The sequence below is a fragment of the Polyodon spathula genome, chromosome 28 (assembly GCF_017654505.1).
Source record: "Polyodon spathula isolate WHYD16114869_AA chromosome 28, ASM1765450v1, whole genome shotgun sequence".
NCBI lineage: Eukaryota > Metazoa > Chordata > Actinopteri > Acipenseriformes > Polyodontidae > Polyodon > Polyodon spathula.
In genome coordinates, this window is record NC_054561.1 from 4,094,569 (window position 1) to 4,238,747 (window position 144,179).

The 144,179-nt window shown below is 37.2% G+C and overlaps 4 protein-coding genes across 7 annotated transcripts; 1 reads left to right on the top strand and 3 right to left on the bottom strand.

The window, feature by feature from the left end:
• Positions 1-2,902: 2,902 nt before the first annotated feature.
• On the bottom strand, positions 2,903-45,979 carry fam171a2a (family with sequence similarity 171 member A2a). Of its 4 annotated transcripts, none has more exons than XM_041231545.1 (8): positions 45,647-45,979; positions 31,822-32,049; positions 27,284-27,376; positions 19,024-19,182; positions 17,880-18,056; positions 8,482-8,598; positions 7,381-7,507; positions 2,903-7,047 (listed from the first exon to the last, which is right to left on the bottom strand). In XM_041231545.1, the coding sequence occupies exons 1-8, from the start codon at positions 45,786-45,788 to the stop codon at positions 5,562-5,564; spliced, it is 2,529 nt and encodes an 842-aa protein (XP_041087479.1). In that variant the 5' UTR covers positions 45,789-45,979; the 3' UTR covers positions 2,903-5,561. The 4 variants fall into 4 exon arrangements, with proteins under 4 accessions (XP_041087479.1, XP_041087478.1, XP_041087480.1 ...); XM_041231544.1 differs by having other exon boundaries at positions 17,880-18,059; XM_041231546.1 differs by having other exon boundaries at positions 8,491-8,598; positions 17,880-18,059; positions 45,647-45,978.
• A 2,973-nt stretch (positions 45,980-48,952) lies between these two features.
• Positions 48,953-76,232, bottom strand: itga2b (integrin, alpha 2b). Its single transcript, XM_041231643.1, has 30 exons — positions 75,915-76,232; positions 75,692-75,822; positions 73,996-74,099; positions 73,145-73,310; positions 72,531-72,580; positions 72,299-72,344; positions 71,583-71,708; positions 71,220-71,264; positions 70,034-70,077; positions 67,482-67,547; positions 67,298-67,350; positions 66,104-66,315; positions 65,189-65,374; positions 64,460-64,505; positions 63,361-63,468; positions 62,941-62,996; positions 62,662-62,813; positions 61,537-61,668; positions 60,457-60,524; positions 59,544-59,691; positions 59,364-59,456; positions 57,681-57,760; positions 56,814-56,894; positions 56,283-56,388; positions 55,495-55,647; positions 54,699-54,812; positions 53,962-54,075; positions 53,533-53,634; positions 51,904-52,026; positions 48,953-50,722 (listed from the first exon to the last, which is right to left on the bottom strand). Exons 1-30 carry the CDS (start codon positions 76,097-76,099, stop codon positions 50,654-50,656), a joined length of 3,159 nt encoding a protein of 1,052 aa, XP_041087577.1. The 5' UTR covers positions 76,100-76,232; the 3' UTR covers positions 48,953-50,653.
• Positions 76,233-83,540: 7,308 nt separating this feature from the next.
• Positions 83,541-87,433, bottom strand: LOC121301943 (aquaporin-1). Its single transcript, XM_041231673.1, has 4 exons — positions 86,902-87,433; positions 86,116-86,277; positions 84,754-84,834; positions 83,541-84,161 (listed from the first exon to the last, which is right to left on the bottom strand). The coding sequence occupies exons 1-4, from the start codon at positions 87,406-87,408 to the stop codon at positions 83,985-83,987; spliced, it is 927 nt and encodes a 308-aa protein (XP_041087607.1). The 5' UTR covers positions 87,409-87,433; the 3' UTR covers positions 83,541-83,984.
• Positions 87,434-134,001: 46,568 nt separating this feature from the next.
• On the top strand, positions 134,002-141,560 carry LOC121301993 (granzyme A-like). The gene is made up of 5 exons (XM_041231756.1): positions 134,002-134,199; positions 136,195-136,327; positions 137,359-137,512; positions 140,295-140,552; positions 141,199-141,560. The coding sequence occupies exons 1-5, from the start codon at positions 134,139-134,141 to the stop codon at positions 141,349-141,351; spliced, it is 759 nt and encodes a 252-aa protein (XP_041087690.1). The 5' UTR covers positions 134,002-134,138; the 3' UTR covers positions 141,352-141,560.
• Positions 141,561-144,179: the final 2,619 nt, after the last annotated feature.

Genomic DNA, 144,179 nt, shown 5'->3' on the forward strand with positions numbered 1-144,179 from the left:
AGTAGCCCCCCTACTCATAATGCTAAACATACTGTAGACTGAAGTTATTTGAAAATGATGAGGTGCTATATATAAATTGAAGTTGTTGAAGATGGGACATTAAAAAACTGATATAAAGTAGGAGAATATCTACATAGGATAGATACAGGGAGGAGGGGGTTACAACTTGCAAAAGTATATATTGTCATTTGTAGGCAAAATCACCATTTTACATACCCTTTATCTATTGATGGTTTTCATAATAGTAAGGTGTTATTGGGGAAAAAAATAATAATTACACACATTTGTTAAATGATTTAATCAGTTTTGTAATTTAATGTTAATAAGAACAAGCAGAAAATACTGGACCAAAAGGATCTGAAAAGGGTAAAACTGGTGTCAGTCCTTCAAGTACACAGTACACTTCAGTGAGACCACTTCATGAATAAAACGGCAATGAAAGAGAAACATCAAGCTTTCAATACTCAACGACATATAACCAATGGGTTTTTGGTGTGTGACCCTGGATATAATATATAATATATCTTTGATATATATAGAATATATATATAATATATTATATATATATATATATATATATATACACACACAATCATAATACAGCCTTCACAGAACATTATAGCATTCACTCTGGCAAGATACTTGTTCTGCTGCTTGCAGAACATGGTTGATATAACTGTCTAACAAAATGCTGCCAACTTGGGGTGAAGTCAAACCACTTTTATAAACATTGTTCAACTTAACTAGTCCATGTTTTCTACTGATCACTAGAACCTTTGCCTTTTTGGTGTCTGTGAGAACCAACCCAGAAACGTATAATAATGGTAAGGATGGAGGTCAGTGGTCTGGAACCAAGACACAAATAGCCACCAGTAAGCTGACAGCACTTCTTTTGAGGTCAAAGTTTTGGTTCAAATCTTGGGTGTTCAAACTGAAAACAGACAATTTCAAGACCTCAAGCTACTTTAAGAACTGTACTTTCTGCACATGTGTGTGGTCTAAAACTGAAGCGATTATACAAATAACCCCTTGGAACCAGTAGACCATCTTATACTCACTTGCCCTGCGTTAATTGTCCAAATACATAAAGGGTTGCTCCTTGACATCGAAAGCTATCAATAGTGAGAATAGGCAAAAGGTTACTACTTCACAAACCAGCTTTGTAATCACCACTGCACTTGAAGACAGCAAATGTATATAAAACAGAAACTTGAAAAATAACACCCCCTCTGAGGCTTACACAAACTTTTGAGATGCCAGTTAGCACATGTGGCCATAGGTACAGCTGAACAGAGCAATGCAATGGTGAAGGCCAGACATTTTGCTTCTCCGATTGCTGTCCAATAGGCCAGACAATTGATTGGATTGCCCCCCCCCCCCCCGAAATTATTATCTGCAAGGTCATTTTACACGTTTTTTTTAAGATTGCTACGGATAAAGATCACTATTATCCGTTCCAACTAGGTTCTCAAACATTGAGCTTTAAATTGGAGGCTTGCTAAACATTAAAAAAAACACACATTTCTTAAGGATAGGGCTTTGAAATATATATGAGTCAGAGCTTGGAAATTCTGGCCTGTGATTGGTTAAAACCTCATCATAGACGCAATAGTTCCCCTCCGACATGTGATTGGTTCACATCACTGTCAGTCTTGTCCCTTTTCAAAGGAACGCCCTCCACCTTCACTCCAACAAGAAGATAAAATGGCGATTCTGTGACTTAACAGAAAATTAATTGCAAAACATACTGCAAAAGAAAGAAAAAAAAATCTTATTTATTTATGCTATTTAGTTATTTTCTAAGGCAGTGTGCTGGTATTCATTTGGGCTTTGTTGTTAGTCTACTCAGAATAAAGGGCTCTCCTAGTATTAGTTGGTTCTCTGCTAAATCCATTACAGTTGGCACATATCCATTGGTTATATGGGTTTTTGAGATTGGCTCATTTGGAAAAGTGGTACATTTAATGTATAAGTAGTTCAAGTCCCTTAGGCATCCTCCTCTAATGCCTAATTTAATCCGGAGCAGTGTGGTGCGATTGATGTCTCCACGTAACATCGGTGACAGTCTTTCATTGCTGTGACCACGATCTCCAATTTGCCTGAGGTTGAAATACATTAATACCACACAGCATTAAAGGATACAGTGTTCTTGCTCTTTAATATTGATGTGCTTTACATTGTTATTTTTCATCTCAACAGCAAAGAAATTAGCTTAGTAAATCTGTGCAGCGCAATTCAATATGCTTGTGTTAAATTCTTGATTATAAAAGAACAAAATATATTCAAAGGTAAGATTTATTCTTTAACAATACACGAAGATTTATTTACTTTACTTTGTGCACTTTAATGTTAGGCTGGAGTTTAACTGCATCACCTCAAACTTTTTTTGATAATGTTTCTGGAATAGGTAGATGCTATTTTTTTTATTTTTTTTTTAAATAGACTATCAGCTGCTAAGTTGACTTATTTTTTTAAAGTTTCCAATATCTCTTACAGTGTAAACATAAGAAATACAAAAATGTTGGCCTACGGATTGTGTCTTACAAAAACGCTAAAAGGAATTCACTGATTCTGAAAACAATCGTGTATAAATGTGTTTAAAATAATGTGTTTTTCTCGAATGAATTTTAATCTCAAATAAATTATACAAAATTTGCTACAGTCAATTCAGATTAGTATCTGTTGTGTTTATTGTGGTACTGTTTGTAAACCAGATTGGCAAACATGATAACTTATACCCAATGTATAAAGCGTAGCAACCTTGCTTTTGCGGAGCGACCTTGCTTTTGCATGGTATTTTATTCCACTCATGAATGAAGCAGTATTTTTGACACTTTTGTCCCTATCGCTATTCTTTTTTATATTATTATTGTTTACAAAGGGAATGGTATTCTGTTCTTAAAAAAAAAAAAAAAAAAAAGAATTTTACAAATGGTGAAATTACATTTCATTAAAGTGTATAAAAGACTACACTACCGAGTGCATGCGAAATATTAATAATATGTAATAATCCTAATTGTGTATCCCTCACTTTCTTTTACAACGTCTGTTTTTTCATACTTTGTGTTTCTGTGAACGCTGGAAAACAGTTTAAACCCCACAGTATTGTCTTCATGCTATACAGAGTTGAAATTTAGTTTACAAATTTGGCACATATTTCCTCTATACGTAGCCAGTAACTGCCTCTGTATTTCTCTGAAGTACTTTTGGCTGTTGTGCACATGACCTTCATTCCCAGAACTTCTATGCAAAGAAGGCACTTCTCTGGTTGTTTGCAATATTGGGATTCTGACACCATTTTGAAGTGTGCTTGATGTTTACATATCATGAGGCAACATTTTATAATGCTAGATGAATAATTCACATGCTCATTTTCACCGAGGTGTGCTTCAGAAAGGAAAAACACGCTCAATAAAATGACCAAATCACACCTAAACAACTCAGACATGTAATGTCAGAGCTTGCAAGTAGACTAAAGCTGTTTTTTTTGTTGTTGTAATTGGTGTTTCTTTCCATTCCTTTGGAGTAAATAGCTTTGTGTATCTAGCCCACTGTCTTAAAACCAAGGGCCTGTGTTTCTCAGTGTATATTACTTCCTTTATTTAGATGTAATTTAAATTAAACAGCTGTGCCCGTGCGTGGTCGTTTTTAGTTTTGTTTTAAATTAAACCATGTTTGGTTGGTAGGTATGCTTTACATAAATACATCCTATATATGAGACATCAGTGAAGGAAGTGCAGAGTCAGTAAGAGACACAATGCTCCAGCACTGTACCTGCACTACACAGACATTTACAGCAAGGGTCGGCAACCTGTCCATACACAGACACGAATGTCCGTGGCAGTGAGTACATCTAACACACACACACACAGAACTGTATACGTAATTGTGGCCAAGCACTCACCATGAAGCCGACCCCTGCAAGTTCATAAAGTGGACTCAGCACTCTAGCCTCATTACAAAGTGGATTTCTCACCACAAATGGGGCTCCTTCACTGTCCAGGAGGGGCTTCCCCACTTAAGGGGTGCAAGGTTAGACTTCCTTGTAACATTTGGATGTTATGGCAGCATGGTAAACTGTTTCTGTCTAGTCATAGAACAGGTGCATCATGGGAAGATTTACATTAATATTATTATGCTTCTACAGGATATGAAGTTTTTACTCTATTTTTTTTTTAGAATAAGACTGTACCTTTTGCCTTAGACGATAGTTTGGTGCTATGCATAATGCTTCCTGGAAAAAACAAAACAAAACAAAACACTAAGGCTCTGATTCCATAGTAGCTGTAATAGCTGTACCACCCAGGCCTGTCATCGAATGTATGCCCACCTCATAGCATGTTAATGAAACGCTTCTCAGCGGCACTTCTTGAAGGACGAATATTGACATTGAGCTTTGTCAGGGTTGTGCCATCGAGCACATCAACTTTTAGGTTTAGTTTTTTTCTTTAAAAAATGATTGTAAAAAGTAAGTCCTATACAGGTTCAATTCAGTCCACCGGTTAGAAAAACAAAAACAACGAAAGAACAAACCCACAAAGTTCATTTGGCAGCATGATGAAAAAAATGCAGTCCCCTGTCCCTTTTTAAAAAGAGTTTTAAACATGCCTCGACCTTCAGTTCAGTCCGGAGGCTAGAAAACACAGCTTCTCACAGGAAGAGAAGCAGATTCTAGAAAGGGCAGTCTTCCAGAAGGTGAAAAGCAGGTCATTTTTGTTAGAGGGATTTGCCTGTGAGAAGTCATCCAAACACTCTCTTAGGCTGGTTACTGTTTTTTATCTAATTGCTACAGCATTTTATTCTGATCTTGCCAAGTAAACATCCAGTAAAATTATAATGTAGTAAAAATTCCCACACTGGTAACTCCACTCTCCATGTCAGGCTGTTGAGTCTTGGAGTGGGGGTATATAAAGTTAATAATTTTCAATATCCACACCCCCCTATCCTGCCTCAGGTGGATCACTTATTCTTTTTTTCCATAGGAAGAAAACGGTTCAATAACGCCTGCTGGTTTGTTCCAAAAGTCAATATAAAATGGCTCACCATAGATGGTTCTGTTAACAGGGATGACATGATAACACCTTTACGGCAGTTGTGGACTATGATTTACCACACGGGAAGGTTTAAAAAAAACAAGACATGGATCACTTGGCTCCAAACAGTCGTAATTCCCTTCTCACTTTCGTTTTCCTATAAGCCGAATGGTTTTGGGTTGTCAGCTCCAGATTCTTTATGATATTTCTGTTTGACTCCTGTCCCACATTCATAGGTATGTTCTCCTAATTTTACTCCAAATATCAATGCCTGCTGTAAAAAAAACAAAAGCTAGGAAACTAAAATGAAACCTAGGACACTAAGAAGCAGAAGCAATCGCTTTGAAGTGATGAGTATAAACACAATGGGGTACTAATCGTGCTCCTTTCTATGTGGTCTTGGCTGTACTTGTGCTTTTTAGGGTCTGACCCTCCGCAAGGTAGAACAGCAGCATTTCAGGATCATACAAAGAAATGTGACAACAGAATGACAGCCCTATTAAAAGTGATCACGTTCTACTGCAACGTTTACTTGACGTTAAAGACCATCAGGGGCCGTTCCTCTCGTTTCTGCCATGGGCTTTTCTTGTCCCCTTGATCGTCCCCTCCTTCTGACGGGTCATTAATTTCATCTTCGGGGCTTGTTGTAGAATCCCGTCGGATTTCACTGTTGCTGCTCCTGGAGCTATTACCTCGGCTCCGTCCTCTTCTGGGAATGGTAGCCCCTCGGTTTTCCAAACTTTCATCCAGCAGTGGGGTCAGCGAATTATCCTCCGGGGAGCAAACGGCTGTTCTGCTTTCGCTGCTGCTCTGCTCTGTGTCATCCATGTACGCCAGCTTGGAGTACGCCATGGTTCCATAGCCATGTTTTTCCCGTTCTTCCTTTATTCTCCGGGGAATCTTGGATTCATTCACATCTACTCCTGAATCCAAACTGGCATCATTACTACGGCTCCTCTCGTTCCCTTGGAGGTCAATGTATGAATGCCTGATGTGGGAGTTGGACCGTCCATCTAGAGACACAAACCAGGCCCTTGGGTGTGGCTTGACCCCCAGCTCAAGTAGCTTCTTCTCCGTCAGTGCTTGGAGTTCTCCGTTCATCTGAGATACGGTGGAGTCGTTGAACAGCACAGGGATGCGGACCGGGCCTGTGGAGGGATGGGGTCCCCACCCTCTGCCTTCCGGGTCTTCAGTCTGCTGGTTGGCCTGCTGCTGCTTCTGCTGCTGCTGTTGTTGGTTTAGCTGGTGAACTTGCATCTGGATCCCTTCCATTTCCTGCTGCTGCTGCTCCAGGGTCATCCCCATGGCTTGCTCCATCTCTTGGTATTCCGAAGCCAGTCTCATGTAATGAGCTGGTATGACCAAAGTTGGCATCACTTTTCTATACATATTGTCCTTCATGTGGTCTATGGAGCCGCAGAAGATAAGCTGCCCAGGCTGAGACAAGGATGTCGGTCTGGCCAAATGGTCGACAGATTGAGACATCATGAAATCATGAGGAGGTGGCAGGGGCGGGGGAGAGGGAGGATCTTGAGTGTAGCCCTTGTTGTCATTGATGATGTGTCTTCTGTTGACTTCAGTGCTCTTATCTTCCATGGTTTGCTGGGACACCATGGAGTTGTAGCTTCTTCGATAGTCGTCCAACAAGGGCGGATCTACTGTGTTTGAAGGGTCAATGGAACGAGCGACTTTCATTTGGAAGCTCTCCATCGTTGCCCCTCGGCGAGTGATAGTATCTGTATTCACTTTACTGTGCCTCATCTTCTGGGAAGGGATCTGCTTGAAGAACTCTTCACGAGAACTTTCAAATTCCCGTGAGGACGAGAATGCGGATTTCAGGATGGGAGTGTGGGCGTCCATGTCTCCATTGGAAGAGGCCGACTCGATGTGACTGCTGCTGATCAGGTTGAGGTGGGAGGTGGACGTTCCCTGGTCCTTCTTCGAGCTGTCGGGTGTGCAGGAGATTTGCAGTTTCCGGTGCTGTTGCTGTTGCCTTGGTTTCAGGCACCTCCTCCTGAAAGATAACCACAGTGAAGCGAAACCTAGTTACAGCTGCAGCAAGAGCACTTTGGCTTCTGAAACATGACCACTTATTTTATAAATGATGGGAATGTACTCCACTTCAATTATGATTCATAGGCATAATTGCTCATATTGGTTGTTTCTATTTCTTTGCGAAATGAGGCAAAGTGGAACAAATTTAGATGTGTGGTGCAAATAGTCAACAAGGTGTGGCAACCTGATTTAACAAAGAACTAATTGATAAATGTTATTACCTATAATGCCTGAGGAATGGGACGCCCTCCATATAAATCTGTGTTCCCCGTGCAAATATATCATTAAGTACCTGCAATAGTAAAGCAGTAAGCAGAGAAGAATTAGGACCAGCAGAGCCATAGACCCCAGGATTGTGAGCAGGAAGATGGTGTGATAGGTGGTGATATCACGCAGTCCTGAAGGATTCAATGCCATCCCTGCAAAACAACAAAACCAATCAAGCACAAGTTCAGCATCATCTTTACATATCCATATTTTCAGAATAAGCATGTCTTGTGTTTCCAATATAATCTGTACTGTAGAGAGAGAACAAGAAACCCCATTGTGGCATAGTGGCACACTTATTATATACACAAAACAAAGCAAGCACACAAACAAACAAAAACCTTACAAACTCTTCAAAACAAACAAAACATAACACCCAAACTTCGACTAGCCTGGTGTTCGTTCGTTCGTTCGTTCGTTCTCTCTCTCTCTCTCTCTCTCTCTCTCTCTCTCTCTCTCTCTCTCTCTCTCTCTCTCTCTCTCTCTCTCTCTCTCTCTCTCTCTCTCTCTCTCTCTCTCTCTCTCTCAACTAAGCAACTCACTTTCACTGAACTGTCTCCTACACACTCCAAACACACACCCCTTTTTCCTTGGCCACACTCCACACTTTTCCATTCAAACTTCAATCATTCAAATAATCAAACAATTAAACAATGCTATGTGGCTGTGCAAAGGTGGCCATCTTGGTTCCAGCTTCCTTCACCAAGGTGGACTCAAGCCACCAAACTCTCCCACGCACTGACACACTGTAGACCCAAGAACCACTGAATGTGTGCTTTTAGTAGCCTACATGCACCACACATGGATGTTTTTGTGTGTGGACTGGAGCACCAGTTTGGGATGCATTATGAAAACATGCTAACCCCATGAAATGAACAGTCACTTATTTTTCACTGTCATTTCCAATGTTAACCGAGAGAACAGAGGACTGTTGACATCGCAAGAATAAACCCATAGACAGTCCCACAATCTCAATAAAGGGCTGATATGGAGGGCAGGTTGCAGCTCCCAAAAGAACTACATTTAAAGAAAACAACATTTAGGCCTGAATATGGCACCACCATAATTGTCTTATTCTACAGCATGTACAGTGTAATAGATTACACCCCCCTCCCCCCTCCTTTACCTCCTGTACCTGAAGATACAGCAGCTACCCAGTATCCAAGCTGAGGGGCGATGAAATTCCATGTTGAATGAGCTCCTTCCTTCTTTACGTAGCCCGTTCCATTCCTAATCCAAACCCCTGCAAGACCCAAGCCATCAAAACGCATAAGTCAACCAGCTTCGTGCTACTCCTATCAAAAGCTAAGCAATCAATACCTTTTACAAAAAGCTGTTAATCATTGGGTCTGCTGTTGGTACAGCTACTACCATGTACATATATATATATATATATATATATATATATATATATATATATATATATATATATATATATATATATATATGTATATACACACAAAAATAAAATGGTGTGGTCTTGCAGTCTGCACTAAAAAGTTTGTCCTTGAGATAAGTAAGCCTTATTTCTGAAGCAAATTAAATAATCAATAACCTAGTACTACTTGTTTATTACAGAACTGTGCAAAACCATTAAGGATTTGCTGTATATCAACTGACAGATTCTGGATCGTTGACAATCTATGTTACATTATCAGAATCCAACATCTGCTGCACAGCGCAGACAATAGTCTTTAGTTGAGAAAGGTTCTTGGTAAACAGTAAAGAAGCTTAAACCAAAGAGGAAATATGCATTTCCTGTCTCCTACTTAGACCCACGGGCCTGACAGCGCAAGTCAGCGAGCTATCGGCCCCTTGCAAGTGTCCACTAGAGCTCCACAGGTGCCTGGTGTGTAGGGGTCTCTGCAGTGCAGTGAGGTGTCTCAGTCCCTTCCAAACACTGTACTGCACCTGTGGGAGTGCTTGAGGCAATGCACAGCAATGCTATAACCTGTGCTTGCCTGATTGTATGACTCACCCTTAACAACATGTGGTTGTGTAACTTTCATTTTCTTTGAGAAAAAAGGGTGCAAAATGAAGAACCTTAACTAGGCTCAGTCTAATAAAGCTGGTTTTGGTAATTTCCCCATGTAGCAAACGCACTAGACTTCTTGTGTCAGCAAATCATTTCCTTAGTTACTGTCTCGACCTACCAACAGGATGAATAGGAAACACGGAGGAAAAACAGACAACAACAATCAACGGCTGCACTACACAAGATACTGGCGATTTCTTTTAGAGGTTCTGCTGAAATGTGGGAGGACATTACCGTAAAGAAAGTTAATGATGTTTGCCCTTCAAGTGGCACAAAAGGGTATTGTGCAATTACAGAACTCATTATGAGTACAGAATCTGATGCCAGAGGCAACCAAACCTGTCAGAGAGCTCATCTGAGCTCATAGCGTTTATTTCTACTAATTGCTCACAGTCTCACCCAGTATATTAACGATGAAGTCAGGCCCAGTCTTCTATGCTTAAATAACAGAGCTTTGTGATTGGATCTTTTGAAGTAGATCAGACAAGTAGTTTCTTTGTTGACTCAGACTTACAATGTACTGTAAGTGAATCAATGTGGGAGCATGGAGATTAAAAGAGAAAACACAGGTATCAAAGAACGTAGAAATAATGCAGATATTATTATTATTATTATTATTATTATTATTATTATTTATTATTATTATTATTATTATTATTATTATTAGTATTATTAGTAGTAGTAGTAGTAGTAGTAGTCATATTAGTATCTAAATCAATAATAAGTTACATCACGTAGCATTCAAGTTAGTTTTCCAAGGTGGCCATCAATTTACTGGATTTAAACAGACCTTTAAATTGAATATTCCCTATATTCAGAAATGCAAACAGCAATAACCCATTAAAATAGACTATAGAACACTGGTTTCTAAAACTCACAGGTTTGTTATCAGGGTTCATTTGTAGCTGTCTAAAGCCTTTTAATTCAAACAAACTCGCGAAGATAGAAAATAGAAAAATAAAAACAAAGTTATATCCTGACATTCTTTTTTATAAAGCAAGAAAGGCATCAAATTCTATAACAACAACAACAGAGCCAGACAATACATTGTGGTCTCCATTACCCTCTCTTTGAACTGTTTATTTAATTATGAATGGTGAGCATAGTGAGACAACATAACGTTCCTCCCAGGGGCTCCCAACTGGCAGCACTATCACTGTGATATAGAAGAACAGGATCCTGCAGCGTTCTCCCATATAGAATGGCTTGCCTGCTTTTTTCGTAAACTGATTTAAAGAGCCTTGAGTCTTTTTAAAAAACATCAAATTGTGGGAGGCTGCAGTGGTATAATAAACTAGCCAACTCCAGAAAGTGTAATCAAGAAACAGTTTCCTGAGTGAATATTGGACAAGTAATAACCAGCACTAAATCAATGCTTTAAAAACACTTTGTAATTCAAAAGCAAGGGCAATACAATATGTAGACTCCTCACAAGTCTTCAATTATATTTGAAAGCATGCATGTGCATATCATTACACATACATAGCAATATAAAATATGCATTGAGAAAACAGGGGTGGAAATAAAGACCCCATTGCAAGGCAGTTTGCGCCATTCCTGGTTTTACTAGAAGTTTAATACTTATAGACACCTATACACTGTGGCTAATCAAGCTCCTAGTAAAACCTGGAAGATGATACCCATAAAAAGCAATAAGCAAAAAAATGAAAGTTGAAATTATCACAGTAGGGATTCTGGTCGTCCTTTAAGAAGCTCGATTCTGATATTGGGGTTTCCTTCCCAGCTTTTCTGCAATATCAGTGGCAAGCCTGGCTTTTTACTATACTGTATGCTGCTCACACCCTCACATCTCATCTTAAATTACTGTGCAGTTACACGAAGCATGCAATCTCCGCGCAGAATAAGCAATAAATTCCTATGTCGTTTATCATATTAACTACCTCTAAACCAATATCCCCTATTAGATAGTAACTGCCTCCAAACCAAGCTCCCCTATTACAGTGGGTAGATTAGTCATAGCTGACAGCTCTGTTCTCCTGAGAATCCCAGCCCTTTCTGAAAGAAACTCAGGAAAGAGTCAGGATCTGCCAGCAATGATGTTTCTGGACTGTGACAATATACTGTACACAGCAGGAGCCACCCCCATTTAAAAAGCACACCAACATTACCTATATCCAAGTCACAGCCACTTCAACACTGACTATCAAAAGCAACCTTTCACAATCAGCCTTACAACACAATACATGTGCCTGTTTTGCTGTGAAGTCAAATATAGTACTAGGTATTATATCATATATCATAGTAGCTTGGCCTGGCAGTGTCATTTCTATGCTGTGATAATAAGTAGAGGGTGACAATAACTGGAGCAAATCAAGAAGTATTTAATACATTCAATACAAATTACCCATAGCACTAATATTGCAGATGGAATCGCAAGACACCAATGAAGGCCTTAGTCAAAATGTCTGCTTGAATCTGATATTATCTATATATATATATATATATATATATATATATATATATATATATATATATGTGTGTGTGTGTAATCTTAATATTATATTATATTCATATAGTCTAATTTCGTCCTAGGCCACAGCAAAATTTTTGACTAAGCCTTGGTGTGTGTGTGTGTGTGTGTGTATGTATATATATATATATATATATATATATATATATATATATATATATATATATATATATATATATATATATGTGTGTGTGTGTGTGTGTGTGTGTGTGTGTATGTATATATATATATATATATATATATATATATATATATATATATATATATATATATATATATAAAGGCATCATATATACTGCGTAGTGAATTGCTACTGTTACTGTGCTCAAGATGCTGTTTATACATAAATAAAGACGTAAGGGCCTGCAAAGGTTGCACTTTGATTTAGGAGCCGACAGTGTTAAAATAATCCTGCAGGCTGTAATTGCAGTTTAGGAACAGTTACACTAGAGGGTGCTGTAAATCCACTTGAATGGAGCCTAGCATTTTCCTGCAGTAGATTCTCTGACCCCAGTATCTCCTGGATGGGTCCCCTTCATTATTTACAGTTAGTAACATTTGTCAATTGCAGTTAAACACCATTTCCAGGTCTAACATTTATTTAAATAGCAGCAGACTACTGACTTTATATTAAAATAGAGATCAAAAATGGACTGTGACCAGGAAAAAAAAACATGAATTGCATGTTGTTTTGCTCTTCTTCAGAATAGAGTTTGGATATATTCATATGCTGTGTCCATCCAACGACAGAAAACAAAGGTTGTTGGATCACGAAAAGCCACTACCCTACACTGAAATATAGCTCAGTGAACCTAATACCAGAATCAGAACGTTTTGTCTGTCAACTGAGCCTCAACTATGAGCCATCAGTCAAAGTCTGTCAAATCGAGTCCTGCCAGTCCTGCCACTTTAACAGGGAAATGCATCTTTTATATATCACAGACGATATGTTGAGTAGGCCAGTCAGTCAAGCGAGGGGCAAACCCGTTTACACAAAAAATGACTCTTTATCAGATTACTATCAAATAGTTATCAAAAGGAGACAACAGGTGTTGCTTAGAAATGTGTGCTTTGTTTCACAATTGTCTCTTCTCATAACCTTGGATTGTTTTTTAAGCCCCCTCTGGTCGTGCTTCTTAACAGAACATCTTCTGGTGTGTGTGTGTGTGTGTGTGTGTGTGTGTGTGTGTGTGTGTGTGCGTTGAGGAATTCCACAGATCTCTGAAGCCCATGACAGCTGTAGCCAGGAAATACGACCAACAGCAATGAAGGCAGCTCTGGTAATTCCATTAATCACATGGCACTTAGGAGCACAGGGCCCGTCCCTCTAACCCCTGCGATTTATATTCATGGCAGGCATCGTTCTGTGTGTGGTTCTCCATAAAAGAAACCCCGCGGGGCCCAACTCTCGCACTCCCTCTTCACTCTATTCTTTTTCTCCTTCCTTTTTTTCTTTCCCCTTTATTGTAGGGTTGGAACAATAATCACTTGTCTTGATATTATTGCTAATTAGTTTTGATTATTGTGCTGGAAAACTATGAATCGTATGCTAATCCTATGAATTGGCAATAATCTAGTTGGCAATAAAGATGGTTTTTCGCTATTATTCTGTTCTGTCCTTTCCATCTTCCCTTTTCTAATCCTGCCCTCTCCATACTTTCTTTCCACCTGACTTTGGTTCATCCCTATTTCCTTCACTACCCTCTATCTTCCATATTTTCTCTCTCTCTCAAGCACAAATACTTCACACCCTTACCTGGTTTTAACAACCCCCTCACTACACGGAAAACAGCCACTATCATTAAATCTGATGGACACCAGCAGTTTAATTAAAGGCATCATATATACTGCGTAGTGAATTGCTACTGTTACTGTGCTCAAGATGCTGTTTATACATAAATAAAGACGTAAGGGCCTGCAAAGGTTGCACTTTGATTTAGGAGCCGACAGTGTTAAAATAATCCTGCAGGCTGTAATTGCAGTTTAGGAACAGTTACACTAGAGGGTGCTGTAAATCCACTTGAATGGAGCCTAGCATTTTCCTGCAGTAGATTCTCTGACCCCAGTATCTCCTGGATGGGTCCCCTTCATTATTTACAGTTAGTAACATTTGTCAATTGCAGTTAAACACCATTTCCAGGTCTAACATTTATTTAAATAGCAGCAGACTACTGACTTTATATTAAAATAGAGATCAAAAATGGACTGTGACCAGGAAAAAAAAACATGAATTGCATGTTGTTTTGCTCTTCTTCAGAATAGAGTTTGGATATATTCATATGCTGTGTCCATCCAACGACAGAAAACAAAGGTTGTTGGATCACGAAAAGCCACTACCCTACACTGAAATATAGCTCAGTGAACCTAATACCAGAATCAGAACGTTTTGTCTGTCAACTGAGCCTCAACTATGAGCCATCAGTCAAAGTCTGTCAAATCGAGTCCTGCCAGTCCTGCCACTTTAACAGGGAAATGCATCTTTTATATATCACAGACGATATGTTGAGTAGGCCAGTCAGTCAAGCGAGGGGCAAACCCGTTTACACAAAAAATGACTCTTTATCAGATTACTATCAAATAGTTATCAAAAGGAGACAACAGGTGTTGCTTAGAAATGTGTGCTTTGTTTCACAATTGTCTCTTCTCATAACCTTGGATTGTTTTTTAAGCCCCCTCTGGTCCAGCAGCTTAACAGAACATCTTGTAGGAAGTGTGTGTGTGTGTGTGTGTGTGTGTGTGTGTGTGTGTGTGTGTGTGCGTTGAGGAATTCCACAGATCTCTGAAGCCCATGACAGCTGTAGCCAGGAAATACGACCAACAGCAATGAAGGCAGCTCTGGTAATTCCATTAATCACATGGCACTTAGGAGCACAGGGCCCGTCCCTCTAACCCCTGCGATTTATATTCATGGCAGGCATCGTTCTGTGTGTGGTTCTCCATAAAAGAAACCCCGCGGGGCCCAACTCTCGCACTCCCTCTTCACTCTATTCTTTTTCTCCTTCCTTTTTTTCTTTCCCCTTTATTGTAGGGTTGGAACAATAATCACTTGTCTTGATATTATTGCTAATTAGTTTTGATTATTGTGCTGGAAAACTATGAATCGTATGCTAATCCTATGAATTGGCAATAATCTAGTTGGCAATAAAGATGGTTTTTCGCTATTATTCTGTTCTGTCCTTTCCATCTTCCCTTTTCTAATCCTGCCCTCTCCATACTTTCTTTCCACCTGACTTTGGTTCATCCCTATTTCCTTCACTACCCTCTATCTTCCATATTTTCTCTCTCTCTCAAGCACAAATACTTCACACCCTTACCTGGTTTTAACAACCCCCTCACTACACGGAAAACAGCCACTATCATTAAATCTGATGGACACCAGCAGTTTAATTAAAGGGCAATATGCTAATACATTGTGTTTCACTTAATTGCTTATTCTGCCAAAAACTGCAAAGCACATTTCTAATAAAATGTAATGTCTGTTCTTGATAATTGAATTTTCTGTTTAAGTGGCTACATATGTTTGTCAACCGAGCAATTTATAGGAATTTCCTGTACAACTTTGGCCAACAGTTTCACGCTATATCGCCAATTATTTGTATTATTTTCTCCCCAATTTGGTAAGCCCAATTATTGTTTATCTCAACCTGGCCCACCGCTGCCACCCCCGCGTTGACTCGGGAGGGATGAAGACTGACACGCGCGTCCTCCGAAATGTGTGCCATCAGCCGTCCACTACTTTTCACTCTGCACGCCCGCCATGCAGTCACCTCAGAGCTACAGCGTCGGAGGACCACGCATCTCTACAGGGGTCGCTGGTGTGCGGTGAGCCGAGGACACCCTGGCCGACCTAAGCCCTCCCCCCGGGGCAGCGCTCGGCCAATTGTGCGCTGCCCATATGCTTCAGGAAAAACTGACAAATTAAAAAATGAGACATTTTGAAATCTAACATGAAATACTGTACTACTATTATGGCTTCCGGCAGTCTTTTGCAATATCATATTGTAGTTTCTTTGATTACATGATGTTAAATAAAAGTTCTAAATTATGTTCATATAGTTTATTTTTTTATTTTTAGGTCTCAAATCATAAAATTATTGGTGTTACAAAAAATCAAGCTAGTCCTTTTTTTTGTTGTTTTTTCTTCCTTGTTGAATTACACATTGATCCTGCTCTGCAGAGTCACAAACAGCATTAAGAAATGCATATTGCTGATGTGAGCAGGCAGCAAAAGATCTAAAATTGTTCATGTTCCTTTTGAGAATGTGTGTGGCTGGCAACACAGCACATCACAGGGAAACCAAGCCACCCCCCCTTCCCTCCTCTCCTCAATCCATGCCACCCATCCTCTCAGGACTGGTAGTCATGGCAACAGAAACCTATCTGAAAAGTCTGCACAACGTTTCCTGAGTTCAGGGAAGAGAATGTTTAGTTCAGTCTTCCAAATGCTTCAGAGACTCTTTCTCTTAACAAATGAAATTCTTGAAATGTTCAGCTGAATCAATCAACTGCATTTACCAGTATACTGGTTTTATTGGTGGGAACCATAACTCCTTTTATGGCTGTGTGAATTATGCCACTTCCTCAGTTAAGATTGGTGAACACTGCAAAGGCTACCTCAGAAAAGCTACTGTCCAACAGCCTTTACAAATAAATTGACAAATAAGATTTGGCTGTGAAACAGGCTGCTTTCTTCCTTACAGCTTGGCTTGCATCTTATGATAAGATAAACCGTACCTAGAAAAACAGGATGGTGTTCTGCTTTGCTAAATGTTATGAGTTTTTAGCAGCTGGATCTTGTGACTGGGACTCCATCAGCACTTTTGTAACACGTACAGACTGTGCTCTTCTCTGATGAAGCCCAAAGACTTTAGTTACTGTAGCAATACCAGTTTCTTTTTTTTTCCTTAGGCAGACTTGTGTAAATAGATGCACAGATAGAAGGTGAGAGTAATACAAATGTTTAGTACAAATTGTGTTTCCTGTAGGCAAAGCCTAATTTAAAGCATCAGCACTGTTACATAACAGAGCTTTAACCCTGCAAAACACAGCCTTATTCCCCCAGGTTAACTCTTTAGATCAAGATAAACTGAACAAGATGCATCTCAAAATGGAAGAAGAAACAAAACGTTTAGCAGGGTATTTCTGCGCGGTAATTTTGCAGTTTCCCCATGTTTTTCCCATGGTTATACTATCATGTTCTCGTGTTTTTTTAAATATGCTTTACTGTACCTCTCAGGGCTTCACAATGCTTATGCTTTACCATGATTTTACTATGTTTTATTACACTTTACAATGCTTTTCCTATGGTCTACTTTTATAAGAGGATACATCAAATATTTATATTTCAAATCATACAATATTATGTATTTTCTCTTTTCTGTAATATGCTGTTTCTTTTAACCATACACTGCAGGTTAACACTTTTTTTTTGTTTATGGCAAAATGAAAAAAAACACTAAAGTGGGTTTTCAACTAAAAACACAAATTATGCAACTGCCCTTAATGTACTAATACAGCTATTCTATTCCCTATAGAATTAACCAATTTTGCTTCATACAGTCCAATGAATCCTGCTGAATAATGTTGCGTTGCCATATTGAATTGCATACTGCTTTGTACTTTCCCATATATTTAACTAAAAACTAACAAATTAAAAAATGTGACATTTTTAAAACAAAACACTGTGCTACTATTATGGCTTCTGGTAGAGTTTTTGATATTTTGTAGTCTATTTGATTACATGATGTTAAATAAAATATCATAATTATGTCCATATAAATATATCCCTCATTAACTAAATGGTGACTGCATTCTGAATTGTTGTGTGGTCCTTTGAAAAAGTGACAATGTCAAAGCTGAAGGGCAAAGATATAGGGCAGTTTGTGATGTGCAGAAATGTTCAATCATTCTACTCGTCGCCTGAGCTGAATTTGAGGTAAAAGTCATGGAAGGCCTCTGCTGTGAACCATACAGTTTGCAGTCCTTGTGCTTAACTCACCAGTCTTGGCGTCAAACCTCCAGGCAGGGATGCTGGTTGCGGCCCTCACAGGAGTGTCCCCAGGCAGAGGGATGGAGATGTGGATCGGACCGGACACCTGGACCATAGTCCCATTCCTGGTGAAGAGGTGAGTGCTGACCGCTGCAACCGGGGTCAGCTCCAACCAACTGCTGTTCACTGCTAAACACGTGGAGTGCATCACCACACAGGTCAGGGCTCATATTGCATATCGGGCCTAATTAAACAAGCTGCCATTCTGAATATTAGTTTTAATTCATATACTACAAAGGTCTGCAGTTTTGACTGAAGTTATCTTTCCTCAACCTCTACACATGTCTGCAAGAATTTACATCTGCAAAACCTTAAACTTTTAGGCTCTGATTCAGACTAAAAGTGTAAAATAAGTAAACAAGGCCCATCCAAGATACAACACCTTACCCAAACACATAACTGTTTCAAAGTATATTAAAATATAACTAAAGCATATACTACTGTGGTGATATCAAGACATAATTCCATAGTTCTATGCATTATAGATGTACATTAAAAGAAAAAATATATACTTTCTCCAACTGGTTTAATTGAAAATCTTAAGAAAAATATTGCTTTTGTCTTTCAACGCAGCTCTGGAGAGCTCCAACTTTAACATTTGGAGAGTTTGCCTTACCTTTACATTCATTCTTCTGAAAACACAAAGGACTGCCTGACAGCAGCCAATCTAACACCTCACAAGCCAGATTACTGAATCACTTAATTATGACTGCCAAAGGTAAGGAGTTCTGGGAACATTCTTCTGTTGATTCAGGATATGCAAATATTTCTAAGTGCCACGTAATTCAAATGGGCACTGGACAATTATTTTAATTCAATCATTCAATCCCTCCTCTATTTTAGTGCTAGAACAGTGGAAAGACTTTTAAAGCCAACAAGCGAAAAGCAGACCAAGGATAATAAAAAGAAAGAGCATGGGGAGGAGGTAGGAACTACTAACTCTCCCCAAATGAAAGTACCACATTATTTAGAAAAACTCGATCAGTTTTAGCCTAAAATCAGTAACTGAAAATGGCATTATTGTTCCAAGCTGAAGCCCATGACATATTCTCTGTATCTTCCTTCAGGACCATGGTGGATGCTAGATGCTTACCTGTCCCATTGCTCTCCAGTCCGATGAGGTAGGGGAAGCCCCCTATCTCATACTCGCTCTTGGCTGCTGTGAGGACTGCAGACAGCTCAGTGTAGGTGGAGTTGGGTGGCAGTCGAACGGCCTTTCTCTGGAACTGAACCCATGGCTGGTTCCTGACACCTGAGGAGAAACACCACAGACTTCAAGCCCATGCTAGCAGATGCAATAGACATTTACTTCCGTCTTTCTAAACATGATTTATTGACTTGTATTAGGATTTAGTAAGGAAACACAGGGTTGATGTCGCCATGGCTACCACTGTTGTTATTTTTGTTTTCTGACATCTGCTTTTACAAACAAATAAAAAATTAGACACAGGGTGCATTTTACTAATTCTAACAGTTACAGGCATCTTTCCTGTCATTTTGTTTGATTGTATTTCATTAGAATCAGACAGTAAATGGAAAATATATATACAAAGTGTACATAATTTACAGCTTGTGACAAAAGTCCTTCTTTTTGTGGTAATTGTGTCACTTTTCGGGACCTTGTCTACTGTTTAAATACTCGTTTTAATTAGCAGCAGGTGTGCTGCATTAACCAACTCTGGGTTCGATTTTAATCGGCCATGTTTAAAAACCCCAGTGGTCTCTGGGACATGTAGTCCCACCTGACCCTTTTAAAACTTCAAGGACTACATTTATCCTTTGCTATCCTATGTAGGGTATAAACTGCGCACTATTCGGGGATAACATACCACCCCTCTATAGCTTTTCCACAAACTCTAGCACAAGCTGCACATCCAAAGTGACCATTTTACAAACCAGCTCTTCATAAACTAAAAAAGGATATTTCTGCTAGAACAGTTAGTAAGCCTGTTAATAATCCTGAACTTAGAAAAAACAACAGCAGAGATGAAAACAACACACAACATGAAATATAACATAGGTAATACATTCAATATTATGAACATGCAGATGCTTTAGAACATGCTGAATTAATTTGTTTTGAAAAGCTTTACCATTGCAGCCTGACAGAAATGAACCCTGCAGTTTATAATAAAAAAGTTCACCATGTACAATACAAATATATACACACACAGTAAGCAGTGATGCTGTAATCCTATTTCTTCCACTTAATAAAACCTGGATGTTGAAATAAGCCAAAAAACATATTTTATCGCTTTTTGCTGCCGGTTGTCCTGACTAATTATCATTTAATGAACTGAAACTTGATTTAGCAAGACAGCGCGGCCTTGTGTGCCTGCCAAGTCCAAACAGCCAGGCTGTTTCTCTCACACTGCAGTTGAAATTTGGACACAACACAACGGTGGTAGCAAGCAAGAAGGCTAGCTGCGTTCTTAGTGAATGGCTGGAGCCAATCACTCAAATGGGTTCATGCGAGTCAGACTTCCATAGAAACCATACAGCCCTCATACTCAATAGGCAGGCAACACATGAAACACTCTATGCGTGGCGCCACAATTATTAAAATTAACATTAAGTAGCAACTTGATATGGGAGTGGGTTATCAATATTATTTTTGTTTAGTATCATCACCTCTGTTTTATTTACCTTGATGCCTTTTTAAAAGTCAGACGTTTAAACCAACCCTCAATAGAGTTCTCTGAATCATGTCTAACCTATATATGATACACTTGGTCAATGTTTCCTGAAATAGATTCAATTCCTTAAACCTTCACAGTGCATTCTTTAAGCCCTGGGGTTAATGTGGTTGCTTTTCACTGAACTCCCCTGTGGGCTACATACGAGTTCTCAAACATATCTACTCTCTCAGCTGCTACATCAGAGTGTAACCATTAACCTGTTCCCCTGCAACACTCTGTAGTGGATGTAAGAAATACACATTAAGCAAATGTGGTATGTGGTATATCTTACTTCCACTAGGGGCAGACTATGTAAAAACGGCTTTTAAAAATAAGCACTTCTTTGATATGCTGGTGTTTATTTTTATTTACTGCCCTGTTGCAATGAGTAAAGTGAGCAATCATTATTGCAATTACTCAAATGTACAAAATATGTGTTTAAAAATTGAGAGTGCAATTCCTTGGTAAAGATGGACAGACAGATGGACACGATTAACCCATAAGGGGACACATCATTTGAATAACAAATACAATTAAATTTGAAGCGTATTGCTCTTTAAGCTAAGCAGTTTAGTGCAGCACAGCATCAAGTTTGTGCAGTGAGACCTTGTTTTAAGTATCTTTTTGGCACTAGAGCTTAGCCCTGGCCCAAAATGTTCATATCCCATAGCGACTCTGAAGGCTTAAATCACATCTGGGTTGATCCTTTATAAATCTGATAGCACAGAAGTGATTACCCTTTTAAAACACTGGGTTAGCTCAGACACACTTTGCATTTAGCAAACTCTCTCCATCAAATTCCCAGCCCCCTGCCCAACCCCACAAAAGCAGAAAGCTGGAATGACACACATTCTACAGCTGTCAGATGTCTCCCGTGGGGTTATGCTTTAAAGAGTACGAATGTAAAAGATATTTTTACCATTAGAGTGGCAGCCTGTACGCAATATGGCACATATGTAATTCTGCTAAACTCGCTTGTGACATGGCCTGAAAAAGAAGCATACTTTATAGGGATATTGTATGACAAAAGCTGTATTCTCAAAGCTTTTTATTGGGTTGTACAAACTGTCATGTGTAAAGATACCAAAGCAGCAACTAAAAATGCAGACATTTCATTTATGTGTTTTGGCCTTGTACTTGGGTGTTCCATGGGAGATTCACATTACCTGATACAAATACATTTTTTGTAAAGTATGCTAAGAGATAAATAGTTCTCAAAAGTTGTATCTCAGCAGCCTTTGGAGCTTCCGATCGCTGTGTCTTTTATAAGTGACATGAATAAGGGAGTAAACATTTGCACTGTATACAGTATACAAGGCATAAACAGCTAAAGCTTTATAGATTACATCATGGAAACCTGATCTGAGCACTTCAAACTGTACCCTCTCTGTCCCAAGTACTTTTAAGTTCAATCTTTTTCACTCAAGTGCCCCAGAACAGTGACTCTCCTGTCCACTGCAGGGAACCGCTTGAGCAAAGCCCAGTGCCACTGTCAGGATTACTGGCACACTCTCTAAAGGAGTGCTGTGGGTAAAAGTCTCATGGAATAAAACTTGGATTCTAACATTTAAAGTGGTTGCAGCTAACAAAATAATTCCAGAAATCTTACTTGTTGTGTACTTCCATTAGCTCCATAGCTCTGAGTTTTAAAATGTTATAACAATCATGTATTTTCATTTTAAAACATGCTATCTGATACTACATAAGGCTCAAAAAAATAACCAGATTCCATGCCTTACTCTCAGGAAATATGTTACACATCCTATGTCATTTCCCCTCAGAGCTGGGGAAATGACCAAGGTAGTGCAACACTATATGATTTGCAAACAGCAACGTTTTAATCTAGAACAGTACCAGATACAATCCCAGAACATGCACATGTGTGACCTGTATAATGAATGAAAGTGCACAATAAGTTACAGTTATGGAATAATTGTTAGCTCCAATCACTTTAAGTCTTCAATACTGTACACACGGTGCTCCGCTAGTTATCCCGGCATAACACCTTTGCTATCATGTTGAGCTACACTGCTGCTTCTCAAGCTAACCCCGAGTCAAAGGTCAGAGTGCCCCATTATTAACTGCATGACCTCGACAATATGCCTGGAATACGAAAAGCAATTTCCCAATCTCGGTTTCTCTTCAATTACAGCAACATTCTGAATCTGTAATGCTGTTTTTTCTTCTTTTGGTTCCCAGACATTTGTTTTGAACATTAAAGGAGATGGCTGGCTTGATTCCAAGCCCCTCATGGGTAAACAGGCTTTAATATGCTGCAAGCATCTCTCCACTCGACATCATGTCTTACTCAATGATAATCTCTTGTATTGTTTTTGTACGGTACTCTGCTGCCGTTTTGATCTACAATCCAGTATGACCACCACACAAGATCTGCAAATAAAATATTCTACTGAAAAAGCTTTGTATTAATTCAGCACAGAAGTCAAGCTACATTGAACTGGATTTTGTCTTACAATTATTTAGAAGCCTCAAAGCCACACAAAATGACTGCTCAATTCAAGTCTTTAAGTCTAAAGTCTATTCCATCTAAAATTTCATAATCATGTTTTAATTACATTAGGGTACCAGCAATAGTAGCCCTAGTGTTACATTTAATAAACACAACAAAGTTAAGAATAAAGGTTTGTCTAATGTGTTTACAATGTTTTACTTCAGCATATAGGTTAGTATACACTGTTCACAGCACAGAGGCCAGGCATCAAGTTTTTTTTATAATGATGTATTCAGGTTTTACGCTCTAATCATTACTGTGTTCAAAAGTCTTTCCAATCTCATTTCACTCAAGATGGAGGATAAAGAATGTAATTCCCAAGCGGATAAAAGCAGAATTCATATTTATTCAAACCCTGACATTATTACCATGGCAACTGCAGTAGAGTATATTTTCAAAAAATAATTTCCATCAACCTTTTTAGTCTGTCTTTGACCAGTTCATGCTCAGATAAAATATTGTACAGTACATTTTCAATGCTTTCAATGAAGCTCAGGACATGGAGACCAAGCTGAAAAAAAAAAAAAAAACCTTGTTGCATTTATAACCCATACACTGTAAAATTTGACAACTTTTTATATCTGCTCCACTGCAAAATAGTGATCCTCAACAAATGCCTTTATTTTTAATGCATTAGCGAAGGCTCCTTTGGAGGTACAAACAGTATACACACACACACTGTATGCTTGTCACATGCGTTTGTTTTACAACTAGAGAACTGTTTATTCATAACTTCAGAATACCTGGTCAAGGTTGATTATGGTTAGGAGATAACATTTCCAAGAAACAAGAACTAGAAAACAAATATTTTGGCTTGTGCCTTTGTTAGTTTCCGCGACAAATGTGACTCTGTGCACAGCAGAATATACTGTAGTTGGGTATTATCCCAGTGTGTGGTCTCCATCATTTCAAAGCCAAAAAAGTCACATGACCACAATATGGCAGCCAGATTAGGCCAGAGATCAAGGTCACTGGGAAAGCTGCCTTTATTTCCTTGTTCCTAACAAGAGTTCTCATAGACATACTATGTTGTGAATGTTACATCAACCAAAGTGGTCTGTGAAGTGGTCAAGTGAATGCCATCTAGGCTTTATTGGGAGACATTATAAAAAAAAAAAAGCTTTGAACTTTAAGGTTGCATTATTTCACACTGCCTTGTGCTTGTTATATACTGTGAATACTTTCTTCAAAATCCAATTAAAAATAATTAAAACAGACTGTGTAGTTTATGGCTTTGAAAAAAATCATTTCCACATGCATGAAGTCACAACAATATGGGGTTAACTGAAGGCACCACACTTTTAATGGATGTGAATTATACAACTTCAGCAGTTGTTGAGCCTAAAGTTAGTAGAATTTTCTAAATACATTACCCTATACACTGCTTGTGATAAAATACAGAGTCACTGGAAGGGTCATTAGCTGTCCTCTCTACCTAACTTGGACCCCTTGCTTCCAAATCCTTCATTATGCAGTAGACACAGTATCTTAGCCTTTTACTACTCTTCTCTTCAGCAACCTTCTCAATGACAATCACAATGCACTGAGGCTTGTCAAATATAGCTAGAGAGTTTGAATGTATTTGTTTTTTTTTTGTAACTTGTACAGTACATTAACAATTAAGTACTTTCTAATAGAATTATAGGACTGTGAGCCCCTGTGTATGGGTTATAATTACATTAATAGCGTTTAAATCAGACCCCTTCATTTTACTCAAATACATGTATTTTTTTGGGGTGGGGGGTGGTTGCAACGGTGACACACACAAAGTTTCTGAAAAAAACCTCTGTTATCCACAGTGACTGCACAGTAGATCTTGGTTTTTGTGTTCAAGTCTTTTTCACTCAACAGTAAATTCAATGTTAAATGCTAACAAGGCCAGTTACCTTCGTAAGTCTTCTCTTTCAGCATTGAATGAAAACAGTCAGAAGCTGAGGGTTGAGACCATAGGCTACACAACTAATGCATTATGCCCTTGAATACAGACAGAAGTGGGCTGGAGACCTTTCGCATAATCCACCCTAAATGAATGGGACAGTGTCCCGTAATGTAACAATATCAAGCAATTTAAAAGTGTTTTAGATAATAATGAATGGGTGAAATTGTAGAGGCTGACACACTGGTGTCTTTAAAAAATATAATTAGATGCTGCCCTGGGGGAAATGGTGTACAAAGAGAACATGCCTCAAACAGTCTCTTCTCATTCTATACAACATGATTAGTAATTGTAATAATTTCTAATGCTGTGTGTTGATGTAGTTTAATACCTGTATATTATGGTTAAAACGATCTCTCACACAATAGCCTGCCATAAAGCTATGACCCAACGCCCACTGGTGATGCTTTGAAGTACAACGGTACCATGTGTTGTCATTGCTGTAGTCTGCTACTGGTTCTGATAATGGCTTCTTCTTGGTAAATCAATGAGACACTAATGGTATTCCAATGAATCGTTCAACCTTTTCTGTCAGGGTACTTTACAAAGCCCATAGTTGACAAGTTTGCTGTTTCAATGACACAAGGCTCACGCATAAAGCAGTATATGGTGTGGACTACTATCCACTGAATATTTAAACTAATGCAAACATACATTTCAGAATGATGGCTACTTTAAGAGAAATTGATAATTGATGGATTAGGATTTCATATATTCAGTGGTGACCTGGTGCCTTATTTGGAGCCTTATAGTTGACGGCTTTTGTGAAATATCTAAAATTTTTGTACATATTTTTGTTGCTTCTTGCTACCTGGCAGATATTCAGTTAGGCAATTGGTTGAAGATTACTAACCAGGTTAAAAACAATAACATCAAGGACATCCATATCAATCCAGTTTGATGCCCATTTCTGAAACCTCAAAAAACATATCCTGAAGCTCTCACATTCTTGACAGAACGCTGCTGCATGGCTGCTTGGAGATTATTTTGGTGGGGTATTGTGCTAGCGATGCCCTTGTGCCGTGTCCCAGCAACGCGTCATATTCAGCTTTGTTTTTGTATCCCCTGCAGGCCTAAGCCATGTATTCCTGTTTGTCAACAAGTCTGCCACTGATTACCGGCAGACAGAGAGAGCAGGAGAGAGAGACACTGGCAAAACTAGGGCATAAGTCAGGCTTTTAACACCCTTTCTCAATCTATATTACTGGCACAACATAAGAATATATTTAAATTCTGACATGTAATAGTAGTTAGCTATATATTTATTTGGTATTCTAGATTTTTATCTGGCTACCTATAGGGGTTAGGCAATATAATTGTTAAAAATATACATGGTTATAACCAAAGCTTTAAAGACAAATACAATATTCTGTTACCAATAATTAGCTTATCGTTTTTCTGTAGCTTGTTTCTTTGTATCAGGGTCGTTTATCCTGCACAACAGTGTAGATTCACTCCCTGTGCAGCAGGTGATAGGATTCAACCTGATGCCACCCAAAGGCAGTCTCTGCTCTAGTGGCAGATCAAATTAATTCAACAGTAAGTATCTCAATCATTAACCATTTAGGTTGTCAAACATTATTTGAAAACACAAATGTCTTTTGAGGAATAAGATTAAATGAGAACTGATTTTGGTACAGCTAGTTTTGTATTTCTAATTTTAATTTATATAACAGTTATGGAGGAATTTTCAAATACATACTAATACACATTTCTACTCATTTTCCCATATGGATTCTGCTGTTACAAGCAGTTAATAAACAAGGCATTTTTAAGAAGATAATACATTTGACTGACTAGCCAGGCTGCCTGCCGGCTGTCTGAGCTGCAACCCTCTGTAGCCGTCAGGATCTGATGGGATGAACAGGTCTGTCCTTGTTACTGCCGGGGCAGTGGCAGCATTCAAACAGAGCTGAGATTTAAACTCTGTCTAGACTGACTAAGGCACTATGCCACAGTGCTCTATCAGTAATAAGGGGAAAGCAAATCTGTTGATGAAAAACCCACGACTCTCTCTAAAGGGGATGCCAACATGGTTTCACAAAGGGACAAAATAAAAGGGGAGGTTTAAGATGAGTACAATACCTTATACAACCGTTTGCTATTATTAAACTGACATACAAAGCTCAGGGTCGTTTTACCAATCAGACCATTCATTTACAGCCCAAGCCATGTAAATATGTCTACAGTATGTACAGTAGTGCAATAAGACAGTTAAGAAACCTACCAGGTGATCCCAGGAGAACTTGAACAAAGTCATCATAGAGAATGAGGGTGGCTGGTCGTTGGGGAAGGAGATAGAGACTCACAGAAGCATACACTGCAAACAAGGAGAAGATGTCAGCGTAGATGCAAATCAAACACATTCATGGGAGTCTGTAGTTAACAGCATGACTATGACTGCAGTCATTCTTTTTGAGAGCCCCACCTATAGTTGCAAGGTCACGTGATTTGAACGAGATGCGAAGACTATCCAGAGCGGACACTTGGGATTCTCTGGACGAGCTCAAAGCCAGGTAAGGTTGATTTAGTGAGATAAAAATAACTCCGTACTGGATCAACAGAACCGCTCTGAATGACTGCAATCACAATGAAATAGTAAGGGAAAGCATGTGGTGGAAAACAGCAACTATTTCCCTTGAAGCTACTTCCTCATTAAAAAGAATTCCCAAATGAGAGGAGCATGTTTAAAATTCACCCAGTAACTGGATGAGAATGTCTTAATAGATTCCAGTTTGTGGAAATGCCACCAAATGTGCCAGTCAGCCATGTTTATTAGGTTGCTACTCAGTGTTTTACACAACTAAGTAACTGTATCTTTCTTTTGCTGCTTCACAGATGTGTTCTTATTAAATCAATACAAACTCACCCGGCTTTATACCGTTTCACAGGGATTTATTGCATTGTTCATTTCACTGTCCTGTTATCCATTGCTCAAACCCCTTTTAATCTCTTTCTAGTTGATGCATATATTGTATAAGCACCCTGGAATGATGCGGTCAACACAGCCTAATTTAAGAACACTTGACGGAAACCACAGAACACTGAATTTCAAACCTGACGCTCATATATGGCAAATTCCTTTATATTTTTTTTTAAATCCATAACTTTAAACACTCAACCTTAACATAATAAAAAATATTAAAATACTAAAAATAGTTATGAGATGTTAGATTATTATGTTGGCAATGTTACATTATAAACCACCCTATGGAAAGTCTCTCTGAGCTTCATTTATGGTACACAGGAGTTGACCTGACCAACTTACATCTTGATAAATCCCAGGATTAATAATAAAAGTAAATAGTGGTCCTGTAAAATGCTCTAGAAAAGCAGCTGTGGCTCATCCAGGTATACATGTATCAAACCAGCACCTAGGTATGATTTGAGTTAAAAGTAATCCTTTAACCAGCTTGTATCTACAAAACGTTAAATAGTCCATAACAAAACAGTATTTTCAATTACTGAAGTTCAAGTTCTGATTTACAGTAACTTTTTAGCAGCAAGCAGACGAGGGCCCTGCGCTGTGAGTTCCAGACACCTGCTCCAGAATACCAGCTGGAGGGGTTCACAATTTTCCAAAACAATGAGTCACGCTTCCGATAAGAAAATGTTGTAAGTACAGCCCACTCATCTGTGCACACCACTGGGACAGGCTCATTTATGTATTTATTCTCAGTGTCCTTTGGTGTTTTATCTGGAAAGCCTCTTTCTTGATACTCTTGTACAGACTATAATATTGCAGACAGGTCACAATAGGGGAAATACCTGTGATATGCCCAGCAAATGTCACATGATTGATTCACATCTATGACATACTGAACAGCAAGTAGCTTCAAATGTAATTTCCCTTATTGTACTATTTTATGTTTCTCTGCAATTATGCCGAGTGGTTCTGGACTATGTTCCTCCCATACAAGTTATTATAATTTTCCTCCTAATGGCTTTACTGGGTTTTGAGTTGCTTTGAGCTTCTCGAGTATTGTAAGTGGAGTATCCTAAGTGTACAGCATTTCCAATATGATAATGTGACTTTTCAACTCTGCTAGCTCCACCTACTCTAAATATAGAGACACAGAGTAGAGGACAGCGAGAGGAGAAAGAGTTTTGTTTACATGTCCAAAAAAAACAGTGAAGGCGATTACCCAGCCTGACCTGTAGTCAGTTTTGTATGCGAGACCTGTTTTTGTTTCCCGTTTTATTTTGCTCTGTGAGCAGTGTTTTTTGTTAAAATATTTTATTTATTTTGGTGTTTAAAAATAAACACCGTTGCAGAGTCTTTTTGCCCTGCAGTATTGAGTTGTTTTTTCTTCCTGCACTCTGGCCTGATGTCACCACTCGGCTACCGGCTAATGCAGTGCTAGATCACAGCAGTGTACAAAACTTTAAAGATTTTTTTTTTTTTTTAATAAAACACAAAAGGTTAATAACAGGGTGACTTTGTGGAGCTTACGGTTGTATCGAAGGAAATGTTTTGGAGCTGGTCCTTGGAAGGTTCAAGGAGCCAGCCAGAGCTAATGAGCAAGTGATGAGCTAAAAGCTTTGCAAACAGAGGTCTCAGCGAGGCTTTCAAAATGAAATATGTGATGAATCAGTTTAACAGCAAGGAGAGACAAGAAATCATTTAATTAATAGTAACATTACAATTTATGGCAGTCACAAGGGACCATATGTAAAATAACTGAACCTAACATCTTGAGACAGGAATGCAATCAGATGGGCTTTTAACACTTTCTAAGTCTTACAAGAGTCAAACTAATACAAACTGCAATAGAATCAAGGCTATATTTGTTCCTCTCTACAGAGATTAAAATGTCCTTTTTATTTAAGGTGACCATATGGCTCCGTGTTCACTGGGAAAGTTTAGGGCAGTTCAGGCTTTTCAACTACCCAATTAATTCTGTAAGCCCAGTCCTGCTTCTCTTAAAGGCAGGAATGGTACCTGAGACAGGTAAAACGTGCCAGAATGCATTGGGTTGTGAGTTGAAAAGCCTGAACTGTCTCAATGAACATGGTGCCATATGGTCACCTTATTTTTATTCTAACTGTCCCCTTAATATTATATGCATGTGAATATTTTGATGAAACACAAATGTGTTACATTGACAATAGTCTTTGGGGGTTTGCTATTTGTTGAACTGTTATGAAAACATTGAGAAAGACCCTATACTACAAAGTGCTCTTTCAACACTTTCAACACTGCAGCCCCCTGGGAAAATTGGAAAAATAAGCAGACTGCCCCTGCAGGCTAGGAAAAATAACTCCACTCAGCACAACAGACTAGTTAACGAAGCCTGGCTAGATTTTTGTACATGTTAGACATGGAAACAAGTTCATTTTTAGTAGGGCTCTTTTTACAAGTTACTTTACTGGCACATTCCTGCAACCAAGCGGTATTAAGCTAGATTTTAAATTTGTATTGTTTGATTCTTCTCAGCAAATTTGCCTTGGCTTAGCGGCCCAAAACACTATAACAAAAAAGAGTTGGAAGAGTAAACAGTTATCATGATATTCTCGTGTGTCTGGCTATCATCTATAGTTAAAAAGGATCAGTGCCACTGCTATCAAGAAGTTTCGCTCCTCTCTTTTCTTGTAGACAAACAATTTGTCATAATGAGACACTGATTTCAGTGCCATGAAATTAAACTGGTCATCGCAAAAATACTTTAATTCAGCCCCTCTCCACTGTGGGAGAGAACAGTTGTATGGCTTTATTTTAAAAAGCCAACAAGCAAAACAGACAGAAAAACAGAAAAGTTGTGATAAAGTCTCAATTAATGTGAGGCACAGCATGACTAGAGGTAATCGTGATTACCGTATTACAAAACAACACAAACACGATTGAATGAATAAAAGCTGACACAATTCATTCCAAAACCCTGTTAACCCTGAAACCTTGATTACTGAAACAAATTCCACGTCAAATTTCAATTGGATTATCTGAAACACAATCATAAGAACAAAAATGTGTGTCGCCTTTTCAGAAAGATGGTAGCAATGACCAGCATCTTTACCACAAGGCTATCTAATGCCCAGTACGGTACAAGAGATTTCCAGCTGTTGTTACAGACAGCCCTCAGAGAACAGCAGGGTTACTTCAATTAGCAGCATCCTCTTCAGATCAAGGAGTTGAAAGTGGAATAAAAATAAACCAGCAACTGTAATGGTTGGAAGTTGTGGAGCTGTGAAATAACAGAGATAGTGTCAAGCAGATGTTTTTTTTCTTTATATCCTGGGTGTGTTAGCTGACAATGCGCAGTCTGGGAGAGGGAGAAACGTGGGGGCTAATGAATCAGTTGCCCTTGATTAAATCAACAGCACCTGGCAATGCACAAAGTCTGCAACCTCAGGGTAAGGAAGTAGTGTAGGATGAACTGATTTTCCCCCAACTGGACTGATGAACAAACGGGCGCCAACAGACAAAAACCACACTACAGCAGGACATGTTCGGAGGTCAACCACAACATAAATTCTCCAAAGAGGTGTTGTAGCAATGGGAGGGAAGTGTTATTGACTAGCATATGGAATTCCTACTAGCTTGGCTGATAGGACTGCTCATTTAGCCCACCTAGTAGAGTTGTCGCATTTGAGCCTGTAGGAGCTAGGAGTTCAAAAACAGTCACAGTATTGGTATTTTAGCAATGACTACAGGTTACATCTTCTGAGTGGATAAAACCCAAGATAAAGTCAAGGGAAACTGTTATAATTTTATGGTTATACAGCAAACAGTGACAAAAAAAAAACAAAAAAACTCTAGACACTTACAGGGTATCCTGTTGGCATGCCATGGTGCTGTGTTGGTCACAAATCCATGTTTCGAAGCAGTGACAAGGATCCAAGTTCCTGGCTGGTACTGAAATGTGACCATGACCACCCCATCACTGTCTGCCACCCCCGACGCCAAGGCTGAACGGTTCCCATAAACCTCCACCACCGTGTTTGCCAAAGGTGAAAGGTCGCTGTTGTCAAAAACCTGAACTCGAATCAACACCTCTGTGGAGAGAAAAAAAAAGAATTGGAAAAGATGGATAAATACAACTTGCATGTCAAAAGTAATCCCCTTAACTAATCCTTCTTCCACAAGAAACTGTATATAGAGTAAGGATGTATTAGGTACAGTGGGGCAAAGGGAAAACACTTAATCGTAAATAGACAATTGTAGGTGGAAAAGAGCTAAACTCACCATTCACAAAGCTTCTTGCCCAAAGAGAGGTGCTCAACAAGTTAAATAATTCAAGCATTTGGTGCCCTTCATAATGTAGGTTAAACTATTTATCATTACTAATGACTTGCTGCTTATCCCCTCCCCTCCTCTCTCAGCTTCATGAGGTCTGCCATGTAGTCAAGTACCCAAAACTTGTAAATATGGGTTCAAGAGCCATTGTCAACTTACTTCTACGTATATTCTATACTGCTCTATTATTCTGGTCTTCGGCTGAATCAAGCATGAGCTTCCTAGCATTTCTTCCTTGACTGTCTCCAACTTTATTTGTTGTAACAGAAATTCTTACTGTAATTAACATCCACTATTATCTTTCTTGCTGCATGTGTTTTCTGTACGATTGACTGCTTTTGTATTGCCCAGAGATCAAAAAGGTTTGTTTAATGTGAAGAATTCTGAATTTGGTATGTGAAGATCAAGTGTAGTCAGAACTACTCTATAAGCTTACTGTAGACGGCACGCAGGAACGTATGCCAGGGGCACTTCTAACATCCCAAGAATTGATGCCAAGATTACAAGCATTACAACAGTATGCACTGAGTCTATTAATAGTATGAACATTGACAGATAACTCAATTTCAAATCGGTATACTATTGCTAGGGTGACCAGACGTCCCGGATTTTGCTCAAAATCTTTAAATACTCCTGGTTTTCAGCCACTTCGTGCATAACGCGAAAAACTTTAAATACCTTTTGTCAAAATAACGTAAACAACCCCTTTTAGTTTATGGCACCTGCAGTGAAAACAAAATAAAACAGAAAAACAAGGTACTAGGGTAATCAACATTATTTTTATAAAGTGATTAACACAGGCGTACGTGCCTATTCCTCAGTGCGGCCTGTGTTTTCATTTAGTTTATATTCCATATGAATCTACAGTTGTGTGTAATACAGTAATTTTGTGGCTGTTCGGGTCTGGCTGGTTTTAGCCCAGACAGAGCAGGGTAAACTACACCAACAATGTCAATAAAGCCTGATGTAGTGAGTAAAAAAAGAATTTCTTGTTACGGTATACATATTCCATGACTATGAACTCATATAATAATAAAATAATAATATAATATAATAATAAGAGTATTATTTTCATACGTTGTAAAATTATGCAACACGATGAACACAATACATCGCTACTTAAATATATTAGCCACAAATTATACATCCAGGATTGTATTTAATTTAGATAGCTGCTTAAAATAAATACAATTTATATATATATATATAGATATATATATATATATATATATATATATATATATATATATATATATACACACACACACACACACACACACACACTAAGAGTGAGAGGATGGCTATTTAAATAACCATTGAAATAGCTATACATTAAATGGCTTAATTAGTCTTATCAATTATTTAACAATGTGTTCTGGTTTTGAGCTTTGAAAAACTGCTCACCCCAACTATTGCTGGTCAACATATTCAAAATGACAACAGGACCACACAGTAAGTCCTTCTGCATTGATAATTAGGAGAAATGAAATGGGATGCCCCACTTAGGTCAATTAGTTGAAATATTTTTGGCTCTGAGAATACAGAACCAATAATCTTCTGTAGCCTCTTTTACTTATCCTAGGAATTTGTGTCAGATTGATTGTACACAAAGTCAGATTAAAATTAATTGAGCACAGTTCACCATCGTAAAACTATATAAATATGGCCAGCCAAGCTATAACTGCCTGGAAGGCAAATACTCGATTTTGCGATTTTGACTTTGTGCCTGTTACCGTGGAGATGACCTCATTCATCACCATGGAGGCCTCAGGAGAGAGAGAAGACTCCTCCTAATGGACTAAGCTAACTCCCTAAGCTTTTAATTTAGTCAGCTTTCCACAAGATACATCTTTTACATAGTAAAAATTCTGGTTCAAGGCCAGACTGACAGTATGCCACACTTTTTTTCACACACTTATACACTAAACAGTACTTAATGGATAGCTAAGGATCCACCAACTGATAAATCTATGCTTTGTATAAAATATTCCAGGCTTCAGATGTAACACTTAGGCCTAAAACAGCCCCAGAGCCAAACTCTGTACAGTGCTCCTTCACACTTAATGTGACTAATCTGTTTTCTCCAGTCATAGTGTATTGTCCCTGAAACTCTTTTATTTTTTTAAATCGGCCAATGTATTGTAGGTTTCCATGGAAACTAGAAGAGTCGTCTTCCAAGTAATTGGAAAAACAAGCCATACAGAAGGCTACAGTAATCACAGCCAATTTCATAGGCCTTGTCATATGCTTAGGGGATAACTGGAGCCTTGAAAAACAAAGCAAGCAAAAAAATAAATAAATAAATAAATCGACCCGGAGAAAAATATAAAACATAATTTTCTTCTGGAGGATAAGGTACAGTATATTCCATAATATATTATTAACATTTATAAAGTGTAGCTGTAAACAGTTTAGACCTAATTGGCCAACCAGAAGAAAAAAAGATTTGATATCCCAGAACTATTCCAGGTTTTTCTAATGACAAATATTAACTAACCTCTCACAGCAGCAAATTTCCTATCCTCTGGTGGGGGAGGGGGCAATCACTTCCATCTACAGCAGTAGCAATTCAACCCCCTGACTGTACTGTAATAAGACCTGTAGACATTTGGTGGGGATTTAAAAAAAAAAAAAAACTACAAGATTTTACAACCTGTGTTACAGTATATCCCTATTATTTCATGGCGTTCTAAGCTATTTAAGCTCTGTGCTTTAGCTGGGCAGAGGAGGGAGTACAGAAGTCTCTGAATACAGGAACATCTCCTAAGAGAACACTTCTCTTAAGGGACCACCCTTGTGGTGAAACTGATTTTTCCCATTGGAAACGCTCCAGCTAAAGGAACAGGAACTTCACTTAAAAGAACAGCTTCTTGGCACCAATAGAGATTCCGTCACAACGGGCACAGTACTGTTTTGTAACCTGATAATTCATCATCCTCGAACTGAAATTAAAATGGTTTACTCAGTCTTTTCAAAAGCGACTTGTCATTGTGAGTGTGTCTTTAGGTACACTGATTGGTTTATTAAATCTTTCCAGAACTGCCGTCATATCATTTACTCATTTTGTATTCTGAACAAATGGCGAAATGTGCTGCTGTTTCCATTGCTACAAAAAGTTGGAAATTGTTTGAGTGCTTAAAAAAAACCTCCATCATCTGTTTAATAATGTTCATGTCTTGTATACTGCTGCTGCTTTTTTTTTTAACATGTGTAGGGATGCTATGTTAATTTAGATTACAGTTTATTAACATTAGTCTGTCTGTTACTTTATAATAATAATAATAATAATAGTTTATTAACATACACTTGCCTATTGCTTTTCTTTGTTATTATTCAGTTAAGTTTATATGTTGCTTCATGTGCGTCATGACAAGTAATACATATTTATTTATTTATTGATTGATTCATATTGTGTCTGGTGGCTAACTCCATCTTAGAGAACACTTTGGCTATAAGACCATTCACTAGCTTCCCAAGGGGTGTTTTCTTAGCCGGAGGCTATTGTACATTGTCAATCACCAGGTTCCTGACAATCCGAGCTTTAAGAAAAATCTCCCCAAAGCACAGGAATTTCACCAATGGCAAACGACTGTCCTTGCGCTCTCAAAATTGTCTATCAGTCAAACAAGGCCACAATATAAAACGGTCAGATCCTGAGGGACAGTCAGCTGCCCTTATTTGCTGTCTGTCAGCAGTAAAGAAAACAATAAAGGCTGTACTGCAACCACCCTCTCAGCTGCTCTTGACAGAGAGGAAAGATGAACCTGGTGAGAACAGTCTATGAGCTGGACAGGCAGCCGGTTTCTTTTTTGAAAAATAAAGTATTTATTTCCAATCTACCTACAATACCCTTCAAGTAGTTGCTTCACTAGTGTACTATAGAACAAGGTGTCAAAAGAAGGCCCAAATTAGGCCTCCAGGGTGATTTTATCAGGCCCTCCAAAGGCTGACACTACCTCTTCGGTTGATGGGATTATTTTTTTTAAATATATTTTTATGATACAGAAGGTCGAGACAAATGTTTATTTTATTTTTTTTTTCTAGCTTGTTTGCAAAAAGCAGAAGTAATAGTGAAGGCTTTTTTCTGGCCAAATATCAAATTACAAATTGAATTTGACCAGCCTGATACAGCATAATTGTATGTAAAAATAACACACATCACTTTGTCTTTACTGTAGTATTGTACTGCAATTTGAGATATGTATTTTCTGTACTACTGTGCACTAGGTTACAATTTTTTTACCTTAGAATCTTCTAATATATGTTTTTCAAATGGTTGTTTGGTAGTAGTTTAACATATTGTAAACAATGATGAAAATGTAATGGTAAGGTGTTTTAATGAGGAAGACATCAGCTGAAATGCACATGCTGTTGAAATTAATGTCCCTTAAAACAACAACAGCTGTGTTCAGCTGCATTCTGAGCAAGACAAAGATCATAGTAAACTGCTGGCCTCCCCAGCCACAGAGAGATCTAACTTGAATACTATAGGGAATTAGCACAGAATACAAGGGCATTCTCCTATACCTATACATTAACAACTATACATACATATTATCTGTTTCAGTCATCACATCCTGGTGACTTTTTAAAACACAAGTTTAATGCACCCCCATGACCTCAATAGATCTCAGAAACATATCTAATATCCTAGTACAGCTGCTACAACACTGTTAACTTCCAAACCTGCACCCAGTGGATTAAGCCAAGTGGAATGCTTATGTTAGAGGTAACAACTTGCTCAATCCACCTCCCATTGATTTACCCACGTTTAGCTTTGTGTTCCACTGTTGACTCAGCATTGTGATAGTCTATACAGCTCGGAACCTCAATAATTCAGTCTAGAGACATCTTTCTCACGTAGTATATCCCTCCCAATTAAAAGATTGCATTGATCTCTGCTTAATTAATGTACCACACTTGGTTTACAAAAGGAGGATATCACAGACAAAGACAAAAAGTACAGTAGGCTTCTGGTCAAGTAGACAAACTTTTCAGCCTACTGATAAGAACTGGTATTACGGAAAACTGTTTAAATCTCTGAAGTTTGCCATCTTTACTCTATAAAACTGTATGAACAAAATGGCCATCCCAGACAGTTTTATTTTCCAATATAAACTGTCTATGTCACTTTTCAAAAGAACATTCCAGAACACAAGGTTACAAAAAACAAAACAAACAAAACAAAAAAAAAACAGCATTGTCCTCCAGATTCCAGACTTCTGATGAAGACAAGGAGAAATTCCCGAAGAGCAAAAATTGATATCGACTTTGTAAGAAGCTGACTCAGGAAAATCATTCAAACTAGATAACATTTAAAAAGTCTCTGAGACCCACTTCACACTCCACTATCATTCTCTCAGTACAGGGCTGAAATGTTTCTTAATATCTGTTGCCATTCTTAATCGTACTTGCCTATCGCATTTTTTTTTAACCACAGTAACCATGTAGAAGGGTAACTCAGTGTCCAGACTGCAGATTGCACCTATTTTCTTCATCAAGCCTCACAGCAGCTGCTTGGCAGGAGCCCTCCAGTCCATCATACTGAGATCCTGCGGCTCTTGCCAATGGAAACTGTTTCCAGTGATTAATTCCCGCTTCTCCTCAGGCACAAATGCTATCCACCACAAACGAAGGGGAAATAAATCACCTTCCCCAAAAATCTCGCTGGAAAATTTAAATAGGAATGTTCCTTAAGCCAACAAACATTGAGCCCAGGATCTTCACATCTGGAAACTGCAATCCGCAAATCCACACAGGAACAGTTCCGGTAAAGGTTTACACAGAGGCAGGCTCCGCAGACTGGCTTTACAGGTGGCTTCCAGCTGCTGCTAACACCAGATGTGCTTATTTTAGACTCATTCTGTTAGTTAATTTCAATAAAAATCCACAGAACAGTTAAAGCTTAGGTCCCACAATTTAAATAAGTACTGTGAGTGGGACAGAAGTCCTGCACATTGAAATGGTGTATTTTTATTTAAGTGCAAGTTTATGCTATGTGTGGCAGGGCTGTAAGTTAGAATCCCCTCCCTAATTAAGACAAGTGTGAAATGGGGCCAGGCGTTAATCAACTGATTGAGTTTCCATCAACCCTGGCCACACGCCTTTAAAAAGGAGCTGTTTAGACCAGGATAACACAATGGTAAAATAGGGATTCGTTTAAGGGATTCTAATCCCAGTCAAAGTTTACTTGCGTTACAAAGATGGACAATTCCTTGATAGTTGTGTTTTACTGTATTTTGTTTTGCATTATTGTAAACATATCTAGAAAAAACAGCATGTCTGAGTGGCGTGTCGACCACAACCTCCAGTCTCTCCTATAAAAAGCACATCCAGGTTATTGACCAAATCTACATGCCTCCATTTATCAATAGGTTGTTTAACTGCAGAAAGCACTAGCTTTCAATGAGAGATACAGTACTGATAGTATTCCTATAGGAGGGGCTGGTTATGTCACCTTATGGGTTAAAAAGGATGACTTTGAATAACTTTACATGCTTGGGTACATCTGACAAGTTTGTTTTGAAGATGCAAATACCCTATATAAGTTTATACTGGTGCAATTATGCTTGAGAATATATACAATGCTAGAAGATATACTTCAGTGTGAATCAAACACACTCAACAAAATGTCAGTTTTGTACAACAACAGCCTGCAGGTTTCATCTGTTTATACCTATCGTGTTTGTGTGGGACTATCGCACTGCTCCAAACAGCAATACTAAGTTGATCTAAGAAAAGTAATTCTCTTAATTCAGTTAAGATGAAAAAACAACCCACTTGCTTATTTGACCATCGTTATATTTGGAATAACTACAGGGTGTTCATGGAATATCCACTATACTAACAGAGAAGCTGCACAGTTAATAAAGCCCTCTACTGAACTGGCTTAAAAAACAAGACAGTAACACTTAACTTTACCAAAAGAAATGAAGGTGGGGATTTTAATAAACAATATAAAGCTGAAGATACATGTCTCAAACATACTATTTTTGCTTCTGAACTAACGAAGTATGAATATGGAAAATTGTTCTAGTGACATAACAGGCCATATTTTCTCGAACCTCAAAATTTTAAACAAACAACTGCGGTGGATCAGAGACCTTGGTTTATGAACATGTACATTACAGCACACATTGTTTCAGTATTTGGCTTTAGTTTGGTCAACTTTGGGGTTTATTCCCTTTCAAAAAACAGACAGAAAAAGTTTTAAACAAATGCCCAAATATTTATGAAGAAACCAACAACAACAAAAGCAAATACCATGGACAAATGGAATAAGATGTCAGCTAGTGTTCTCCAGAAATGTAATTGCCACTGACAGGAGGGGAGGGGGTGGGGGTAACAGATGAACACCCATCTGTTACACGAGACCCCACACTAGAAAATACCTTTTTTTTTTTTTTTTTTTTTTTCCCCTTGCATGAGAACTTTGTAACTTTAAAGTCAATAGAACCTCGGAACCACTTGGCAGGATGTTTTCCATAAGGGAAGGGCACAAATAAACAAAATGGCTTTTAAGCCCAGTTAACCTTTAAAAAGCACATGCACATTGTGCTATAACCTCCAGCATGCAGTTACCGAAAAGACTTTGCACAGCAGCCTCAGCAAAGGACAAGGGTCTAGAGAGGGACATTTCGCCTGAAAGAGATGTCCAGTATAATAATATTTACCATATGATACATTGGCAACATCAGTTTTCAGTATGTTGTTTTACATGATGAGATTTAAATGATGCCACTCACACAAATAAATAAAAAAAAAACACATATTATATATATATATATATATATATATATATATATATATATATATATATAGTATATATATAGAAAGTAGGATATATTAGTTAATAATTATCTTAATATATTAATTATCAAATATACCCTGTGTTAGTTCCATTAAAAGGTGAAACAACTTCTATAGAGAATATTTAATTTTTACCCATATAGCTGTTCCTCATCTACTGTTATGTGTCTACTCTTGCTGGTGCACTATTTTATGGAAAGTTACAAAAGAATACCATTCTATCATCCTGAATAACTCCCACTAGATAACCACAGCAATGGCTCTGGATTTGGAACACATATTATACAAGTGGTCCTGTTACTGCAATGGATTACCAGACGAGTATAATACCAATATAAAAAAATGCATATATTACCACTGTGATACCATGGCAACATCAGTGCAGTAGCTGCTTTGTCTTACCATTTATAAACTATTACATTTTAGTGTTGCTATGACGACATTTAAAAATTAGTAAGGGACTTCAACAAACAAGAAGGTCCCAATCACCCCCTGAAGAGAAGACCATGAAACAGGCCTATATTTTCTCTCTAGGCCTCAAGACGCTTCACAGAGTTAAAATCAATGTGTTGCATATCTGCAGTGTTTTAAAGATGAAACTAGTGACGGTCAGTCGCTTCAAATTAAGCTTCAACACGATGATTTTTACAGAATGTCTTCAACAAATAAAGGGAGAGCTCAGAGCCTGTCCGCCTGATTTGAGTGATGCTGTACTCAGTGTGCAGAACCAAAAAGCGAGGCCATCTCATTTTTTCTTAGTGTAGAATCCTCACTGGGATAACATTGTGAAGCCAGCTCAGAACAAACCACTTAAATATTTATAAAACAAATAGCCCTTCCTGACATTGATATCCTTTTAAAACTACAGCAATGCTCTTGAACGCCATAAAATCAAAAGAGTGATTAGCATATTCCTTTTACCATAAAACTAAGCTATCATTCTAATGAAGGAACATAAACCACACAGTCAAGTATTAGAATCATGACTTACTACACGCATGCACAGACCATTTGGTTGCTTTCCTCTTTAGAGAGTGCCTGAGGTAGTTACAGGGATGACTATACCACCCTTTTTAGTAGCAAAACACGATTTTCTGAAACAAGAAATGTCAGAATTACTTTTACAAAAAGCTTTTTTTCATCTCCAGCAAATTAAAAGCCTCATACTTTTTTTTAGTTTTCAAAGATTTACAAGTGCTCTAAAGTCACAATGGTTTTGACATGCGTGTTTAGGACTGTGGTTATTTGATCCTGCATTTATAACAGCATTGTTTACTCTTTAAAATCACCTAATTCTTTTTAATGTATGTCAAGGTGTCTTACGAACGGTTCTCTATACTGTAAGTGACTAATGTGGGAGGTGAAATAAAAACTAGAAACCCCAATCTCTCAGAACTGGCGCAATATGAAATGATCCAATTTATGTTTACAAAAATAAGTTTAAAAAATGTTGCTATTATGAACAGATGCAAGCAACACAGAGTAATAAGAATGGCTATATCACTGTTCCTGTGCTGTTGGTCACCTGGTCAGACCTCAGGTTAGCAGAAAGTAGACGAAATGTATTTAACATTGTAATAGAAACATCTGCATGACCCTAATTAAGAAACATCTGCATGACCCTAATTAAAGAAAAGAAAGTGATGGTGCCAGTGTTAATAAGGTAACAAACTACTTTCAAAGCCTTGCTTAGCACGTCTTTAGGAATCTGGCAATTGTCACATTTACACCCATAAGCATTAGAATCAGCAATATTTTTTGATCAGTTAATTTTTTTGACGGGTTTGTTACTCAGGTGACCTGATATGGGGGAGAATTTTCAAAAGCTGGTAACTCTGGTGTTAACCCTTTGCAGTCCATTTATTCAGTGGTTGTCAGGCGTTTCAGGTCCAATTTATTTACACACTCGCTGTTTATTTTACACCCCGTTTATTATTTTTTTCTGAGTAAAACAGGTTTAAAAGGCACTGAATCGCAAAGGGACACTCAGTAAAACAGGTTTAAAAGGCACTGAATCGCAAAGGGACACTCAGTAAAACAAGTTTAAAAGGCACTGAATCGCAAAGAGACACTCAGTACTGTATCTACAGCCAAGCCCCACCCCTTGTTCACTTACCTCTTTATAGACATGCATACTGATAAATCTTCTCACCAAACTCCTCAATAATGCCATCCAAGTCATTATTTTATTACTATAACATCTCCAAAAAGCTCTGCAAACGTTAGTGATATTCTTTGACAGCTGGATGCAGAAGCAGCTTCCTCCTTTGTTATGCCTGTGTTATCTCTGTAGTGGATGGGGCTATGAGATATGCCCCTTTTTTCGGTTTCATTCAGCTCCTATCGGTCTCACTCGTCCACTGAAAGGTTTTATCGGCTTTTTCCGGAGAAAAAAACGACTACAGACCTGTGCTTTACATCTTTTTGATGATGTCGGACAGGGTCCCCGACTTGGAAACGGAAGGGAAAATTGCAATGTCGGACCTGGTCCAACATAGGACCGCAAAGTCCTATGATTTTAATTAACAAAAGCATATATATAACTCACCTGGAAACAACAGACATTTAACAGACCACGTCCCTGGAACTGACGATACAGAGAGAAGTGTAACGGAACCTGGTTTAATTTTAATTAACAAAAGCATATATAACTCACCTTGAAACAGACATTTAACAGACCACGTCCCTGAAGCTGACGATACAGAGAGAGAGTGTAACGGACCTGGTTTAATTTCTTACACAACCTCGATAATTCAATGTTTGTAGTTATGAAAATGTTTTAGCCTTTTCTATCTCTGTGGTTATGAATTAGATTTATTCTTATTTTAACCATTTGTAACCTTCCGGAACATTTGTTGTATTGCTACAGTGGCTAGCAAGAAATTATCAATGCAATTGTAGCCTATTTTAATTCTGCATACGTACATTATATGACAGCTGTACTATAGATTTTATTAGAATTATAAAACTGAAATCTTGGTATGGAAAACGGCATATTAGATATTACAATATAGTTTCCCTAGGTGATTGCGTATTTGCTTTTAATACCTGTGTCTTATTCACACAAGAACGAAGGGAAGGCGTCAAGAACACACAGCGATGCACAAGGAATGTGACCTAGATCACTGGCATGGGTTTTGCCTAGACGTAGTTATAACGTTGTCAGACTGCCCCCCTCACTTTATGTACAAAGTACACTTTTGCCTTTACACGTTTATATGCATAAAAAATGTTCTTATAATACTGTAAGTGTTTTGTGGCTAATCATATTTACTTCATTTAATCGGGGAGGCGAGCAAAGGCTAACAGAGAAAATGCATGATTAGAGGAATTCACTGAACAGTTAATTATAAATACATTGTGTTTTGGGTTAGGGAGTTCTATCGTAATTTTAAAAACTTAACTATATAATGAAGTGTTACATACATGGTATACATGTATAAAAACTAACAACTACAAACACCAATGGCACTTGAAACATATGTATGTATTTATTTATATATAGAGAGCGAGAATTAGCGTAGTGTGTGTGTCTGTGTGTGCAAGGGTTGATTTGTGTGTGTGTGTGTGTGTGCATGCACGGGTTGCTTTATGTGTGACTGCATGCAGGGGAATGGGGTTGCAAGAAAGACGTGGGGTGAGGGGGTCTGTGTAAGGGGTGGGGGGAGCAAGGAAAAGACCAGGAGATTCAGGGAAAACAAGAGTGAGACAGAAGGGTGTGCGTGGAGAGGTAGAGAGACAGACATACAGAGGAGGAAAGTGTATAGGGAAAAGCAAATATTAATTTTATAACGTTCAATTTTTTTATATCTCGTTAACATGCATTTTGATTAACGAGTTCCCCTTATCAAGTCATTGACACAGGAAGGGATGCACGTGACCTGAGACAATTAAGCTTTTTAACGAGAAATGCGTTTATTAATGACCTCATCGACTCAATTTCAATTTGATTTAATTAACACATTTCATTTGAAAATCACTTGCTATAGCTCGCGTTACTATACCACAAGTTCGATACAATAACACTGGTGTTTTAATATCACTTGCTACTAAAGCTCTTGCTACTGTATCAGTACGGAATCAATTAGGCAGTTTCTTCTAGTTCAGTTTACTTCTAATTGTACTTTAGCACAGCACACAGGGTCACTAGTGGCCAAGTGTTGTAACTGCAGTTCCTTTATTTGGCATGTTTAACCCATCAAGAACCAAATTAATTTTTCTGTGAAAAAAAAAATAAAAAATCAGAACACAAGCTGTATTCAAGTAATTTGATACATTACATTTTAACTTAACTTTTGGGCTTAACAAAATGATAGTAAATTATCATAACAATATAGTAAAAGAGAACATTAAAATAACATGTAGATGCCAGTTAGCCTGCACTCAAATGCGAACAATGGCATTTAATGGGCTCCAAGTGGCTCGATGCAATAGGCAAAGAGACCGAAGAAAGGAGATTTACATGGGTGTCTTTTAGTTGACAGCTGTCCACTTGAAGACCAGCATTCACTTGAGCCAGAGTCGAAATGGGTAGGAATCGGCTTGATGAAGCGACGTCTTAGTTTTCTTTTTGTTAAAGTACTTATTTTGTACAAGTAAAAGAGTGGCATATTTACACAATACCACCTTTGCTCTCACCTTGCAGTGCTAGACAACATATTGAAATTGACTCACTGGCACTGACATTAATAAACATCTCCAACCTTTCCCATGACCCAAGGCAAAATATAATCTGGAAACAAACACTGCATGCAAAACATGCAAACCAAACATTTGAGTTTCAATGGCTATGTGGGGCCCTATGATAATTCTACCAGACTACATATTGTGGTTTAATGTTTTGAAATATCACTTTCATTTTAGGTGTAATACTAATACTACTAATAATAATAATAATAATACGCCTATTTGTTTACACTGTCAGTACTGTATTAGATTCCAAGCATACATATTGCTAGTCTAACTCAAAAAGCACAGTACTGTACAGAAATGTATACACCATATCAACAACATTTAGCTATAACTGAAACCAAATGTCGCTATATTAATATTAACTGTTATGCGTTACATATACATGGGAACCAATGAATGTGGATATGTATTTATGTATAACATATCAATTAAGCAATGACGTTGCTTGAGTGTACTACTAAAAGCATCCCTGTATGGTTTGTTTTAATTGTATTTTTAATATCTGAAACATATCATGGTGGACTATCGCATCTCGCATCTGTGCCGCTTTCCCCGTGACATGCATAGTTTCTTTTACCTCCTCCCATTCAACTCTACATCTTGTCTGCTGGGGTTTCCTTGCAGAATCCCTTTGTTTCCACGCAACACATACAATAGACCTGACGTATTCAATCAAAATGTTACTATTAAAAAAAAAAAAAAAACACAACGCAGTCTATATACCTTAGAAAACGAGACAACTGTAAAAAAATAAATAAATAAATAAATAAAAAGAAAGGGCTGGATCGGCAATTCCCGGCAAATTTATCACTTATCACCCCCTGCTACCTTAATAAAACCAAACACCAAACTCACCAAGCGTGCCTTGATCCGGGATGGATTTTGTAAAAGCCTTCCAAACGTTGCCCCAAAAAAGAAGTAGGAGAAAAAAACGTGAGATGTGCAAAGGTGGCATTTTCAAAGCGACATCACTATTCCTAGCTAGGTAGCCATGCATCCATGTTGTTTTCGAGCGAGGTTTTGACTACTGATCGCTGCTTGGGTTGCCACCTCCCCTGCTTGCTCCCTGATCACATTACAGTTCCATTGTCTATGTGGGGGAAGATGTTGTTGAACACCCTCTGCTGGTACTGGTTAAAAAAAATAAAATAAAGACAGAGAAGAGCAGTCTTCGTTACCATGCAGATGGTACTGTAGCGGCCGGAAAGAAAAGGCGTTTGATCTTCACAGGGCTTTAGAAATGTGTCTGCTAACAATTAGGTGTCTTTAATCATGAAAACGCCCGTGTTACATCGTTTAAGTGAAAATTATACAACCTCTCGTTACATATACGTGCATACAGTACACATATTTTGAACACATGTTTACGTACAGGACGCCAAATTGTACATTTACCAAAATTAAGTCTGAATTAAGTGATTTTGTTCTAAGAATTTTGCAAAAATTAATCAATTAATATATCTATAAAACTGAATAAAATGTGTGTATTAACGTTATATGTATTTTCCTTTAGAACATGGGGACCAAGCGGTACTTCTATTGGTTTTGTGTGTTAAAAACTGTAACGTTTACCATTTATTCTATTAATCATTCACACCTGGCACAGAACCATTGCAATACCACTGTGAATCGATTAAATAAAATAGAGTACCTAATTCCAATTGTTTTGCAGGCTATTTCTCTTACTCGGTTTTTCTCTGCAGCCCTGTTCAAAATAACAGGATACCAGAACGTGTTTTTGTGAAGTCTGGACTGTACTTTACTTTTAACTCCCACAAAAAAAGGCTACTTCAGGAAACCAAGACGGGGCTGAGTTCTTTAGCCTGAAAAAAGGATTTCCTTTCCAGTAATATAAACAATATCATGATGTCTTCTTCATAAGGCAGACTTGAGTTTGCACTTTCTTAGCCACAGTGAAAAATTGCAAAATCCAGAGGGAAGCTGTTGCACCAATGTTATCATACATACACATACAGTACAGTCTACATTATATTACACTGTGAAAATGCAATTTTGATACCATTATAATACCAGTGTAAAACCCCAGCTTAAACCTCAGCAGAAATTAGCAGGACAGGGTCATAGCAACACAATGCATGCAAAACACACACTGAGCTGTGGCTCTGATATTGTATCACACTGTTTTGTATTGATATGGTACTGCAATGAAATAGTAACAATGCGTATTGGCTCATAACGTTGTGGTGTCATGTTGAAACATTCAACCAATGTCCCATTCACCACTGCAGTACAGATGTGCTGATTGTTAAGTTCAGGGATCTGCTAAGTACAGGGAGAACTGTTCAATTGGACACCATCTTAGCTTAACTGATAAGTTGTGATTTGAATGCAAATACAAGCAACTATGAATGAATGACACATAACTGATTTTAAAAGTTCGGGAAGGATTTTTTGGACAAAGTGCTTTTCAAAGCAGAGCAATAGATCAAATGTAACCCTTCCTTTTTGCAGCGTGCTCTGAGCTTTTTAATCTTAGTAGTCCAAAATGTGAAAAACAAACCTCGGAGTAGGCTTTTCCATGTCACTATGAATTTTTTCACTTCATGCTATCCACAGCAAGTTTGGAATCAGACAGCATTAAAAATCCATTTCATCTCAACTCAGAAGAAGAAAGGATTTTGTAGTTACAAAGACACACAGCAAAGGCTGAGCCTACTGTAACTTCTCTGATGTCTTTAGAGCCAATTACTGTCATCCTATTTGAGTTTTAGTTTGATCTCAGAATTCTGTTGTTTGCAGTTATTGATGAATAACAGGTTTTCATTTTGACTTTTTAAAAGACATTAACCTTGAAAGTGCCTTTGCAGAGTAGCCCCTTGTTTGTTTTTGCAAGGAACACACACCTCTTTCTGCGAGACTTCAGGAAGATTAAAGGGCTAACTTTATGTGCTTTTGCATGTCTGATTACATTTCCGTGGTCCTGACCTTGGTATGTGCTGCTGGCATATTAAATTAGCTTCCAAGTTCATGTGGAACAGCATTGTGTGTTTCGTACATATCTATAAAACATATATTTATACTGCTCACATAATTAAATCCTTTTTTTTTAATTTCCAGGGTAACAACAACAGCATTTACTCCTTAACCCAGAAGAGTTTAAAAATCAATCTCTGTGGGCCTCCAGCCAAGACAGTCAAGGGGGCAGGATATGAACTAGTTTGTATGCTACATACTGGCCTTAAGCATATGTCTACTGCAATTGCGGTGCCCTTTGCCTAATCATAGTGCCATGGGAAGTTTAAAACAGTAATACTGCCTATTGAAATACTCAGTCAGTGAGGTTGTGCAAAGAGGCATGACAAGCAGAGAGATAAGACAGATGAGGTATTGTTCGGGTATGTTTTGTTCAAAAACTTGATCATTGTTTTAGCCGGCAGTTCAGAAAGATAGCAACAGTTTGTATTTGCAAAGGGATCTTGCATGCAAAAGTTTAGCCTACAGGGTGGTGGCAAATGTAAAGACATCAAAGTTTATTGAGGAGGTTTGCATTATTTTTGTATTGACTGATTAACCTTACAAAGTGCAGATCCTCGTTTAAGTTAATTAGCATGTCAATGCCCATTTAATAATGAACCAGGATCTAGAATAAAGAGTAAGTAGCTTCAGTTGTCATTTTTAATGTCTAAGCCGGTGTATTAGGGGATCTTATTACTGGCTACTTTTGTTGTGGGAGTCCGCTGAATGATGAGAGAGAGAGAAGATGGATGAAGTTGACAGCGCCACTCAGGTGTCCATGTTTTATTCAAATAAACTAAAGTTGCAGTGACAGATGGCCGCCATAAGTGCAGGACGACATACACAGATGGAGTGTATTCAAAATAATAACAAATAAAATGCACAAAAAAAAAAATAGTGAGAAAACAGCTCAAAACAAAAGTTTGCCAAACACTGGCTTAATGCTGCTCCCACTAAAAGAGAGGTCCCACTCCAGAACCTACACTGTGAGACACTAAAATAAACTGTTGTGGGAGCAAAATCCCCTAAATTAATCCCTACACAATTCTCTCACCCTGGCTCTCCACACAGTAGTGAGGCTGCACGCTTGCTGGAACTAGAACCAAAATAAAAAAAATGGCTTTCCAGCTCTTTTTTTATACCATGTGGCTGGGCTTAATTGATCATTAATTAGTCAATTAAGACCCAGCCACATTCCAAAGTTGGACCTAACCCCATCCCTGCCAAACTTAAATTCAAAACTTTTCAACTTTATTTACAATTGCAAAAATCTGCCCTATTTAGTACACACTTGCATTCAATATTTTTTTAAACTGTACACACAATACATTATTTACACATGCAGGGCTTTTGCCCTGCCACAGTCTGCTTTACCCGTCACATGATTTAAATAGAATGAGGAAGGCTGTTCACTCCTGGCAGTGAGGAGTCTCCAGAGAAGTCTGTCAGATTTAGAGAAAAATGGTAATAATTCAATTTTGAAGCAGCAAAACCATTTAGAATGATTGCAAACACCATAATATAGTAAGGGGAATGTAACAAAACAAGCAGGTTTGTGTCCCAATGTCTTGAGCACACCACATCAACAACATTTTCAAAAGTGTGTCTCACGGCACAGAAGATAAAGGGTTTTAACCAATAACAAGCTGTGACATTAATCTTCTGTATAATTAATTAGTCCATGATATTGCTTGCAACTACAAAACCATCACATTCACCCTAAACACTTGCAGCATACCAGCAAATAATTTACCATTTGCTCAATATGGAGAGTGTATTTCAGTTACCAGTAGAAATATTTCAAAAGCACTACTGTACTTTGGTAATATTCTCAATAAGCAGATATATAATGTCGGTTTATCCAGGTCAGTCTCTCACACACATGTAAGAAGACTCCCAATTGTGTCATTCTAGAAAACAATGAATTCTCACAGGCTTTCTTCAGTCCATCAACACAATAGAAGTAGGATTAATATCAATGCTAACCAGCATGCAGCGATGATGGCTATTGACAATATCTTGTGGCTTAATTAGCACTTACCATTCTAAACTAATTGTGACCACAGGGGTTTAATAGCAAGTACAATCAACTGTTTTGCCTGTTCAAATATGTTAGAGTCACTCTTTGGAAACCCTTATTTTTGTTGTACACAAAGACCAGCTGCATAGTGACTAAATAGGATAGAACATGATGTAATATTATAAGTCAATAGAAAATCTGTTAGATAAAGTGGAGTCTAAGTCTTAACAATCAATATACAGTACAAATAATAGTGATGGAAGTGACTATTGTATAATTTCAGATTAAAATATTTTAATATCATTTAGAATGCATCTTTAATTATCTATCAGTTCTGAAGATTATTACATAGTTTTTATTTGCTAATATGCGAGTACAATCACAATGCCATTTTGCACTAGAGATTAGCAGTCATATCAACCTACTGGATTATTTAATAAAATTCTAACAACGCTTTAAACTAGCTTATATTTAATGAGAATTAAAAAAAAAAATAAAAAAAAGGTTATTTATTTTGAACTGGTGGTAAAACCACCTTCAATTTTACAAATTCGTATTGCAGATAAAGTCTAGTAGTTACCTAATTGTTGTGGAGCATCACCACAACACACACACACACACACACACACACACACACACACACACACACACACACACACACACACACACACACACACACACACACATACATATATATATATATGTATATAGACTTAATGTGTGTTGTCATTAGTATAGAATCTCTATATTCCCATTGAAGATCATACAGGTAGGGGAGTTAAAATTCAAAAGTGTAAGGGAACAAGCTTGGCCATGGGTGCTTTAATTTTCAGTTGTAAACTGCATCTCTGCATCTCTCCATACTCTCAATTCCCCTCCGGATTGAGTTCTTCACTACTGTCATTCGGAGGCCGTGTTCGTTCAAAGAACCCAATCTGAAAAAAAGGACGATAACAAAATGTGCAGTACTTTCTCTCACATGTAGTTTCCAGCTTTTGGAATCAAAAGTACCAACTACGGTTCCCACAGTCCTCGGCAGCGTATAGGTTTTCTTAGGAGAACATCAGTTAGACAGCTGGTTGGGGTATGTTTTTTTCCTTTCAGAATGCAATGAAATGGTTGATGTAGTGACTGAGCTTAAACAGACCCAGCTCAGCTGTCACAGAACTTACAGTGGTCCATAAATAGCAATGGTATTCTTATCATATACATAGGTAATGGCGCAATGGTTTGAATTCAAACAGACGTCAAGTTGTTATGTAAACACAGGAATTTAGTAGACTATACTGGAGAAGATGTAGTCAAAATACTATCAGTTTTACGAATAGCTTACAAGAGAAGTTACTTTTAAAAAGTCTATTACAGTTACAAGTTACTTGAACACAAGTATAATGAGAGTAATTACAGCAACTTATTACTTTTAAAAAGTCAGTTACAGTGTATATTTAAGTAATTTTTTAAAAATAATTGTTTCACATAAAATGTAATCCGTTCCCACATTTCGTTACTTGTCCATAACTGAAAAATGTAATCAGATTTTAATAACTCCCCAACACTGTCCAGTAGCCCTCCTAATTCTAAGGAAGCTGTGTTCTATAAATACTGTTATAACTAGGATCCAGATTAAAAGTTGGTAACAAGTTGACTGTCAGATGTCTGTCATGGGATTTGAATCATCAAATGAAAGCACTAACTCTGTAAATGCCCCAGTAAAAACGGTAGCATGTAACAGTGTACAGTTACAACCATTGTAACTGTAAATTATGAAGAATAAAAGTAAATGTAATTGACTATGGGCAGTGGCCCATGCAGTTAATCTCGATATTATTGGCCAGAGAATTAGACTTTCAGATGAGAAGGTTGATAAATGTCTCATTGAAGACTAGAGGAATCATATAAATGTAAACCTTTAAAAGGACTGGATAATACTTGTCAAACTGTCCGGCTTATGTAATTCCTTCTATAGCTACTTCAAAACCACTACCCCGCTGGTCACAGGGGATTCTGGGTAACAGAGAAACGGTCTATTCAATAGTAAAAGTGTGAAAAACTGGTGTTAATATTTTATAAGTGCTCACATCCACACCTTTCACAGGAACTTCAGTATAAACAGTACCTTCCACAAGATGAAGATGAGGAGAGACAGCAGGATGAGGCCTGCAATAATAGCCACAATAATCCACCAGAGAGGCACTTCCTTTTCACCATCTGGAGAGATCCACACAATCTCAGTAAGGGTCTGCAAGACAGCCATCAGTTAGAGTAGTTGTTTCCATGGAGCTGAAGTGGACGTGTTTACAGCTCTGCAATGTTCTTTTCATGAGACTGAAATGCTACCTCGTTGTAGTCACTTTGTCACATGATTAAAAAGTAGAATGCTACAAATGTCACAACACTGATGAAGATAATTTGTGGAAAATTCTTCCTCTTTTGAATTCCTTATTTACATTTTCTTTACATTGCTTTTTAATGGTATTTGTATTCATTCTGAGTTGTTCTGGGCTCTGTTGTGCAGTGAAAAAATTAAGCTGACAAATGTTTTTTTGATGCGAAAACACTTTATATACTAGAAAGGTATACCTCCAATACAATCATATAAGCACAGGATTTAAACTGGCTTTGGACAAGGCCTCAGTACAGCTCAGTGCATACGTACAGAGTCATTTCGAAAGAGATGAAAAGACTAACAACTTTACGATGTTCGATACTTATACCTTTCTAAACAATTGTTGACTCCACTCCTATTTGTCTTACTTCTGTCCAGTGATAGGGGTTTCCACTCTATCATTGCACACTCCCTCTGTGGGGGGAAGGAGAGGGGGGGGCGCATACCACGTTGTACCTAGCAGGGCACATCCATCTTGTCTTTCAGTTCCCCTCCCCGTCTCACACTATCTCTGCTAATTTCCTGCCTTTTGGCATTTAGCTCAGACACCTATCTGTGACTGAGTCTATAGGCAATATAAAACTACCCGTAGCTGGTTTTGCCGATGAGAAATGAAAGAATTTGAAACTTACACAATACTGCATAGAAACTCAATATAAAAGCATATTAAAGCAACTGAATTAAAACGACTATAAAAACACATTCACACACAATTTAAACATAATGATTAACTTATAATTAAGAACATAATTAATACCACATGCAGAAAGCTATCACTAAAGTTGCTCCAGTATTGAGTTGATTATATAACTATTGATTATTTGTTTCTCTAAATCTGCCTCAGGATTTACATAGCTTTGAGATTCTCTGGAGAATCAGACTAAACACCCTTACTCAGTCCCATCAAATCATGTGACAGTGTGACCTACCTTTCAACTCTTCCAGCCCCACCTATGTAAATGCAATGTCTATATAAATGCAAAGCGGGATGGATGAATTGAAAAGTGACACTCTCACATGATTGGAATAAAGTGAGGAAAGCTGTTCAGTCCGGGCACTTCTTCAAACAAACTCAAAGCAGGTGAAGGCAGATTTACAAATAAATGATAAGAACTCAGCATTGGAATAACAGAACCTAGAATGCCTCAGAATGATATCAAACGCCATAAACACTAAGTGTAAAAAGGCAATTAAAAATATGTTTGAAGCTTCTATTGGGCTGAAATTCCACATGAAGGAAACATAATTCATTTAGGAACTTACTGATGTCTTACCAATACCTGGCATTCCGAAAATGTTAATCTGTGAAGGAAGTACCCTTGCACAAGACCAGTATTATAAGACAGGAGTGTATCTTACCTCTGCACTTCCACCTGGGAGCACCTCAGGCTTGATCTTGTATGGCATGCTGATCACTCTGTAAGAAGCCATGGACTGCAGAATGAAATCTTCAAAGGGCCTCTTACATATAAAAAATGGAATTCTCTTCAATTATATAGAAATATAATTTATGAAATGATAATAAGTTTAATACCGGTAAACTACTGTACATGTATAGTTTTGAATACTGCTTTTGATGCAGATATAGGTCAGCATGTTAATCATTCTTGCACTGGTTTATATTCACAACTGAGTGCTGTTAAGGCCATGTTTGCAATGTGTCAGTATTGTGTATGGCTCTTTGCATGAATACTTTGTCAACATAAACCATGGCAGAGTGTTCTTTGTGTTTAATTTATTAAATTGGGGTTGTATCACATTTGAAGATCCAGTGGGTCGTCTTCTTACCGCCATGAAGCTTTGGACCCAGAGTCGAGACATCACCCTGACGACAGCACTCTTGCCCCTCTCCAGGTTAGTCACCCGACACCTGAAACTCACACATACCGCATGGCTGCAGTTCTAGAATATGAACAAAAACAGAAATAAAGACACCATTTCTGAAGCTTACATTTGAACTGCCAGCCACAAGCAGCCTGCTTGGTTTTTTTTTATTTTTTATTTGTGAACACTAAAGAACTAGGCTGGAGGACATAAAGTTTATACAGCTTTCTAATTCTGTCACAAAAACACATATATTTGTCATATTGGCATATATATTTAGCTGTTTATAATGCATGTATACTATATCTGATGTTATAGTCCAAGTACTTCGACCATATCAACAGTAAATTGTCATCTACTATGCTTCACTGTATAATGGCTTCACTAATTTACTATTTTTAATGTACATTCAAATGTTTGTTAAACTATGCTATGCAATGAACTGTGTGAAAGTGGTTACATTGTTTCATCCTCTGTCACCCTCTTGTGGTCTATCTGAGACATCACATTAAAATATGTTATACCAAAATACCAAAATGTTTAACATATGTAGCCTTATAGGAAAGAAGTTGCCATGTTTATGAATATGCTTTACGATCACTCACTATTCTTTACAATGCTTACCTATGCTCTATTACACTTTGCTATGGTACACTTTTCTAAGGTATCATTAAGAGCTAGAGGATACGGGTCTACAGTACCACGTGAGTTGGTTCTTTGTGCAGTTGCTCTGGTTCGTCTACTTCTCGTTTATTGATATTGTGAGGGTTGAAAGCTATGGATTGGTTCAAAGCAGTGTCTGAAGACTTCACAAGCTGAATTTAAGAAGAAAACAAATGCAAGGTTAGTCTCCAAGTCACTGGGACTGGAGTGCATGAATATTTCTTATTCCAAGATAACGGCAGTAATTGCCTGTTCCAGGATCATTTGCACTCCCACCCTTTTCCTTTTTAAACTTGTACCTTTCTTTTGCCATGCTGTAGAGAAAAGCATGTCATACAAGTTGATTACAGTCACTTGGCTTCTCTGCAATGCTGCTATGGAAAACATCCCTATCCAATGTAAAGGATGCCATTTAGTGTGTCCCTGTGAAAATGCTGTACTTGACTGTTTCTAACATGATCTCAACAATGGAACACTTCCTGAAAACAAATGGTGCCCATACCATTACCTTTAACTGAGGGTTACAGCACACTCTATGGGAGAAGTCCTACAATTTTGTTGCATTTCATTTGGAGCCTCCCTTTACAGTGTCATTACTCTGTGGTGAATGGCACAGTGATAGATGCACTAACCGAAACATTTGTCTACTTGACTTACTTTTTTTTATTGACCTTATATGTTGTGTATTTTGAACTTGGTGAAAGGTTTTTCCACAACAGCGCCACCAAGTGGACATTATACTTTATAATAACCCTCTAAGTATCTAATAGCACTTGCAGCCTTGGATTTTTACATGGCAGTTTTTGTATAAAAGAAGAAAAAAAAAGTTCATACTTTGTAATGATCGATGTCAGGCGAGTCTGTTTCACACTTCAAGTTCTCCTCCACAGCATTGCTAAAGACATACAGAAAGATATCTCCATGGAGACGGGTGGGAAAGTCCACCTCTATCCTGGCATTCACTGTCCCTGGGCCTTTGTTGTGCAGCTTAAAAATAGAAGTTTACACACGTGCCATTTTAGTGAGTACACTTAAATAAGAAGTTGAAATTATCTAGGAAAAAGTGAGGTAAAATTGAGTAAAGATAAATTTAACAACCAGTTACCATCCCCTGTATCTTTTTTAATACAGTTTGCAGTGGTTAAGTAAGTCTGTGTGAAGCTGCTACCATAAGTTCAAAGGCTGCTCTACAAATATATAACAGGTAGATCAACCAAAGTGGCTTTACAGGATAGAAGCAAGAGCCAGCGCTATCCAGCCTTTGTTTTGCTGACAATATACTGCAATAAGAAAGACTCAGAATGATTGCAAACATCACAAATAAAACTAAGAAAAAGCAATATGTGGCTACTTACTCTAAGTTAATTAAGAAGACTAATTTCACTATTGACTATATTAGTAAAGATGTTTATCTGTACTCTAGTGAATTTGCTCTATTATTAATCATGCTTAGAGTGTGTACATTCCATTCTATACCATGGTTGACTTTGGTCTTTTTACCCTACTGACTATATGCCTTATTGTATTTAGGTTATCATGCTTAACTGCCCCATGATATACTTTCACCATTTTGTTAACCAGTAGACATGTAGTTTTTCATTTTTTTTTTTTGTTAAACTCACTTCATAGATATGTTCAATCTGCGGACCAATGTCCTCAATTGTTTTAAGGTCTGATTTTGGCTGCCATTCCGCTATTGGTAGAACACACTCAACAGGAGAAGAGCCCCTGAAAAGAAAAATAAACTCAGTACAAATTCGGGGTATCCCAGCACCCTTATAAGTCACACACGTTTGGGGGTTTTAATTTTTGAAAAAAAATTAAAGCTGCAGTTATATATAAAAGCACACAAACAATAATACATACTTGCAACATTTTACCAAAACTGTCCTTAAACACGATTAAATGGTACATGCTTTGAACTTAAGTCTCATTACTACCACTCTACAAGCTGCACCAGTGTTACTACCACGCCCAGGTTGCCTAAAAAGCCAACTTACACATCAAGCTGAACTGCAAATACAATGGGGGTGCATTAGCTCAATACAGTACTTCCTACAGCTGGAGAGAAGCAGATGTAGAGTGTGCCTATGAAAATAAGGATCCATATCAAATTGATGTTTCATGGTTTACAAAAAAACAATAACTCTTACCCACGCATTTCCAGCGAAGCCACAGCACTAACATTGACCTTCAAATTCGCCACATTGCTGTCTGGGTTGTGGCTGTTTTTACTAAAAAAAAAAAACGAAACAAATAAAAGCTGGAGCTACAAGCTTATCATCTTGTTATACTGACTGCTTTGTTTTTCTCAGACTTTATTTTCACTTCGTCTCAGGCGAAGACCACATATCCTGCCCTACTGCTCTGCCCCCTCATTCACTTCCTGTGCTTCAGGTAACAGGACTATTCCTGCCCCCTGAATGGACCTAGGCTAGTTTTTCATATTGTTGCAGTATCGAATACATTAAGTATCTTTCATCATTTTCTCTACTTTTACATTACTATTTACAATGTTGTCTATAGCTGAGTGGCACTAGGTTTCTCCAATATCAATTTATTTTCATTGTCTTTTATATCAGTCTTTGAGTGGCTTTGAACATTATTTGAGCTTGTCAGGGGAATCTTAATTGCCGGGTACTCAACAGACGTCCTCATTCCACTCAAACCATGTGACAATGTAACATTCAGCTCTGCCTGCTTCACCTACTCTATCTGTAAATAATATAAATAACATTATTTGCATGAAATTAGGTCTGTTTAACCCTCCTGGCACTAGTCTTCAGACAACCTCAAAGCCAGGTAAAGTCACATATAGAGAAGAATTTGAATTACTCAATATTGAAGCAACAGAAGCCAGAATGATGCAGAATGATTGCAAACACATTCCAATAGTAAGAGGAATGTAAAAAGCAATTAAAATGCCATTTTTAAAATGTTCCTGTTGAATTGAAATATAGTAGCTCCATTGTCACTGATAATGGTACATTTTAAACTAAGGAAAGTAGAAGAAAACTTACCTTTTAACCTGCAGTTCAAACAAAACACTGCTTTCCACCTCATCTAAATAGCTGACACTGAAGTTGAGACCCACCTTTAGCTAGAGAAGGTAACAGATATTATGTGTTAGAACAAAGTTATCAACACTATTACTAAATGTATATCACTGTGTACTGTCCTACAGTGCCTCTTGTAAGTATTCACCCCCCTTGGATGTTTTCACAGTTTGTTGTATTACAACCTGAAATCTTGATGCATTAAATGGGATTTTTTTTCCCTTTGATTTACACAACCTACTCAACACTGAAGAGGCAAGAGAATTTTTATTGTGAAACAATTGATGAAAAATAAAAAAAAACTGAAATGTCTTGGTTAGATAAGTATTCAGTCAATACTTGGGAGAACCACCTTTGGCAACAATTACAACTGCGAGTCTTTTGGGGTAAGTCTCTACCAGGTTCGCACATCTGCATCTTGCAATATTTGTCTATTCTTCTTGGCAAAATTGTTCAAGCACTGTCAAGTTGGATGGGGATCATTAGTGGACAGCAATCTTCAAGTCTTGCCACAGATTCTCAATCAGATTCAAGTCTGGGCTTTGACTGGGCCACTCTAGGACATTCACTTTCATGTTTTTAAGTCACTCCAGTGTTGCTTTGGCTGTGTGCTTGGGGTCATTGTCCTTCTGAAAGGTGAATCTCTGTCCCAGTCTTAGGTCTTTTGCAGGCTGAAGCAGGTTTTCCTCAAGGATTTGCCTGTATTCAGCTCCATCCATTTTGCCCTCTACCCTGACACGTTTCCCAGTCCCTGCCATACAAGCCAGATTTGTGGAGTACCTGAGCTATTGACACATGGACAGTTTCTCCCATCTCAGCCATGGAACGATGTGAGTCTTTCAGAGTTGTCATTGGCCTCATGGTTGCTTCTCTGACCAATGCCCTTCTAACCTGGCTGTTCAGTTTGGGAGGATGGCCTGTTCTAAGCAGATTCTGGGTGGTGCCATATACCTTCCACTTCTTAATGATGGACTTAACTGTGCTCCAAGGGATATTCAATGTCTTTGAAATCTTTTTATACCCTTCCCCTGTTCTGTGCCTTTCTACAACTTTATTCCAGAGCTGTTAGCCTTCATGGTATTATCTTTGCTTTGATTGCACTGCCCAACTGTGGGACCTTACAGAGACAGGTGTATTTAACCTGAAATCATATGAACCACTTTTATTGCACACAGATGGACTATTTAACTTATTGTGTAAATTCTGAAGGCAACTGGTTGGACCTGAGCTTATTTAGGAGTGTCATAGCAAAGGGGTGAATACTTATCTAATGAAGACCTTTCAGGTTTTTATTTTGAATTGATCTGTTTTTTCACCCCAACCACATTTTTTCACACATTGAAAGTGTTGAGTAAGTTGTGTAAATCAAAAGCAAAAAAATCCCATTTAAATGCATCAAGATTTCAGGTTGTAACACAACAAATTGTGAAAACGTCCAAGGGGGGTGACTGCTTCCTATAGGCACTGTATATTATGCACATAACACGAATTCAAGCTATTTCAAGAAAAATGTGCTACCTATAAACAGGACTTTGAAATAAATGTTCTCTGTTTGAAACATTATCACTGGTCTATAATAAGTCTTCAGCATAAAATTAGTGTGAATCGTTAAATATATTGGAGTCAAAAACCTTGGTTATTATTTACCTGGGACCCCTGTTTCATTGGGTTCCCCAAGTCACAGATCACAACTACAGTGTCATTCTCCTTCTTCTTGGTGCAGGTCAGCATTGTGAAACCCTGATGGACAGAGTACATATCAGATCTTTGGCACTATAAAACCAACCTGCATGTGTCATAAAAGAAAGATCCCAAACAAGCACATACCTCTCTGTTCCTCAGAACTCCCTGGAAGTGTGTATGTGGGGGAGGTCGGACACAGAGCTCCGTCTCATAGGCTCCCTCTCCCTGGTTCTCTGCATTGACAACCAGCAGTACTGGGTTCTCAATACCTATGAGCAGATGGGTCTTGTCCCTGGAAGCAAAACAGGGAATCATGTTTACTGTTGTGTGCCAAAAAAAGAAAGTAAATCCTGTCTCATAACTTATTGTAAATACATCTTATGCTTCATGAAATTGTACTGTAAAAGTAGTTACGATATCAAATCGAGTCCAATGATGGTTCTATCTGCAGTCTACAGCTATGTTTGCATCACCCTGTAGAATTAACCAATTTTGCTTCATAAAGTCAAATGAAACCTGCTCGATAATGTAACATTATCATATTGAAATACAAACCGCTAGTAGTTTTCCATATGCTTAACAAAAAACTGTCAAAAACAAAAGAAAATTGACATTTCAAATTATGAAATACTGTACTTCTAACATGGCTTTTATGATATCATTTTGTAGTTTCTTTGATGTTATGTTAAATAAAATTATCATAAATTTTATTTATATATATATATATATATATATATATATATATATATATATATATATATATATATATATATATATATATATATATTATATTATTCTAGGTGATGCGAAACTTTTGGCCATAGCTGTAAGTTTCCGCTTTCATACACTTTCTTTACATGTTTTGTCCATCACATTTAATTCACTGATGAGAGCGCAAGGGCTTTCTGGACGACTGTTGAACTGTTTTGAAGATCCTGAATGGTACCTGACAGGACTGATGTGGTACTCACAGATAAACTGAATTGTACTCGAGAGTACCGATGCAATACTCACAGATAAACTGAATTGAGTTTGAGAGGGCCAATGTGATACTCACAGATATGCAGACAGTTTCAGATCTGGAATGCAGACATTGTCAGCGCCACAATCCAAAATTATCCGAGTCTGAAACATACAATTAGGGTTTAAGGTGTAAAAGAGCTGTAAGATTGTATTAATTGTAACAATTCTACAACTCTCCTTAGCTGTTAGAAAAGGGACATCATTAATTCTCTCTCTCTCTCTTGGATTGGATAAGATTTTGTAGTTCAAAGGTCCCTTTGTTTTCTAAGTGTTGTTTTGGATTTTGAACATAGAAACCAGGGGTGCGTTCAATAGGCAGAGCGCTCCAGAGCTCTATATGGCGCTTTCTATTGAATGACCTGCACGACGAGAGCGCTTCGTAATGATAGCTAACATTCTGAGATTACTCACTTGGCATTTCAAAATGGTGGTTGTACAATACTAGTGAGGGAACTGTGGTGTAATTTCCAGACATACTTTTTAACCAACATATCTGTGTGCATTCTTTTCGTAAAAAAAATAAATAAATTATAGTTTGTTAAATTAACAGCATAATTATTTGACTATTTTTGCCTCTATGTGTATGCATGTATCTGTTTGAAAACTCACAATCAACATTCGAACATTGGAGGTAGCTTGCTGCTCTTCAGAAAAAGTTACTTATAGGTCGTTACTGACTTTTGATCAATCCTCAATGACAGGCATTGAAGGTTTTTCGATCGACACAGAGTCCTGTAGGATTAGACCTACAGTTTTTGTTTTGTTTGAAGATATGTACGTCCAGTTTGCATGTACCTATGTTTTGTACTGTTTGCGTTGGATTTTCTTTTTGTACTGGAATGAAACTGTTTTTATTGAAAATTACCTGTGAGACTGAAGTTATTACTAAGAAATTATGGACCTTACAGAGCTTCAACTACATCTTCAAATCTGACAGAACATGTTATCACAGGATTTAAAGGGCATGAGTGTATCTTCAGTGCCAGGCAGTTAGAATTCCCTGTGCAAGCTCACTAACAGACACAAAGAATGTTCTAATAACTCAGAACAAATTATAGACCCTAATTGGATTTTTTGTAGAGTGATGGCTTCATATCCAGTGAAGACTAGTCACCTGTACGGCTGTTGCCTTCTGTCCATGCAACACTGCCAAGGGAGTCTTCGACCTTTGCGGGGATGACTCAATGAGGGTGTAATTCAGGCTGATGATAATAGGACTCAGCTTGTCTTTAAACTCTGATTTATCCTGAAAGAAAAAGATGAACACTTTGCTGATTTCAATCAGCGACAACCAACAGGATCTGTGAGACTATTGTTAGGCTAAGGAAAACTTTGGTTATAATATCCTCTTTAGATAGCTTGGTTGAATGTTAGCCAAGAGTATTAGTAGATATGTTTTAAAAGGAAAATATGCGTATGCTACAATATGCGATTCTTTCAAATCTGCACACTTCAAATATTAAAGAGTAATAAGGGTTGGTTGGTTGATACTTTTGTCGCAGATGAATGTGATAGGTCAGGTGAAGACAGCTTAAAAAGCACTGCAGATTCACTATTTGCTGTATGAAGCCCCTTTGACTAAACAGCTGTCATTCATATTTTAAAAACAGACTGCATTTGCTTAACAAGTTTTAAAAAAAAATCAAAAGTTGTTGGTACATCCATCCTCTCAACCAACAGAGAATCCAAAAGTGAGAATGTTATACATTAATTAGAAAGATGTGGGTATGTGACAGTGAGAGATATTTTAAATATTTTAGAATGACAGGTGAAAGGTTTGACGATCTGTTAAACAGATTGGGACCATTGCTTCAAAGCAAAAATGCACATGTGATGCCAGTGATACCTGCAGGAACATTTGCAGTCACACTGCACATAGCAACTAGCAATTCCCAGCAAAGTGTGGCCGCAGGCTTTTCTCCCCTGTCCTTTTCTGTTTTGTTTTCTGAATAATACACACCAACGCTGTTTCTATTATTTGAGCATCTCTATATTCTATAAGTGAGAGGTTATAATGGGGATGTTTACAAACTTTTTCCATTAAAAGTTCCCCAAGTCTTGCTCCATGATAGTAAATTACAGGTACATTACTTAAACAGTTGTAGCAACAGGTGGGGACACATAACGCTATATTTTTCAGAACCCTGCTAAAGTCAATGGACGTCCTACAAGATTCAATGAATTATTTTGTGAGCTACAATCCCTTTCAGCCCTTTTAAACACGCTTATCTAGCCTCACCTGGAGATACGCAGTAAAGTTCTTGCAGGCAAACCCCTTGTCTCTGTCGATGAAGAGAGAGAACACGTCTTTGGGCTGGTTTGAGTCCAGAAAGAGCGTTCGTCTCATACTTTTCCGTTTTATCCGGTCTAGCTGGAGTTCAGAATTCAGGACTGGGGATGTGAAGGAAAGAGGAACACATTTACTGTAAATTTGTTTTGAATTTCAAAGGAGTAATAATCAATTCAGTTGAAATTCCACTCTCATGTGTTTGAAAACAGCGATGTTCAATTACTGTACCTATCTGTTTTGGAATGCTCCGCCCGGACACAGCGACACATGACATGATGATAAAACTGCAAAGTAAAAGGTTTATCAAAATGATATTAGTCCACTGAAAAACATCAGGCTCAGTAAAATCAAAATCAAAATACCACTTCTAATACTACTACTATTACTTTGTGCGGTTCTAACAGCAATTACTCAAATGCTTTTTTTCCCCTCCCATAAGGCTGTTTTGAAGTGCTTTCATGAGTTAGGGAGCTGTTCTTTAGTTCTAGTTGCCTGCCATATATATATACAGTATGTAATGTAGGGCTTTTAGTGATGGTTTAGCTAGCAATAAACTACTATACAGTAGGTGGTGCTGGGTCTTACTAGTATACAGACACCATAATCTCCTTAACTTCTTTACGCAGACTTATCAAACAACAGTCGTACCAGGAGACTGCAGTGTTGGATTGTGGCAGTTTACAGGTCTTGGTGTCAGGATTCAGAACATCAGGGTAAAGAGTGAGTTTGGCTTTTGCTTTGATAACAGGCTGTGATCTGCAGAGATCAAAGTGTATATTAATGCAGGATTTATAACAGCATCAATAGACTGTGACAGAAAGACAATGATTCTTGGTGGTAAATCTCCCTCCCGACCTGTGAGGGTGCTAAGTAACACGAACAGAGTACTCTGGACCTCCTGACCTGACACTTCGTTCCGAGGGTTAAAAGGAAGTAGGTCATGTAGAAAAGAGATGGAGCTTCGCTAAACTAACTCATTGACCTGGAAGATAAATAATGTGGCAGCCACGGGTTACAGGAGAGACTGCAATCATTTACCAAGGGGTCATGAGTGACGGTATAAATAGGGGTCGAAGCGATGTATTTGTTCCTTCGCTTTGGTTACAAGAAATAACCCGGAAGGGCCTGTGCAGTATTGTGATAACGTATCGTGAGTGAGTGCTTGTTTTGTCTTGTCTATAATTGTTGCTTGTATAGTAATAGACAGCTAACACGTTCCGGAGCTGTCGCTAAGGGCCAGCACAAAACCAGGAAGAGCACTACACTGTTGTCACACAACTAACTGTATCATCCACCACAAGCTCTCAGCACGCACCTGGGACTGGTGACAGTGTTTGTACATTGTGGGAGGGATAATCGTGTTTATTGTTTGGGACTGCAAACCCGTTATTATTTACCCCATGCACTACACATTGGTGTGTATTGCCAGGGATCATTGTTTGGTCACCAGACCTGGATTGTTTAATAAAAGTACTTTTCTAACTGGATTACAAATCTCTTTAATTACGCACTCCATCACTCTTGCACCTGTACACAATCAACCACTTTGCCACACAGACCTATGTACATGTTTATTATTTGACAAGTGCAATCTTTCTGCCATTCACTCGCTTTGCCTTAAGTACACTATTAATAAACAAACATCACAAATGCTCCCATTCACAGCACAGCACAACCAACCACTACTTTACCATCTCCCTCGCTTAAAAGGATCTACTCCGAAGACTATTTTAAAATGCATTCCTACCTGTATACAACAACTTTGCTGATCCCCCAAGCGCCGACGATCAAATCTACAAGAGAAAAGCAAAGTTTCACTTACAAGGAATTTAATACAGAAATGATCATTGCACATTTGGAACCCTGGTTATCTGTAATATAACCACGTAACTGAAAAAGAAACAATATGTGAAACTGATGACAGAAGAATAATTCCCTGATCGAGCCCAACATTTTTCTAACAGCATATAACTCTTCCAGACACTGCCCTACAGAATCACCTTGAAAATGCACCATGGACATGTCATCAAGGGAAAACCCAAGACCTTAAGACTGAATATCCGCTGTAGTGCTAGGACATAAATCCAAAAGGCTTTTAAAACTACATCTGCAGCACACCTCCATTTATTGCACTTGTAAGTTAACAGTTATTTCCCCATAAAAGTGGGACTTTCTCCCATAATTTGACTTTTAGAGTTTATCGTATAAAGTCAAATGACTCAAGTGCATATGTGTACCCAGTTTTTGAACGAGGACCCACATGATACAAAGTGAATCTGAAACAACAAGAACAGTACATGTGTTAAGATATTCAAACATGCGTCGAGTTGCTTTTTAATTACTGAACTGAGTTTTTTTTTTTTTTTTTTCCCCACAACAGATTTAATTGTTCAGTTGATTATAGGTGCTTGATTAAATAATTGGACTGGAATGGATTGTTGTAGTTTACAAAGAGGTTATTTTAAAATGGCTTTACCTGGATAGCCATTGGAGTCAATATCTGACCCCCCTCTAAGGGAAAACCCAAAGGCTGCAGAGGTGCTTTGTTTGGGGAAAGGGCTTTCCAGGACCTGGGTGTACTGAGGATTCACTCCATCACTTTGACCAGTGAAAATGAACACTCTTCCTTCACTGCCAGAATAGGGAGCTCCCACTGCAATGTCTAACAAAAATGAAATAAAATACATGCTACTTCTACTACAACTACCAATAGATCATTCACCCCTGCACTAGAGGCAATTTTAACCAGGACAATAAAATGCTCAATAGTGCTAAATTTAAAAAATACTAAAAAAAAAAACATAATTAATAGTATTTCTCAGTTTACAGCTTAAATCGTTTAATAAAATGTTTTCAATAAAAAGTAGCCTTCTTTTAGCAGTCATATTTATGTTTTTACTTTCTTTTTCAAATTATAAATTAATTATCACACATAGAACTAATGTGGTTTACAAAACATTACGATAATAGGAATGATGACATTTATAATATATAATATGATAATCTAAACATTCGAGGAAATATGAAAATTAATGCAAAATCCTTGTAACACAGGACATTTTGGGTTAAACATTTAAAATCATGAGTCATTTGTTTTCGCTTATCATGTTTACATATTTTACAGCTTGAAATGATGTACTAATCATGGAGAATATATGGATAGAAGTATAACAAGAACAGCAACAATCAGGGACAAATTATATTTTATTTATGTGACTTCTAGTACACACAGAGATTACTGTAAAAATATTTATTAACGGTATAAATCTTTGTAACCAAAAAGCTGCTTAACAGCACAACATTTAATAGAAGATTCAACTTCATTTATTATCTTTAATTGCATAAGTGCCAGCGACAACAAATTGTCCCCACAGCAAATTTAACATATTACCATTATAACCATCTTGATCTATGTCTCCAAGTGTGGCTATAGCACTCCCAAACCTTCCATACACATCCCTTCCGGTGAGTGTCAGGTCTGGCTTGGGAGAAAAGGCTGAGCCCTCCCTCTGCAGGAACAGGTACACCTGTCCCACCTGGTGCAACTTGTTGTCAGGCCATCGTTCCATGAAGAGGGGAGCACCAATCAAAACGTCATCCTTGCTGGTAAAAAAGAAAGCGGAAAAAGCTTGCCATTTTCCACCATGAATGGCCTCTAATCGCTTGTGACTCCAAATTGTTACTGTTTGCTTTTCAGAAAGGACAAATGCAATCAATAAAGTTTCCAAGTGTATTTTTCGTTTTTAGAACTGTGGTGTGGGTTTCAAGGAAAGTTAAATTGTGGATTTGCCAACCCTGCACTGTAAACAACCCTGCTTGACCTTGATTATTAAGTTTGTTTTAATTCACAATTTAGAAGGTCCAATTATGTTCACACACCACAGCCATTCCCACAACAGCCCAGAAGAACTGTACATCTATGTCCAAAGATTTTGCATCACCTAGAATTTTATTTGAGACATAATAAAAAAACTAGAACTGCCAGGCAGTTTTACGGCTTCCAAGCTCAGTATCAGCTGGAAATTTTGGCAAGCTGTAGCACTGCAGCACAAGTCCATTTATTCAGCGCTTGTCAGGTGCATCAGGTCCAATTTATTTTCACACGCGCTGTTTATTTTACACATGCTGTTTAAAATATTTAATTAAGAGTAAAACAGGTTTAAAAGGCATTGAATCGCAAAAGGACACTAAGTACTGTACCTCCAGACAAGCCCCACCCCTTGTTCGCTGTATTTTTCACATACCTCTTATAGACCTGCATACTGATAAATCCTCTCCTGATCACTTGTTTTATCACCAAACCCCTCAATAATGCGATCCAAGTCATTATTTTATTACTATAACATCTCAAAAAGCTCTGCAAATGTCAGTGATATTCTTTGAGCGCTGGATGCAGAAACAGCTATCTCCTTTGTTATCTTTATGGTGCATCAGGCTATCAGATACACTTTTTTTCTGGCTTCATTCGGCTCCTTTCGGTCTCACTCGTCCATTGAATCCTAAAGAAGGACTTGATAAGAGCATAGTGCAGCTTAAGTAAAGTAAAAAAAAAAAGTAATTTAACTCATAACAAAATATTTCTCACCCATCATTGTTGATGTCAGTTACAGCAACTGTATGCCCAAAGTAGGCTGTTATCTGAATGAAGAACAACATAGATAAGGTTTGGTCTAGTAGTTTAGATTTTTTTTTTTTGTCGGTGGAAGTACAAAACAATTATTAGACAATATTACATATTACTATCCTAAATTTGCAATCCAGTGGCTTACCTGTGTTCCAAAAAAACTATGGACTGATGATAATGTATATGTTGATTGTCCATTATAGATTTTGACCTGTAAACACAAAACACATGAAATACGAATAGTGTGATATATAAATTGGTGGCATTAAATGTCTTATCAGTCAAAATTGAAAAAACATGAATATATTTTTAGGTTAAAGCCTGGTAGAGGCAGATTTAGGCCCTGTCCACACTACATAACTAATCTTGAGAACTGTACTCATTTTCTTTTTAATTAATCCAGCTCAACTCATCCAACTAAAGTAAATTTTCATGTTTAGTCTGGTTTAATGCTTACAAACACTGTTAAAATAGTTCCTAGCAACGCAATGGACTGTGGAACTTAATATGGCTTTATCCCCCCAGTGGTGGTGTTTATCCTGCAGTGGCCCCATGCAGAGCTTGATTCCAGGGCTCCTATTCCCTATTCTTACCAGTTATATACTACGTTACAATACCATGACTTTCAAACATGGCAACAGCACTATTAAACGCATTGCATTTACAACAACAATCGCAAAAAAACCCCACGCACTCAGCAACAGTTAGAAATGAACCTTTTGTGCTTTCGTAATGACAAAGTCTGATTATCTCGTCTTTGGCAAATGTGGCGCTCAATTGATATCTGCCCTAGTCCAGTCAATTTTAGAAAGTAAATACTTTTTTTTAAATTAATTTCATGTTTAGTCAAGAAAAGCATCTCTTTCCTGACGCTACTGAGACAGGCACAGTCAAAAGCAAACACAAGTCAGTAATACTGACATTAGGATACAGGTCCAGCAAATTTCCCTTGTAGGTGTAGTCGAGCATCACAAGAGGCGATGACGATACATTGTGCATTCATTTTAATTTGTTTCAGGGTTCATTCAAATACACAGCCCTACATGTGTGAGACACTATACATGTATTCCCCTCAAGTTTGCAGCAATGATGGCAGGCGCTAGCAAACATTGTTTGCAGTGTGTCGAAATTAGTTCATTTTTAAATATCTTATCATTTTTAGCTTAAATTGTGGGAGGTACTTGGCACATACGGACATGAACTTGCGCATGGCTTTAAACCCCAGTATGTTGTGTTTTTTCTATGTATGCCTCATGGCATATAGATAACAGTAAAATGACTAATAAGTCATTCATTCTGGTGCAGACTTGAGGTGAATATAAGTTTTTTAATTGAGCCACTACAACAGGGGCCCCCTTCCTGCCTGGGGCCCTATGCAATTGCACGGGTGGCGTGTGCCTAAAACCGCTGCTGATCCTTCCTTGCACTGTATTTTAACTGTACAACCTGGCAAATATGGGGCCCATGCCCACGGAAGACAACGCTTCTTAGCATGAACGTTATGGCTTTGTCTGGTACATTTTATCATAATGTGTGTGTTTCATTTTGAATTCTGAATTCATTGCTCCTTTATTTTGCCATCTGATCACGTTGCTCCATGATCCACCATTTTGCAACAAGCCTCAGAAATTGTACATGGTACAGCAGTATTGATAGTCATTCTCAACTCCTTCAGGCATCTGTTCTGAGTACTGTATATGTGTAAGGTCCACGCGCCTTAACCATATCAGAAAGCATTTTGGGATATTGGAGGATACACGAAACATGTACCATAGTTTGATATTACAATGCCGTCTTTTCTGACAAAATGCACTACCTGATGCAATCGGTGTTGCCAGATTGAGCGGGTTAACGCCCAATTGGGCTGGTATTTTTTTTTTTTTATTGTGAAATTAAAAATGGCTTTTGGACTACTTTTGGGCATTTGTCCTGGATATATTTTGAATACTTTCAAAGCCTTAACAATATTTTTAAGCAAAACACTAAGCTGTATGGGTCAACCCTTAGTGTTTACATCTCTGTTGCTAAATATTGAAACATTATGGATAGCGTGTGACTTAAGGCTACAAACATATTTTAATTTCTGGCAACCCTGCCCAGAATGCACTTTCTTAAAGGCACAGTCTGGTAACAAGGAATTATTGCAAATGAGAATTTGTTCTCAAGGGTTTTATTTGATTAAAAAAAAAGGAATGATTGATTGATTTCTATTTGAGGTGAATGTTTACTAAGCACATAACGCACAAAAAGTGTAATTGCTATTTGTTACAATAGGGAATGACATCAGAGGTGATTGTTATGTCACAACTTGCACTCCTGATTGGGCAGATTTTGGGCGGGTTTTCAGAAAGAAGTGGGCAGGTTTTTGTAAAGTAGTTGGTAACCTCTGATGCGATCTAATTAGAACCAGACTCGAGACTACCCCCTGAGGTGTTCGCGTACGGTATTAAATGCTGCATAGTGCGGATGCTAACTGCATTTAGCACCTTTGTGGTTTAAAGTCAGTGTGTACAGGGCATTTGAGACAAATTGTAACAACTTAATACTGAACCCAGAACCACTCAGATTCCTAACACCATAAATAGTAAAACATTACATTGATAAAAACAATCCAATATTATGATCCATCCATTTTCAATAGATTTAAATACCAATGCTATGGAAAACAACAGTACTGTTCAAATGGTCCATACTTACAGTGCCAGCTGTGTTTCTTCCATTAGGGGTTCCTACCACATAGTCTGTGAAAGAAGAGCTGTGGTATTATTACCAAAGAGAACATACACAACATATTTAGTTAATTTGATTAAAAAAATGTATTATTGTTATTTAGGCCTGCTTGTTGTACCCAAGCTAAAGTGCACCTCGCTCGGCGAGCACTCTTTTAGCTTCATGACCCTGACTCTCTGGAACTCTCTCCCAGCTTCAGTGTGTGCAGCTCCCTCAGTCGCTCCCTTCAAATCAACTCTCAATACCCACTTGTTCTCTCCTGCTTTCAATGCTCTTCAAGCCTGATATCTGTTATTAGCTGTTGTCTAAATTGCTATTTCAGGTTTGTCACTCCATCTTAATTGTATGATTCTGTATGACACACGCATCCACAATGTTTAGAATTCACATCCTAGCCTTGTATTTAATGTATTATGCCTGTATTTAATGTATTTGCATTGTTTTTTGCTCTTTGTATTTAATGTACTATGCCCTTTATTTCACTGTATTTAATGTATTGTGCGTTGTTCCTCATTATCTTGTAAAGTGCTTTGTGGTGGTGGCCCACTGTGAAAGGCGCTATATAAAATAAAGATTGATTGATTGATTCTTGATGGGTGTATCTCAGTCATACAATTATTCATATGTTATTAGATAATTAACTTAAAGTTACTGTACAATGTGTATTTTGTGTGTGTGTGTGTGTGTGTGTGTGTGTGTGTGTGTGTGTGTGTGTATATATATATATATATATATATATATATATATATATATATATATATATATATATATATTGTTATGTCCTTAGAGTGACTTTCCAATTAACTTTGCAATTGAAAAGCAATTCACCCCCTACTTAAACAAATTCTAAGCCTTTGACTATGGCTATGGGCCATATATGCATTAGAGAAATGAAACCATATGAAAATGACAAAGCATCAGTATTGTTCTAAAACCTAATATCTAATGGTTTACACAATCTTTTTATGTCTTAAATAACTGAAGCAATGCCCAAATAAATGGCCTCTCTTTAACATGCATACTGAATATATGCAAAGGCGTCAAGGTCACTATATTAAATACATTTGTATTGTATTTTGTATATTAACATGGAACTGAACTTCAATTAAAATGTTAATTGTGTATCATATTTAATAAAGCGATAATGCATTACCTGGGACAGAGTCTCCGGTAAACTCTCCCACAGCGACAGAGTAACCTGCAGGAGAAGAAAATAAACCACAAACAAAAAAGAAACCACATTATAGGGACTCAGACTTTGAAATGATATTAACATTAGCTATTTTCCACTCAAAATATATAAGTTAAAACTAATTGATTAATTATTAATCACACAAGTTAGCGGTAAATGAGTAAGTTAGCTCTATATTCAATTAAATCTTAAAATAATTAAAGCATAATAAACACCACCAAAGATACAAAATTAAATCACATGCTGCTATTAATCAATTAAAACAGATTCTACCTATATATAGCAGATTTTAAATGCTGTCTTTAAGCTATAAGTATGTCTTACCTCGGTAACCATCATATTCACCGTACTGATCTTCAGCAGTTTTAGTTTCCCCTGCTACATTAACTATTGGTCCCCTGTTGATTTGGCTTTCAAAGACTTTTGGTATGTTTGCTGCTATGGCCTGGCCTGCGGAAATACACAGTGTGTTTATGTTTAAGTATTTTAGAAAAGGTTTAAATGCACACAGTGTGTAAAAATATACTGGGTGTTACATGCTTATGGGATTACACGGGTCTTGAGAGATAATCAAAATAGACCCACAGGCTAATATTTTTAGGTCTTAAGCATAAAATTTCCACTAAAAATTGTTGCTATGAGTTGAAAGGCTTGGTTAACATGTTTTATTGCCTTGTAACCTACATGAAAATGCTCTTGGGTACTAGGGCTCAATAAGGCATTAAACAGTGCTTATGTTTGAACACAAGAGGGCACTGTGCACATGTATTTGCAGTAGTTAACAAGCAACCCATCTGAAAATGTAATACAGTGCATGCAAAGTATACTGTTTTATCACAGATTTCCTGTTGTGTTAGAATAAATTAGGCCTACTTCATAGAGGTTTATCTTATAATTATATCACATTTAGGTGGTATAGAAAACACCACTCAATCTGGTACAATCGGCACCTTAGTCAGATTGATCTGCTCCCTCAGCACCTAAGAAGATAGGAAAAATAATTTGCTATATTTTCAGTGGAACAAAAAAGTTGTATTTACCCATAAAGTAAAACGCTCCTGGTGCACCAAGAACGATCTTCCCATCCTAAAAAAATATATAAACAATACCAGAAGGGTTGTGCAGCAAATTCAGGTCTGACTTAGAAATTATATTTGGTGCAACTACAATACTTCTCACCAGGTGGCGCTAGTCAACAGATACAAAATTATGCTCAATGACGCTGAATAAACCGTAGGTTCTCTTGGTATTTCTAAATGTATGATAAACTACCTTGGTTATGTCAGAGCTAAATCCAGTTTCACAGAACCGCCGGTCCCCGTCTGAAAATATAGAAATAAAAGCATTGACAAGTGCTGAGCGATGGCTCATTTCTTTGTAAACAAATAACATAACAGCAATCTCTATAGCTAAACAGCTAAACCACTACCAACTACAGCATGAACATCATTTTAAATATTTGTTTAAAGGACAACAGCATTCATAAAATGTAATAATTTTTTCACACTTGTAACTAATCACTTTTTTCTCTGGTTCTTGATTTTTACACAGTTTGGAATGTGCAGACATTTCAAAGACAGTAATACAGATGAAAAGCTGTTGCTGCTGCTTCCTTAGGGTTACCAGACATCCTGAGAAAAGCTGGGACCGTCCCAGCTTTCAGTCAGAATTGTTTGTCCCGGTTTGAAACAGTACAATTGTTAAATCGTCCCAGTTTTTCTATTTTCTATTTCCATTTTTACAAAACTGGGCTGGAGGGGGGTGGGCATTACAAATGCTAATAAAGCTAATAAGAGATAACACCATTTCGTTTTTTGTCTTTAATCCAGCAGCAAAATGGCTCAGCTTGCTTAAGAAGGAAATGGACACTTCATGTTGTTACTTACTGTAACCGCGATCTTTGTAGTACTGCTCAGTTTTGTACGAACGGCAAGGGGAATATTCTGCATAGGTGCCAAAAGACATGGCTGCAACATGGCAGTTTCCAACGGGGGTTGTTCCTGACTCATCCTGACCCTCAACAACGTTCCACTTGAAGTAGGGAGCACAAGCCTGCAACCACCCCCCCCCCCCCCAAAAAAAAAAAAAAAAAAACATAAAAATAAAACATACTCTTGGAAATTGGTTTTGGGAGTGCAAAACAATACACTTATATTTATATCGCAGTGTAAGTTCCTTCTGTCAAACATGTCGAATATAATTAATGTCAATGTCACCCTCTGAATGTTACCACCACACTGAATTGTCCCAGTTTGAATTAAGTGGGAGTCAATGAGGATAATATCCTTTTAGCTATTGTCACATTACGTTTAGCTCACATTTATCAGTCATACAACTGATTTTTGCCCTGCTTCATATTGTTTTGGGAAAGAAAAGCATACCATTATAAGGGTTTTACACATAAGTAGGCTGTGATATAATTATAAAGATAGCATGCAGAACAATGTGTATGTTTACAGCTCATGTTTACTTTTAATAATGAACACTATTGTAGTCAATGCAGTACTATTTTTCAAGTTCCACAGTAAAGCAAGCATTTTTCTTGTATCAACACTTCTACTACTTACCACAATGTAATTACTGTCTGATTCTACTACTTACCACAATGCAATTGCTGTCTGATTCTACTACTTACCACAATGCAATTGCTGTCTGATTCTACTACTTACCACAATGCAATTGCTGTCTGATTCTACTACTTACCACAATGTAATTGCTGTCTGATTCTACTACTTACCACAATGTAATTACTGTCTGACCTGACTGTCGCCCCCAACCACTGATTTGATTGGTTAGTCTTCAGAATCACCATGCCACCCCCATACTCATATTCCTGGTCACCTGTCCAATAGGGAATTTGTTACAAGAATATTGAATAGCTATTAATGAATGAAAGACTATTCAGATATTATTATTATTATTATTATTATTATTATTATTATTATTATTATTATTATTATTATTATTATTATTATTTATTTGGGAGACGTCTTTATCCAAGGCGACCTATAGGTTTTATAGGGCAGTACAGGGTTACAATGCAAGATTGATATTTAAAAACAGTATAGTTTACAATTGCAACTGTATTACTAGAATACAACATGAACTAGGATGTTAGGATTACATCATTTATATCTACAATGGCATAGCAGTGCAATAGTGCATAGCTGAGGATCCAGTGACGTGGTGCTAGGTTAGCAATCCAGGGCATAGTAGGAGGGGTAGGATCAAGAGATCTGCAAGTGCAGTCTAAACAGATGGGTCTTGAGGAGGCAGCAGAAGGCAGTGAGAGACGGAGCAGTCCTTAAGTCCTCCACTAGATCATGTAGTAGTTTATAAATGTATACAAATCCCATGAGCATGTAATGGCACTTTGCAGTCATGAAATTAAACAGTCCAATATGTATAATAGTATTCATTTAAAAAAAATATATATATAATTAAAAATTAGCATTTATTAATCATGAAGTGTTTTATACTTAATGCATACGTTTCTAATTGAATTAACAGTATTTTCTTTATATCATTCATAGTATAATTATTATGCAGCAGTCAATTTGGTTTCTCTATTAGAGTTAAGATTTGAAGGGTTTTCTCAGGTTTGGCCACTGATTCCCTGTGTAGAGTGAAATCTGGTTATGGAGAACTATAAGATGAATTACAAGTCAAGGGTTCTCTTAACGTGTCTTAGACGACACCATCTCACATCACTTTCTGCTTGTCTGAAATAATTATTAGTTATGCTATTTATTAAGTTCATAACTTAAAACAATCTAGACGTAAAAGTATATACATATAAATAAAATCAAAGTTTTTGAATACTATTAAATAATATTGAAGGTATTTATTGAAACATTTGCTTTCAATAACAGTTGTATCTTGTGATGTATTTAAGACAGGCTATGGCATACCAGCATATTTTAGCCTGTAGGAGCATTAAATGCCATTCTTTAGTTATAAAAATGTTACGTGTTAAAGGTGTTCAAATGACTAAAACACATTCTCCTTTTGGGTGTAAAAAAAAAAAAAAAACAGTACACTGAGCAAAGATGGAACCAAATAATGGACATATTTTGAAGAAAATAGAAAAGGTAAGGAACTATTCAGAACAATCATTTCCTGTTTATTCCTTCCAGAAAACATTTATTCACTTTTGCTTCAAAATACACCTCTAAAATGAATTCATGTCATTCTTCACATCTTTCATCCCTACTAGCTCAGGTCATATTCATAGAAATGTAAAGACTTTAACGGTTGTTTTAAAAGCTATTCCCTTACGGTAATCAGTGCTTTGAAAATACTAACCCTCTCTTAAACAAAACATGCAAATGTCTTTAATCCAAATGATTAAGAAAAAAAAAAAAACAGTTAGTGAATGAAACATTCCTGTAAAGTTTACAAATAGGTTCCTTTGTTTTAGGGTTCTCCCTTACTTTTGGTATTGAATGGCATGATGTCACACAGACCCCCGTTCTCTGACCAGGGGCAGAGGAACACGGCTCCACTTTCAGTCACACCAGGCTGGCTTGTGTTTGTCTTGGGAGCCCCCACGACAATACTGGCACTTAGGAAAAAGCACATAAAGAAATGCATGAGGAAACATAAGATGAAAAAAGGGGAAACAGAAAAAAACAGATTGAAAATAATAACACTTACTTCCCTATGGCTGGTAGATAAAAATCCACAGAAAATCCAAAATAACTTCCTTCAGGTCCTGAGTATATAGTAGGCTTTTTTACGTCTAAGTTTATAGCACATGACTTACTGAGCAGAGCTGTGTATAACATAAGGGCTAAAACATTTATTTGACAAACAAACCGTTTTCCAATTGCTCCTGCCATTTGTGAAACTCAGCTACATTAGCGAGTGTCTTACACACAGCTTAAGTTTAAAGTGCTTGGAAGTCTATCATGAACTCCCACTCTTCTTGATCACAAGGCACTGTGGTTTATCAGCAGGATTTCCCTATTAAACTGACCAGCACAATTATAAATATGCTGAACACTGATACCCTACCACAGTGACTGGCATGTACTTATCAATCTAACCTGCCATTGACAAGTCAGTGCGTCATATGCATGTCACATGATTCTAACACTACCGATCAGTGTTAATATAGGATGGTGAATTGATCATTTTCACTTCACTATTAATACAGGATTCTTCAGTCAAATCTAAAGCAGAGCAAGTGAAAGAACATCTGTCTTTGTTTTGTATCCATTACACGAATGCCCATTTAATTCTTGTTTTTGTAAGTGTAGCTGTTAAGAAAATCTAGCTCCTCTCTCTCTCTCTCTCTCTCTCTCTCTCTCTCTCTCTCTCTCTCTCTCTCTCTCTCTCTCTATATATATATATATATATATATATATATATGTGTGTGTGTGTGTGTGTGTGTGTGTTTAAAAAGGAGCTATAACTACAGCGTACAAAATTTAAACAAATAAAAAGTTTTTTTTCATATTGTGGCAGGTAGCAGCAAGACAGACTCAGAAGCCAGGAAACTGTGGTACATAGCACAAACACATACTTTTAATAAACACCAAACCACAAACAAAAAGGCACAAGGGACAAAATAAAGGTTCAAACAAAGTTTGTCCGTTTTGGTTTTTTTCAAGTTCGACCCTTTTCATAAAGAAAACCAAAAAACTGTTTTCTGTTTGGGACAAGCCTTCACTGGGTTTTTAAAGACAATATGGGGGTGTGGTGGGAAACCCAGCACCACACCACCCCAGTCGCGCGTATATACATATATAATATATATATATATATATATATATATATATATATATATATATATATATGGGAATTGATTTGTTTCTTAATACAAGGACGGTAAAACACTATTGACGCATATCTGGGAGTCATATATCCGAGTGCTGACTGTTTATGTATCAGTCGTTAGAACGTATGGCAAGTGATTGGTTCAAACCTCATCACGTGACCAAAAATAAATCCAACTAATGCCCCGGTGATGCTGCTTTCGATGATTAATTACAGAAAATTAATGACAAAATATACTACAAAACAAAAATGCTGCAAACACTAAAATCATCATAAAAACTTTGCTTTCAGTGTTTTCTGACTTCCTAAAATTCAAAGAAATCTAACTCAACGATATATAACTACGCCATTCACAAACTCAACGGACTCCTCTGAGAATTCTATGCACAGACGTCAGCTCACAGTGGGAAACTAAAGGCCTCTCTGGAAAAACTATAGTTACCTCCAGTGGACAATGCCAGCCCCCCCAGGGCGAGGAGCCCTGTACATTTATTTGTTTATTTATTTGCAGAACGGGGTCTCCCCCTCCACCCCTTTGTAGTATTTGTGTTTGTATTATGATTTATTTATTGTATTTATGTATATATATATGACAGCATAGCTGAGCATTTGTCTTATTATTGTTTGAATAAACAGTGCCACAACGCCTTTTGGCCTTTTGTTTTTGGTCAGGACTGAATGATATATACCGGTTTAAAATGAAATAATACTTTTTTTTTGTTTGGGACTGAATTATAACTGACTGGAGAAAGCAAAGCACCTTCATTCCTTTTCTAACTGCAGCCAGTGGCGCTGGTGTTCTTCTCAACAGCTGACAAGCATGTTTATTTCATTTTGCTTTGAAGTGAATAAGAACATAAGAACATAAGAAAGTTTACAAATGAGAGGAGGCCATTCGGCCCATCTTGCTCGTTTGGTTGTTAGTAGCTTATTGATCCCATTATTGCAATGAAGTGAACAAAGAAGACTACGTGGCGACCTAATTCAAGCATTCAAAATTCTAAAAGGTATTGACAGTGTTGACCCAAGGGACTTTTTCAGCCTGAAAAAAGAAACAAGGACCAGGGGTCACAAATGGAGATTAGACAAAGGGGCATTCAGAACAGAAAATAGGAGGCACTTTTTTACACAGAGAATTGTGAGGGTCTGGAATCAACTCCCCAGTAATGTTGTTGAAGCTGACACCCTGGGATCTTTCAAGAAGCTGCTTGATGAGATTCTGGGATCAATAAGCTACTAACAACCAAACGAGCAAGATGGGCCGAAAGGTCTCCTCTCTTTTGTAAACTTTCTTATGTTCTTATGTTCTTATGTATAGCTAGATAGATAGACAGATAGACAGATAGATAGATAGATAGATAGATAGATAGATCATATATTCAGAATGCAATGTTCTCTGCAAAATATTATGGCCACACTCAGTTGACTAGCTACATCACACATCAAATTAATCCAATTTAATTATTTGCTTAAAGACATTTTACACAAGAGACAGACAATATTAACAATTGCACTTAAGCTGTCTGACTTGTGGGACAGCTTGTATATATGAAGGATTTCAAGACAGACTGCAGAACTATCACATGACATATTTATTTCAGATCAGACATGTGATCAATATTAAACATGAAGAGTTATTAATACGTTAAAGGAAAAAAAAAAAAAGATTTCCATTACATGAGAGTAGATGTTGAACTTCATGCTGATTTGAACTTGGCTCGCGCCAAGATAAGCATCAACTAAGATGTAGCTTTGCAGTAAACTAATGCGATCCATCTGCATTGCCATCCATTTGCGTTGTTTTCCATCTGATGATGTAGATATCCTTCTGTCTGGTGTTGATTGCTGAAGTGTAATGCTGGCTCCAGGGATCAGATCATTTTGCCTCTCCAGCGCATCAGCACACACAACGGCTGCAATGCTGGCTCTGGGGATCAACCCAGTGCGGTCTCCCCAGTGGATCAGCATGACAACCGTCTGGATTGAGCTAAGTCGGGTACATCTCTGGGGTCTTCAAGTGGGCACCTTCCATCCTTGGTGTTTCGTAGACTAGCCCACGACACCTCAAGAGGACTCAACAGTGATTCTGGCATCCCAGCATCACCCCCCTCCATCCCCCACTCAGCTCAGCCCAGCTTACTTACCTGTACATCAGCGTTGCTTTCGACAAATCCTCGACAACCCACCTCCACTTGATAAACTCGGACTCTCCATCCTCGCTGTTCCGCTTCAGCAGCTAGTTGAGCATACCGAAGTTTCTTCCTCTCATACGCCTCATCCACAGCATCTTCCCATGGCACTGTTAACTCTACCAGATGAAGAAGTTGTGCTGATCCAGACCACAAGACAATGTCTGCTCGAAGGTTAGTGGTGGCAATCTCAGTTGGAAAAATAAGCCATTGACCAACATTTGCCAGCATCTTCCAGTCTTTAGCAGCTTCAAGTTGTCCTGGGCGAGGCTTGGTTTTAACACCTTTTCTTGGTGGTTGCTCTCCTTAACTGAGAAATATTGTCTTTTGTATGAAATGCTTTGATGGAACTGGTGGCAACTGATTGGTCAGGTTACGCTTGTCTTCCAATGCTAAGGCCAAACATCGCAGCACCTGGTCATGGCACCAAGTAAACCGTCTTTGGCTAAGACCCACCTTACATCCTGTCAAAATGTGCCTTAATGTTGCAGGTGATGAACACAAAGGACATGAGGGATCCTCACCCACCCAGAGGTTTAGGTTCTGTGGTGATGGGACAACATCATATGCTGATCTGATGAGGAAACTGATCTTGCTATGTTCCATTGTCCATAGGTCTTGCCAGCCAATCTTGCGTTGTTCCACACTTTCCCATATCATCCATTCTCCCTGCTTGACCTGGGAAATGGCCTTTACACACCTGATCCTCTCCTCTTGCTTTTGCACCTCATTGACTACCAGCTTCCTCCGTTGAGCTGGGGTTGCCTTGTGCCATGTAGGAGGAGCTGAACTGAGGCCAAAACCTCCTTTTCCATACTGAACTTGCCCCATAATATCTCCGATTCAAAGGGCAGCCTTAGCATCTTCCACAGCTTTCTTTGCCATCCATTTCCTTCCAGTTTTCAACACAGGTGCTGCCTCCCTTACGCATTTGTTGTGTGAATCTACTAATGCAATTTCCAGTCGGACTTTGGCACACTTACTCCTCGGTTAGAGCAGAGATTGGTAGCTGCAGTATTCCTTTACCATAAAGTCCCACTCTGCTGAGGCAGCGTGGAACTCCCAACCATTTCTTGACATATGAACTGATTAAAGCTTCCAGCTTCTCAACTGTTGTCAAGGAAACCTCGTGCACAGTCAGTGGCCACAGCAGTCTTGGCAGTAGACCAAACTGAAAGCACCAGAGTTTCAGTTTGCCTGGTAAAGCGCTGCTGTCTATGCTCTTCAACCCTTCCACTGCTTGTTGTCTAACTTCTCCCACATAAGCTGTGTTCTTTAGATCCCTGTCGTACCATCTCCCTAGACTTTTCACTGGCTTCTCGGTCACTGTTGGTATTGCCTCACCATTAATGTAGAACCTATTATCTACTACTTTAACTTTAATTATAGAGAAGCTCCTTGTTATTTAGTGGGCTTGAATTGCATTCATGCCCATTTAATGTTATTGATTAATTTGCCCAATAACTGATTAGTGCAGGTTACTGTTGTAGTCATTGTTGTCATGTCATCCATGTATGCTCGAATTGGTGGTAGTCGCATTCCAGAAGTCAAGCGCTCTCCTCCCACTACCCATTTTGATGCCCTAATAATTACTTCCATTGCCATGGTAAAAGCCAGTGGAGAAATGGTACATCCTGCCATTATTCCAACTTCTAGGCATTGCCATGTAGTGCTGAATTCTGAAGTATAGAATTCTGAAATATGCTATGTGTGTCTAATGATCTTTACAATTATAGTTTCACAGAGAGATACTACATTAGTTTATTACTTACTAAAGCAATTAATCACAACAAAAAATAATTGATAAACAGACAATTGCAGAATTTAATACTCATCAACAAGGCTTCTGTCTAGATCAGGAGTTCATTAGAATGATGCCCCATGTGAAAGAGGAAAATTAAAATGCAATTTTTTTTTTTACTGCAAAAGAAAAGAGTTTGGTATGAATGACAACCCCCTTGGTAAATTTTCTGAAACAGGAAATCGTGAAGTTAATTAGGGTCGTTGGGAGTATCCTGATAACATGCTGGAATTATAAACAGAGCCTGGCACAGGAGATAATATAGAAATGAACCCCCTATCCCACATACTGTGATAGACTTTCCTTGCACGCTGCTACGCTAGAGATAGGGATTGCTCATATTTCCTGCCTGAGACAATCATTGCATAAATGTTCAGAAGTGGTGCCTTAATGAAATGGAATCAGCCCTAGGCATGCAACAACCAGCACATAATTTAGACTGTGCATGGGGAAATGTTATTAAAATAATACAGAACATTTTGTAACAGTGCGCTGTCTTTGCTCTTTTATTTTCTTTGTTCATTGTAAAAAGAACATGCTTGTTACTGATTTTTGTTAATGATTTTTTTCAAATATTTCTTAGTTGTTCCTACTACAATTAATCCAATTGTTCAAATTATATATATGAATCAGTCCTTGGAAATTCTGGCCTCTAATTGGTTAAAACCAATAGGAGCAAAAATATAACTATTGCCCTAACATCCTTACACCACAGGGGAATAGCCTCCCTCTGACATGCTTTGACAGCAACCTCTCCGTTGATGCCAACATCTCCCCTCTGTGGTCAAATCTTCCTTCTACCATCTTCGAAATATCTCCAAAGTCCGTCCCTACCTTTTCCTCCCATATGCTTTCCCTCCCAGATGCCAGGATCCCCCGTCTTGCCCAGCTGCACTGGCTACCTGTAAAGTTCAGGATTATTTTCAAAACTCTCCTGCTCACCTACAATGCCCTTCATCACATAGATCCCAAGTACCTTCTCAACCTGCTGACCTACTATGTCCTTGCACTATGCACTAAATAGCTAGGTATCCCTAGATAGGTTATCGTCTCTTCTTTGCAAAAACACTAAAGATTTTAATGAGCAAGCCTTACCACACGAGAAGCAGCATCCCAAAGTGTAGCCCATTATAACCAATACAGAAGGCATGGGGGCACGTCTTTGGATGTGCCATGTACCCCCTTAGACGCTTTGCTCACAAAATATTCTGGTGTCTAATGACAGGGTATTGTCCTCGCTTTGCAAAAATACTAAAGATTTTAATGATCAAGCCGTACCTCATGAGTAGCAGTACTCCAAAGTGTAACCATTAAAAATGCAGAGGAATCCCTTTGCTTGTTGATAAACTAGGTCCAAAGTATGATGCTGAAGTTGGCTTCTTATTCGCCCGCTTCTTATTTGGACATCTTCTTATTCGCATCCCGCAAATGTAATGCAAATTGAACAAGTAACTGGTATTTCAGGGGTTAAATCGTTTTGGACCACTTATTTTAAAGCTGATTCTCACACAGTAGGAACCCTTCTACATCACCCATATGTATTTATCCCGGCCCAAAAGGATTTTGATACAAAAACAGCAGGCAAACATGGCACAGATTGCAAGTCGGCATGTTATCGAATAACATGCCGACTTGCAATGAGGCATGTTATTCGATAACATGCCGACTCCGAGTGCTGAACTACTCACACAATGAGTCTTGTGTACTGATCTCTAGGAATTACTTAATGTAAATAACCATTAATATTTTTCATGTAAATTAAAAGACTTGCCTTCTTCTGTAAACACTTTTTATTATTATTATTATTTATTATTATTATTATTTATTATTATTATTATTATTATTATTATTATTATTTATTTAGCTGACACCTTTATCCAAGGTGACTTACAAGTATTACAATAGAAAATACAATATTAAGTGTTGTAATTATTATTATTATTATTATTATTATTGTACTGCCACGCTTAGTAAACTGTCATTCACAATGCAGTGCCTTTAGGATTCCTTTCACGATGAAGGATTTTTATTTTAAAGGACGAGAATCACCAACCCACTTATGTGTATAAGTATAATTTAAATGAAAAAATCCGTTATAGAATTAAGCATGTTAAATTTAATAACACTACTAATAATAATTGTAATAATAAAATGAATAATTGACACACTGATATGCAACGTGTTTTGACAGGCAATATGGCAGAAGGAGAAAATGTGACGTCACATGAGAACACTCAAAGACTCTTCATATCCTCTTGCCTGCCATACACCATACCATCCAAAGTACTGTTGTGCTTTGCAAACAAAACAAAATGCTGGTTCTTACTTCTATAAAGAAACTGACTGATCTAGTCAAAGTTACATTTATCTAAGACAGGTAACTAGAACTGAAGAGCACCTCCTGGACTCAAGAGAAAACATCTAAAACACACAGTATTTACATACTTCTAACAAGAACCACTCTGAATGATAAGAATAGTAAGGGTTCAAATATAAACATAATGCCCCAAATGGTTTCTTTAATAACATTGAAAGTAACATATTTTAGCAAGACAGCAGTACCAGTTTTATTAAAGAAATGTATTTACTCTACTTAATCAACAATGCACAGATTCTTCCAGAAAATAATAAAAATACATCTTTAATATGTTGAATGGTAGCTACATCACTATTAATATGGTACACAGCAGACACCCCAAGAAACAAAAAGCATGATAAAATATATTAGCAGGGAGACTATACTTTAGTGATGCAAAGCAAGACTGGTAACGCTTGGCAAAAACAACATGGCAAATGTTTAACAACCAAGAGTAAACTGCAAAACTACAGGACCACAGTAAACGATTCTGGAAATACCCATGGCTTTGCAATTCCTTATGAATGATTTATTGTGAGAACAGCTGTAATTTCATTCAGCATCAACTGGAATACTATACAATATCAGTTTGATTATTTTCATGTTTCATTGGTGTTGTTTGTGCTTATGTTGTCTGGAGTTGTGTCAGAGTCTGTCAGGAAGGCCTCTCTCATTCCTGTCAGCCATTCAGTCAAGCTGCTCCATCTTGGCACTAGCATGAAGTCGTACACAAAAGCTGCCAGAATTGCTCCTCCCAATGGACCGACCCAGAACACCTGCAAAACAAAGTGATGAGTAATTGGAATGTATTAGCTTGTGGAAACAAGTGTACTCTGTAGTAAATATATAGCTCTGGCCAAAAGTTTTGCACCACCTAGAATTTTAGGACTGAGACATAATAATAATAATAATAAATAATAATAATAATAATAATAATAATAATAATAATAATAATGATGTGAACATAGGTCTTTATTTAACCTCATGTAATCAAAGAAACAGCAAAATGACATCGCAATATACCGGAAGCCATATTAGTATTATAGTATTTCATATTATATTTCGAAATGTCTAATATTTCAACATATGGAAAACTACAGAGCGGTATGTAATTCAATATGTTCAGTTGTGCAACAGGTTGGATTTGACTTTATGAAGCAAAATTTGTGAATTATATTGGGTAATGCAAAACTTTTGGCCATAGCTGTACAAGGCTGACAATTTTATTGGTTTTTCATTACACTTTTTATTTTATTTTTTTATCCCCCCCCTCGTCAATTTGGTAACCCAATATGAATGTTGCATACTGCTCAAGGGGACTGGAGATCAATGGACGGCCTCAACCAATGTATAAAGACAAGCGCTTACCCAGTGGTTTTTGAAACTTGCACTAACGACAGCAGGACCAAAGGATCGTGCAGGATTCATACTACAACTCGTGAAGCCAATCTAGAGAGGAAAAGTAAAAACTGAATCAGAATGTTAATCTGCAGGAAAACACGTTACACTGCAAAGAGCAAGTATGCCTTTGTAAGAAATAATAGCACACTATACAAATGGAACATGTACGCTTTTTCTGATAAACATGCACCCTGTGTGGGTACACATTGTTCTAGTTAAATTGCACAAGCTCTTATTGTTTCATCAGCTGTTTGTTCATTTCCGTTATGCAACACTTGCTTATGTGCCCCTGTAAATGGTAAAGGAGTGAAAAATTCTTGAAAGTCTGTCTCTAAACATTGTGTGATTTTCCTGCGTTTAACGTAAGGCTTTTTGAACTACTGCTTAACTAGCCCAAAACTGTGAACCATGCAACTCTGCACATAGACACTTTACACCCATGCTGTTTTAATAACACCAAAATTAACCTTGATATAACCTTGGGTCCCATCTTTGTTTCTATGTTACTGCTTCAATGACTGTTTCCTCATTTCTATTGGAAAACCACAAGCCTGTCTGATAAACCCAGACATGCAACTTGTACCCCTGCTCAAAAAGCTATTTGTGATGATATGTGCAAACCACAAACTTCTGCTTAAATGACTCAATAGAATCATAAAACTCCACCTCCTATCGGAGGGAGGGTTGGCTCTGCTATTGGTCAGAATTATTAGGTTTACACCTCTTTTGGGTTGGAACGCCACATCCTGTGGGACCTAACCTGCCCAGTATATCAATGGCTGTAGCTATTGTTTAAGGGCTAGAAAATCAGCTGTTGAAACCTGTAAATTTATCTGTAGTTGTGTTGTGCAGAAAACCCATCTCTGTTGCCATGGCAGCTCAGAATACCATCTACTGACACCTTGTGCTCCTGTTTTACTTTATTCCTGAATACACTATTTTGACTGAATTTAACAAAAGAAGACTGACTTATTATTTTTAAGAAGAAAATGAACCTTACACTTTATTAACTGCAAACCAATTGCACATGTCTGATGTAGAGAGCAAAATACAAGCCCTAGATTACTGTATATTGTATTTGTGATTCCATTTTATAAAATATACGTATTCCCAAATACAACCCTTGTGCAGTATTTTACATTAAGGGCTAATTCGATGTTCTGTCTATGTTTTGATTAGCCTTTACAATCACATTGCACCTCTACCACCTGGTTTCCAATGTAACAAAAAGGTTGATCAGTTTCGTGAGATGAATAGATGGACAGACATATTGACTGATTAAGCAGATTTCATAGGTAATGTACATAAATATATAAAATAATGTCTTACAGCCACAAGATGTCCCAAGGTAACTGATAGCCCAATGATAACAGGTGCAAACTTGTTCAGGGATGATTTTTTGTCTGAAGTGGCAAAGACGCAAAGAATGAGCTGAGAGGTGATCACCATTTCTACGCCCAGGGCTTGAAACTCGCTGACTCCTGGGGAAAGCTACAAAAAGGCAAAAAAAAAAAAAAAAAAAAGAACCAAAATATCTTGAATAGTAGAAAAGCAGGACTTTTGATAATTTTGCTAAAGCTAACAAGAGGTACGAAAGTTGATCATTAACAACAAAAGAACCAGTTCTAACTGTTGTATATTTACCTGCAGTTACTGTTCAGCTGAGCTGAATATAAAGTAAACATCTAAGCTGTTTGTACCAATTGAAAGTGCTTTAGTTTAATTTTATGAAAACTGCTATGATACAAGGTAGAATCGACATTTTACAAACACAGAATATTACAACTAATATGATGACCTTACCTTAGACAAACTATAAATTTCCAAATGTTTGTGTTATACAGTACTTTGTACAAAGCTCTGAATAAACAGATCTAATACATTGTAAACCTTGCATGTTATAACTTTTTGAAAAGCATAATAAACTACAAACAAAACAAAAAAAACCCTGCAAATGTAACTTTAAATGGGTTGAGATTATAAAGTTTTACAACAATCCATTATATGCCACCCTATTTATCTCATCTCCTCCATCAGTCTATCACATAGCAAAACATTTTCATCAAAGCAAAAACAGTAGAGTACCAGTTTATTTTTTGTATGCATTTTACTCACTGTATTCAATCCAAGGTCTCCACGAACCCCAGCCGGTGTGACTCCATGAAGAAAAGCTGAAGCCGTAATGGATCCCAGAAGCTGAGCAATGACATATAGAAATGCCCGCATGGGGCTTACTCGAAAACCAGCAAGAAGAGCCAGAGTCACTGCTGGGTTCAAGTGGACACCACCAGCTGATCCCAAACACAAAGACATGACAGCCACCGAAATCCCAAAGGTCAGTGACACGTGAACGGGATCTGGAGAAGCCTGCATCACTGAAGCTGTGGAGTGCTGGGGGGCTCCAACTGAAAGGTCATTGTTCAGATCAGTGGCCAAAGAATGAGACTGAGGACCACTGGAGGAACCTCCTGCTTCAGCTGTAGGCTGATGCCACATGATGGTGGAGGCCAAGCTAGCGAACACAAAGACGGCCGTCCCAACAAATTCAGAGAAAATGCATCTCACGAAGGACAGAGTCCATGTTTCCTTTAAGATTTGGACCAGCCTCATCTCTTCCAGCATTTTGAATGCCAAGAGGATTTCAACAAGAACAATAATTGCTACAGCAGTCATCTCAATATTAATACGCTAGGAAAGAAATGACGTAGGGAGCTGGGTGGAGATTTAGACTTTTTTTTTTTTCAAAAGGGATAGTGTTGTAATCTTAAAATGTCAAGTTTGTTAAATCCAATTCTCCTGTTTCACCTTGTAAGTTATTTCCAGTATTTTCTTTCCTGTCGATTGGTTTATCAAGTGTTCAGTGGACACATTAAAGACACCACTCAACAGCTCACCTTCCTGTTTTGACATTTAAGGCTTGGCTGCTCATGTGCCGATGGTGTCTGTTTTCTGCAAGTTGTGTTCCTTGAACAGGGTTTCTTCTGTTATTCTACCAAACCTGAGCCTTCTCAAAAGCAGTTCTGGGGGATTTGGATGGATCAGTATGATGATTTAACATCTTAAGTCCTATAGGAGCGTAAAAAAAAAATATCTTCAATAAACCACTTCTATTCAAAAAATAAAACAAAATAGTCGTATCCTTTATGATCCGTCACTATCATTATTTAACTATTTGTTGCATTATGTAGCTCATATGGGGTCTTTTTTCAGATAACTATATTAAAGTGTTTACAGCCAGAGGTTTTTATTCCTGTTTAATCTTTCCATTTTAAATGTTAATCATTCATTGTTGCACTAGAAAATAGAAAGGATTTATGTTTGGTTTGACTGATATTTAACATTTTTAAGATTTAGGGAAAGAAATAAAGATTTTTTAAATCAGTTTCTTGAAGAAAGAACAGTTTGGTTTTCATGAAACTTGTAGACTTTCCTTTTTAACAGCTGGAATTTGAATATGAAAATGTAATCAGTACTCTTTTATGAGTTAAAGCTTTGTGAATGGGGACCGTTGCACAGTAAAATTCAAACAGCACTCACATTTTTACATTCTAAACCTTGTCTTCTTAGGAAGAAACAATGGTCGTATTTATAGAAATTCATTATCCTCGAGACAACAAATCTTATTTCAATATATTATTTTAAAGAAGATAATATATGCAATGAATCGAAGACATGCACATATTTAATTGAATAGGTTTAAAAATGCATTCATTATTTTATTTTACAGATTATGCAAAAACTATGCACATTTCAATATAACATTTAACATTTAGCTGTGCTTTATCATTGTTAAAGTTTCATGTCCTACTCTTTTAATAATATACAATTACAAATTTTAGTTTGAAAGGTACATTTAGCACTTAATTCCACCCACTATCTACTGGGAAACAGCAGTTAGTGTATCCATGGAAACTAATTATAAATGAACATAGTATTTCTGACTGTAGTTGTAAAATTTTGTTCTACAGAGGCCATCGTGTTACCCAAACTTAATCTGAAGAATAGTTTCAGTTTGTTTTCATAAGGGAAAGTCTCTTAACTGCTAATTGTTTATTGAAAGTAATTTCTGCCTCCATAGCAACTTGCTAGGCAATCTTACACAGTACTTGCATTCTAATCTAGTCCAGATGACAACTCTAAACCACAGCACTAAACACATTAAACCAACATTTTTTTTTATTCCTAGTCATCTACTGGAAAATTGACACGATATACCTTGTGTACAATAATTTGATAACATGGGGTTTAAGAAGTTTATAGAATGATGACACTGTCCATTCTTACTGTAGGGTGTTTTTGAGGATCACTGGTCCCCATCACCTCCTCTTTCAACAATTCAATTTCCCTTAAAGTATTTGAACTATATGTCATGAAAATTCAATGACCCACAAACCATGTCTGGCAAAAAACAAATGGAAGAAAAATTGCACTGTTGACTTGTTTTTATACTGAATATACTTAAAAAGTGTTCCTTCGTTTCACTGCAAAGTTACTGTAGCTGCTCAACTTCAGATATAATGGGTTAACTGGGGAACTAAAAAGGTGTGTGCCAGAGGGGGTGGGGACACGTATGATGAGCAATCAGTCAGCAGTGCATAAGATGAACAGTCAATTTTCTTTGACAACCCCTTAGGAAAACACTGAACCATTGAGACACTTCACAGAAGGTCAAATGCAACAATAAGTGTACAGTTGTAGGGGGTAGATAATACTCCGATAGCACTGAAGGACATGGAAATGCACAAGCTGTTGAAAATGTAAAATATTTTAATCAAAATGATTAAGTTTCCACAGGCTGAAAAGTTGTTGCTCAGAGTGGATGACAGAAAGTCAACAGAAGGGCATCTGTAACTATAGCAGATTCCTCTAAAACCTTGAAGAAATGCTATTAAATAATAGGTATAATACTATAGAATTATGTACATAATCTTTTTTTCAAATGCATTGTACAAAAGTAACTATTATAGGGTTTGTTACATCTTTTTTAATGCATTATCCTGGATCTAATGTCTCTCATTAGCAAAATGCATAATAGATACACTATTTTTATCTTTTGAAAATGGAAATGAAAATGGTTTTTATTTTGTGTGTGTGTGTGTGTGTGTGTGTGTGGTGGGGTGGGGTGGGGTTGGGGGGGTGCTGAATAAATATATATAAACATACCTTTTTTTTACTGTTAAAGAAATGACCAGGAGATTCCCAGTACAAGTCCCTGCTCAGCCATTGACTGATTGTGTGACCCTGAGCAAGTCACTTAACCTCCTTGTGCTCCGTCTTTTGGGTGACAGGCTGTTGTAAGTGACTCTGCAGCTGATGCATAGTTCACACACCCATAGTCTCTGTAAGTCGTCCTGGATAAAGGCATCTGCTAAACAAACAAATAATAATAAAATAATGTATTTCTTTGTTGACTAATCAGATATAACACCTTGCCCAGGACTATAATCCCTCACTGCAGAAATGATGCCTTTCTAAGGATACTAGGGAAAGATTTTATATTAAAAAAAAAAGATAAAAGAAAGGTAAGGCAAATGAGTTTTAGTTAGTTTGATCACAACAGTTTCTAGGTTAAAAAACGTCAGCTTGTTATTGATTGATACTCAATAATTGTGTAAACAAGTGAAACCGAAGGACCAAATTGTTTAGTGTTGCATTATTAACACATTTTATTCCATTTAATTAATACCTAACAACTTCACATTTTTCAAGGTAATTACTGGCAAAATATGAGTTTTGGTACACCCCTACTATTGACCGATTAACAACAAAACAATGACTTACCCTGAGTAAAATAGGGAGCAGCTTTCCCCACCATCTGTATAAATCAAATTGAAAAATGGGTAATGATTGAGATTGCATACATTTCTTATTGAAAGCTTTTGCCTTAGATGCAATTGAAATCAGCTCATGTCAGCTTTACTTAGAGAAATGTTTAGAATCTCATTAGAGCCTCATTAGAAACCTGACTATCTCAATGTAAGTAATGGAACTGAGTGTGAAGCTCCAAAATATCAATCACAGAGTACCTGAACAGAATATGTTAATGAAAGACAATGGGGATACGTTAACAGTAATGGATAAACATTGTTTACTGCGATTTACAATTATTTCTTAAGCCTTTCTAATATAATTTTAGTGGATTTTATATTTATACTTAATAATGATGTTTGAACTCATGCTGTATTTATTCATAATACGAGACATTCAGTGCAGGATAATGCATTAAGTAAATTAACTAATAGTTAACACACCATGGATAACTTAAAGTTGGTGATTTTAGAAAAAATAAAATGAGATAATGTAAAGTATAGAAGAATAAATGGAAAAATTGACTAGACACCATGATTCCTGAAGGTTTAAATAGAAAGGAACAGTAGAGTTTTACATCATTAGCTATATAATGAATGACATCACAAAGACATTAGTTTTGAAGAGAAATAAATGTGTGGTTACCATGGCATCAAAAGCTGATAAATACCTCCAATGTTTGTTTTCACACACACTTTCCCTTCACAAAGGTATATTAAACATACCGACATGTTGGGAAGTTTGGCTCTTTTATACTTTTATATATATATATAGTGAGCAAGCTGCTCTTACTACACTATGTTCATTTGCCCCTTTAATAACTTAGACCCAACACAGAGACTGCCAGTTAAACGCTTTTACGCACACTTTTAATAATACAAAACAAGTTTTGTGGGTTGTTGGTGTGTGGTTTGGAAGAAGAAGAAAAGGATTATGGTGTGGTTTAATAAAACTTTCAAAAAGGGTTTTGTATAGGGAAACAGCTTAGCTGTCTTGTTTAGTTAAAGATTAATTTGAACAAGTTTAGTTTAGTTCTCCTGTGTGATGCACGAGTCACTCACTCGGGGTTAGGTGTTGGGTGAGTGAAGAACGGGAGGGAGAAGGAGAGTAAAGTAAAAACAAAAAAGTAACAATTGCAACTCGTGCTGACATAGCTCAAGCACGATACTTGCTTGTTTCGTGTTCGTCCACTGTTTGTTTGTTTGTCTAGTTGTTTTGAAATGGGTTGAAATACATATTAGTAAAACAAAGTAGTATTAAAATGCTTGAGTATGTCTCTGTAACCTATGTTGAAATATGGATAATTAAGTCAGCTCTTTAGAAGGACATTGCACTTTGACTGTGTGTACCGAGAACATCTTGTGATACTTTGTTTCCTTTTAAGATGAATATATGTTCTGCTGCAAGGACACACTATTTTGTCTTGTTTGTGCATTACTATAACAATCTGTACCTTGTAACTGCGTGGCAGAGAAGCATTAGCAGACTGCCTGCGATGTGTTGTCCCTCCAGATAAGTGCTTGAATAAAACTACCTTCATTAGCATCGACTCTTAGAGATTGACTTCATTTTTCATCCCTACAATTTGGCATAGATGGCAGGATACTGCACTTGCGGTCTGAGATGTTTCTGGTCCTTGTGATGTGAATTTGCACAGCACTACAAGGGTGAGTAATAGCAATCTGTTATTGTGTATGACACAGACCATATTTTGACAGTGTTGCAGTGTCTAATTAAATATGGGACTTCTCTTAAGTTGTAGGATAATTGGTTTGTTTTTGTTGTATTACTGTTGTGTCAATTGATCACAGAGGATCATAAGTACGGGGTACTTGGGTTCGTCAATACGGGTATGGAGATAATAATGTGGTAGAGAGGTCTTCCCATTGACTGCTCAACTAAATCATAGTGAGTATCAAGTATGGGGTATGAGATACAGAGATCATAGTGTGGTAGAGAGGTCTCCCCATTGACAGCTGAACTAAATATGTATGTGTTATAAGGATATGAAGCAGCTGGAATACCCATATTGTTTGTAAATATATGTTTGTATATGTATTGAGTGTCTAAGGTGATCAATGAATTGGCAACACTACTCGACCATGAGCACACCAGCAGAACCCATTAATCATTGACTAATTAGATTATTATTAAGTATAGTGCTGGATTGAAAAAGGACTGCACTCGGCCTTGAGCATGCTGCTTTTCAAACTCAATAACCAACCTAACTCAATAAAGGGAACTGTGTTGTACATAAGGATCTTTTGAAGTTAATTTGAATCTGTTTTGCTGTCACCATCAGGTAATAGGATAAACCTCTTCTAACAACTGCCAGAAAAAAGTCAGATGGATGAGGGTATTGGCATAAAACCCTAGTTAAAACCCAGGTGAAACTGATAAGGAGAAATCAGACAATAAACTCCAGCTAAAGCCAATAAGAGCACATACAAAAGTGTAAATTGAATGTGCAAGGAAATAAAACCACTCATTAAAGTGCATTTCCAGAGAAGGAGTTATTTTTGCTTTCTTAGAATAATATTGGAGCAATATACTGGGAGAAAAAAAACGAAATAGAGACAACAGAGTAGCAAAATGGTTGAAAATGGATACACAAATACATGATAGAGAAAACTGCAATTAAAAGGAAGGGTGGAGAAAGATGGTTGGTCAAGTAATGTGAGTAATGAAGAGCAGACAGAATGGTTTGTGAAGTAAAAAAAAGACAAATTGGAACAGGCATGTGTAATTTTTGTATATAGAGGTAGAGTATTGCGAAAGGAGTTTTGCATGTATGTGTCTAAGTGTAGTTTGGTCTCATTCTTACATTTTTCTAATATATATATAAATATTTTATAGCTTTTCATTTTAAAGTTCATCTTTAAATTCAGCATATTGAAATCTTCAGTCGTGCTCAATGAAAACGAAAAGCTCAAGCTTGAAGAAATAATTTCCTTATTATATGACTCTGCAACTTTTTGCAATTATAAAAAAAAAAAAAATACCAAACAATGTTGTGCCAAAAGGATCCGTAGCCAGCTCATAAACCTCTGGATGAAGGATAGGTAGGGCTCTGGAATGTCTCTTCTGCTCTTTTTTTAGATTTGTTTTTGAGGTTCTTTGTTTTTCTTTATTCTATTTCTATGAACAAAGACTTTATTCAAGCCATTACCTTTCAATAGAAAATAACAGCTTTGTTTTTTCGGTTCATTGATTGTTTAATCTTCCACGCAAAAGAAAAAGATTATCTATGGAAACTCCTATCAACGTTGTCAGATCTGTTGTTTTGCACAGTTTGACTGATGCAGCTTTTCTATATTATTACAGACTAGACGTGATGGATGTCATTTGAGTAACAAATTAATCAGTCATTGGATTGTAGGCTGCAGATGGAACTGGCAGCAGCCCCAGTTTGATATTGGGCTGAGATGAGATTGAGTTTTATTGACTGCTGTCAAGGTGCAGATGGAAATATGGCATTTTAACTTGTGAAGGACTTGTTGAATGGATAAAGAAAGGCGTATTGAGTTCATAATTATCATGGAATGAAGCACACACAATTGCTGATTGTTTGAACAAAACATTACCCCAAAACAACACCCATTGGCTTTAAGCATTTGTATGTGATCTGCCTCATTATGCAAACCCCAATCTAACAAAGTGATCTCATTTCTAAAACTGAAAATCCAAATCAAAGAACACAGAGGAACACAACAGTATGACACAACATATTTGAAAAAAGAACTGCCACTGTATCATATAAATCTATCTGTCCTTAAATCCAGCCACCAATTGTGATAAAACGTGATTGATTCCCCGAATTACTCATGCAGCTATAGAATTTCCACATCTGGACTATTCTAGTCAATAATTCTTACCTTGTCCAGAGCCACTGCTCTCATTTCAGTTAACTTGATTCATATAGCCACTAGGACTCACTACTATTGTTCAGATAACTTGTGGGTTGATACATTGCATTCTGACAGCAGTAACAGATGGACACATTCCCCCAAATTAGCACTTTCTAGTAGTGTTTCTATAAATAATTGGCACCTAAACTAACATATCAAGACATAACAGACTCTGACAAGTTTTTGTGGTTTGGAAATGTGACCAAAAAATACAGCTATTATTGTAAACAAAATGCAACTTTTTCATAAAATGTATAATACCTGCATCACAATTAGCCTCTAAAATGCCAATGTTTGGTGTAAGTGTAGAAACCTTTAGGCTGCTGGGTGTGCCTATGCATATGTGGAAATATTTTCATTGGTTTTGGGGGTTTTGTTCTAGACAGATACCAGGCCACTTTTAATTTGCCACTTTGAAAAACGCAGTCCATGGTCTATTGTATCCACCCTGATTTAAAATGGCCACTGCTCCACCAAAGTATCTTCTTCTACTGTCATATGGACAAAACAATACTAGTCAAATACAGTAGGCAGATGTTACTGCTAATTTCATGAAACACAGGTCGATAAAACATAAAATTCTAGCAATTTGTTTTATTGAAAACCTGGTTACAATTCGCTGTCCTGGCATTTCAACAATCCATTCTCCACCTACCGCATGCTGTATATTCAGCGAACAAAGTACAAGAAGCTTGATAACAAATATCATACGCAATTCATATTTTTTCAATGTGTAAAACACCCAGTAAGCAGCTTATCTGGAGTGCTAGTTCTGTTGACTTAATACTGAGATTTTTTCATTTTTCTCTAAGTCCGCTTGGCTTCGAAAACATTACCACTCTGGTACAATAGCTGAGCTTTTACCATATTCCTTCAGCATAGAAGCATTGCATTGTCATTGTATTTCCACTGCTATGCCTAGGATAGTGCTACGGTCCAGGTACATTTTATCAATGAGCTAAACTGAATGTAAATGAGTTAAACAAATGTATCCGTCTAGTTTGTTTTTTTCAAAATGCTGAAGAAGTTTTTACCTCAAAGTGAATGACTGAGTGCAGTTATGGCTCCGATGAACTTCTTATTGAAGCCTGTTAGGTTTACAAGTTGCACTGTAGTCAATTACTCAGCATGCATTCCTGTGTAACTAATAAGACTTATTTAAAAAGCAGGCCCCTATAAGCTGGCTCGCGAAACCCCAGCATTTAGAGGCCTACGATGTGCCAGAAATCTTCTGCCCTTTGCAAGGTTTTGTTTCTAAGCTGTGCTAACACAATACTTCTTGTGCTCAATGCTCCTCAATCTATCCTCAAAGAAGCTTCTTCATTGTAACTGCATTAACTTTTATTTGAGAGTGCAATGCATCATTTCGTTTCTAATTGTGATATATTTGTTTTAATTCTTCAACAAAAAAGAGGTTTTGTGTTTACTTGAAGCAGTCTTCCCTTTCATTGTTCAGAAAAGAAAAAAAAAACATAACACTCTGGTCACCTTTGTGTTGGCACTAGTTCAAACTTTCTCCATGTAATACAGAAGAAATGTGAGGTGTAAGATCGACGTAAATAATTGGGTTAACTTTTACCTACTGGGATTATACAAACTTCCTTTAACTTTTCTGTGGGGTGAATGAGCAAGCTGCTACTGCTACATCGAGAAGAACTTATGTAGATATACATACATAAAATCGTATTACAAAAACCCATAAACGACACTACCTTGTTTGAGTATGCTTCAGAATCATTTTGTAGTCCACTTGAGAGCAGTATTTCCCAGTTTATTATATCAAGTGACCTTTTAAAGCACTATTTGGTTGACATTGTGGTCATATGACCAATGATCGCTTGTTTTTTTCTGTATCTACCTGTACACAAACATTCAGTTTTTGTCATCTGTTCTCTACTCCCACTAAGGGTGAAGGGGGGTGGGGGGGTGTGGGTGTGGGGACCCTGGAAAGTTTCAGGGCAAGGTCATACAATTATACATGAAACAAAAACTGATCAATATGTGGTATTGTGATCCTCCGTCAAGCATATGTTATTAGTAGCTAATGCAGGGTCTGTATACAAATTACTAGATATAAACACAAGCATTACTAATCATATAGTGTATGTAGTGAGACAGATGGAGCCCCCTATTTAGGGAGAGATAAAATAAGTGAAATAAGTGATAACACTAAGGCTAAGATCCATAAGAACCATAGGGGAGTTTTAGGCTTCATCTACTTGAGTCAATGTTTTAGAGACTATTAATAATGTTTGTCCAGGGGTGTTGTTCTGCATTGCATATGTGCCTTTAACTGTTTTTCTACCAGTGTGCAGTCAACCTACCCCTATCATGCTTTTGTACTGAACTGCTGTGACAGGGTAATGTCACTGCCCAAGCTGTTACCAGTATGAAGAGAGAATCTGCAGGTTAATCATTGTTGTGCACATTTATTTAACAATAGAACAGTACATTAAATACATTAACAAATAAACAGGCGCAGTGGCCAAAATAATAAAAAAAAAACTTTTGGATATAACAGCAAACCAACAGCACAGCAACACACACCTTCACCAACACTGACATTAACTCTAATAGTAACACCCGTGATTACCCTTTTTATACACCTGTGGTTGGAGCCTAATTAATCATTAATCATTCAATTATGGCTCCAGCCACATTCCCACATGTATTTCTGGCAGGGAGGAATTTAACCCCCTCCTTGCCAACCCAATATTCAGAACACATTATGCTGGCATACACACTTATTTACTTATCAAATCTGGCTATGATTTGAACAATCTGACAATTGAACACACTTTCAAGACAAGATCAGATCAGTAAGTTATTAGTTTTCATTTGGAGCAGTTGGCTTTTTGTTCTTTTCCCAGGTCCTTGGTGTTTGCATTTAAAAGACTAGTATATGGCTGAAGTTTATGTGTACTATCCCTGTACGAGGACATCAAGGAGCAGTTCTGTATAAATAGGGGTCCCAGTATTTCAAAATGACGTTGCCTTTTACAGCTGATTGCCTTTATTAAAGCATGGCCTGGATTGGTTTGGCTCCATCAGTATGTGTCACAGACCAGATCAGATCCTGACAAATGTGTTCTGGGTAAATGGAAGAATGTTTAAGGTCAGTAGAAATCTGTCACAGTTACTCCCAGAGCAGTTCCAGTCTGGTTTTCATTTTTACGCATTCCCGACTGAATCTTGCATTGGCTACTTCAAACATGGTGAGGAGGGCAGACCACCAGCTTTTAAAGAGACAGTGAGAAAAATGTTTTAAAAAAACATTAGGGTCATTCCAGCTCAAGCGGATCAACTCACCTCGACCTCTTCTGTCAATGACTTCCATTAGATATTTTGCCTATTACTTCCTCTGCTGCTAGTCTCACTCCCTCATTCCATTAGCCCCAGCCTTACTCTGGTAGACTACACTGATCTCTAAGGCACCTACTTATATTACACGGCACCTTCATTGCATCATTATCTTGTTTGTGTTTGACTGGATGTTTTTGTCAAGATAAGGTCAGTGACAACGTTTCTCTTTGTTTCTTTTATCTCATCAGCTTAGGGAAATGCCTGCTTAGTGTTAGCGAAAGTTCCTGGCCGGAAAGGAGATCCAGCAATGTGAACAAAAGGTTACATCTTTGATTCTGTAAGCTGTTTCTCAGTGATCTTAATGACTGCATCTGAAATCATTTAGGAACTCATGCACCATTCATTTAGAGAAGTTAAAAGAAACCCCACAGCTCCAAAACCATTAATTTATACCATAAACCTGTTGAGAACTGTAAAAGTTTACGATCGCTCAAACACATTGAAATGACACAGCTTCTTATTTGTCTTTGTAAACCAACATTCAGTTACATCTATGGACAGTACTTTTGTTTTCCCAATGATCGGGCAAGAAAGACTGGAAAAAATAAGGTACGTTTACAATAGTACCAGTACAGTTGACCAATAAATAATAAGATATAAAATAATTGTGGTATCTCCCACATACTTTTCTAATGCCGATAAGAGTTAACATGTCTTAATAGCTCATAACATTAGGACCAGGCTTAGCCTACGCTACAATGTAGACTCAGGTTTGAATTTCTCAGTTATGTGAAGGATGTTGAAATACCCAGTCCCTAAAGTGCGTCTGTCCAAAATAGCATGTTAGTAACTGGAAAAATGTACACTAGAAAAATGGATTTCAGAAAACAAAACATACCGTGGCGTGGCACCCAATATATATATATATATATATATATATATATATATATATATATATATATATATATATATATATATATATATATATATATATACACATCTTTTTGATATATTTATCAACTCCACTATTTTCAAAAGCATGGAATTTGTATCTGATATCTCTACATGTGGAAAAATATTGCATAAAAAAAAAAAAATGTTTTGGATCAGCCAAAGGTCACACATTGTAATGCTGTATAAACAAAGGTCACTTTGGCTTACCCCTGCTGCTCTCCGATGAATTGCTCTGCACTGACTGCACCAGACAAAACCATGAAATATCAACATTTAGCAAGGCTTGTTTTACCTGGCACACTGGCTTGAGACAACTGCTGCGCTGGAACATTTATCAAACCTTTACACGTTACAACTGCCAGCTAACATTATCTACAGTGGGTCATAGTTTCTCTCAGAGACAAGAGAGAACAAAAGGGAAACATCATTTATAAACCTATCATGTTGGCAAGAGAATGTCAGCTTTCCAAAACACGGGTTGCAGAAGTTGCTGTGAGCTTTCACATACCATTACAAGAAATTGTAGACATTTGCCGCCATATTTTGCTTCATTCTTTGGTAACTCTAAGTAACACAGGGCCCCATTTTCCACTTTGCTGTAATGATCAAGCACTACTTGTATAATTTACTGAGTTAGAAAAATGATGACGTTATACGTGATAACACCTGTTCCATATGTTCCTTTTGCTCTTAAATTCTATGTATTTTATATTGCACGTCCCTTTACCTGGGAACTTATACTTAAATTAAGGGGCATTTTCAACACTACTAAATATCTGCATTCACATCTTTTTGTAATAGCTCTTATTTGAAATCGTTCTTATCCCTTTATCATACTTACTACGTGTTCTTAATGGAAAGTACTCTTATAAGCAAATATTTTTACTGTAAGTTTACCGCTCTTACTCAAATTCGCTCTTAAATGTAATTATTTACTCTATTTTTTATTTTGTTCTTATTTGTATTGATCTTACGATCAGCTGATTTTATTGTACTTTATAACTGTTCTAATCTGTACTGTGATATTTTGTAATGTGATATTGTTTAATGTGATAAACAATTATCAAAATTATCTATAATTCACCCTGGATAAGGGCATCTACTAAAAAATAAATTAATTAATAATAATAATAATAATAATAATAATAATAATAATAATAATAATAATAATAATAATAAAAATAATAATAATAATAATAATGGGAAGTGGGCAAATCCAGCCCATTGTAGTTACACTGTAATTGTGATTAGACAGAAATTACTGTATATGTTTTTTTGAGGATAATAGTGGCCTTTGAAATGATCCTTTACTAATTGGTTAATGTAATTTTGCTTGTACCCACAATCCCTGTCTGGACTGCCTTCTGGCCCAGATTAACATCAAGCCAGCATTACATCTTCACATTGAGGGAGACTTTATCTTGCTGTCAATAGAAGTAAATTGGCACTATAAAAAGTGTCCTTAATTATGGGAGTTAAGTAAAGCTTGGGTAGCACTTTACATTAACATCCACATTCAGAAACAACTCTTGAGTGAACATAAGAACATAAGAAAGTGTACAAACGAGAGGAGGCCATTCGGCCCATCTTGCTCGTTTGGCTGTTAGTAGTTTATTGACCACAGAATCTTATCAAGCAGCTTCTTGAAGAATCCAAGGGTGTCAGTTTCAACAACATTACTGGGGAGTTGGTTCCAGAGCATCACAGTTCTCTGTGTAAAAAAGTGCCTACTATTTTCTGTTCTGAATGCCCCTTTATCTAATTTCTATTTGTGACCCCTGATCCTTGTTTCCCTTCTTTCAGGTCGAAAAAGTCCCTTGGGTCGACATTGTCAATACCTTTTAGAATTCTGAATGCTTGAATCACGATCGCCGTATAGTCTTCTTTGTTCAAGACTGAATAGATTCAATTGTTTTAGCCTGTCTGTATATGACATGCCTTTTAAACTCTGAATAATTCTGGGCGCTCTTCTTTGCACTCTTTCTAGAGCAGCAATATCCTTTTTGTAGCAAGGTGACCAGAACTGAACACAATATTCAAGATGAGGTCTTACTAATGCGTTGTACAGTTTTAACATTACTTCCCTTGATTTAAATTCAACGCTTTTCACAATATATCTGAGCCTTTTTTATAGCTTCCCCACATTGTCTAGATGAAGACATTTCCAAGTCAGCATAAACTCCTAGGTATTTTTCATAGATTCCTTCTTCAATTTCAGTATCTCCCATATGATATTTATAATGCACATTTGTATTGCCTGCGTGTACTACCTTACACTTTTCTCTATTAAATGTCATTTGCCATGTGTCTGCCCCGTTCTGAATCTTGTCTAGATCATTTTGAATGACCTTTGCTGCTGCAACAGTGTTTGCCACTCCTCTTATTTTTGTGTCACCTGCAAATGTAATAAGTTTGCTTATTATACCAGAATCTAAGTCATTAATGTAGATTAGGAATAGCAGAGGACCTAATACTGATCTGTATGGTACACCACTTGTTACCTCGCTAATCAGTACTTTCTGTTTTCTACATGTTAACAACTCCCTAATTCATGTACATGCATTTCCTTGAATCCCTACTGCATTCAGTTTGAGAATTAATTTTGTATACAGGACTTTGTCAAAAGCTTTCTTAATGCTCACAATATGAAAAACCATTCACTTGGCACATTTACCATTAAGGTCTCTGCTGTATACAGTATTAAGACCATTCTCTGCTGTCCTCAAAACTATCAAACCACCATTTTCGATTTAAACATTTGATCTGGGTTTTAAAAAAAAAAGCAATAGAAGAAAATTAGCAACAGAAGAAAATTACAATAAATAACAGTAAACCTTAATTGGGCCAACCCCCATATTGAGACATTTTGCTGGTCCCTTGACCTGGACTTGACAGCAAGGTTTCACTTTATACTGAATTATAGTCTGAAACTCCTTCCAGCTGTATCCTTTGCTCTGTATAATGTTTGATGCCCCTGTCATTCTGCAGGCTACATAATAACCATGGGCCATAAATCCCTGGATAATTGGGTCTAGTTAAACAGTTTGACCTCCCCTTTCCCATCTTGCCCTAGGAATAACCCTTTGGTGACCTACTCCCATTGAAATCCACCTAAACCTTGATGTAGTACATAGGAAGGTTCTGTTGACAGCCCGCCTCCCTGTTTTCAATTACTCTCAGACTGTCAGTTATTCCCTGGCTCTTTCAAATGTATCAGCAGCTGTCCATAGTATTGATCATCATATTTTATTATCTTATTTGCAGCCAAATATTAGATCTGACGTTGTATTGAACTGCTTTTAATCTCAGCTTTCTTTCAGCAACCGCAGCACACTATATGTCTGAATAAAGAAATTATATAAAATCCCAAGGGTATCATTTATTTTCACTATTTATAAATTTTGTGGTAGGGCTACATTTCATGCTAATTGTTTCCTACATTGAATATATATTGATTATTTAAATCAGTTTTGGACAAAATAATGGTCCTTAAAGTGTGCAGGGAGCCACCACGATCAACTTGCTTGCTCCTGTTTTGAAATAAAATTATATTTTTTATGCCTCCTTATTTTTGATATTCTTGCTATCATTTACATCTGTGTTTGAGTTCAGGAGCATCTCTATTCAATTGTCTGTCATAGATATAGATCATGTATGCTAGATCAGCCAAAGTTTCTATAGATTAGTAAGCACCCAAACCATCTAATGTAATGCAGTGTACTTCCAGCAAAACAAGAAATCTCTCTAAAGACACTAGCTGATCTACTTTACGTCAGGCAACTTGAAATGAAGAGCAGCCCCATAAGGCGAAATAGTAACAAAAAAATATATTAATGATCTTTAATGATGAGCGGCTCTGATTTATTTAGGAATGTAGGTAGTGAAAATCTGCATTGCCTGATCTGTGCTTTTTCTCTTGGAAACATTAGTCCTGGATACAGAATCACCTGCCAAAGTGTCAGATCATGCCTGAAAGAAATTCAGTATGTCTGGTATGGTAAATAAATCCTGTGAGAGACAGTGAATTTGTGTTTTACGTCTTTTAGGCATCTACTCGTACTGTACTTTATTTAATCAATAAGCCACTAGTGTTTCAGAATGCTTTTGCAGTTTAAAGCCACGTAACTTGAGTGTAATTTCCTGCTTTCCTACATTGGAGCTGTTCTTTAAAATAAGTGCCATCTGAAATGGCTCAAACTAATATGCAATTGGATCAATTTGTCTTTTATCTCTACAGAACAGGTTGGTGATTACCACAGCGTGAGGACTACTGCAAAATATTAAACAGCAAAAGAAACAATAACATAAGCATCTTTTTTTTAAATTTCCAATAGGTTTTGAATGCTTAAACAATATCAGTTTTTCTTCTAATATCGGAGATTTCAGTCTTACAGAATGTGACAATAACAATGTGAGTATTAATCATGTGAAGAATGTTGGCTGAGAGACAAGCACTCCATGTCTCTCGATGGTCTGGTGGTGGGATGGCAGGTTGTAGTGGCTCTGCTCCTGGCAGTCACATACTGCACATTCATTAATCCAGGCTATGTCAAAACCATAACCTCCGGAGTACTTGGCAGTCTCTTTCACAGGGATGCACAATTTTGCCTTATAGAACCAGGGAAAACCTATGCTTTACAGATACCAGAATTATATATATATAATATGACATATATATGGCAAAATATATATAGAATAGCCGATATAGATTATTACTATTATATAGATAGATAATATATATATATGTATATACAGAAATACTGTACATGGATATAACCATATATGCATTATATATAACAATAACATTTTAATGGTAAATCCTAAAAATGGAGCCAATTTGAAGCATACACCATAGACTGCTCACTACAGGAATTTGTCTATACCTGATGTTAAAATGCATCTTTTTCTGTTTCCAGCATTACCAACAACTCCACATTAAAGTATCTTTGCTTGTGTTGAATGCATTTTATATATTTTTTAATTGAACAGATCAGAGACGGATACTAGACACACAGTTTTTATTTAAACATTTTTCCCCCATTTGCTTCCGGCACAGTTTATTTAGATCCTAATCCGAGCTCTGCTGGAACTCAGATGGATCCATATGTTATGAGAGTTTGAACCAGAATTCTGGATAGACGTTTTACTCTGTGATGTATGAAATGTTAGAAACAATAAACCCAAATCTCATATTTATGTAGTGGGTTGAATATTCTCTACAGTCGTCATTATTGCTTTCAAATCAATTTTGTAGCTGTCACATAAAAACATAAGAAAGCTTACAAAAATGAGGAGGCCATTCTTGCTTGTTTGGTTGTTAGTAGCTTATTGATCCCAGAATCTCATCAAGCAGCTTTTCTTGAAGGATCCCAGGGTGTCTGCTTCAACAACATTACTGGGGAGTTAGTTCCAGATTCTCTGTGTAAAAAAGTGCCTCCTATTTTCTGTACTGAATACCCCGTTATCTAATCTATATTTGTGTCCTTGTTACTTTTTCCAGGTCGAAAGAGTTCCCTTGGTCGAAATTGTCAATACCTTTTAGAATTTTAAATGCTTGAACAGGGTCACCCCGTAGTCTTCTTTTTTCAATACTGAATAGATTGAATTAGTTTAGCCTGTCTGTGCACAACATGCCTTTTAAACCCAGAAGAATTCTGGTCGCTCTTCTTTGCACTCTTTCTAGAGCAGCAATATCCTTTTTGTAGGTGACCAGAACTGAACACAATATTCTAGATGAGGTCTTACTAATGCATTCTACAGTTTTAACATTACTTCTCTTGATTTAAATTCAACACTTTTCACAATATATCCGAGTATCTTTCTTGGCCATTTATAGCTTCCCCACATTGTCTAAATGAAGACATTTCTGAGTCAACTAGATCTTTTTCATAGATTCCTTCTTCAATTTTAGTATCTCCCATATGGTATTTATCATGGACATTTGTATTGCCTGTGGGATACATGCGGGACTTTGTCAAAAGCTTACTGGAAATCTAAATAAACCATGTCATATGCTTTGCAATTATCCATTGTCGATGTATCCTTAAAAAAAAAAAGAAAGTTAGTTAGACACGATCTCCTTTTCCTAAAATCATGCTGTCCAGGTCTCCCAGGATACTGTTACCATATAGATAATCTTCCATTTTGGAGCTTATTATAATTTCCATAAGTTTGCATATAATAGAAGTCAGGCTTATTGGTCTGTAGTCACCTGGTTCAGTTCTGTTTCCCTTTATGAGGATCAGTATTATGTTTGCAATTTTCCAGTCTGTTGGTACAATCCCTGTCTCATGAGATTGTTGCATGATCTTGGTTAGAGGTTTGTAAATAACTTCTTTAATTTCTTTGAGTACTATTGGGAGGATCTCATCCGGCCCAGGGGATTTATTTATTTTAAGACCTCCTAGTCCCTTTAACATGTCTGCCTCTGTTATGCTAAAGTTATTTAAAACTGGATAGGAACAGATCAACATATGGGGACAATGTTCTTTTGGGATGTATTTGTATTGCACCTCTAGTACTACATTTTTGAAAAATCGCCATCTTTTCTCTGTGGCTGTTTTTTTCTATTTTACTCCAATCTACTTCTATTAGTTTCTTTCATTCCTTCATAGTTTGCCTTTTTAAATTTGTAAACCTTAGCTTTAGTTGTTACTTTTTGGGTTTTAAAAAGCATTTTAAATGAGACCATGTTGTGATCTGAGTTTGCCAGTGGTTCTCTGTCCTCGGTTTTAGTTATTCTGTCTTCGTTATTTGAAAAAACTAAATCAAGGCATGCCTCCCCTCTAGTCGGTGCCTTGACAAATTGCGTTAGGAAGCAGTCATTTGTCATTTCTACCATTTCAATTTTGAATGTTGTGCTCTCCACCGGGTATTCCCATTTTATATGGGGGAAGTTGAAATCCCACATTAGTATGGCTTCTCCTTTGCTGCATACATTTCTAATGCCATTGTATAACAGATTATTTTTCTCATTATCTGAATATCAGTCTACAGCATGCCTCTATTATTATGTCCTTTGAATTTTTGTCCATTATTCTGACCCATATTAATTCTGTATTGTTTTTTCCTTCCAGATTTCCAATACAGTGTATACCCACTAATATTATATTCGTGTCCATCACTCTCAGATAACCAAGTTTCTGTAACACCGATCACATCGTAGTTACTTGTTAGTGCAATAGTTTCAAGTGCTAACATTTTGTTTCTGAGACTTCTAGCATTTAGACATATACATTTAATGGCTCTCTTACCTGAGCTGTGGCTCTTGTTATGATGTAGTCTCCCGTCTGTTTTTTTGTTGATTTCTCCCCCCTTTCCTTTCTATTTTAAATGCTTCTGAACCTCCTCGAGGATCCTTTATCCGAGCAGATTGGTTTCCTTTTTATTTAAGTGCAGTCCCTCCTGCCTATATAGATAGTCCTTCTTGTAGAATATGGTCCAATATTCAAGGAAGGTGAAGCCTTCCTGTGTGCACGACAATTTTAGCCATGCATTTACATTATTTATTTCCAGCTGTCCATATAGTCCTTTGCAAGGTGCTGGCAGTAACCCAGAAAATATCACAGTTTTGTTATGTATTTTGGGTCCGGAAATAAGGGAGCCCAGACAAGGACAACGGTACAAAATCAAAGTTGTTTATTAAGGCAGTTATACACAGAACACAAACACAGAACCCCAAGAACCCCTAAAGTGCACACACACCTTCTATTTTATAGTGCAGCTAACACACGGTACATGTGTTAACTAGCACAGGGCCTTACACGTGTTAATATACATTGTAACTCTTTCATGTGAGCTGTACAAGTGAACACGCTCTGCACCTGCAGTAATATATAACAGTTTTGGTCTTGACTTTTAATTTCCTTCCTAGGAAGAAAAATGCATTTCATTCAAGTTAAACTGAAAAAAGACATTCTATTTTAATTGCCAGATCTTAATTCATAAACCTGGTATTAAGATCCATCACAGCTGAGATCATTAGAACCCCACTGACACTACAATCTTTGCCAATTTTATTTCAGTTTGTTTTTGTTCACGTAAATTTTGAAAGATTAAAAAGAAGTAATTTCATCCATAGTATTTTGCTGTCATATTCACAGAATCACCGTAATCCAATTTACTGGTACATGAATATAATTATATTCCCCTATTAGTCTTCTGACAGAAAAAGCAAGAAATGGTTTACAGTTTAATAACAACAGGGAACAGTTCTAATGGCTTGATTGACAGGCAATAAATAAATGGTAAGGGGTTATGAAAGATAGGGTTGTAATCTGTTACCATTATAAGCAGGTTTGGACCAAAATCTTTCCTGCTTTCTTTAGAAACAAGCTGACGTGCAATGCAGGCATGGAATGAAAGCATAGTGAGTATGGTAAGTTATGTGCACACTCTTAAGAAACAGCAAATCTGTGCTCAGATTTCTAGTTCAGGAAGGACAACTCTTGCGATTTAAAAAATGTGTTTTTATTAGAGAATATAAACTGACAAACTTGGAGCTTGCTTTTGTAGCTTCACCTTACAGAGGTAAGCTCAAAGCATGGCACTGACAGCAAAGATATGTTGGAATTGACAAGGCTTCAATATTATTGGTAGCTGCCACTGATGGAAGATTGATATGAATGTGGGGGTTACCTCCTTATGTCTGCTTGACTTGACGACAGTTGCAGGGACTCACCTGTCAATCAAATCATATTTACGGGTGTATTTAGAGTTTCCTGCCTGAAATTTGCATTGCTGCATCTAGACTAAAGTTTACCAAAGAATTAACGCTGTGAATATTAAGCATAAATGCCAAACATGTGCCTGTTAGTTTCAAGAATGTCTGAGCTTACCTTTTAAGGAGTAAATATGATGTAATATGATGTAAATATGATGAAACAGAATGCACAGAAGTGTGTGCAGATGATATTTAATACTGATAACATTTGGCCTGTTAGGCCATGCAACATTATATAAGCAATTGAACTTCTACAGAAAATGTATTAGTGGAATAACGGAAAAAACTGTTATGGATGTAACCCTGGTTCCGTGAAAGAGAAGAAGACCAACAACAAATACGTTTGGGATATGCCTGCCACAGGTCAGTTATTCACTGAGCATTTTAAGAGAGAGCTGCCGATAGGCCCCTCTGGGGAATGACGTCCTCGGTCCCGCCTACCGAGGGATTAAGTAGTCACTCCGTTTCTCATTTGCATCGAACCCGCGAATGTGAGTGACGTCACCTCGCAAATGTTGTTGGTTGTCTTCTCTTTCAGACCCTGTCCGACATCATCAAAAATACGTCAAGCACAGTTCTCTAGTTTTTTTTCTCCGGATAAAGATGAGAAAACCTTTCAATGGCCGAGTGAGACCGATAGGAGCTGAGAGAAGCTGAAAAAAAGGGCGGATCTAAGCAATACACACCACAAAGATAAAACGGACATAAGCAAACAAGATAGCTGCTTCTAGAAGCTGTCTACACCCTTATAGAAAAACTGTGGCAACAAGGAGCAACACTGAAGAAAATTAAAACAGTACTGTATTTCTAGTACTGAAGTTATACTTATTTTTTTAAAGATTCTACATGAAAGATAAATATCTAATTAATTATTTACATTAAAATAATACACAAGAATTATGTATCTCATATATAAGTTATACCCAATGGCAGTACACATGGTTAAGTGTATTACCAGCTTTATGTTTTATTAGGTCAGAGAATTACACACTTATATAACGTGTGGGGTTTTGTAGGCTGATGTCACTGCCCTTTTATCTGGGATCTTTGGGGATTATTGTGGGATTTTTGACCCCCAGCTCCCCGCTATGAACACAACTGCTTTATGGTATTGAATTGCACCCCCCATTTCTGTGAAGAACTTCCCTGCTAGATGAATCTGAGATGGTAAAGCAATGCTGTATTTATCATCTAAAAGAGCCTTGTTTTTTTAAAAAGCCAACACTGTTTTTAAAATGAAGTCTAGAATCTCTTGGAGCTGGATGTGTCGAAGGTCACCCGTAGCAGGTTCTTTTTCAGGGCTGTCAGCCTTTAATTAAAACAAGCCATTTCATCTGACCTTCATACCTGATGCTATTTGGCTGAGCCCAGCATTCTAGAGCTGTGAGAGCAGTAAATAAAGCACCAATGCATTCAGAGAACCGTCAACATTCAATTTCTGAGAGGGACGAGGGACGGGGGGTGGGAGGACTGAGCAGATTGTGGATTTTTGGAAAAAAGCATAGTATTTAAAAAAAAAAAATGTTTTAAGTACAGAGTTCTTCTAATTGTGAAAATAAAGGTGTACAATACAATACCTGGAAAACTCATCTTGTCCACTAGAGGAAGCCATGTGATAAACCGAAACCTAAAATTTATTGGGGCTTTTTATTAAAAAATGAAAGTTTTAACAAAAGATGAAAAAATAAAATGAAAAAAGGCTGTTTTCTAAGTAATTTACTCTTTGGAGTAAAAGGCTTTAAAAACCCCTTTTAAACTTGGACTAGGAAGGTTATGGGTAAAGAAAAGAACACAGCAAAGTTAACTTGAAGCATTGGCACATTTAGCAGAAGGATAGATTCCACTGAAGCTATTGAATTGCTGCTTCAAGAGAAAAACACATTTAATAGACATTTAGAACCCAGTCTCTTGGGTTAATAACAAACAAAAAAACAAACAAACAAACAAAAAAAAAAACACGAAACAAACAAACAAGCAAAATAACCCTATTTAATATCATTTGGTAAAATTACCATAATGGTTAACAAATTAGAGGATTTTCATTGACATCAGACCAAACAAATAAGATCAATAAAGTGTCCTTTGGACCCTCTAGCAATGCCCCCTTACACTGAACGATACAGAAGTACAGCCTATGTTTGTACAGTATGTACCCAATCCAAGCCTATAAAGCTTTCTTCATGTGCAGCCAAAAAGATCAGTTTTTGTAGAGGTGCAATGTTACTAGTCAGCATGGGACAGAGACCGAAGAATGATTAGTGAGGAACATTTTCATACTGTCACAGCACTATGCAATTGCCTTATGTGATTCTAAATCATGTCTTGGCAGTTCTTGTTTTTCAAAATAGCATTTTCGATTAGAAAAATGGATTCCCTTTAAAATAATTGGAAAGAAGAGGAGCACCAACAGGATACTTTTACAGCACCTCCAATATCGACACTAAGAAAAGGCACCAAGAGAGTGAAGAATAAAATTGATGCCGTACAAGATATCTCAGTACTAAACCATTTTAACACAGGAAGTGCCCAAAGGCTTGTAAGATGCAAAATACACCTAAACACAGCACTGGAGAGGGCGAAACTCATGACGATGAAACCAACACAACGAACATAGAAATACTCCAAAAGCAAAGACTGGTGTTTCAGCTGGAACTGAAGAATAGATTCAGCGCTCTTCAAGAGTACAAAAGTGCGACCAGAAGATCATACAAGAGACAAAAGACCTCATGAACAAAAGAAGGAAAATGAACCAAACAGCAGCTCTGAAGTCAAAGATTGAATACATTGAGCTCTGCAAGACAGTAAGAAAGCACACTGCGGAGGATATGCGGTCGTTCAACTGTATGTTGGCAGAGCAAACTATTGAAAACCACCGAAGCATGAAGAAACCAAAACAAAAGTAATTGTTGGGGAAAAAAAAAAAAGATTTTAGCAATCAAACAAGAGGATGGGACTGTCATCAAGAACCACAAATTGATTTTGAAGAGAGTCAAAGACTTTTTCTGAAAATTATATCAAGATGAAAAGAGCAACATTACAGATGACGAAGACGAGATGGAAAAAAGCAACCCGAGCAAGAAATTCCAGGTGTTCCAAACACGCTTTGCCGTCCTAAGTCTTCAGTGATCGGTTTTCAATGTGTATTGGGGTAACAATGAATCTCTTCAAAAAACAAGTGACTAATCAGAGCGCAGACAGTCAGCCTGGTGCCATGAGCTGTCAAGGCTGATTGATAAGCTATCAGGAGGCTCACTGAAACAACAGAAATGTCAACAGGCCACATTGAGACCATTCTTCACTGGTTCGATTTTTACCTACATCAAAAACATATTTCTCATAATTACTATTATTTTGCTTTCAAGATCATGCGTGACAGCATATAAGGGGGGACAAAGAATCCTAATCTGTTCCTTCGCTTTGGTTACGAAATATAACCCGGAAGGGACCGTGTAGTAATTGTGAAAATATTGTGAGTGTTTGTTTGTCTTGTCTAACTCTTACTTGTGTGTTCATAGATGGCTAACACATTCCTGAGCTGTCGTTAAGGGCCAGCATAAAAACCCAGAACAGCACTACACTATCTTGTATGTGTTGAATTTAAATCAAGGGAAGTAATGTTAAAACTGTACAATGCATTAGTAAAACCTCATCTTGAATATTGTGTTCAGTTCTGGTCTCCACGCTACAAAAAGGATATTGCTGCTCTAGAAAGAGTGCAAAGAAGAGCGACCAGAATTATTCTTGGTTTAAAAGGCATGTCATATGCAGACAGGCTAAAATAATTGAATCTATTCAGTCTTGAACAAAGAAGATTGTGGTGATCTGACTCAAGCATTCGGAATTCTAAAAGGTATTGACAATGTCGACCCAAGGGACCTGAAAAGGGAAACAAGGACCAGGGGTCACAAATGGAGATTAGACAAAGGGGCATTCAGAACAGAAAATCAGAGGCATTTTTTTACAAGGAGAATTTTGAGGGTGTTGAACCAACTTCCCAGTAATGTTGTTGAAGCTAACACCTTGTGATCCTTCAAGAAGATGCTTGATGAGATTCTGGGATCAATAAGCTACTAACAACCAAACGAGCAAGATGAGCCGAATCGGATCAATAAGCTATTACTAATACAATTCAATGTGGGATCAAGACTGCTGGTATAGTTATGGTGAGAGTGATGATTATGGACTATTAAGCCACTTGTTCCACATCTTAAGAGGAGTAGACTACTGCCATTATAAACTAAATGCAGCTAATGACCCTGCTGAGGGTATTACTGCTGTTAGAAACTAAACTCAGGTAATGACCGCTGCCGAGTGTATTACTGACCAAACTCAGGTAATGACCCTGATCAGACACAAAGCAACAAGGTGTAGCAGAGCATCAAAACAAAATCCCCCAAAATAGAAACAAACTAACCAAACTAACTATATAGGAAGAGGGAGACCCCTAGTTGCAGAAACCGGCAACTCTTGACTAGCAACGGTGATAGTAAAAAGAAGGATCAATCCCATAGTTCAATCGTGCTATTCCGGTGACTCAATGTGCATATCACTACAGGCGCCATTATTGGACCCCACTCAGAGGTGGAGAGCAAAGCATTGGACAGACAGCAGTCTGTCATAATCAGTGTAGACAGAACAAACTCAGTCTTGAGCGTAGGGTCCCTCCCCCGAATTTCAGCCTAAGCTTCTAAGCTTCTTTTAGGAATGAGAACAGGCCACTTAGCCCATTATGCCTTGTCCTTTCATAGCATGCCCCTTTGCCCCTTCCCTTACCTAATTTAAAAGGACAGAATGGAGTCATTTTTTTAATGCTACCAGTGTTCTAGAGTTTAGATCCTACTATGTCACCTGGTAGCCTATCCCATACATGTATAACTATGTAAAAATCTGCTTTTTACCTTCCATTCTAAACTTACTTTTACTCAGCTTCCATATAGTGTAATTGATATTTTGTACGTGGCTGAAACATTTTGAAAAGGTACTGTAATATATATATATACTGTACATGTGTCATGTTAGGCCAGTTACAGCTTCACAAAATACCACTTTAATTTCAGTGGAGCTTATTTTTTTGTTGTTGTTGATTGTCAGTCACTCTACACTGATTTTTTGAGCTTTTGTGCAAAATATGATACAGTACGGTACATTCTGTCAAAATACTTGCTGTCTCTCAGTCCCCATCAGTAAAACATATACAGCTGTAGGCAAGCTGTTTGCTAATGCTATGTGGTATTATGAATGCCCCTCAATCTGGTACAATTTTGACAAGGTTTCTTTCTAGCAGTCAGACAGAGATAACTCCATTATCTGAAAAGTGCCAACTATATTTATTTTACACCAATTTTGGAACACTATCAAAAACTTTGACCAATGTCAATTATTGCAGATTGTTTTTCATGTATTCTTTTTTGTTCATAGTCAGAATTTTCCTCAGCTAGAGATTTAAGCAACTCACGAGGTCTGGGACAGACTTCTAAAGACTCCTTTAAAAAACAAAAAACTATTTCAAGACAAGACAACAGTGAAGGCTCACACTTTCAAATAAGCATGTTCATGATGAAAGGAATAGGCCACAGCTGGAGAAAACTAAATGGAAATCTTAACAGTTCAAAACTTTCTCCTTTCTGGCTCAGACATCACTGGAATATCTTAGCTGCAGAGCCATAGGGAAATAAATGCATGATAAATGTTATGCATATTATGTCCTAATTGGTTTTAGGGATGATGTTACGGAGCTTAATTTACTAACTATAAAATAAGCCTTAGCTTTTCCAACTTGTTCTATAACACCCCTCTTTTTTCCTTTGCAGTATCGCTGTCCAGGAATCTCAGAGCAACATCATGTGGCCTTGAAGACTGATTGGTCTGAAGGATGATTGTCTTGCATTTCACCTGCATTATTTCTTTGTTAACAAATTTGAGTGATTAGCCCTGTGACCAGTGTGGCTTGGTGGTGGTGTCAGACTAGGAAGAAACAGACAATATTTCTGTGGGTTGAAGCGCTGGTTCACATTCATAAATAAAAGGTTTGAACAATACAAAACGGCATGATGGCCAAGACAAACACACAGTGAGCAAACACACATTTAGTGTATTCCTTTTACAAATTAGTTCTTCTCTCTTTAAGTGAACTGGAACACTAATCATTTATGAGGACTCTGTACAGTTGTATGGCAATCATGTGCTTTAAAGCAGCAGATTGTGCCTCTTGAAAATAACCTCTTTAATTTGAAAATAGAATGAGAGAAAAGGCAACCGCAAAACCCTTATAAAATGTATTGGTATTAAAAACTAATTAACTTACAAATTGACAGTTTGGTGCAAAAGGGTATGCTCCACATTACAGGTTTTGCCCTACCCCAGTTTCACTCAATGTGTTTATTTTTCTAGTTAAAAAAATTAAACATGTGCAAAAGATGTGTATCATTACTATTACAGTAATTATAAAATACAGTCCATGGTAGTGTATAGTATATTGGAACTGTAGTACAATTATATAAACAAGTGCTTCAGGACAGACCTATCAAAACTGCCCAGAAAAGGCTTTCTGGAGTGCTCTCAAAGAGGTAGAGAACCACACACTCTAAAATAGACAGAGGACAGATCAAATTAAAACTCTCCTCCACCAATCACGCTGTGCTCCTTGGATTGCAGGGTTTGTAATTATAGACAGCAGAAGTTTAGTTAATAATTGAAGTCTGAAACCTGTTGGGAAAATGTGGTTAGAGCTCCTGTCCCATAACCTTAACAGATGTTCTTTAGGAAAATGATCATTTGCTCTGTGGGGGACTGTGCCATGTTAGGCTATCATTAAGAAGTTATGTCGCAATCTGATAAGAACATAAGAAAACAGATTGATACACGGACGATAATAGGAGTCAGAAATGTGTGAGCACCATACAATACAAACTGAGGCAAAAGTGTGTGGCAATGCATTAAATCACAGTTTGTAGGTTAATTAATTTCTATATATATGTATTACAAACCCATGGATTTATTAAGTAAAATAAATCTATAGGAAAGTTGCCTGTTACCCAATGCTTTCTTTACTGGACTGTTAAAGTATCTGTTTTTCAATTCAGTAAATTGTAATACAATGAGATGCTTTACCATAACAGTTAATTGTTAATATATGCTCAGCTCCACATCTCTGAAAAATATTTGATCTAGTTTAATACAGATCTAAAGAAATAACAAGAGGTTTACTAGATTCTTACATTATATGACACTATATTAGTCCCAACTGACACAAATAAAACCCCAAGATGGCAGTTTAATTATGGTCTCTCCTTGAACTAATGACCCGGTGTGTGTGTGTGTGTGTGTGTGTGTGTGTGTGTGTGTGTGTGGCACCCCACCATATATATAGATGGTGATAATAGAATATAGATATATATATATATATATATATATATTATAGTGATCGTGACTCCTAGCACTGAGGGAATTATACAGGATCTTTGTTGTAAAAATCTATTAGCGGTTAGTGGGTACCTAGTGCTGCAGTGGTAGGTTTTGTGATCTAAATGGGTGTGTTAGTATGACCCCTATTTAACCCAATACTTGCAGTAAATATTACAACTTCATAAACACTTCCTGATGTACCCTCAGATTGAGCTGAAATTATACTTATTCAGAACAAAGTAAAGAAAAATTGTTTTATCAGAACTATCATACAGTGCACTAAAGACTATTCCGATTATAGAACAATTTATACAAAGTACAATTTATGGAAAATGTTTAAATGTAAATTAAATAACTGAATTGTACTTTCCATAGATCAAGCTTGTCAGCTGTTTTGCAAAGCAATGTAATCTGGAAATCAGCAAAGTCTTTCTGTGATCGGATTTGAATGAATGCAACATAGATTCCAAAATGAAAGCTAGGCCACAACCCCACCAAAAAAAACATATTTATTAAACTGAAACGACAGCAATACATTTTTTACTTTTCAGCAGCAATTGGTTTATTATCAGATGAGCAAAAGCAACTGATCCACGTAGATAAATAAACTTAGAAACATTTTACAGAAGCACACAGCACAAGAAGTTATAAAAAAAGTCTAATTTCTTTATTTTTTTGGACAAAAGGGTACTCCTTTACCTTGAGTCTAAGGCTGTTTACAATCAACACAGATAAAGTGCTTCTCCACGCCGCCTTTCTACACAGGGCACAGCTGTCCGTAGTTTTATTTTTATTGCACTTGCCAACCTGGCGTTGGCGTCTCTTGCAGCTCTCACCAGGATTGCCAGCTTGGTACACGCTTGGCAGTCTCCCTCTGTTTGTGAAGTTCCTGTGCTAACTGTAAAATATATTCTCTCCTTGGTAAATTATTCTCCATGCATTCTTTGCAAAGTACCCAGGAGTTGACGGCTGCTAGGTCCAATACATTGAAAAACACTTGCAGGCCACTGTCGGGAGCCAGCTTTCACAAAATACTTCTGTGCCATCTGATCAAAAACATCCACTCCATATTTTGTTGCGCTGTAAAACTCCATGGTCTCTGGTATTTATTTTCACTAGTCCCGATGTTAATTGACTGTCCAAAGCAGTGCAGCTGGCAAGCATGCACCAGGCATTCACTCAGGTAGACATTAATTACAGCTAAACACATTAAGCTGACTGGTAAATAAAAATAATAAAGTAGAATACCGTTCTGTATAATCACAATACAATTGTTTTCTATGTGGCCGTCAATGTGACTGCCTCTGGGGCTTTTATGTATAATGTAATATATCTCCTTTATTTCTGCACTCCAGCATTTCATGCTTTGTGAGAATATTTAATACATAGGGACAAAATGTTACATGAACACGCAGCCCCATATGTGTTTCACGACTGGAGAAAATTACAGTTTAAAACCAAAAACAAAATGACTGCCGAAGGGCTTCTAGCATTAACTTGAGAATGTAAATGAATGTGCATAAAATATATTACAGGTCTATATGAATAAAAAGCATTGCATACTAAACAATGGTGTATCATAATGGTTGAACCATTTCTTACCATAGTATTTTGATTGTGTTTAGAGATGTTAATAAGGCGTCAACCCCTGAAGGGAAGTCCAAATTATATACGCCGTTGTTTGGACTACTGTATAACAGAAAAGGTATGTTTTTTATTTGAATCATATGTACTATAGTAACAACAACACATGACTCATCAACCTGTAAACCTATCGCGTTCAAAATGACAAGAGCAATAACGTTAGAATTTTAGCATTATTTGCAGCCAGAGGGGTATTACAAAGCATTTGGTTTAATGAGTACATCATGACTAATCTGTTGTAAAGATTGAAAAATGAGTTTGGGGGCCAAACATGTTTTATTTATATTGAAATAGTGCATTGGAATAACAGCATGGTAATAGCACCAGGGTAATTCTAGATCTTGTCAAGGAGGGTTGCTCTGCCCCTTGAGCCAATGGCTTTCATTAAATACAATTTTTGGTTGAAAGCTCTTGAAGCTAGATCATCTTCAATGGCAATACAAGTTTACAAGTTTTCTACTCCTACATCAAAACATGTGTCTTCTAGTCTGGTCTAGTTTAACCCAGAAGTTTAGATGGTCCTTGTAAAATCTTCACACATCTATGGGGAATAGTCATAATACGGCATTAAAATTAATTGTCAAACGAGATAATTTTTAAAAATTTTTTATCAGATGCTTAATGTATTATTTAAAGGGTTTTGATTGAGCAATCAAACATAGGATACACTACAAAGCTATTACTCATATAGGAAATGTGCAGAAACTAATGGATTATTCTAACCTTCCTTTGAAAAGTAATAAGGCAATAACTCACTTTGTGTTGAAAATTATTCATTCCAAATATATTCGGTTTCCTGGCTAAGTTCATTGTTAATATTGAGTACAGGATATATTCAGCAATATGTCTTTTCAGAAATTAGACTAAAATTAATAATTGTCTATAAAAGGTCTTCATGGAAACTGAGTGAATATAAATGACTATGAAATAAATAAAAAAAAATACTACAATTTACAAAGGAATTTGTAATCGTTTATAATAATTTTTGAGTTCAACCTTTTTAAAAGCAAGGACTGTCTCAATGTATTCCTAAAAACTGGTGTACCAAAACAAGACGACTGCTTTTCTATTTATTTATTTTTTAAGAATTCAGTTTTTTAAGAATTCAATCTCAGTGCAAACTTAGCAACACACAGTTTTAAGTGCATACACTGTATTTTATTATTTTTGTAACATTTACAGATTCCATCTTTCGTGATGTTAAATTAAGTTGTTTTTTCTTTGTTTTAAATTGAGTCTCGATTGTAAAATTATATGTGATGCAAAACTTTTGGCCACAGCTGCAGAATTCCATTTTAATGAGCTGCTGTAATGGTTTTAAGCAAGACTCCCCATCACAAAACTGAAAATATTCTTCTGATTAGCATGGTACTCAAAGTTGTCATGGAGGATAACATGCAATATAGAGGAGAGGGTAGCCCCTAAGGAATAGCTTGTCAATTATGCTAAGATGTCCAAAAACATCTGCTTAATCATGGACGCCTGGTGCTATAAATATTATAGCTGTCGGCTATGTGGCAGTCAATGAAGAGACAGACAACAAGGTACAGTGTAAGTAATGAAAACTGCTGTTTTATTTCAGCCCTTTTTGTCTCAATAGATCTTTTTGTGCTCTTTTTAATCATACAGTACTCCCAACTAAACTCTCCTCAATTGGCGTGCAGCAGTCCTTTTGAGGGATGCTGACCCGTCCACTCATCATCCATTGGTCCATCTGTCTCTACTTGCATTTACACGCACAGAAACTGACAGACAGACTGGCTGCTCAAGGATAGAGGGAGAGAGATTAGCTGGCGAAACAGACTCACACTCATTTGCTCACACACAGCAGTGCACAACACAGGTGGTGACTGGTGGTGATGGCATTGGACGGCAAGCGTACAATTAAATCTAAACCATCGCTTCCAGTTATTTAGCTTTTCTGCTTGAAAAATTGCCACACACTTAAAAAATTAAAAAGTAAGAAATGGAAGAAGAAGAACAACAACAATTTTACCTTAGTTTGACGACGTATATCTCATTTGTTTTACACATTTGTTGTAAGAAAGTTTCAGACTTTTGGTACTGGTGCAGATGGTAATTCTAAGTGATTTAGTTTTGCCGCTGGTGAAAACAACAAAACTCTTGGAGCTGTATAGAGACTTTCTGTAGTTTCAAACAAGTTTTTCTAACTTGTACGAGGAACTACCGTTCCTCTCAATAACAAAAAATAGTACATTATCAGAAAAAATGCTACGTATTAAACTGTTTTTCAAGTTTTTATGGGTGAAAAACCAAGAGCGCAGCTGAAAGTCCCCCCCTCTTAAATCTGAAACGGTGCCCCTGTTGGTAATCTTTCAAGATAAGGGGTAATGCTGATGTTCAGTCTTTACTTGTAATGGTTAGGGACTAGAGAATAATAATGACAATGATAATAATAACGAATAAACGATAGAATAGTTTAACGATCCTGTTTGTAAACAAAGACAGTATTACTGCAGGTTAAGCAAATACATGTAACTAAGAAGCATGTGCAATTTCTAAATGTTTATTCATAAAACATTAAATAAAATGATTCCAGGTGTATCTGGTTATTGAATAATTAATTAATTAATATTTAATGGCTCCTCTTTCCTTAGCAGGGAGCAGTAGTGTTAATGGTCATATCCATGGAAGATTAGTCGCTTTGTCCTTAGCTGGTACCAGTCATGATAGAACCAAGTGAAGACATCACCATTAATTAATTATAATTATCTATAGAAATCTGGAACATCGGCAACATCCACCAGGTCAGTACTCGATAATCCGCTTCTAAATACCTCTGTAAACTTAGACTAACACTAGCAAGTCAGGTAAGGCTTGTTATTGTATAGAGTATCGACACTTTGTGTGGACATAATGTGTGGAGACACAACATTGTATTTCAGTCCATAAAGTCAAATTGTACATTAATCATTAATTATATAATATATATAATATTATAGTATATAATAATATATATATATATAGAACCCACGTTTTAGGCCTGGTTTTCAGTCACATATGCGAATGCACAAAGGTGCCTTAAAACGCAAATATGAACTGGGTTGTAGACCTAAATATGTGGCGGTCCTGGGCCAGAAAAGTAGTGTGAACAGGGTCTAAGGTTGAACATTAGCATTCATGTGATTCGATAATAGATATTGTACTGTGTTGTGTAAATGTTGAAAAGGTCTGCAGACAGTGTCAATTTTGTTGCAACAAGGTCTTCAAACTACTTATACCAGGAGGAACCCAGCCTTGCTGCTTTTAGGGGAGAGGATGCTAATGGCACAATGGAAACTTCATGCAAACATTACATGAGGTTTAATATTAATTTAGGCTACCTAAAAGGAGAGGTAAGCCATGATGTACAGCTGAATACCCAGTATGCTTGTGATTTAATAACAAATATAGATGTTAGGTAAAAAAAAAAAAAAAAAAAAAAAAAAAAAAAAAAAAAAAAAAAAAAAAAACAAACAGAACTAATCAAGTTACTTTGTTTTATTAATCTATGGGGGACTAGTAAAAAGTCCACATTGAAAGTTCATGTAACTTACGGTATTGAAAGGTAAGTATTTTAAGATAATGTCTTACACAGTATGTGATATTCTAGAAGTTGATTTGAATGATAATTATCGTGTAATTGCATGTTTAAAAAAAATGACATTGCTTTGACTGGATTCCTAGTAAATCATTCAGTCTGTTTAACAAACATTTCGACAGAGCTTTTAGTATCTCTGAATAATCAGTCAAATGGAAGCTGAGTTGATATAAATCGAAATCTATTTACTGTAACACTATAAATACATCATTACCCTGGTGAACAGGAAACCAAAATGTTTGTTTTTATGAAGCTTGTGAAAGTTTCCTAGAGAAGGGGGAGTTTGAACAGCAAATTGCTGCAAGTTTTGTGTATACTTTCACATGCTAGTGAGTTAATTTACACGCTCCCCCCCACCCGCAAATGTTAAACGGTATTAATTATTATAAACCATACGTGTATCCCTGATGATGGGAATAAAGTGGACTTGTCTGTCCTTCCCTAGCTGCTTATCAAAAAAAATAAAAAATAAAAAAAACATTTCAATATTTTCTTTTGTCAGTAAGCTGTTGGTAGTTATGTGAGCACAGTGATATTTTTATAATTTAAGCCCCTTGTTCTCAAGTCCAACTGTGGAATATTGTGATATGCAGATGGATGGTCAGGCAGGCATACAGGAGCGAAGGTCAGCGCTTGTCGGTTGGCTCAAAATAAACGGTATCAGGCTCTTCTCCTGATACAGATGCAAATAGAGCTCTGTTTTACCTCCAGTAACACTTTGATCACTGCTGAAATAACTAACACCACAAGTTGTTTATTCCATCATCTCCCAGGGCTTCTTGTAGCCTGTCTAACCAAATCGATACATTTATTAATTTATTGGCTTACAAATCAGGGTCCACGTTTCTTTCACTGAAGCTACATTTTCAAACATGGCTGAAATAAAGGGAAGCAAAGAGACTAATACTCGGGGGTTTCAGTTCTATCTGTACCAAGTCTAAAATGCTTAATAAAAGGGTCAAGAGACACCTTCAAAATAGAGCTGTGCAAACCTTTTGGCTAAAAGAGCCTAATCGATAATAAAAGTTTAAAAGCCATAAACAGAAAATTAAAAAATACACCTGTTTCAGTGATCTGGTGCTCATTAAATGTGTTTCGTGTTTATAAGCAAAGAACATCACCTGCCATTTGCACTCAGACTACTATTAAAATGGCAGGCTTCCCTTCACATATAAATACAACCTTGTGGGGGAGCAATCTGTTAACTTAAAATAATCTATCGCTTTCCTTAGAAGACATTTAAATGCAGGATGAAACTATTTCTCATGCCGATTTGCTACTTCTCACAATGGTTGTGAAAGATTTCAACTTGACTGTCATTTTTTCAAATGAGAATAATAACTTTAGCCTCTGGCTTTCTGATGAATTACTGTGCCTTTAATCAGTACACATTTTGTTCTTGTCTAGTCTAGTCTTTTGCTGTCTGACACTTATTGATATCACACAGTAATAGCCTGAAACAATTTTATGCTGGCACAGCTCACCATGTTGGGTTTTGACCATATTTGAAATGGGAATGGGTTATTTTTATGTGTTAATTTACCTTTTACGAAGAAATTAATATTTTCTCAGGGAAAAGAGTAGCATCAAAATTACTGGCAGGATCAATGTCGGGATTAATCACTGTAACAGATTAAAATAAATAAAACTAAATACAAATTGTGATGCCATACAGTGAATCAAATGCCGCAGAAACATGGTATAAAAGACCATTTTATGCATGGTCAATTACATCAGCACTTAGACAGACGACACTTATATACACATCAGTGCGTGTAGTCAGCCGCAATCCTTATGGTAGGACACATCATGCTTATTTTAGTTAGGGTTAATATATATATTATATATATATATATATATTATATATAGATATATATCGTATAATATATAATAATATTTACAAATGAAATCACTTACCCGTCACACGATTTCCGACTCTGTCACCAGTTTTCTGATACAAAGCCCATCTCTTCAATGTTACAATGTACTTGTTTATCCATCACAGCCCAAGGTTTGATTTTTTTTCTCACATGCAAAATCACTCTATCTTTATTATGCAGATACACAGCATTTCCTCCAGTTTCACATGACCACAATGCAGCAAAAACAAAGTGAACGAGATTGTTCTCTTTTTTAGCAAGTGATTTTCAGACTCATATCATTTTGAATTAAAATATTTTTTTCTGTTGAAAATATAGTACTGTGCTAACAAAACCAATACACTACATTTAAATGGAACCTTACGTATTTAAAAAAAAAACAACTTTCAGCTATGTATATTTCTGCTCCCTGAAAAATGGATAAGGGTTGGAACGGGCCAAAATTATAATAATTAGATATGTGTCACACACATGTTATAGGATCGGATATGCTGCCTATATACACAAAATAAATAAGACAACAACATATAAGCTATTACTACAAAGAAAGGTACTGCCAAGACCCGCCCCTCAACCAATCAAAGAGGTCCGCGCAACACACTCTCTCTCAACCTTTGTGTCAAAGCAGACGGGTCAAACTGGGCTTCCAAAACTGCCACCCCCCCCCCCCCCCCCCCCAATGCAGGATCATGCATGCGCCTGAATCACTGGCAAAAATGAAAAGAAGTGGTAAAATAATGCAATTTTCCAATCCAGAGTTATTGAAATAACACAGAAATCCCCCCCAAAAATGAGATGGATTATTTTGAAAATGCAGTAGAAAATGACCTCATCAAAGGTAGCCTTCGAAAAAGACTGACTAACTTTAACATACAGCTATTAATTGCAAATTAACAAGGACAATAAAATGGACGTATTAACAAATCCCTGGGCAGCAATTGATTGCTCCATCTCTGTTACACAGCCTCTAATTTATGCTGCTTATAACACACTTGGGTCTGCACTGTCAGCATGGTAGCTCATTAAGTTTTCAAACAGACAAGGGCTTCACACAGCAGAACCAAAGCCATAAATAAATTTGTCACAGTTACAGCATAATTCTCAACTTCTGAATAACAATTCCTAAGATGAATAGAAGTTAATAGGAGTTCCTCAGCGTTGCTTCTCCTGCCCAAACTGTAAACGATGACAAATTTTATACAGTGACTACTTATTAACTTAGCAAGTGACCAAAAACAATGTCTGGATGAGGCTGTTGGAGAGCCAGGTAAAATAACCTAATACTGAGGAAAGGAAGACAGGGATACTTTGTGCACTGCAACAATGATGCCACCACTAGCAATGCTACCAAGATTTTCTGCATAAAGATTACAATATGGAATACCCGAATACAGCTACTTTATTAACACTTTAAAAAGGATTGTACAGAAAGTATAAACTGTAGTATTGTATTTTGCGGGGTCATATTAGTCCACATTTACAGTAGGGTTCAACAGTAGGGTTGTAGATATTTGGACCCTAAACCCACACTAAGTGCATACCTAGTGCTTCCTTTCTCAGATAAGAACATAAGAAATTTTACAAATGAGAGGAGACCATTCGGCCCATCTTGCTTGTTTGGTTGTTAGTAGGTTATTGATCCCAGAATCTCATCAAACAGCTTCTTGAAGGATCCCAGGATGTCAGCTTCAACAACATTACAGGGGAATTGGTTCCAGCCCCTCAGAATTCTCTATGTAAAAAAGTGCCTCCTATTTTTTGTTCTGAATTCCCCTTTGTCTAATCTTGTGACCCCTGGTCCTTGTTTCTTTTTACAGGTTGAAAAAGTCCCTTGGGTCGACATTGTCAATGCTTGAATCAGGTCGCTACGTAGTCTTCTTTGTTCAAGTCTGAATAGATTAAATTCTTTTAGCCTGTCTGCATATGACATGCCTTTTAAACCAGGAATAATTTTGATCACTCTTCTTTGCACTATTTCTAGAGCAGCCATATCCTTTTTGTAACGATAGGACCAGAACTGAACACAACATTCTTGACGAGGTCTTACTAATGCATTGTACAATTTTAAAATTACTTCCCTTGATTTAAATTCAACACTTTCACAATATATCCGAGCATCTTTCTTGGCCATTTATAGCTTCCCCACATTGTCTAAATGAAGACATTTCTGAGTCAACATAAACTCCTGGGTCTTTTTCATAGATTCCTTCTTTCAGTATTTCCCATATGATATTTATAATGCACATTTGTATTGCCTGCATGCAGTACCTTACACTTTTCGCTATTAAATGTCATTTGCCATGTGTCTGCCCAGTTCTGAATCTTGTCAATCATTTTGAATTACCTTTCCTGCTGCAAAGGTGTTTGCCACTCCTCCTATTTTTGTGTCATCTGCAAATTTAACAAGTTTGCTTACTATACCAGAATCTAAGTCATTAATGTAGATTAGGAATAGCAGAGGACCTAATATTGATCCCTGTGGTACATCACTGGTTACCTCGCTCCATTTTCAGGTTTCTCCTCTAATCAGTACTTTCTGTTTTCTACATGGTAACCACTCCCTAATCCATGTACATGCATTTCCTTGAATCCCTACTGCGTTCAGTTTGAGGATTCATCTTTTATGCAAGACTTGGTCAAAAGCTTTGTGGAAATCTAAATAAACCATGTCATATGCTTTGCAATTATCCATTGTCGATGTTGCATCCTCAAAAAAATTAAGCAGGTTAGTTAAACATGACCTCCCTTTCATAAAACCATGCTGACCGTCTCCCAGGATACTGTTACCATATAGGTAATTTCCCATTTTGGATCTTATTATAGTTTACATAAGTTTACATATAATAGAAGTCAGGTTTATTGGTCTGTAGTTCAGTTCAGTTTTGTTTCCCTTTTTGTGGATCGATATTATGTTTGCAATTCACCAGTCTGTCATGCAATAACAGTTTGTATATGAATTGACTTCACCGTTGTCAAAATGTCTCCAAACTAGCGGAATGGATATCTTAAAAACTCATCAAATAGTGTCTGGAACACAGGAGGAGCTCAAAGTGATAAGCTGCAACAACTGGAAGATTGTGGACTTGAAGTACAGGCCACTCTGCCCCAAAAGAGGTTACAGAGAAATAAAATATCTGACGCTATTACAGCCTATAGGATTCAAGTCCACAGCCTAACCCTTGACACAAGCAGCGAAAGCATGCATCGCCTTTTTCTATCCCGCAAAGTACTCTATGCCGACCTTGCTTCTCTGGACCCTAGGAATTTCTCTAATGTAAGAGATCATGAGCTTCACACACCGGCGCTGAAAGAATTAAGCAAATGCTTGCTCAAGTTTGATGAGAGAGACAAAGTGGACAATTTACGATGCAAATTAATCAGTCTAGTAGTTCTGCATTGGGACAAGCTGAGGAGATCAGCACCAGAAGAATACACTGTCAGGGTGGGGGAAGAGAAACATCTGGTTAAGACAAGAGTAAGGCATGTGATGATGACATAGAAATAGAACTGGTGAATAAGCAATGCTTGGCCTGTAAGAATGGGTGAATAAGCCATGCTTGGCCCTTAAGAATTGCAATGTTTGTTGCTATCAAATTCTGTGGCGATACAATTTTTGATATCTATAATGTGATTGGCCTGGCCTAAGTTGTATCTTGGTACACACATTACTTACAGCAACTAACACACTCAGACTTCACACAAACTCTTACTTCAATCCACCACCAACACAGACAAATACAGGCTTTTATATACACGCACATGACACTAATTACAAACTCTAAAACAACAATTAACTAAGTGCACCCAAGTAATTCCTATTCAAACCTGAAGGATTCTGGGACATATATTATTTTAGGCTATTGCCATGACTCCCACTCCATACACCGTGAACACACACTAAATACACAGACAGGGCCTTTGTCCAACTGTGATGTCATTACAATAAACTAATAATGCTGATAGTTAGCTGCACTGATCAGAAAGGTCAATTATGTAATTTATAATGCAATTCTAAATGTTTTTGTATATTTAGACATTTTAGGTTGTGTTTTCTGAATGAAGGTTGTGAATTTCTGCTTGAAAAAAAAACATTTTTGCTGTTTTTTTCCAGTGACATATAGATAATATCTCTCACCATATTCAAACCACAGAATCTACCAGATATAATCTGTAATACGTGCAACTGTCAGCTTATTATTATCAGTACACAGTTATAGTTCTAGTTGAGAAACATGACACATGACCATTAATATTATTAGCATGGACAATGATATAGACAATTTGCACCTAGCTTCTACCAATGAATACCTTCACACCAAAGAATGTACAAGCTATGCCCTTAGTGCCATCAATAGGTGTTTAAAATCAGTGCCAGTTTCATTGGGAGCCAGTAAACATCTAACCATTTTCAGGAGCTGTGCTACAACTTCTTAAATCTCACAACACACACAGCAGCATTCCCAGCTGCAGCCTGTACACTGTTCTGAGGTAGCATGGAATGGTTGTCTAGTCCTGATAGAACAGGGCAATAGAGCATCTGCCGTTTTGTACAGGTGGTGAAAAGATGTTTCTTTTAAACAGGGATCATCCTTCTGAGTGTTTATTTTTCAAGAGCACACAAGGTACTGAGCTCACCTTTATGGATTTGTTTTGAAATACCATAACAAAAAAAAAAAATATGTAGCAGGTTGTGCAGAATTGCATATTATCCTGTTTATTCACAAAGAAATATAAAGCCTCCTATAGGTCCTTATTGGGCAAAAGGAGTAAATAAGAAGAGGCTGTGGGTGGAATGAATACACAAGTTAAATTTCAAATTGACAGCTATTTTTTCCATCCAACTCATTTGGTTTCCTATTGTTTGCCTGCTTCTTTATTGCATTTGTGGCAAAACCCGACTATTAATAGGTTTCAGCCAAAAACAAACACGTGATTTATTATGGTATTTTGTACACTCTCCAAAAACACATACTTAAAATAAAGAACCCAATTTAAACAGCATGTCAGTCCACAGATGAGCCAGACAGGTCTGTTTTCACAAAAATGAAGGATTGCTTTAATATAAATGTTTTGTTTGGACTGTTTTGTTTTTTGTTTTTTTTATAGATCTTTTAACTAAATCAGGTTTTCTGGGCAAACCTTTTTCAGTTATTTTTAAAGGGGTTTAGTCTATTTTTTCAGAACACTATTTATCCTTGGAAAGTATTAATAAAAATGTTCCCTAAAACAGTTATGTTAACAGGAATGTATATTTGGCATCTATTGAAAGAATACAGTCAGACCCTGGTAATACAAGCAAGTCCATACCTCTAATTTAATGCACATTTAAAAACAAAATACTTACACACTACCCATCCCTTCATACCAGAGTAAAAATGTACACAACTCTTTATCGGAAATACAATCTAAAACATGTGACATTTAAATTGAGATAATATCTCACCATTTTCAAACCACAGGATCTGGTAAGAACTGCAAAATTGCAACACCTAGCGTATTATTATCAGTACAGTTATGAATAGTTAATATAAAACATATTATGCTAGATACTTGGACTAAACCTGTTTTATTTTGTACGAAAGCTTAATATTTAGCATCCAGTGCTACCAATAATGGTCAACTGGTAAAATCTGCACTTGTTTGTTATTTTTTCCCCCAGTGACATTTATATTGAAATAGTATTTGTCACCATATTCAAACCACAGAATCTATCAAATAACAAAAAGCCTTAGATAGAGTCTTTAATAAGTGCAACTTTCAAAGACAATTTTCAAATCACAGGGTCTGGTAAGAATTGCAACATTGTTATTATTCAGTTCAGAAAAATGCATACTGCTTTAGAGTAAAATAATTATCATTATCCCTCCCTGTCATGTCCAAAGAGTGACCAAAGGTGAAAGTAACATTCATTTCTTACTGTACTGCATTGTTGTTCAGCAAGCAATAAGTTCACTGCAATAGGTCATATGACTTGAGACATGCATATATAATAAAAACATGATTTGGTATAATTTAATTCTAACACTATTAATCAGACTTGTAGTCTAGTCCTCAAACCTCAAGTCCGTGTCCCGAATGTCGAGTCCAAGTCATCAGGTTCTGAGTCCAAATCACGCATCCATGACTTTGAATCCGAGTCCGAGTCCTTGTAATAAGCTCAAATCAATATTCATTAAACTAGTGGTAGTTGTGGGGGAACAGTCTCATATCCATTAGAAAAAAAAAAAAAAAAAAAAATTGATTTATTTTTTCTAGCAAGATTATCCTATTTGCATGCCTTTTTCAACTTGTCTGTCACTATCTTCTTTTCTCTTGGAATTGTAATACCGTTTGAATGTACCTAGAAGTTTAGAGATAAGCTTCAAGTTCAAGTTTGTGGATGTTGTTTCTTACTTTGAGAGAAGCTGTGATCTGGACTATAGGCCAGTGTAGTGTTAGGAAGCGGTACACATTGTCAGAAAGTGGTACACTGTCAGATTTTGTTACATGTGCAATCAATTGCGATCTGATGGGTGTTTTCCTATTGTCAAAAAGAGGTACATTTGCCATTAATTATATATTATTTTTTGCAAACTTAAACTGGAAACAGATAACCAATTTCTCGAAAAAGAAAAAAAAAAAAAAACGTCCAAAGAGAGGGATAGGGTAAATCTCATTTACTTGAGTAAATGACGAAACACGAGAAAATCCACGCCCAGTTTCGTATGGAAATCCGCATTTCATGTGTAAATGTTAATGAGCGTGTTTATGCTTAACTATAAATAATGCAAGGGAGCAGATCAGTTGTTACTGTGGATTCCAATATGGCAGAAAGTAGTGGCTGAAGGGTGATTTTATGGTTAGCAGTGGTGTAGTTCACCTTAATGATAATGTGGGCAGCTTTTATTTTTATTATTGTTTTTTGCTGGGTCTGGCCTGTCATGTTGTATATCTCTTGTGGGTTTATAGTTCTGTATAAAACCACGTACCATGAACTGCATTATGCTCTTGTTATAGCATCCAAAGACAACGCGTGTCTGCCCTCCACATTAGTAAATATAGGTGGTGAACTGGATGTCATGAGTCAGCTCGATCGCCCAAAACAGAGTAACACCAGCCAACACGTTGCTGAACTGACCTCTCAGAAGTGACCAAATAAAATTGCAAATAAACGTATTGACTGTGTTTTATTTGTTTGCATCATTAATATTTAACACAACTTAAAAGAAAGGAGTGATCCTCTGACAGCACGAGTCTCCTTAGATCGCTGCTGTCCAATTGAAACTGGCTGCTGAGGTAACCTTCACAGTTGCCAAGTCCCCTTATAATAAGCGGAATTGGGCTTGTTTGGCTCTTTTGTACATCTTTTGCGGTATCGGCACTATTCTTTAGTGTGAGAGGTCCTGGGTTCGCGCCCGCTCTCCGCCTGTGTGTGGATTGCCTTGCCCTGTGTGTTGCGCCTGCTTGCGTTAACCAAGATTGCTACATTGGTGTTAGAATGGGATACAGGTACCCCGGCATGCATTTGTTGGACTAGCCTGGTGAGCAAGTCCAGGGTGGACTTGAGGCTGGCAGGGGAGAGTGAGGCAGCAGCAGGGTTGAGGTGACGTAATCAAACACAAAGACATGAGCCCGATATACACTCCTTGCAAAAGAGCCGCCTCTTGTGTACAGTGGTATCGCTATGCTTTAGGATGAGAGGTCCCAGGTTCGCTCCTGCCTATGTGTGGATTTCCTCGCTCTGTGTGATGTGCCTGTCTGCATTAACCAAGTTCGCTACAATATGAACTAAACTACACAAAGTGACACCTTGTATAGTTTGTTTTGATTGTTAAGTAAAGGTTGTTTTTCTGTTTGATATTTTTCCCTTTTAAAAGAAATTAGAAGGAGCAGCGTACCACAGTCTATCATTCTGCTAAGTGGAATAGTTGTATGCATTTGTTTTATATAGAAGAGAAGTCAAACTTTAAAATAAGTAGGCTTCCATTTAGATTTTCAGGAATGCTTCCACTGAATGTAGCTAAATGTCATTGATCAACCCTGTGCCAGTTACCATGGCGATCACCCACTCTGTCAACCCAAGTCACCTAAATGGGACCTGAGTGACTGCGTTTTTTTTTTGCTTAAACATTAACAATTAGTAACTAGACAAGAAGAAGCCGGGAGGCAGGAAATTACTTAAAATACAAAAAAAAAAAAAGCAGCCTTGTGACATGAATCCTAGTCAACAATCACCCTCCTGACCTATGAGGGCATGGTATAACAGGAACAGTGTGCCCCACACTGGATGGTTGGACAGTTCATTCCAAGGTCAGTAGTACTGCATCAAGTCATTAATCACTGTATATTCACCACTAGCACGGGAGCACTGTGAAAGGACGCAGAGCCGTGCCGGGACATTGCCTTTGTTTATTATTGTTTTGGGACTGAAATCCAGTATTATCTCGCTGTGCAAACTACACATTTCTGTGTAGTTGCCAGTGCTATTACTGAATGGTGCAAAATCGGGAAAAAGAAAAAAAAAAAATTGTTTGCACCGTGAACTCTGTCTGTGTGTTACTGTTGGAGCATTGCATCACCTCTACACCTACGCACTACAAACCACTTTGCCACAAGCCCAAGCAATCGTTTTGATAAGTCAAAATATAAAATTACCTTGACAAAATGTTTTGTTATGTCCAAGAAATTTAGTTCACTTGCTCGGTGAGTCTTGACTTAGAGAAAAACGCAGTTTTGAGAAGAAAAAAAGTGTAAAGAACAGTGCTCACGTGTGCAAGCCCGTTTTGTCTGTATTGCCTCTATATATATGAGTGACAGAGAGAGAGAGAGAGAGAGAGAGAGAGAGAGAGAGAGAGAGAGAGAGAGAGAGAGAAAACCACCACTGCTTTTGTCTTCAGCGCCCGAAGGAGAGGAGTTATCACTGCCATCTCCAGCGCCAGAGGGAGAAGAGCCATCACTGTTGTGTCCAGCGTCTGGGGGAGTGGAGCTCTCGCCACTGTCTCCAGCGCTAGAGGGAGAGGAGCCATCGCTGCTGTCTCCAGCGCTAGAGGGAGAGGAGCCATCGCTGCTGTCTCCAGCGCCAGAGGGAGAGGAATCGCATTCCATGTCGCTGCTCTCCCTAATAGTAAAACGCAGAGCGCCTCGCCAGAAAATAGCTGGTCCATCATCGAAGTAGACAAAGGTACAGATCTACCCGCCCGCTAGAGGGAGAGGTACAACCACTGTTTCCAGCGCCAGAAGAAGAGGAGCCATTGCTGCTGTCTCCAGTGCCAGGAGAAGACTGCTTGCTGCTCCCACCACCTCCATAGGCAAGAGAAGAGCAGCTGGAGCAGCCTCTGTCTCCACCACCTCCACCGACATGAGCAGAGCAGCAGGAGCTGCCTCTGCCTCCATCACCTCCACCGTCAAGGAGCAGAGCAGCAGGAGCTGCCTCTATCTCCACCACCACCACTGACAGAAGCAGAGCAGCAGGAGCTTCCTCTATCTCCACCACCTCTACCGTCAAGGAGCAGAGCAGCAGGAGCTGCCTCTGTCTCCATCACCGCCAGGAGCAGAGCAACAGGAGCTGCCTCTGCCGCATCTACCTCCACCAGCAGAGAGTGAATACCTGATGGTTCCTCCTGCACCACCATGGGAGCACTACATGCCACTCCACCACCATTGGAGGACTGCTGCCGCTCCCACTTCACCTGGGGCCACTGTCCGCTCTGCTTCATCTGGGGCCGTTGTCAACTCTGCTTTGCCTGGGGTCGCTGGTCGCTTTCAGCTCTGCTTCACCTTGGGTCGCTGCCAGTCCTGCATGAGGAGGAAATACTGTGGCCGGAGCCCCACAGAGAGGAGCTGCCGACCATGAAGAAGGGGGAGGGGGATACCAGCTCCCTCTGCAGCAGTTTCACTGCAGGAAATTTAACAAAATGGTATTCCTTTACCTTGTGTCTAAGGCTGTTCACAATCAACACAGATAATGTGTTTCTCCACACCGTCTTTCTGCACAGCTGCCCGAAGTTTTATTTTTATTGCATTTGCCAACCTGGCATTGACGTCCCTTGCAGGGTTGCCAGCTTCAGCTGTGGGTACATGCTGGGAAGTATCCCTCTGTTCCAAATGCTTTTTGAGAAGTTCCTGTTCTAACTGTAAAATATATTCTTTGCTTGGTAAATTCTTCTCTGTGTATTCGATTAGAAGGATTTTATGGGTTCCTAAACTGTTTATTCAGAGACAAATAAGAATTATGATGTCCTAAACTAGGTCCAGATAGGAGGCCTAGGAGGCTGTGTGGTCCAATGGTTAAAGAAATGGACTTGTAACCAGGAGAGCTTAGCCACCGATCCTGAGCAAGTCACTTAACCTCCTTGTGCTCGTTGAGACACTGTTGTAAGTGACTCTGCAACTGATGCATAATTCACACACCCTAGTCTCGTATCTTGTAAAACGCTTTATGATGGTGGTCCACTATGAAAGATGCTATATAGAAATAAAGATTATTATTATACATTGTAAAACACCTGAAAAAGCCACAGTCGGGAGCCAGCTTTCACAGGATACTTCCGTCCATCTGATCCAAAACATCAACTCCACATTTTCTTGTGTTGTAAAACTTTCACTTGTCCTGATGCTAATTAACTGACCAAAAACAGCACAGCTGGTAAGCAGGCACCAGCCTTTGAAAAGGCTGATTGCCGTCAATATGACTGCTCCCAAGGTTTTTAGGTATAATGCAATATATCTCCTTTATTTCTGCACTCCCACGTTTCATGCTTTGTGAGAATATTTAATATATAAGGACAGAAAGGTACATGAACGCACAGCCCCATATGTGTTACACGACTGAAGAAAGTTACATTTTGAAACCAAAAATCGCCAAAATGACTACCGCGGGGCTTCTAGTGTTAACATCCTGACAAATTTTTACACTTATAACTTTGAAGTCTGTTTCAAAGCTCTTTTCAAAATGTCCACCAGGGAGAGAGGACACAGATGGAAATGAAGTGTAATAGATTTAGAACAGGCTTAGACCTAGGAGACACTTCTTCACACAGAGAGTGGAGAGGGTATGGAATGTTATTGATGCTGAATCACTAGGATGCTTTAAGACCCAACGTGACACATTTTTTAGATCAATCAGCTACTAGGAATTAGATGAGCATAGATGGGCTGAAAGGCCTCTTGTTCATAAATGCTGTTCTTATATTCTTATGAATATGTACATTAAGCCTTCTTTCTGGTCATTAACCAACTGGCAGCTAAGGGCTAGGTTCTCATCATTAGCACCTGTCTCAAGTTATTTCTTATTATTCCCAGTACTGGAATTTAGTGGAGGCTGGTGTATAAATTGTGCAATTGTGATGCAACTTATGAAAGCGTCTTCTTAGGCATTAATGTCTGAAGCAGTGGCCATTACCTGATAATTGACAACAGGAATTGCTGACAGGATCACTGCTGAAGTGCTTTTTTTAAAATCAGTTTAAAGTGAGTTTTAAGTCCTGTTTCTTTTATCATGTTTAATTTAAATATATATATATATATATATATATATATATATATATATATATATATATATATATATATTTAGAATCTTATTTTACACATATTTGTATCCTCATACGAAAGACTTTCTTTTAAGGAAAATCACTAAACAGTGATTTGGAGAAAAATAATTTCCCTAAATATGTGTTTTTTTTTTTTTTCTAATAGAAAAGAAAACACCAATTAAAAGACTAAAATAAACTCAGCAACAAAAAAATATATATATATATATATAAATGTTTTGACTAGCTGTCTTTCCCACTGTCTACTTCTGAGAGGTATTGTAAGTATGTGTTGTTTCTTCTTAAAAAAATGGATCTTGTCCAAGGAATTTCATCCATAACTATAACACACTCAATGGTGGTATATGTAGTTATAGTAAAATAAACATACACTTCTAAATGTTTGGATATAAGTCTACCTTAGACTCTATTCAATCACCTGAGTCAGTGTATTTTTCTTTTTAGTAAAAAAAAGGTTAAAGGTTTAGTTCAGGATCAAGCTGGAAGAGTGATATTTTATTTTTACCATAAATGGTATCAAATCATTGAATCGTAGTAAAAACCACATTCATGCAGCACCAATAAAAGCTGCCACAGAACAACCACTGGAGCATCACAAGCATGACGCCCTTACTTGCAGCCTACATTTTGGCCAAGCTGTTTATCTTGCCAGTTCCTGGAGGTAAGCTTTATTGAGATATAAAATATGTTTATGTTATTGTGCAGTCATTAATGTGATCATTCAGAGCATTTTAGAATAGTAGGCATGAATAACTGTGTAATAACATTATACTACTTATCAGTAGTCCCTGTTCTTACTCAGTTACAACTGTGCAATTATATGAGAATGACTGTGTGAATAATATCTTACACCAGGCCATTTCCATGCAATTGCATAGAATAACTTATTACACCAGTAGTTACCATGTAAGAAACCAAAGTTAGTTACCAAGTTATTATCATGAATATATACTCTAAAGTGGGTTTTAGAAAAGACCACTAGGAGAATGCAATCATCCAGTAAGTGAATGCAAAATCTAATTTACAGGGGATTAATAAATTACAACTGCCTTCAGGAATTCAGCATTTAGGAGTCGTTTCAAAAGCAGACACAGTGGTTTAAGGGGGATATTTTTGTTGTAATAGTTAGTATTGCTAAACCTGTATCAAATCTAGCTTTCTTTTTTTATTCCTGAAAGGAAATATCAGTTAGAATTTGTAAACAGATAAGAAAAAACTTAAGACTACTTAGAAGGTCCTAAATGAAATGCATGTGTTATTTATTTCTGGTTTGATAACCTTATTGAATGTGTTTTTCCTTTCTGAAAAAAAAAAGTGCTAATGATAATTTGGAGTAAAGAGTTTTGAGAATCTAGCCCAGGGTGTAAGTCATTGAAGCACTACAAAATGTTGTACCTCAGAAATTAGGTTTGTATAGGGTAGCTTAATAGCATTTTGTAAAAGGCAGTGACTAGTTTTTATTAGCTTTAATGCAAAAGTGTAACGCAAAAAAAAGTATAACAAATCTATTCTAATTTTGAATTTTGCATATTCTTTGAAAAAGTATATTATTGGCACATAAGGAACCTGTTATCTGTAAGTGCTCAAAAATCAAAAAGGACACCACAGCTGTGGCCAAAAGTTTTACATCACCTAGAATTTTAGGATAGCGACATAATAATAATAATAATAATAATAATAATAATAATAATAATAATAAATAGAACTGCCAGGCAATTTTACCATGCCTACCAAGTTTGGAGTCTGTTGGTCAGACAGTTTTGAAACAAAAGCAGTTTGCTCTTTAGGGCGCATTTTGGTGAAATTTGGTGAAAAGTCATTTTAATATTGAATTGTATCACAGCAACTTCTGCTTTACAAGCAGGTTTGGATTGTAATAATATATGCCAAGTGTCAGATCAATCACTTCAACGGTTCCAAAGAAGAAGATTTTGTGAGTTTTCAAGAAAAAATGCGTCATACGGCCATTTCAGTTTAACACAAGTTTCTTAAAAGTCAGTTGTATTGCCACAGTGTCATAATAATAATAATAATAATAATAATAATAATAATAATAATAATAATAATACTAAATTTATATGAACATAATACAAATGTTTTATTTAACATCTGTATCAAAGAAACTACAAAAACAAAATTATATCGAAAAAGTATCCCGGAAGCCATAACAGTAGTGCAGTATTTCATGTTAGATTTTGAAATGTCACATTCTTCAATTGTTGTCTGTTTTTCATTAAACATATGGAAAACTACCAAGCCGTACGTAAACCTAACATTATTCAGCAGGTTTCATTCAACTTTATGAAGAAAAATGTGTTAATTCTATAGGGTGATACTAAACTTTTTGGCCATAGCTGTACATTTCCTTTGAAAACAGCAACAAAGTTGTTTTCCTCAGCTAAAAGTGAAAGGGGTCCAAGAGTGGCTCACACAGCCTTCACCAACAACCTCTGCCGAACTCTAGAGTGTAAAGCAGGGATGGCTAACTGTGGCATCAAAGGACACTCACTGACCTTCAGTTCTGATGACTATTGTGGGGAGTTGGTTTGGTGAGTCAGTATAATTGGACATTCTAAAATTGGGGAGAAAAACGGGGGTCAAGTTATTTATAAAAGACAGTCCATGAATGTTAGTCTTTGTACCTTTCTTATTGTAGCCGAATCCATGAAAATTGTTGGCGGGAAAGAAGCAATTCCCCATTCAAGACCTTACCTGGCCCATCTTAATGTCAATTGTGGTGGTGCTTTGATTAAACCAAATTGGGTGCTGACTGCAGCACACTGTTACAAGTAAGTATCAAAGTCAAAACCTATATTTCTGGAAGATAAAATAAGCATTGTTTACAGGCTGCAGTCTAGTCAGTAAAGGTTAATAGACACACCTTGGAACCAAAGTAACTTGGATTGATTTAGATGTGATTAGCTTTTATATAAAATGCCTGGTCCGTCCTTCTTGAACTATATATTGGTATCAGTTTGTCTATAAATCCATACAGTGTTAATCAGTCGAACTGATATTTTGTCCTTTAGCCATTGTAGAATAAAGACTAGGTACAGTATAAGTATGAGATAAGACATTTCATAGGAGGCAGTGTGGGCCAGTGATTATAGTCCTGGGCTTGTAACCAGAAGGTCAGTGGTTCAAATCCCAATTCTGCCACCGACTAACTCATTATGTGTGAACCTGCGCAAGTCACTTAAACTTCTTGTGCTCCATCCTGTGGATGAGATGTTAAAGCAATGCCCTATTGTAAATGACTCTGCATATAATGGGCTCAGAGTCAGCCACATGTAATGTGGCATGGGACATCCACTTTGTCTTTTAATGACCCTTCCCCCCATCTCAGGGTCAGCTATGTGTAATGAGAGAATTTTAAACTTGGACAATACTGCATTAAAACAACTATAAAAACAAATTCACACACAATTTAAACATAATGATTAAAAACAACTATAAAAGATGCACATAATTAATAACATAACTTGGATAATTTCACATCCTGATGACTTTTTAATCAGTGGTCTCAATCGAGCTTTTGTAATCATGTATAACACTCATCTGATGCATATAGAAATACCACCTGTGCTCTAAAAGTCCAAAACTTGTAAAAAAATAAATCTGCATGAAACTGTTCCTTCTGCAAGTTTGCCTACCCCTAGATTTAATTTTATTGAAGCCTGGTCTGAAGTCTCACCTTAGATGCATCTTAATGAACGCTGAAAAAAAACCAAAAAACAATTCCATGAAATTCCCATATTTTTCTACATTGGGCTTTAGACAACAGGTATGCTGACTTCTGTTGTTCTCTTCAACCTTTCAGTGAGACTTTACTCGTTGGTGATAAAGTGGTAACTCTTGGAGCTCATTACATTTCAAAGCCTGAGAAGGAAAAACAGAACTTTGCAGTGAAGAAAGCAGTTCCTCATCCCCACTTCAATGAACACAGTTTTGATTTTGACTTCATGCTGCTTAAGGTATTTTTTGTTAAGATACATTTTTGGGGGGTTTATTTTTGATCATGACAACCCTTTAAACTTATTTTGAACCAATTCTGTTTCCGAATTAAGCTCAGAAAAAGTGGTTAAGTATAAAACAATGTCACATGTTTTTTATCTTCATATCTTGACTGAACCTGATTCTGTTTTGTCTTATTTTTATTTCAAACAGACGTGACAAATTACGTTAATTGCTCATTGCTGATCCTAATTGTATTTAATTCTTGCAGTCGCCTAGTTTATCGTTGTGCTTTTGTTATTTTCATTATTTAACAGAGTTCTCCTGATGGATTTTCTTTTCAGCATAAAATACCCAGTATGGAGTGTACACTAATAGCAAGCACATCCTTGATTTGTAGCAAAGAAAAAATAAATCTTAAACACAGTTTTTATTTGAAATGTATCTCTATTAGGATGCAAAGACAGCTTTACAGTTATTAATTAACATTTAAAGGGAGGTAAAGATTTGGGGAAAATAAAAATGGAAAAGTTCAAGCTGTACATACACTGGATATGTTTAATATGGAACTGTATGTATACAAGTTTCAGGTTAAATCCCTCTTTTCATAGGCAGTCTTTCATTTGGGGAAGCTATTCCATACTTTTCTGCCTACATTTATTGAATCCAACGATGTACAGTAGTATACACACACATTATATATATATATATATATATATATATATATATATATATATATATATATATAAATTTTATAATAAATATAATATATTCTTTTTAATATGTTTTTTATTACTGTACTAGGAGTCTGAATATTACGTTTCATTAATTGTGCTGAGTTTGAAAAACAGTCAGAATGACAGATACAAATAAAGCTGTAAACTGGATTAATTCTCCTGCACCTTTTTGAGAACTTGCACTGTCAATTCATAACAAAACAGACCTCGAAACCACTCGGGGATGCTACATATATTTGACTTTTTTTTTTTCCAATGTAAGGCGGACAGATAAATGAAGTTTAACACAGCACTAGCTTGCACTTTAAAACATGTTATGCCTATTTAAGCAAATTAGAAAAACAGTAAGGATAACAAGCTGCAGTTTTTTTTAAAACCTTTATATCCATTAACCTGCTCTGCAGTCCTACTGTACCTACACCAATTTCAAACACCATTCCCATCACTTCACACTGATTTAAATCAATTATTAATACTGACTATTAAGCGTCTAAACATGCACTTACTATTGTACTTATAATCAAGGGACATTCAATGTATTTCATAAGGTATATTTGCAAAAAAATAACTGCACTCTTAAAGTAAACTTTCGAATATCCATATGAGGCTCAGATTAGCAGGGAAAAAAGGACGTTAAACCTGCCAAGCATTGTCTCCTCGAATGACATTGAAATACCAGCTAAATCCTGTATTTTGGACCTTGGTGATATTGCAACAGGACCGTCACAGCCTTCTTTACCTGTGTGTCTGAACACTGCCTTTGGCAAGCAAAAACATTCTTTTTCAGCAGAATATTAAAATACATTTTCATATTTAGAGTATAGTAAGCAGACAGCTGCGGTTTTCTGCTTTCCTTGCAGATATTTTTTCTGAAGTTTAAAAAATCCTGCTTTCACTGAAAATGGAGTGAAGGCCCGAGGGGAAAAAAAAACCTTCTGAAACATTCGTAAGCTGGCACCACAAACAGCATTCTGCAAGGTGGCATTGGTTCACACAGTCGAAGGAAGTAGTTTCTGACTGTAGTGTCACAGTCATCAAATTCTCACAAAACGGTGGTGCGTGAAAACCGAGTACGCTACCAAAACATTTTGCCACAAGTTCTGTAATCAGATTTAGATCAAGCTGTTTGTATAGATGACAACAATTTGAATAAATGTAGAAATTGTGAAGAGGATGTTCCAAGCAAGGGAATGTGCGAAGCGAATTCAGATTTTTCGTCAGCTGCCTACTGCTGCTTTATGGGGGGCTCAGACCTGCGGAAAGAATGGACATTAAACCATTCGAGCATTGTCTCCTCGAATAACATTGAAATGCAACTAAATCCTGTACTACAGTGTTAATTTGCACAGTAAGAAAAGGAGAAATATATTCGTTAGACCTGCTTTGCGTGCTTGAGGGGAAAAAAATCGATCTTCTCTCAGATATTTTTTGTGTTGGTCAGAAAAATTTCTTGTGAGGGTTTGGGCAATTTATTTTGTGGCTGCTTAGACTCTCCAAGCCTCTTATATGTGCCACTTATACCTCTTTTCATGGTACTTATTTTTCATTTAAGTTAGGTCAGTCAACATACTTTCATGTCTGTCTGTTCTTCATTTAATACTTGTGGTTCATAAATATAATTTTAATACTAGTGTAATTTACTTACATTTGATGATATATTCTAGGAGTGTAGCATAATAAAAATCTCTCTCTCGCTCTCTCAAAAGGCAAGGAAGAAATTAATACTGCTAGCCTTAAAACCAAAGTCTTGATAGTCCCATAAATAATAAAATAATATCTGAAGCCGACATGATATAAACAAAGGACAAATAGACCACAATAGAGTACCAAGAGTGCTGTAAACAAACAAGAATCACAAAGTCAAATGGTGTAAAATATGATGGCTAAAATTCAAATTAGCTTTCTAAGGCCATTTATAACAATGAAGATTAAACACTGTAAGGACAGGAAAGATCACATCCTAGGTCAACATCATACGAATTAACCTATGCTGATCATCTTTACAGTTGTACAAGATCAAAATGTCAAAACTTTCTGACACAGTTTTTTTTTTGTCTTATTAAAGCTCAATGGTAAAGCAATGATGAACAAATTTGTGTCTACCTTAAACCTGCCTGCCTCTGGAGAAGATGTTAAACGTGATACCAAGTGCAACGTTGCAGGATGGGGCATCACGAAATTGGATGGACAGCCATCAAATAAGCTTATGGAAGTGAATGTCACTGTTGTAGACAGAAAAATCTGCGAAAAATTATATATAAATACCATAACAAGGAACATGTTTTGTGCTGGAGATATAAATGGTGGAAAAGATTCATGTGAGGTAATCACTTACCCCATTTTAAAGTAAAAACTCATTAAAATAGTTGGTATTAATTTTGATGTACTGCTATATTTATGTATTTATTATTCTATATATATATATATTGCAGTCTCCTTAACTTAACATAATGGAGGAAGTCAAATGTGTACATATTTTTATATATCTGAAAAAGCTTATCCATATGTCATGAGACTTGGTAGTAACATTAATCTAAGTTATTGAGAATATGAGATTCTGGGGATATTACATGAGGGAAGGAGAGGGGGTCTCTGTCTCTCCATACATCAATCCATCTGTACGTCACACTTATATTTTTGCATCTATCTGGAGAATCGCTTATCAAATTGTGATTAAACGTTTCATTGCTCATTTCTATTCTATACTATTCTGTGCACACTGTTTATTATATATCATGGTCATCAATTTCTATATCATACTGAAAGCTCTAATTTTAATAAAAACAGCTGTGTTGGGGGATGTATGTTAGTGACATTTGTTGCAATTACTCAAACACATTTTTTTTTTTTTCGGGATTTGCTCTTCTATCTAATTCTAGTTGCATCTAACTTAGGTTAGATCAGCCAAGGTGTCTTCACAGATGTAATGTTTACAGTATGCTTTTAAAACATTTTTTTTATTATTCTAGGGAGATTCTGGAGGCCCAATAATATGCAACGGCATCTACAGTGGCATTGTCTCATTTGGAGAAAAATGTGGGCTGCGTGACAAACCAGGGGTCTATGCTCTTCTCACAAATGAAACCCTAGACTGGATTGCAAAAGTAACACAATCCTATTAGGATGTGTTCTGTGGTTTTATTTGCTAATACAGAAATACAATTTTAATGTTAGAAATGCTCTGCTTTAGTTAAAATGATTTAAACGCTGCTGTGCAACATAGGTTTCTTTTGAAGCTTTATATAAAATCATGAACATTATGCTACTGATAATCAGCTTGGCAATTAATTGAAATCATAGGACTCCTGAAACAATGCCTACTGCTATCTTAATAAACATTTATAATGATGATGAATAATATTGTTGTTTTCTGACTCACATGTTCAGTCTTTTGCAACTTCTTCGGTTGACTAATTCCATATTCCTGTTATGATGATCTCATATGTCATAAACATCGCCCATAAGTACTGCATCATTGTGGCAATGTGCCCCTCCCCTGTGTTTATTTCTATGTTGTATGTTGCGTGTAGTGTGTTAATGTTGGTATATTGTAGTTGGTACACAAGATATAATATGGGTTATGCACGTGAGTGTTTAAAATTTATATTTGTATTTAGGCACGAGGATTGCACATCACTTCACATGTAGGTAAAATGTAATATGTGAGCACAGGAAACTGCACTTAATCACAAGCAGTTGTACCGAGACTCCAGTCAATGATTGATAAGCAATCCAGTCTCGGTACAGCTTCATAAAATCAGCATGTTCTCACTCACTTGGGATTGTGTGTTCGGTGAGTGAGAACTGGATTGGAGACGGAGTTATAGTAAATCATAATAACTGCTCACTGTGTTTGTCTGTGTAGTCAGTTTTGTTTCTTTGTTTTGGCTACCAGTGCCATGTCCTGTGTTTTTGTTTGTCTTTCAACCTTTTATTTTCTGTTTGTTTATTTATTAAATGCTGAGCGCAAGCAAGAGCTCGGCTTCACCAAACACCCTGCCTCTGTGTCTGTTCTGTGTTGGTCCCGTTTCTGGTCTGACATCACCCACTACAACTGTCTTTGTGACAATCATCTATTCATTTTAAATAATAGCATGTATGAAATGTTTTGAACAGTTCAGTTTTTCAACCAATAATTCATGTATCAAGTCAAGTAACATAGTGAAAAGAACTGAGAGGAGTGGGAACTGATCTGTTAAGATAAGTGTCAAAATATTTAAGTAAAAATATACCTCCCAGTCAGGGTTGCTAGTTCCACTTTAAAACTGCGGAATTGGGCTTCTATTTCCACAGAGTCGCTTACAATTTTTCCTTGCCACATTTTTACTATATTTTGGGCTTCTTTTCATGCGTGGTCACTTATGCTGAAAATGGTTAACACTGCAAAAGTCTGTTCAATTAAATATCATTCTTATACACAAAAGCAAAACACTATCTACCAGGTTTTTGTTTTCTCTGTAAGACAGAGAGAGTCGATTGCAGCGTACCAAAGTTAGTCCACTTGATGCGTCTAACTAGCAGATTGAGCAGGGTTAGTCCACTTGCTTAGACTAAAGTTAGTGCACTTGTTAATCCCGATTGCAGAGTACCAGAAAATAACACCACAGATGGATCATCCGCTAAATCGGACTAAACAAGATCATGATTGCAGCGTACCAAATCCTGTTCAGGTGGACTAACTTAGTACGCTTGCTCGCCCTATGTTTATACAGCACATTTTAAAACAAAGACCGCTCCATTATTCTCTTAAATGACTGAATCAAAGACTGATCTTTAGCTCATCAAAGTCGTACATACATTTTTTGCAGTGCTGTGTGAAAAAAGAGGTGTCTGCTTTTCTGCTTATTTTACAAATGAGGAGACCTCCATCAATGTATTCCTTGGAGGGCAAAAATATGCTGAGCACCTAGAAACAGAGCATCACAAGGTGTGCTGCAGGTGAGTTGATGTGCAAGTTGATGTGAAGACTGCTGCAGCTGGTTGTTGATTCTGTCGAGAATTCAAAGCTTTGTGGCCAAGTTTGATCCAGTGGGATTGAAGACTTTGTTGTAGAGAGGAGAGTTTTGTACTGGACACTTCAACAGATTTCCAAGCCAGCAGACCAAAAGTCTAAGCTTCAAGGAAATGTTGAGTATAATTCCAGTTGCATTTCCCTTTCGTGGAACTAAGTTAATTAATTGTAGCATATTCACATAGAATTGAACTGTTAATAATTTAGCTTGCACACTTTACATGTGAACTAACTTTTAGAGAAACTTGATGAAGTAACTACAAGTAATCTACCTCGTATTGTTGTATGAAGAATTTCTTTAAATGTAAACTTGCCATTTACTTAATCTATATACCATTAATAAGCTTAATGTGATTTATTCGAAGATTGTCTGCATCATCTCAGTTGAGGCTATGTGCTTGGATGTGGCCGTGTGTGTGTGTGTGTGTGTGTTTGTGTTTGTGTGTGTGTGTGTGTGTGAGTAAGCTACTATGTCACAGCTTGCTTGCTTGCTTGTTGTGCTGGTGTGTGAAGAGAGAGGCGGTGTCATATTTCAATCACCTGCTAGTCAAGTTAAGACAGTGAGAGTTTTTAATTGTGTTTGTGCTTAGAGACTAAGAGATTTACTTTATGACTTTTCTGGTTTCTGTTTATTATTTGTGTATTTAATAAAATACTACTATTGATTAACCATTCCTTGTGTTTGTGCATGAATGTGTGTTCATAGTAAATCGATCTTTGTAACACGTCAATTTAAATATTGTTATTGTTCCTATAGATGATTTTTACAGTCAGTGACAAAAGTATTCGCCCTCCTGTATAAACTGTGTAAAATAAGGTTTATGCACTGTAATAAAGGTTAAAATCAATTTAAAAACAAACACAGCAATATAACAATACAGTAATAAAGCACATTATATATTTCTAATACTTTTTAGCAAAACAGCATTTCAAAAACAG

Coding starts and splice junctions, on each gene's coding strand:
- fam171a2a (XM_041231544.1), bottom strand. CDS start 45,788: ATGCATGGCTACCTAGCTAGGAATAGTGATGTCGCTTTGAAAATGCCA. Junction 8,599..17,879: donor GAGGTTTGACGCCAAGACTG/GTGAGTTAAGCA, acceptor TGGGTCTTGCAG/GGGTTTGGATTAGGAATGGA. Junction 7,508..8,481: donor TGTATCTTCAGGTACAGGAG/GTAAAGGAGGGG, acceptor GTTGTTTTGCAG/GGATGGCATTGAATCCTTCA.
- itga2b (XM_041231643.1), bottom strand. CDS start 76,099: ATGGCAGGAGCAATTGGAAAACGGTTTGTTTGTCAAATAAATGTTTTA. Junction 61,669..62,661: donor ACTTTACTGCGTATCTCCAG/GTGAGGCTAGAT, acceptor TTTTTCTTTCAG/GATAAATCAGAGTTTAAAGA. Junction 54,813..55,494: donor CTGACATCGATCATTACAAA/GTATGAACTTTT, acceptor TCTTAAATTCAG/CTTGTGAAGTCTTCAGACAC.
- LOC121301943 (XM_041231673.1), bottom strand. CDS start 87,408: ATGCTGGAAGAGATGAGGCTGGTCCAAATCTTAAAGGAAACATGGACT. Junction 86,278..86,901: donor GAGACCTTGGATTGAATACA/GTGAGTAAAATG, acceptor GCCTTTTTGTAG/CTTTCCCCAGGAGTCAGCGA. Junction 84,162..84,753: donor CAAGTTTCAAAAACCACTGG/GTAAGCGCTTGT, acceptor TTTGTTTTGCAG/GTGTTCTGGGTCGGTCCATT.
- LOC121301993 (XM_041231756.1), top strand. CDS start 134,139: ATGACGCCCTTACTTGCAGCCTACATTTTGGCCAAGCTGTTTATCTTG. Junction 136,328..137,358: donor ACTGCAGCACACTGTTACAA/GTAAGTATCAAA, acceptor TCAACCTTTCAG/TGAGACTTTACTCGTTGGTG. Junction 140,553..141,198: donor GTGGAAAAGATTCATGTGAG/GTAATCACTTAC, acceptor TTATTATTCTAG/GGAGATTCTGGAGGCCCAAT.